General features: G+C 42.6%; 3 protein-coding genes across 3 annotated transcripts; 1 reads left to right on the top strand and 2 right to left on the bottom strand.

Moving 5' to 3' along the window:
- The first annotated feature begins 45968 nt into the window (after window positions 1–45968).
- LOC131285680 (fibrinogen-like protein A) lies at window positions 45969–46925 on the top strand. Its single transcript, XM_058314538.1, has one exon. The coding sequence runs from the start codon at window positions 45969–45971 to the stop codon at window positions 46923–46925; it is 957 nt and encodes a 318-aa protein (XP_058170521.1).
- Window positions 46926–65552: 18627 nt separating this feature from the next.
- On the bottom strand, window positions 65553–107539 carry LOC131285679 (lachesin-like). Its single transcript, XM_058314537.1, has 10 exons — window positions 107473–107539; window positions 88886–89032; window positions 87343–87543; window positions 86868–86989; window positions 85743–85890; window positions 77947–78044; window positions 75420–75541; window positions 70875–71055; window positions 69604–69774; window positions 65553–65738 (listed from the first exon to the last, which is right to left on the bottom strand). Exons 1-10 carry the CDS (start codon window positions 107537–107539, stop codon window positions 65553–65555), a joined length of 1443 nt encoding a protein of 480 aa, XP_058170520.1.
- A 3349-nt stretch (window positions 107540–110888) lies between these two features.
- On the bottom strand, window positions 110889–111941 carry LOC131285678 (fibrinogen-like protein A). The gene has a single exon (XM_058314536.1). It carries the CDS (start codon window positions 111939–111941, stop codon window positions 110889–110891), a length of 1053 nt encoding a protein of 350 aa, XP_058170519.1.
- Between the last annotated feature and the right edge of the window lie 21809 nt (window positions 111942–133750).

Raw genomic sequence — 133750 nt, 5'->3', positions numbered from 1 at the left:
TAGTTGCTATATATTTCTTCACTCTTTGTTTATGTTTGTGCGATAATGTTTGCTTCTCTCCGTGTATTTTTCTCCAACTCCTTATCCTTTTTTATGCAGTTTACAGTGTTTTCTTTTTATCCTACTTTAACGTTGTTTGGTCTTAACTTCACCGTTCACTTAAAACGAAACCCTAATCCATTAGCTGGTGTTTGAACGCGACGGATTGCTGTGGCGCTGGAAGTGTCGGCGTGTTTAAAATTTTCACATCTGAGGAAAAGCGTTCTTCGCTTTCTCCACACTGACTGTTATAAATATTCAACTTTGTGCCATACTACATCCGTGCCTCAGACGCTCGTGTGTCTGCCGTAGGTAGACTGTTGCTTCGATTGCTTGCGGGCGAGAATTTATGATGATTTAGTTGCAACAGTCCGTGCAGTTGATTGTTTGTTCTTGGATGGTTCGGCCAAAGGGTGCCGCTAATGATGCTGCTTGCATCCTCGGGAGGGAATGGGTGTTTTTTCCTTAGTCTTGACGGAATGTTTTCACCTTTCACACCGGTTCACTCTTCCTGCGTCGCATAACGACCATTCCCTACATTCGTTGGCACGTGGCTTGCAACGTTTCGGTACGGCTTAAGTTTTTACGAACCTTTTCTTCAAAGCGAAAAGCTGCTTTTGAGGACTTCTAAGTTCGTAATTGAGGCGATAAATAATGTCGTTTATCCGACCTGAGCGTTGTTTGAAAACTGCTGGTTTAGCTCAGGTTCTTCGCGAGAACTTATTCGATGCAAGTTAATTGTAACATGCGAGAGCGATTTTACATTTAATTTGCTGGTGCTCGGATGCTTTCTGCTATTTGCATTTGGTCAGCCATTCGACACCAAGAATTTGGAGAGGGAACTGCTTCCGCTCAAATGATCTTTTTGCATTCCGGCGCTTTGATACTTGATCTACAAAAATTTCCTCAACGCCTAAAGGGAGCTCTGAAGGAGGACTAAAAAGCACGATTACAGCGCTTACGTGCCTGTCCGGGGTTTTGTCGTCTGCCCTTTCGCGAAACGAGAGAAGCGGACTAGACACGGTTGCCTGCGGCAACAATTTGGCACGAGTTTCCTCCGCATTATCAGCCGGGGAAATGCATTAACCTAGAAAAAAAATGACCCAGCGCCAGGAAATCAGATATTAAACTTAGGCTTACACAGACAGCTACACAATGCTACGTTGTGACGATGTCTGCATCGGGTGTGCTTAATAGTTACTACAATCGAATCTCGGGAAAAGTTGCTCCAAAAGAAAGCAGGGCCGTTCGTGGATAGCGGAAACGCGTTGAGTGAAGCAGAGTGCCGAGCACATTAATGTGCAGAAGAATTATGATACCGCGCAGTCATATCGGAAGACCCCTTCGGTCGTGACCTGGGCAAATTTAGGGGGTCCTATTTTTTTTGTGGTTATCATTTTTCCGCTTCTGTTTTGCGAAATTTTACGACAACTGTCGTTAAAGCTCCGGAGTTGGAGGTCGTGCGATGTAAAGCGCATTGTTACAACGTGGTCCAAAAATATCCGCCCAAAGGACGTGGGTTATAAATTCGTCGCTGTCCAACGTTGGCGCGGCAAGAGATCAAAACGACCGATATGACGGTGACGCATCCGTAAGCCTCCGCTTTAACCATCAGTAGTATTTTTATTAATTTTAAGACTCGCGATTTTTCGCGGCAAGGTTTCACCATCCATCTTCAGGGAAACGATCCGGACTGTCCAACACTCACACAAGCCTGGATGCACTGGAATGTTAGCAAAAGAAGGCATTTTAATCACGAAACATTTCCGCTTAGCTCCAGTGCAAGGAAGAATTTAATAACCAAAAACCGACCGGCAGGATAATCTTTGGCACGTGCGTGTCCAAAAATGCGCCGCACTGTTCTACTGTGAAACTGTGTCCTTCCGCTGGAAGGAAACCGAGAAGGGAAAGAAACGTGGAAAACCAGCACTTAGGTCATTTTTTCGTTGGATGTGATCAGGCTTTGTAGGATGGTTGAGATGTTTTATTTAAATTCTTTTAGTCTGGATCTGGTGAGAGTTTATTAAATATAATACAACCATAAGTAAAAATCAGAAATATGATGCTTACAGAACAGATTCTAGTTTGTCACTAAGCAGAAAATACTTTTTTTACGTAGCAAATTATATGTTTTAAATGCGGTATACCAAGAGGATGATGGTGTCTTACGTCAGTTATCTACAATGTAATTTAAAACCTCCTTCTCTATGCTTCTAGCTTTCTTCCCGAGAGGTTAGTGTGCAACTGTCTAGTGTCACCCCACTCTCTCTGCATGTGATAAATTATGAATCAGTTCATTCCATTCCACCATCCCTTAGCAGTATTTACACTCGGAAGGGGCTTTCAGTTAAGTAATCTTCCTTCCGGTTACACGGAAACACCATTGTGACCGCCGTAATCAACATTCTACCGGCTGCTCCGACGAAATGCTTTTTATTCCGGGCGAATGAAAGTCAATGAATTTCCGCAATTTGCCACCGAATCCGTTTTCGCCCTTGATGGGTTCGTGGGCTTAAAATTGCACACCAACCTTTTCCATCGACAAGAGATTCAATCGGTATGCGTACACCCTAGCGAAGCAGACTGGCCACCCTGTCACTTACACCTCTAATATTAGATGGGAGAAGAGAAAAAAGCGGAAAGAAAACAGTGCAGCAAACAGTAACCCCTATGTCCTGTTCGTACGGAAGTCGGCCGTAGGAAACAATTTGCTAACGCTTGAACAATTCGCAAAATCCACTCCGGGTGCGGTAAATGATGGGCACGTGTCGGACCGGCGGCGGCTCCGGACTGGAAGTCCCTTCGCATCGGAAGTCTTTTCGTAAAACGTTTGAAGAGGTTTTATCGCTGGATTAAAGTGACTCTCCCTTCCTCTGGCCATGCACCTGGTGAGATGCACATAAAGCGGCTTGCCATGCCTTAGGATGGTATGAGCGAAGGTTGCAGCTGCTCGTTTTCTTTTTTTTTCTATCCGTCATCCCCAGTGCGGTTCGAGTATTTACCCAACAGAAGATCGTGTGTAAATTTCATTATTTTCCTCACTAACAAGCACCCGGAGCGTGCGTGCGAATTCTGTCACGCCGGTTAGCAAATTTGCCAAATAGAGAGGAAACGCCGTTGGGTGCGAACGTTAAGAGGGTGTTTAAGGTTTCCTGAGGTAACCGAGTATGGTAGATGTTTCAAGCAGAATGTTTTTCTGTGCGCGTTTAATAGCCTCGGTAAAATAATAATTAGATTGTTGAATACATAGAAGAAAATCCAACCACTTGCAAGGATTATTTTCTTCTGTGGGTGCAAATTTCACATTCCCTGTTTTGAGTTGAAATAACGAATGCGATACTTCAATCAAAATGAAAAAGATCGACTCCCGTTCATCATGCGCGATTTGTAGCATAACGTTAGAGTGGGTACTGCGTTTGAAAATCTTTACAGAGATTCGCGTGTATGTATCCTAAACAAATAAAAAAAACAGTTTAAAAAAAAAATAAGTAATTTTAGAAAAAAAGATGAATCACTACTTTCATCTTTAAGAAGTAGTACTGTTTGTTTACCTACTCTTCTCATTAAACCGCTTTTCCAAATTGATTACTCGGTTAGTATCATGACGTGAAGAATTTGATACAATTTTCAGAATCTGTTAAAAGTGGAACTCATCAATCAATTTTAAACTTCTTTCCCAACATATAAAGTGTTGGTTGTGTCTTGCTGTGTCTTGGCACAGTTCTGAGACAACTACAAACTATTACAACAAGCTTGCATTTCACAATCTTGTGTAGTGTTCCATAATGTTGAGAAAAGTTATGTATTGCCAAACTCAAAGACAGCAAAAAATGGGTTTTTGTGTTTTGTTTGCGCTTTCAGCTCAGCAATCAACAGAGAATCAATCAAAACTGTTCGCATTACGAATGGGCTTCCTTAGATCGTTTGTAGCAATCGTGATTGAAACAGAATTAAGTCCCATTCTTTTGAAGCGCTGTCTATCTTGCCTTCCTGTTTCAAAACTACCCGAAAAGAGGGTTGGGACAATACACCACCACCATCTGACCTAATCGTGGCAGCGCTAAACCTAGCAGCGTGGAGGAATATCTTTCTGTGTTTAGATTTTGTTTACCAACTCGAGTGGAGCCGGTTGTCCAAAAATGCTCGTCCTGCGGTCATTTACCATTTGCCGGTTTCGGTTTTCTCCATGTCCTTTCATCAGTTTCATCCGCAGCTTTAAATCCCGATGGTTCCCCTCTCGCCCCGGATACAGTTGGTTGCCGGTTGGAAAAGCATTCCTTTCATCAAGAGATTTTCGGAACAAACCTTTTGAAATGTTTGCGAGAAAAGGGACGATTCTTTCTGACCTTCGCAACCGGGTTGAGCTTGACGTTTCATGGTGAATTTAGATAAAAGAAAGGGACAGCAAAAGCTAACAATAGTGAGACGTAAAGGGATCTTTTACCAATCCATTCAACTTAAAATGATACAGCATTTGTTCGAGTTTTATCAGATTTTCACAACAGATTGGTTGGGGGTTTTGAGGCTTTCTTATGTAACTCTGGTTTTTTAAACGTTTTGCTTTTCTTAAAACTTTATTTTAAGCTCCTGACAACGATTTTGATTGAACCCTTAGACAAGTTTACGCACTAACAGTTGAACAATTCATGAAAATCAAGTCTACTAACTTCGGTCCTTACTTTTTAAAGAGTTTAAACTTACATAATTGATGCGCAGCTAGGTGCTTTCTACGGGAACTTAAAGCTTTTATCCATGTACTCGGTTTCGATATTTTCCGGTCATCCATTTCCAATAAAAGGAATTGAACTCGAGCTAACGGTGAAAACTAATAAGGACTAACTTTTAATGGTGGCTTCGGTTCGATTTTCTTTTCAAACCCTCCCCCTCGCGTCGACGTTCAATGCGGTGGTAAATTGCCTGACGCCCCAAAGTTGAGTCGAGCGCGAGGAAAAACTTTCATTAAATGATAAGAGGACCAGAAAATCAACCGGTAATGAGGCATTCTTGTCGAATGCACACTCCATGACGATTCGCAGCCAACGCTTCGGCAAGATTTTGGGCAAATCGACAAAGCTCGTAGATAACACATACTATAGGGAGGGTTAAGTCTGTGTGTATTTCTTTGACTCCTTCACTTTTTCCACTCAAGCCAACAGTGATGCTGGGTTTTATTTTCCGTTGTGTGAATGGCCTAATGTAATCATTAAGTGACGGTATTTTGTGTTATCATCGCCTCGCGAGGTCATACGGAAACCGTTAGCCTTGATGACAAAATTTTTTTTTTTATTAGAAGAAAATCGTGAAAGTACACAATTTTTTATTATTCCATATTGAAGTAGATATAGCCCATTAGCATGTCGCCATTGGGAAGCATCTCATTCTTATCGAAATGTGCTAATCGAAGGATCGTTTCCAGTAAAATTTGAAATATCCTAAGATAAGGCAAGCAGAATAAATTATGTGAAAATAGTTTTTCAATGTTAAAAGCCAACGACAATGTTGAAAACCGGAGTGATTTTCTTGAAAAGCATTTAAATTACATTTCAGCGATGTATTTAACCTTTAATGATAAAAAAAAGTGGATGTGACATTGTGCGTGCTTCGAAATTCTGATTGAACGTCTTGCTGCATTCGATTACCTGGTTCACGAGAGATGCTTCTTAATTTTCTCACAATCTTTCGCGAGCTGTCGGAAACCATTTGCTTTTGCACCAGAAAAATATGCTTCGTTCGCAAAAGTCTCATTTTTCCATCCATTACACGCGCTGATCAGATTTAATGCTCATCGACGGCTTTTGTTAACAAGATCGTCATACGGGGTTGTCGATGGCGCATCATACGGAGGTTTTTCCACACCCTGGATGAAAGGAGATGGAGTTCGATAAGCTCTGACAATTCGTTGTCGAAATGAATAAACACCGGCTGCCTTCGAGGAATGAAATTGAAAGGTGTAAAAAGGGGCTTTTTGGTTTACTTTTTAAAACTCATCCCTCGCTGTACCATAGCCCTAATTTACGAAACATAATCAAACGTAATTGAATTTTTACACTCAACCGTGCAATGAAAGCCGTAGGGTTTCAGGGTGCGTACGCGCCTTTTTTCGGTCGTGAACGGGAAAAAAATTTGCACAGTTTTTTACTTCTAAGTTGCTGTATACCGTTTGACGCCTCGATGTCAGCCGGGCCGGAGGAAAACAGGATGTTGGGCATCGGGTCTTGGTCTTGGAAAGTATCGTCCAGAAATGCCGGCTCGGAAGCAAAAAAAAGGAACAAGACGGTGTACGCACCTACAGAAAACTCGAAAGGTGTCGGTGCTTTTTCAAAACGGTTCAGGGGCAGCTGAATCCAATCAAAAAGCCGTGGAAATCCTTCGCAGCGGCCTTGAGCCCGTCCAAGCCGAGCGTTTCAGAGACTGGAGTTCCTCAAAAGTCAGACACGCTCATCATGAAAAGTGCTGGAAAATGAGAAGGAAAAGAGCACACCGGCACACGCTCGGTTCAGTCGAGACGAAACAAAACAAAAGTAGAAACGAAAAAGAAAAACGAAACACCACATAAGAGAACAAAGGTGAACACCAACCGAAAACTTCGTCTTCCAAGGAGTGGGGGTGCCGCAACGTTTGACAGACGAACGGAAATCACCCTCAAGCGGAGTCAAAACGCGAGCTCACGAGAAACGCCTGGTTTGCTAAAAAAAAAACAAAAGAAACAGGTAAAGCTTTCGCGCGAGGGAGTAAAAAGTTGGAATTGATTAAACAAATATTTCGCTTATGAATTATGTCATTGCGAACGCCCGTCCGCGTGGCAAACACGTCAATGGAAGGGGTTTTGGAAAGTCCCGACCGAAATCAACTTCATCAGGTTTGGCTATGAAATTAAATGAGGAGCTTAGGAAAACATTCGTTTCTCATCCCCACAAGAAGAAGAAGTGGTGTGGAGTCGAATTGTGGAGGTTTATTTATCTTCAAGGAAGCTACTTTGTGTACTAAGAATGTGATTGACACAAATGAGATGACGTCTTATATTTTTTTAGCAGATGCCAAAAAGTCTTAGGCTATTGTTACGAAACAGGTTACAAAAAGGAAGTGATCCTTTTGTCCTTTGATTGTTCGTAGTAACTTATTTTGAATTCCTTTTCCCCCTTTAAGAAATTCCTTTCCATTATGCGTTCATATTCGAAGACAGCCTTGCAAATGACATGGAATTTGTATTCCATGCAACAGAAATTCAATTAAGCAGAAATTCAATTTAGCAACAAATTATTGAACTGTATTATAGTTGAATCACAAATGATATAATCATGAAAATTCAGAAAGGACAGTATTCAATTGATTTCGATATGCTTCAATTGGTTTCACAAAGCGTGACGTTAAACACCTATTAAATTGATTACAGTTCGTTCCGAGAACGCAAAACTTTACTGCAATTGGTAGCTGATGTGACGTAGTTAAGCGCTGTGACGTTATTGATTCTGCAGAATCTCAACATGTTGAGTAGATTTACTTTCGCCCCGCTGTTGCGTTCCGTGCAATTTCGGCTAATTTCACACTCCATAAACTGTGGGCAGCTCATCAAAAGCCAGCCAGCATATTCCTGATAGCGAAAAGCAAACCTTATTGATGGATTGACGATTGCGGTGTTGGTGGAGGGCAACAAAACACCGACGTACCAAATGAAGCGTCCGCGACCGACAAGCTGTCTCATGACTTTAAACCCACGAAGCAGAAGGTGCTACAGGATGAAGGTGCAAAGTCAGAAGCAGAACTTCACGTTCACTGTCCGCTTCCCGGTGGAAAATGGAAAAAAAACGAGGGGCAAGATCGAGGAGACATGGTGCCGGAAGCCAACTTCCTTCGCAGCGCTTGGGAAAGAATTCTCAACTGGTAAGAAAGTGCGAAACAAACGCACTCGTCAAGCGACCCGCGAAGGAACAGTCGACAGTCGAGTGTTTCTACAAGCTGCTTTCATCTGTTTGTTGTCAAAACAAGAGAGTTTTGTAAACATTTCGAAAGCTACAAATCAGCATCACCATTATTCATCTTTTGAAGTCTGATCGAATGATTGTTCTGACGTATCTGAGAACTTTGATGAGTTTGGCTCACTTTTTTGCAGTCTACTGATCCCCACTGTATACGAGTACCAGAAGTCTGCTATAAGATTATTATAGAGTAAAAACTTGAAGTTTTGTTTCTTGTTTAATGTTTGATTTTAAAATTGATTAATGGTTAATAGTTATTTCCATTAAAATAACTTTTTCCACACGATTCATGAAATGTTTATAATTTGTTGTGGGCTATAATTTACACATTGTGTTTTTTTTACTTTAGATAAATCAGTTCGGGATCCGCGAAAATCGGCCCATGAGCACCGGGGATCACCACTTCGACGGCGTGGGTTCGAATCCCAACCGAGACCGGACCCTCCCCTGAAAGAGAGGACTGACTTTCCACTTACGCCGTAGTCCAGGTTATTTCTATTGAAATGAATAGAATATATTTAAACTGGTAGATATTTAAACGGAAAAAAATTACTACAAAAGTTCTGACATTAATGGTTATGGAGAATAATATTAATGAATAAGGTAATTCGCAGACGTATCCATTTATAATTTATGCATTAGCAACTGAAGGGGCCCAATTGCCAAATCAAATCAATAAACTTCGTTTATAACCTAACAAATTTTTTTTTTTGCTATTTGTATAATGACATTTTTAAAGTTTTACTTTTGTATTGCAATCAGTTCAATAACAAACAATCAAAAAATTACTGTCGCTTTGAAATTACTTTATTTACGTCGAAAATGTTAAGCTAGTTAAGTTTAGTTTTTTTTCTCGAATAACAGTTTGAATGAATGTAATTTAATACTTGTTCAAATAACCCCTACATTTGCACAATCGTCTTTTTCATTAGCAAGCTCTGCCTTTGCTCTTGCCTCCCCTTTCCTCTTCCACTGTTTTTGAATCTTAAGGAGTTTTTCTTTGCAATAATTTCGAGACATTCTTTTCGAGAAACGATGTTGCACATCATGAAAAACTAATGCCCTTCCAGCCTGAAGACTGCAATTGCACTTATTGCCTCGCGAAAGGCGGGAGTGATTGAGGCATGAAAAGTGAATACAAACCATGATAAAATTTCTTAGCCATTTCGGTTTGAGTCTGGGTGCATTAGCACACTCAACGGAAGCGTTTGACAATCTCGGCGAAATGGAATGTCATCCCAGGTTGATAAAAGGAAACAGGAGAAGGAAGCTTTCTATCCAACCACTGGGAATACTGGGAAACTTGGATTGGCAACTGGATTTGCGGGTAGGATTTCGGCAAAGTCAGTGGTGGGACTGGAGGATATGCGAACGCCATGGAAATCAACGACCCCGTTCGGGGAATATTGTTCGTATTGCACCGGGAGTTGCTCACAGTGCTTCGGAAACGAAGTCAAAAAAAATCTTTAGAAAATCAACAAAAACAACGCACCCTCCGGGGGAGCAGGTGGTTGGATGGGGTTTTGCAAAACTCGAACCTTTTAGGGTATGTTAGTGTTTCACCCTTTGCCATCCGGTTTGAGCGTTTTTTCTCCCCCGTTTTTCATGGATACCGCCGTACCCCAGTGTATTTAGTAGCTGTTGGTGAGGCTCGGTTCACATGACAATTGTCAATCATTTCCCCAAAACCGGAGCACTCATGCGATTGGTTAGCTTGGTGAAATAGAGGGTAAGCAATGTGAGTCAATACAAAGAACCCAATTTTTGGTGTTTGTCAATTTCGCCTTTTTGTTTGTTTGCCTTTTATCTGCTAGATTCGTCTTGATTTAAGCGTTCATGAATATTGATAGAATGCCGGCAGCATCAGCAGTTATTCGCTCTCTCACTCTCCTTGTTTGCCTCTTTTTCTCGTTAGAAAAGTCTACCCAGGACATACCCGGTCCGACGCTTTTGACGAAAGGCGACAACCGGTGACATAAATATGCGATGAAAAAAAGATTATTTGTCGAGTGAAGTATCGCTCTATAATTTACAGCACGCCTGCCTGCCATCGGGATACCCCGACTCCCTCGAGGTCCTCTATACAGTGGATAGCAATCGATTTGGATATGCCGACAATGTGCCGGAGATGGCGTCCCGTGTGGTCATTGTTCGGTTTTTCGATGTTATACGAAACCATCACCGGGATTTTATCGTCATCAATCAAGCAACCGAGACAGTGCGCGGGATATGGTGTCAACTTAGTGGCCCGATCGATAGCTTGAGTGCTACATTTTCCAAGTGATAGAGTGGTGGCAAACGGTGGATCGCAGCGGACGGGGCAGCAAACACTTGAGTCCCAGGAATGGATGATGGATTTCTTTTAGTGGTATTAGGCGGTGCGTTGAACCGCGCTCTTAGACAGCATTGTGTCCGTGACTGATCCATTGCTTCTAACTATGTAATGCATACTGGGGATGGCACTAGCATGATGGTAAGATAAGGCAGACAGGATGCACAGTATTCTTTTTAAATGCAGCCGACAAAAAAACACTCTGAAAACCAAGAAAATAATTATGATAAGCTGTTGAATACAGCTTTAAGGTGGCTTAGCTTTCATTAGATATTAGCTAATTTAAGTTATTACAACTAGTTGTACAAAGAAGACAGAATATTCAGTACTGTAAGTAAAACTTGCATCAATCGAGATTTTTGAGAGATTTCTTTTACACTAACAAATTGTGCAGCACCTGCACATAATAATAAAATAACTTGTTTTTGATGCTGTGGATTAATCTACAATTTTGTTTGTATAAAATATGGTTTGTATCAATAAGTGTGAACTAAATTCTGAAGCTTGGAATTTTGAAAGGCCCTGCTGCAATACAATGAAATTTCAATAACTTTATAAAAGGTTCCTTTGCATAATCTATTAACAGTACTTGACACGGAACATTTGAGGACAAATAACGAATTAATTTCGTCTGAAAAAAGAATCATCGACTCTTAATTTCATCGACACTTAATTTTTGTTACTAGTATCATTCAGATAATTTTATAATGATAAGTGCTATAATGCGTATAAGTCTGACAGTCTCAGATTAAGAATACGGGGGTTTAATAAACTAACATGATTGACATGTTGATTAATTTCGTAAAATTGATCAGTTCTAAACTTCATATCTTGTTATGACAAATAAAGTTTGTATTGTTTAGGGGAAGAGAAGTATCTCTTCCGTGTATATATTACATTGAATTTTAAACATGCACTTCATGCTTATAAAAGCAAAAAGAGCAGCAAAGACGTATGTTAAAATGATGAACTGTATTGTGATTAAGTTGACTGAATTTACTGATAGACTTTGGAAAGAAGAAGAGAAATATGCATGCAACAAATGATAGCAAAAAAATGAAAAACCTTGCTTCGCTGTAGTATGTATACTCTGCTCCATGTATCTGTTTTTAACTTAAACATTTGCATCATAATCCGCTTGCTCCCACAATTCGTATCAGTTTATTCATTCGTCAGCTTGTATTCCGTTTCGCTGTAATGATTGGTAATTGAAACTTTCCGTATTCCTCGACTTCCCATGCTTCGTCCATATACTTTTTTGTTATTATTTTCATCCAAAGCGAACAAAAGTTTAATGTTGCACCACAACCAACAATCACAACCAGTTTGAAGAGCTTCTCTGCTGCACTCTTGTGCAGTAGTTTTCACTTGGCTCTTCGTTTTGCTCCATCGTCTCTCTCGTACATACTGTTGCATTTTTCCGAATGCATCGGATGTATCCGATATCAATTGCATTCTTTTGCCAACTGCAGCAGAATTGGAGTTATACCTGCAGTCCTTGCATGTTTCGTATTTATTCGCTACACTTCACCAAACTCTGAATCCCACCACACCTATTCCACTAGACGCTATCTATCACTCACGTTTCCTCTATCTGATGGGAGGTTGAATTTCACGCTACGGTGCACTGCGATGGATTTTTAATCGTTTTTCAATTCACACCGAATGCGGCAAACGGCTCACACTCCAATTATGGAGCACTGGCGGCACTAATACACTGATTCGATTTACAACACGACAAGTAGTGTAAAATGTGCTCACTAATGTATGATGGAAAAATTTAAGGAACTTGTTTAGTTTAAGGTTGTGCAATTTATTTAGGGTTTATTTATTTTAAAAGTGGCTCATTTTCTCGTTTGACAATAAATACATTTTCAGCGCAAAATAAAATAATGGACAATACACACTTTCTGCCAACTTACAATCAAGAACCTCGATAAATATTGTTCCAACACACTTGAAAAACGTGTTAAAGAGCCAGAGTACCACAGACGACCACGGAAAGCCCGAAACGTACACTTCCAAACTCGCCCAGTGCTCAGACGTAACTAAACACAAAAACCCGACACGGCACGCTAGGAAAAACCATCGGTGAGAAAAATCGGATGAATCGGTAAAAATTACGACGAGCCGCGAGTCGGAACTCAACGATGGCGAAAACTTCATCGCCCAGTAGACGCTTTCCCACCCTTCAATTTCCACCCCTAAAAATTGTGGCGCTCATGGGTGCCTCTTGTTTTGATTTCTTTTCGTCCTTAAACGGTCGCCCAACATAGTTCTCATCACGGATTTATACCTGTGTGTATATGTTCATGCCGACCAGAATTGACCGACTTGCAGGATGGAAGGAGGAGTTGCGCTTCCGGTTTGGAACTCAAACATTCACCCGAATCAACACGTGGTTATCAGAATCGTTCGGTTCGTCTGAAAGTGTTTTCTCACTTTGTCCCCCTCTCTGTATTGATAAGTTTTCCTCTCCCTGTTCCCATTATAAACGTGTATGTATTTATGGTGATATCGAGAGAAATACGGTAGTGAAACTGAAAAAAATTGCTTCATGATTGACATATATTTTGGTTTGAGTTTTAGCTGACCGTTCTTTTCACCGAATTTTAGAAAATTTGTTGTATCCGGGTGGCGAAATAATTCACAAGTGTGGTTGAGAGTTTAAACTGTATGATTGGAAAATCTATACACATATTGATCAATAATTGATAATGTAGTGTTTTTTTATACCAATTATAATAACGAAAAGGTTGATTTAATAGAGTGTGTTTTTCCATATTGAACTCAAAAACCGAATTGGATTAATATCGCCTTACATCTTTGATTGATTGCCTTCATGGTTGCACCTCTATTGCTCTTTCAGTTATGGATATAATCCCTGCAGTATGAATGATTTGTAAAGTTACAGTTTGATTTAATTGACTCGGTTGATTTAATTTGATTCAATCTTTGATATCAGATAATCATTACTTTTACAGCCTAACGTTTCTTACCCATAAGGTTTTTCTATAACATTGGTGCTACTACTTGTAACGTGAAAGTGAAAATATCTTTTCTATACCTGTAATTGTGCTTTAATCAATTTATAACTATGAAAGATTGCTTGAATCACCAATCCTTATACTTAAAATAGTTTTGAGCGTTACTTAGCGTTTTTTTTCGTTTGACGCGTTTTTTCGACCATGCGTTTTTCGACCGTCGCGCCCGCCACAGCTAAAACCAAACATGCGATGGAAACACTCTCTCTCTGAATCGTTTTCAGCAGAACATCAAGAGCAAAATCACTACAGCATAACACAAAACCTCTGTGTCTTGAACGATAAAGTTTTCATTTTCACTTAAGCACAAGTTTTAATGTATTTTAGAAAAAACTTTTGTAAACAAAACGTCCACACGTACGAATGAACAAGTTGGAACTGCATTGACAGCTTGCTTTGATTTCCTTTGTAAAGGTAGGGTAATGTAAGCCAGTTTCATGAAAATGATATTTTTTCAAGACACTGACAGGGCCAAGGTATGTACATCGTTTCAAGGTAACCTAATTTTTAAATCAACATGTTTTGTGTTCATGTTCATGTTATCAAAATAGATAAAAAAAAATGCTTTTATTGCACCTTTAGTGCTTAAAAAAACTGTTTGTTTTATTTTTGTTCATCGATCATATGGTGATTCTTTTATCATCGAAAAATAATAGATACGTCAGCTGTCCCAACCTTGGTTATTTGATGCAAATATCAATTTCATGCAAGGCCCAAGGTATATAAAATTTTTCAAGGTAACTTCATTATAAAAACAAATTTTTTTGAGATCAATGTGTTCTAAAAATGTCAGGATTTTTAGTTTAGCAAACTATAAACTTAAAAAGTGTGGTTTTTATATTTTGATTTGATGAACATGCTTTTAGTTTCGAAAAATAAAGATACTCCGACTATCCTAACGCTGTTTATTTTATGAAAATAACTTTGTCCACGCAAGGTACAAGGATCATTCAAAAATGTAAGGAGACTTTATGATAAAATCAGTAATTTGGTTATCCATTGGTGGGCCCAAGGTGTGTATAGAGTTGTAAGGTATCTTTGTAAAAGCACATTTTTTTCAAAAAGATGTGATGCGTTCCGTAAAAAAAGTGTTAATGCGAACAACAATTAGCAGAAACACGATAGCAATCGGTTTTACTTCCTATTTCATGAAAATGTAATGGGCATGCGAAACTGATCTTGTGCAAACCCAAGTTGAACACAGCATATGAAATAGAGGAGACGGGGGGGGAGAGGCGTGAGAGAGAGAGAGAATGAGGAGTGAGGAGGAGGGGGCGTGAGAGGGGCAGGATAAGAGGTAGAACGGGAACAACCGTGCGCTGGCCGACTTTGGTACCAACGTGGTCAGTTAATTGAAACGAACAAGGCGGGATAAGGGAGATACATCCTTCCGAGCAACACAGAAGGTGGGGGATAACATGCGTCACAGTGTTCCGGGTTTCGAGCTGATACTGCGGGGCTTCGAGCTGGACCAGGAAGAGGTCCAGAAAGATTCGCATCTAATTTTTGATTCCACAATTCGAATTTGTATTTTAACCCGCTTACCACCATTTGACACACCAGACCTTCTACAGAAAGAACTAGAAAAAGTAACGCGGACGACATGAAACCTTCCATGGGGCGGAAGGGGATCCAGGAGTTACCGACGGGCCAGGTACCTGGCCTCCAAAAAACTAGTTGAGTGCTTAATTTAATTATTCGATGATATACTATTCGTTCGTCAGTCACAACAGTCGAATATCTGTTTTAGTTAAGGTTTTGTCAGAAAACTGTTTTCATAAAAGTTTTGATTTTTCATTGTTGCATACTGCAAGAAATGGAATAGTGAGTTCAAAAGAATTCATCCTACGATTTTAAAATTTATGTTTGATCTCATTATGAACTACTACAAATTTCCACAAAAAAAGCAAACATACGCTGCCGTGCCACTCAACACGGACAGCTGCGATCCTCAAGAGAATTTCCATAAGTACCCTTGCGGATTCCCGTAAGCGTCCAAGTCCAAACTAGAGTCTGCATGGTTCTAATTTCCGCACATCAATCTAATTACGCCCAGTCTTCGGTACATGAACAATTTCTCATTAGTTCGCATGCAATGGTCCAAGCTTGGGACTGCTTGGCGCTGGCTGTTTGTTTGAGTTCTTCCATGTCCCTGAACACGTGTGTGCACGAAAACTGGAGCAAAGGAAAAAGAAAACTCATCTGCAAGTTTTCTATCTTGGCGAACCCGCGTTGCGTTGAGAAGCAGCGAGCGGTTGAATCCCGGAACCTTGCCCTCGTGGTGTGACGATTTACACTTACGAACCCTAGCCTAGGTCAGGTCGCATAGGAAACGGAAAACGTACCCGAGGGGTTAGGTGTTAAAACACCGGGATAGCCGTTTGCTGGAGTTACTAATTAATATGATTTACATCGTTCGATAATTGCACGCCGGTCTCGGAGTTCCGGAAGTTTTTCCATCTTCCGTCACCCAATCCCCTAGCAAATATAAGCTTGTCGGTCCAGGGCTAACCGGAAAGTGATTTGTTTATGTGTCAACGTGAGCCTTCACCGAGGTGGGTGCGTGTTGATGGTGTGACACATGACGGCAGAAGTTTTCTAATCAATTATTCAAATGATTATCGATCGAAACAAGTAGGACATGCCGTCGGATGGGCTTTTGCATTAAGTTGTGTAGCTTTAAACGACCCTACATAAGGGCACGTCTATATTTCAATATTAGAGCTTGTACTATATTTTCGCATTTACTTATTGAAGGCTATTACAAGCTGCAAAAGATGGAAGGTGATGAAAAAATGGTCACCGATTTGGGGAGAAAAAACAAGGTATACAATTTGACCGGTTTTTCGGATTGTGTGCCAAGGCTAGGCTGGAATTTAAGCGGATTAAGTTCGGTTCATCCTCATGAATATTGTCTAATCCTATTTCGGATGCTTTCACATTCTATAAACGGTGATGTGTTGGAGATTATGGTTTCTTTTTCTGCTCCATATTTTTCTTATTGGTGTCTTAAAGATCCGTCACCTAAACTCAGCCTAGGATCTGAGGGACATGGTGCGGGGTTGGATAATAAATCCGAGCTACTGGAGCCAGAGAATGTGTGAGTACATGTGTGTGTGTGGCATCTTGAGAACCATTTCCATTTAGCGGACGACTAGTTTTTTGGAGGCCAGGTACCTGGCCCGTCGGTAACTCCTGGATCCCCTTCCGCCCCATGGAAGGTTTCATGTCGTCCGCGTTACTTTTTCTAGTTCTTTCTGTAGAAGGTCTTTTGTGTCAAATGGTGGTAAGCGGGTTAAAATACAAATTCGCATTGTGGAATCAAAAATTAGATGCCAATCTTTCTGGACCTCCTCCTGGTCCAGCTCGAAGCCCCGCAGTATCAGCTCGAAACCCGGAACACTGTGACGCATGCTATCCCCCACCTTCTGTGTTGCTCGGAAGGATGTATCTCCCTTATCCCGCCTTGTTCGTTCCAATTAACTGACCACGTTGCTACCAAAGTCTTCCAGCGCACGGTTGTTCCCATCCCCCCCTTATCCTGCCCCTCTCACGCCCCCTCCCCCACGCCCACTCCTCATTCTCTCTCTCTCACGCCTCCCCCTTCTCTCCCTCTCTCTATCTCACTCGCTTCCCACCCCTTCTCTCTCTCTTTCTTTCTCTGTCTATATCTCTCTCTTTCTTTTTTTCTCTATTTCTCTTTCATTCCTGCTTCCCCAGTCTATCTGACTTCCTCTCCCCCTTGCTCCGTCTTCTCTGTCATGTCTCTATTTCACTTTTTTTTGGCTTTCAAGCCCAAGGTATATATATATAGAAGGTGACATTACGTCGCTGTGGCAGGTGTGCCATATTTGAGTATTGATATGTCATAATCTCAAACCTTGTCCAATACTCACTCAAAACTCACAACAATACCAACAGCAGTGTTAAGCTGGATTTAAACGTTACATATTAATCTGTGCAGATCTTTGACGTCTACAGATTTCCTTTGTTCTCTCGTACCCATCGTCTGTCAAACATCCCTCGAGATATCCCGAATATCTCGGGGATGTTGGAAATAGCTAAGGAAAGGCTGTAGACGTCAAACATCTGTGCAGATTAATATGTAACGTCTACGGCTTGCTTTACGTCAAGTCATGAAATGTCATTTTACTCTGGACGACTTCACTTTCTAATATATACACCTTGTCTCCAGCCCTCCTCAAAGGTGTCAAAACTGTTGCATCAAGATGTCAAAATTATGACAAAAAAATTTAATCACCTTGCAATTCCATTTTTTTATTGAAAACCCATGATGATATTCCATTATCTCTATTTGATATGCTGTGTATACCTTGGGTTTGCACAAGATCAGTTTCACATGCTCATTATATTTACATGAAATAGAAAGTAAAGTGGAGGAAAGTGTTTCTGCTGATTGTTGTTAGCATAAACAATTGTTTTACGGAACGCATCACATTTTTTTGAAAACAAAAAATGTGCTTTTACAAAGATACCTTACAACTCTATACACACCTTGGGCCCACCAATGGATAACCAAATTACTGATTTTATCATAAAGTCTCCTTAAATTTTTGAATGCTTCTAGTACCTTACGTGGACAAAGTTGTTTTCATAAAATAAACAGCGTTAGGATAGTAGGAGTATCTTTATTTTTCGAAACTAAAAGCATCATTGTATGTTCATCAAATCAAAATATGAAAACCACGCTTCTTCAGTTTATAGTTTGCTAAACTAAAAATCCTGACATTTTTAGAACACATTGATCACAAAAACTATTGATTTTATAATAAAGTTACCTTGAAACATTATATATACCTTGGGCCTTGCCTGAAATTGATATTTGCATCAAATAACCAAGGTTGGGACAGCTGACGTATCTATTATTTTTCGATGATAAAAGAATCACCATATGATCGATGAACAAAAATAAAGCAAACAGTTTTTTTAGGCACTAAAGGTGCAATAAAAGCATTTTTTTTTATCTATTTTGATAACAAAACATGTTGGTTTAAAAATTAGGTTACCTTGAAACGATGTACATACCTTGGCCCTGTCAGTGTCTTGAAAAAATATCATTTTCATGAAACTGGCTACTTGCTACTGGCTTACCCTACCTTTAAAAAGGAAATCAAAGCAAGCTGTCAATGCAGTTCCAACTTGTTCATTCGTACTTGTGGAGGTTTTGTTTACAAAAGTTTTTTCTAAAATACATTAAAACTTGTGCTTAAGTGAAAATGAAAACTTTATCGTTCAAGACACAGAGGTTTTGTGTTATGCTGTAGTGATTTTGCTCTTGATGTTCTGCTGAAAACGATTCAGAAAGAGAGAGTGTTTCCATCGCATGTTTGGTTTTAGCTGTGGCGGGCGCGACGGTCGAAAAACGCATGGTCGAAAAAACGCGTCAAACGAAAAAAACGCTAAGTAACGCTCAAAACTATTTTAAGTATAAGGATGAGAGGTAAGGAGTAATCCGGTGTGTTATGCAGTAAGATGATTGTGATAATGTTCGTCATCATAGTAGGGGTTATCATGAAATCGTCGTTTCGTTTTAGCGGTCGCTAAAGGTGCTCATTTGTTCATTTCAGTCGCTAAAAGTTCATTATAATGAACAAATGAGCACCCTTAGCGACGAATGAGCGCCTTTAGCGACCGCTAAAACGAAACGACGATTTCATGATAACCCCTAGTGATTCCTTTCGTTAAGCGTCGGTATTCCAAGAGGGTCCAATCCCACACCATTTCCATTTTCTCAACAGCCCCACTCGCCGAATCAGCTGACAGGGAAATATGCGGAAAATATGAGCCCACCACGACGGCGGTACATGATGCGGATATTGTTGGTCCTGTGGCGTACAGGATTTATGGTGGTTGGTTTCCACACACGCTATGAGGACACTTTGCTCAGCCGTCCGCGGGCTGGCAGTGACAGTGGGTGTGAGTGACATGTAAAAACGTACAAATTAAGATCATTTTCTCCGTGCTGCAGCTAAACGTTAAGCTCTCGGTCGTCGACATACGGCGCAAATGGCATTGCAGGCGGTGTCTTATGTCGTGCGGCCTCGAGAGGATTGTCCTTTTGCAGAGCACATCACGGAGGCGAGAAATCTCGGCGAAGAGCGTATCTTCTTTGGGGTGTGAAAATGTGGCTGCAACAGGGGATGAATTTTTCACGACCACCAGACCTATCCGGCGAGGCAAGACTAACCGGCGAAAGGATGCCGAAGGCGAAAGGATTTAACATTGGTTGGATAAAAAACAATGTCGTGCATGTGTTTGCAAAATTCTTGTAAACAGGGTTTTAGAATTTGAAGAATATTTTATAAACTTTCACAACATTCTTATATCGTTGTTGAAATATAACTTCTTTTCTTTTGTTTTGGATCTTTCGTACAGGGGAAGGTGTAGAAATATAAGTCATCTTATATTTTCTAGCAAAGATTTCAGAAAATAGAAACAAAAAAATAAATGAAACCGAATAATAGAATCTCTTTGTGATGGAAAAATACATAATGTATAAAACAAAAGCGAATTTGAATATACTTTTATACATTTTGGTTACAACAAAAGAAAAGAAAAGTAAAAAACGGATAAAGTGAAAATATTATAATTCCATTTCAATGCATTTTACTAAAGTAGCACAAATAATTAACAAATAAGCTCAAAAAGCAAATAAGAATGGTTCCAATTCGTGCGCTACGTTCAAACGGACTACTGAACTATTCAATGCGTCGGACAGTGTCCAGAAACTGACAGGCGAAACTTGAAGCAAACACAATCAGCACGCTAAGGACAGCAAATCTAAAATTAATGAACTAAGATGCGGAGACTCACCGTCTCCCTACAGTGCTTTCTTAACGGCGCCGTTGACAACGTCCTTGATTTATGCGCGAACTGTTCATTTATCCTATTCCGTTCGTTCATTCTGGATTGTTGAAATGTTCATTGAAACTACTGTTGGAAACATGAGTATACATTTTTTTCTCAATGTTACTTTATTCTTTGGCCTCATCATTGGGGAGCAATAGCGAAACCGTAGCAATGGTACAATTTTCTTGGCCGAAGCGTGTCACTGCATACGTTTGTGCGCTTTTGCAGATTTACCCTTTTCGCTACAGGGTCATCTGCGCACAGGGTATTATATAAATAATCTTCTCATCAGCTGTCACCGTTCTTGTTAGACTACCCTCTCATACCCCATTTACCCAGCCAAGAAGCTCCAATTTATCCTCGACAGCTTCACCTACATCATTTATGAAAGCGTATGAGTAGCCTTTTTCCGCATAGTGTCTAAGACAATGCGGAGCAAGGAAACAAGCATGCATTAGGTGATGTGAACGTTCCGGAAACGAAATGTACATGTTTCTTGCGCACGAGTTGAACCATTTCCGGATGCGAGCTCGTCGTTCCGAAGACAGTGGATGTAAATGTTGGAAAAATGTTCTCCAAGGAGACAATTAGATGCATAAAAAATTGAAGCAAAACTAAAATGCTTCTGATAGACACAGTGCGGCGATGCTGGGAGATGTCAAAGTATAAAATAATTTTGAAAATGAGAACTTTTCTGAAATTCATAATTATGATTTTAAACAAATATTTTCAAATTAAGAATTCACAAACTAAGGTAATTTTTAACAAAATCCAGACCTTTCCTGGTATTTTCCGGTTTTGTCCACTATCTTTCCAGTAACTCTCTCACTCTGCGGTGATGTGGGACTTTTGTCCCGATCTTTGACATTGAACAAAAGACAAGAAGAATATGCAGTTTTGTTTCTTGCACCTTCCGCTGTTTTCTCTAACGTCCCTGGTACCGCTTATGGTGAACGTAACTCGTTTTTCTTGCCATGGTTTCGCTTGAGGCGCGTCGAAAATACACTCAAACTGATGATTTCCAGGCAAAAGGGTTTGCCTAGCTTCTTTCAACGCTGTCTCAGTACCGAGACACACATAAAACCACGCGTGAGCGCGAAAAGCGAAGACATGCAACAACTGCCGCAGTTTGCTTTTGTTTTTCCGTGTGCAGGAACGTTCCGTTCCGTGTTTGCACCAATGGGAGTATGTCGTGTTGCTTTATCATCCTCTTAAAATGAGCCGAAAGCGTTCCAGATTTTTACCAGCTCCAAGAAGATTGAAGAACTCTTCCCATTCAGTGCGACCAGCCAACCGAAAAAGAAAAAAAGTAAAGGAACAAGTCATAAAAAAGAGAAAGAAGAAAAACGAACGAAACGCAAGTAGGAACACCGGAACATCCGGAATACTACCATACCGTGGGGTTATGATCCGTTTTCTGCTTATTGTTCGATATAAAAGAATCCGGTACGGGTGACCAGACAAGCTTCCTCCATTTCACACATTTTCCGGGCAACCGTGGCTTCGCGTTTCCGAATGTGGGCGAAATTGTATGCTCCCGAATATGTTGAAGAGTACGTTTGATTTACACAAACCGTGCTACCAAGCATCGAGAACGGGCGTCACGTTTCCACGCTCAATCCCGACGATTCCTTGCTAGTGCAGCAGCGAAAATTCTGCAGCCGAAAGATTTTATGTTCGGAGTATATTTTCATCCAGTTGACATTCTCTTTACCCTTTTTTCGTTGATTTCGTGACCAAAGCGTTGTATATAGGTATATATTCCAATTTTGGTGATGGAAAACACGAACCTTTAGGTTGCACGTCGGTTAACTATTGGCGGTAGAAAATAAACACATAAAATAAAAGTTCACACATACAAATTTAGCCGCGGAATCCTGCCAAAGTAGCTACTACAAACTACTTTCATGCTGGGATCACACACATCGCACATCAACTCTTTGGGGTCTGGACGATGAACCTCTAGCGGGAGCCGTATAACAAACGCGAACGGCAGAGGATTCCACTAAGAAACTGTTCAAAAATATCAACTCGTCCAACTCGTCCCACGGTCCGACGTTCCGAAGCCTGTGATAAGGAACGGTAAGTGTGGGGAAAATAAAAGACAACCAAGGAGCAGCGGAACAGAGGGAAAAGATGGAAAACCGAATTGCCTGCCAGGCAAATAGCATAACCGTCCAATGTTTATGCTGTTTATGGAAGATCGTGCAGTTGCCTAGTTCGTGCAGCAGCCTAGCGTTCCATGCCAACCGGTCGGAAGTTTGCAAAGCACCGGAAGCCAAACGTGAATGGCGAACGCGTCAGCTTCCGAAAGGTTTGGCTCGCGCCGCCAGCAAGCAGCATCGACTCGGTCTTCAAAGGCAGTGTGTGATTTTCCGACACGCCCGCACTCCGAGTCGTCACACTTTCAGGTGCCGAAGCATTCCCTGTTCCGGGATGAAGTCGCGACCCGTCGAAACTCTGACGAAACTCCGGTGTTTCAATGGCGCCGACAAAGATGCGCGCACATTGTTAAAGTTTAAATCGTTTTCTTTGGAATTCGTCTTATAAACAAGCCGTGTGGGATGTGTCGGCAGCTTTGATCCTCAAGGAAGGAGGAACTCATAGGAGTGTGCCTGAGTATGTCAGAATATTTGGTTAATTTTTGAGGTTCTGTGGGTTGTTGAGTTAAAAAAAGCCAGACTTAAATACAACCCAGCCCGAAGAAAATTCCTTCGAGCAGTTGAACTTTCGGTGGCGGTGAAAAGGAACTCGGTAGAACCTTTGATGATAATTTCCGACCCACTAGGCTTGCAGCATTATGTATCAGCTTCCATAGAAGATTATTTGCACCATCTTACAAAATAGTATCAACAAATTGATTGATTGAAAGAGAATATGTGGATTGGAAAGCATATGGATAGATATTTTAAAGGTCTTTCAGATAATGTTTTATTTGGAATCTTTAGAAATGATTCCCCATAACATTTGAAACAACAATCCAGCTAAAAGAGATTCGAAATTTTGATTGGAAATATAAGAAAAACAGTCCTCCAAATGAAAAATCCACCTTTACATACATCTCTTTGAACAAGCACGCTAACAAAATGCTCAGATAAAGTACAGCCGCTAAAAGGTGCGGTCATCGTGCTAACCATCGTCTTAAAAGGGTCGGTCGTCTTCTTATTGCTTTGGACGAAGCCACTAAACGACGCTCGAGTTAGAACGAAGCTTCGGCGATCGTATAAACTATGAATAGGTTGGTGTTTGGTACCACTACCCTAACGAAACATTTATTAATAGTATTGTTTCGAGGCAAATGTTTCGAGAAATAAAATTTGAGAAAATCTTGAAAATAAGTGCTCAGTATAAAACAAAACGAAGCAACGAGCTGTTGCAAGCATTGTAAACGATGTACGGTGTGTTAGGCTGAAATAAAATCGTTAATCGATGATCATGACTACTGATTTGAAGAACATTTGTGGGTTTTTATTTCAATTTTATACACCGTCCGTTGTAAAACACCGTTTAAAAAATGATAAATTTAATAATCCAAATACAGCTGGAATGTAATCTAACCGTTCAAACATTTACATAATTATTCAAGCTTTTTACAATTATCCTTCTCCATGGCTACTTTTGACGACGACCGTTCGACACCTCAGGAATGAGTTCTCTTTGTTGATCTGAATTCCTGTCCGCGATATAAAAGGAAAAGCAAGGATCTCGATCGAGTAGGTCAGGCAAATAAGGTCGATGAAAGTGAAGTTAGAGTGTAAGGACTACTACCCGAGTCAGTGCCGAAGCCAATAAGCGAAAAAATAAACCCAACAGCAACATATACCGATTAAATTTATCATTTGTCGATTTGTCACAAATTGTCGCACATTTTATCATCTGTTCACTGAGATCGATTCCATTTCCAACCCATCAAATCACTGTCCAACTGCATTGATGCCCTTTTCTTCTTGGAGTACTTTCCTTCGCTGACGATCATTGCACCACCCTTATCCATTATCCCAACAAGGACACACTCCCAGCGAAGGAGTGCAATTATGGTAGGACAGCAGTAGTATCGAAAGCAGCCGTCGCGTCCCCCGAAATCCCGACGGGCTACGAAAGTCGTCCATTAAACCAAGCCAGGCGAGCGATCGTGGTAAATTAATATTTCCACTGCACTGATACTGCCAGAGTGTTTGTGGCCGGTGATGAAGGAGAGGTGAGAAAATACCAAAAGGAGGGCGGAAACCGCGACAGAATAGGGAACATTTTTAGGGTAATCCGAGGTAAATGCCACTAGCGACCATTCGCTCGGTACTGTTCTTCTACTGGCAACCCATTTCGGGCAAAACGATAGCGCTCTTCTGCAGCAGATAGCCCCTCATTTGTCAACAGATAATATACACTTCTCCCAGGGGTGGGATCAAAAGAGAGAGGGCAGGGGAGAAGTCCATCCGGTTTTTCCTCGGTCCGAGGATGATGCTCGGCGCGACGCAGGGACGTAAGCAGGGGGGATCGCAAATAACGAGAACGGTCCGGGCCCTCGATGGTGGCAGCACGCTGGAAAAACTTTACCGGGGCTGACCTCAGTCCACCATTGCCAAATGAAGCAGAACGGGACAAATAAACTTTTTGGGATCATTACCGGAGTGTCTCCCGGGACGGACTCGTTGTCTTCGCCGGGAAACTATCCCAGACGAGGGGCGGACTTGGAATACAGGAGACAACTGTGGAAAATTATCATCATGAACCTTGGTTTGCTGACCGGACCTTGGTACGGCGGTTGGAATTGGTCAGCAGTTAGAGTAAGAGAGCACGGCGTAACAGAAAGCAGCAAAGAGGAGTTTCTACAAAACGATAGCGGGAAAGCATTTTGCTAAATGGCGACATATTTGCCCAATAAATCAGTGAGAATTTAAATTCCAACCCCTTTGTTCGGCTACCGTTTCTCTTCCGAGGATGAACACTGGAGGATTTCGGGCTTATACTGTTGGTTTCATGGAAACCACGGCAACATTTGTTTCCCTCCATTTGTCCATTTTGTTTGCCTCCTGAGCCAACCAATACTGTTGACTCCTTTTCGACTACGGGCTTCTGTTTTTCAATATTGCGGTTTGAAAGATTTATTTAGATCCCTATTACGGTCTTTTTTCCCTGCACCGCAATCGGTGACAGAAGGTCAACCCTCTGGAAATTTAAACCCTCGACCTCATAGAGGGCACTTCCTCCGGGTTCTCATATGGGTTTTCCTCGTCTCGCTTATGCTAACGATAATTTCGACCGACGGTAATTTGGCAACCCCCCGGAAGATCTACTTCCAGAGCAACGATAACGATGTCCTCATTTGGCAATGAAAATTCTCATCAGCTGGAAACATTCTCTCCGGAGAGTTTTCCCAGCTCGTACGAGAGCCGCAATTACCCACGTGCCGAAACATATGTTAATGCTTGCGCGGTTTTGGGGAATGGTTTATTAATTATCGCCCGAATGATGGGAGGGGCAACAGGCAAGGTATGGAGTTTGTTAGGTGGAAGTATTTTCTTCACTTCCCTTGACCATTGCGTTTTGGCAGAAACACGGAAACCGATTGTGAAAAGGTCATTGATGATTGAAAGCATTGGAATTATGGTAGAGTATTTTGGTAAGAACAAAGAACGATACTTTTAGGGAAAGTTTCTCGTCTCGAGAAAACATCACCAAGTCAAACTTTAGGCCGGTTGAAGGAATTTACAGTGGCTGTTTACAGGAAGGCTGTTTTGTTTATACAACTTTATTGTATACTTCTTCGTACAGAAGGGATTTTTGTTTGTGAAGCAGATCTTTACAGGTCTTCATTATAATGTTATACTTAGCTTAAAAACTTACCCTTAAACTAAAAGTTCGTAATGTTCTTATAGAAGAAAACTTAATAGTATCATGGGAATTGTCTGATAGGAAAAGTAAAGTTGATAGATTAAATAGGAATGATAATATTTACAAGCAGATCTTTACAGGTCTTCATTATAATGTTATACTTAGCTTAAAAACTTACCCTTAAACTAAAAGTTCGTAATGTTCTTATAGAAGAAAACTTAATAGTATCATGGAAATTGTCTGATAGGAAAAGTAAAGTTGATAGATTAAATAGGAATGATAATATTTACAATCGACCTGACATTTATATTTTACAAGCATATAACTGCGTACACGCTCGTTAAAGCTTTCGGATTCGGAGAAACATTTTCGCTTGCTCTCGTTGGAGGGTTGCCAATTTATGTTGAAACATTCTTGTTTATGATCGCGCAAACCATCAGTTCTATAAATCACATTTGTGCATGAAAGGTTTTCAAACCCCTCAATAAACCAACACAATCCAAACAAAATGTTACGGTTCCGCTGTGTTCTTCTGCTGTGATTTGTAGTGCGAGCTGCAAAGCAATGGATGTTTATCTTGCATCTTCATGAGGCGTGAAAAATCAATTTCGTTTCTAATTTTTCCGACTGCGGAAACTAAACCACCCTCGTTCGGCGTGGTCACCAAGCAAAGGAAAATAGCCGACTCCGCCTCGGGGTTCCCGGTCTGTGCCTTCCCGTTTAAGCAGCGAGCGAAACGATTTCTGACGACAATTTCTTCAATTTACATAAAAATCAAATAAGCACCAAATGTGACGCCTTTCAGGTCAGCCATATGAAAGGTACGATTGTAGGACGCACGACGGTGTTCGGTGTGTTCTGATTCACCATCTTGAAGGCACGTTTCAGACAGGAAACCAGTTTTCTTCCTGCGAAACGAATTAAAACGTGTATATGAACGAACTTGGTGGAAAAGAAAAATATCGCACACTTTTTTTCCCGAACATAATCCGGGACGTAAAGAAGTTGAACGGCGTATAAACATCGTGTTCAACAAGCTACTTGAAAATTGAATAATCGAAAAATAATATCATCCGCAGCACACGCTCCAAGGAGACCCTAAAAAAACGCTTGAAACCAAATCTAAAAACATTGCACCTTGGGAAACATGAGTTCCACCCCGACAGAAATCCCTCGGGGAGGAGCGATGGGGAAATCGAAAATAAATATTCCCCTAGGCCAACCCGGGAAGGACTCCGAACACTCGGTGATTTGTTGCAATTGAATCCACCCTAGAAGAAAAGAGCGGGAGAGAGAGTGCATGTCAGCCTCGGATCTTTCAGCCATAATGGATGTTGGGCCGAACCGTGAGGGATGCATTTGTTTTCCGACATTTCCAATGGAACCGAGAGTTAACAGAGTTATGATAAATTGTTTACCTTGTTTTGCTAAGCGTTTATGTGACTACAATTATCGAGCAAATCATGATAGATTAGGCAGTATGTTTGATTCGTGTTTCTGTCGTGTTCATACAAATGTAGAAGGAAAATAATGATCATTTTTTTAATATCTCATAGGATTCGCGTGTGCAAAATGTGGGATGCTCCATTATTGTGTGATGTAATGCGTGGAGGAAATATAAGTGATAAATTATGTTATGGCAGGCTTATGATGCATTAGATATATCTTATAACTGCACGAGTTTAATTTACTAACTTCACAAATGTTAGCTAAGATTTTTCGTAACATCAGCAAATCTAAAAAGTACAAAGTGTTTGTAGCTTCAAAATTTGTTTCAACTTTTTCTATGAAAACATAAAAGCAAGAATTAAAAATACAAGTAAAATAATAGCGTCATTCTTTACACTACTAGGGTGCACAAATATTTTTTGATGATATGATGAAATCATAAAGTAAAGTATCCCAGCAATTATGAAATGGCAATCTCTTTATTGAATAGAAGGAAACATCCTAGAGAAACCGAACAAATGCCTGATGGACCCTTCCAACGATGACTAAGCCGTCGGTTTTGGGTTCATCCGGAGCATTCCTGGGAGATTGATGTGCAGGAACAGTACAACAAAAGACGGACGTAATTCCATGAGAAAAAATAAAAATCAAGCGAATGGGATAAAACGAAAAATTCCTGTATGCTTTCATAATCTTCGGCAAGGGCTTGCCAAGAAAATTGTTCAACCGAACAACCCACAATGAAGAAGGGAAATATTGAAAAAGTATATTAATGCATAACTGAGCAGGGTTGGCAAACAAACGTAGTAGACGAATTTTACTTTCCTATTGGTGAAAGAGAAAGTGCTGTTGGAATGCCTTCAGAGGGGAAGTGATGGGACAGTGGAGGCAAAGAAGACGTTTGACAACGATGCACAAAATCAGAAATGTCAGTTCTGGCCACTTTCTAGTCCACCCTCCTTGGGCACGCTTCTCTTGGTTGGAAGTGTTTTCGCTTTCGTTTCGCATTCGCAACGGAAAAAAGTAGACGAAACTCTTTGGAAACAAACTCTCGCTTGCGTTTGGCTGAACGGAAAGCGAGGGTTGGCCGTCCCCTGTCCGTGTGTGTCGGGGATGATTTGTTTTGACGTCGAGGGATAATTCCGGCAACCGGCTGTAGGACGAATAGTTTTTCACCGCTGATATGGCGCGTATCGGGCGTACTCCCTCTGGGAAGTGGTCCCGTTTTGAAATTGAAATTTATGATCAAATGCATGACAGTTTTATGCGTTCTTTGACGGAAATGTACCGGAAAGATGGTTGAGAAATTGTTTCCAGCCTTCGGGAGTTCGGCTCCGGATGGGCCGGTTCCTGTCCTGGACTGTCCCGATTCCGTCGCGTCAACCGATCGGATTCGATTCGGTAATTGATTGCTTGTAGATGGTTTGTAAAATGGTAATGAATTTCCATCGCTGCTCAAATATGTTGAACCAGTACCGCATTGGAGTTACCGAAATTAGCGTGACTAATGGGGATTGATCTGTGCGTCAAATAGGTGAAAGTATAGATAACTTTTTTGCAAGTTGAAAGAAAGTGAATTGCTCGATTGCCAGTCACAGATGAGCTGGGTGTGTTTATCGAATGGAACGGTATATGATAATTTAGCTTTATTGATTTTTTTACCCTGTGGGGAGAGCTGATGAGTCATTTGGATTTTCCTCTCTTGTAATATCCTGTTTGTGTGGCTGCCACTACGTTGTTACGAATATTATGGCATAGAAATCTATAAATGATGTAATTCTTTAGTCCTGTACAATCATCTTTGTTTTCTGTTGGTTTGTGTGGCTAAGAAGCACAGTTTTTTTCTTTTCTTCATTTTATTTCTAATTTTTCGATGTAAACATTTTCAGAAAAGTCATCGGCGATGAATTTGAAACCCATCGGCGATGAATTTGAATACTTAGCGGAGACACATCCGTACAAGGTCCTCAGCGCCCTCTTTAGGGGAAAAGCGGTAAACTTCACATTGCCTTTGTGCGCATGTCCTTGCAAGGAGGGGAAAATGGTTTTATTAACGTTTAAAAACATGATTTTAACGTTACCAGCAGCATAATTTACCCTCATATATGCAAAAATTCAATTAACACACTTTAAAGAACACCTTTGCATATTGGTTGGTTTATTGTTGAGTTAGAAAACATGTTAACAAACATCGAAGCCTTTGTAAACTTGTACTTATGATGAAAAGGAAATATTCAGAGTGATTTTTTTTCAATACTTGTTTCCAATAGACCGTGTTTGAAAACTTACAAAATATTAGCTAGTTCAAATACATTTTTTTCTATCAGCACGAAATTGGATGAACAAAATAATGAATTCCAGAAAAATGATGTAATAAAAGTGGAAAGCGATAAATTTTAATTCTAATTGTTAACATTAAAATACATCGAATCAGTAAAAACTATCCTCGATTCTGATGTTGCTTTGCGGCAAAAAAAACCAGAATGACCATGTTTAAACTAATGTCGTAGTCTGATACACCATCTGCGAACCTTATTACCACTAACCGATCCATTAGAGCAAACCGTTGTTTAGCGTCATTACGGTGCGCTCCGGTGTGCACCGTTACCGTCTCGTTAATGTGCCAAACATGGCGAAAACCGTTGTTTTACTCAGCGCATTGATGCTCCAAGCAGCGGATCCATTGGGAGCCGGAGGCAAACCGGGAAAAAAAGTGCAACCCTCAAGCCCGGCAGCATAAATGAGCATCCCGTTCGCGTCCGCCGTGACCAAAAGGGAAAGGGTGGGAAGTTCGATAAAACTGCAAACAAGCATCCGGCCAAAGGCCAGAGCAGCCCCGGAGACGCCAGACGATTAATCATTTCTGTTACCATTTGTTATAAACACCTGGTGTCACGCGGGCGGAAACGGGATACCGAGCGTAGCCCCGTCCCAGGGCGGTCTGGCGATGGTGGTTGTTAGTGCTAACGACTGCACCCGACCCGGCCGGCGCTATGAAGGCACCAAAGTGCCCCCCAAAACAAAGAAAAAACAACAACCACCACCGTTAAAAACCCTTTTTTCTTGTGGCCAGCAGGCCACTAAAAGCCAACCATGGTCCAAACGCTGGCCATTGGGACGACCCTCGTCTTGACCCCGGTGGACTCCACCTGGGCGCGCTTGTACCGGATGTGTCCGACTGCAGGAACCGCCTGTTGTTGTGCTGCTGCATGTACGATTAATTGGCCAATTTGGCACCACTAAGCACCCAGCAAGCCAGGGTGTCAAATATTTTACTCACCTTGTTGCGGCCAAACGGCCATGGTTCGGAAGCATGCTGCTGTTTTGTAGAGCCCTTTCGATGCTGAAACAAACCGACAGCAAACTGCGTCGAACTTTCCTCTTTGAAACGATTAGCACAACTCCAACCATTCTTTCGTAAGAAATATTTTATCTAAATTATTTTCTACGCTTCCAAAGAACTCCCATTTCGTTGACATTCGTTGACGTTTCGTAAATCAGAAATGCCATCTTCAAAAACACGGCTCCGCTTTCCCAAGGCAACAGCGAGCGAAACAAAGTAACCGTTTCGTTAAGGCGTTCTTCGTTTTGCTTCGATATCCAAAGATCCAGGTCCGCACGGTTCTTTAGCCAATCTATTGTGTTTCGTTGTAGTTTCCTTTTGTGTGAGTGTGTGCCTTTTTATTCTCGTTTTATTTTCGTGCACAACCAAAACCATCGGATGTGCTGCCCAAACTATTCAGCCAACAACATCTCGAAGAAAACTGCACAGTAGAAAGGAAAATCCCACCGGAGATCGGTCGGTTTGTTTTGTGTGGTGGATCTTTTCTTTTCATCCTGCCAGCGATGGGAGAATGCAAATTCGGGTCCCTGCTGGGGGTCCGGCGTCCGACTCGGAGCGGGCAGGATGACGGGCGCTGGCGCTGGCAATCGGAATGACGCATTGTTTGCTCCTCGTTTCTCATTGAGTTGCATCCTCCTTAACGAGTTACGGGACTCCAAACTGGCCTCGGCCGGCCTGGGGAGGGTTGGAAAATTGGAAGGGTGCCGGTAACGGTGTAGCAAATATTTGCAGAACGTTACTACCGAAATGGGGTAAATGTTTCTTCGCAAATGTCTTCGCCCGGGCGCTTCTCGCCACTCGCTTTCCCTCCAGTGGCCCATATTTGTGCACAAGTTTGTTTGTCTGTTTGCATGCTTATTTGATCACCGTTCGCCGGCAAACTATGATGCCATTTTGATTGGACACAGCAACACACAGGCGAGGAAGGAAAAACTTCCAACCGGGCGGCCGTCCGAAGCGGCGGGAGCTTGTAATAGTTCCAGCGGGGGACGTAATGAAGGATGTAAAGGGGGAAGGTTGTGGGCTTGCGATTCGAATCACTGCTGTCGAATGCTGGCAGCGGGCAGAAGGAAAGCACTCCGGGAAGCTCCGGTGGAAGCAACGGTGTTTTATTGAATCAGGAAAAATTCCTGGCTTTGAAATGCTGCCATGCGGGAAAATTTGAGCGATGTAGAGCGAAGGCATCGAGGCGTCGCTGCGAACTGGAGTGGCAAAAGTACGTTCCGCAAAACGGTGCAAAGTGCAAAAACGTAGAAAGAAGAAAATGGGGAAAAAACACACACACACACACATAGCGACAGCAAAAAGGGGCAAACTTGAGGCTGGCTCAAGAAAACTCACACACCGGGTGGGCCGCCACCAAGGAGCGGGAAAATGGCCGGAAAAAAGGCGAACGCGCCAACGGCGAGCTGCGACAGGCTGAAAGTATAACGAATGGAGTGATTTTCATCCGGAATGTGCATTTTTATTTTTTACCCCTCAGCACCGTGCAAGTGCATTTTCTTGGTCTTCCGAATATCCTGGCGCGTTTTTCTACACAAGACCCCTCCCCCCCCCCCCCTGCCCCTCCTTCCTCGCCACGGCCGGTCTCACGGTGAGCACATTACATCGGCATCAGCTGGTCGTGCGCTGGCTGGCTTGCGCGTTTTTTTTGCCGGGTGTTTCACTGTAGTGACAAGTGAACTAACACCACAACCACCGCTTGACTGCTTTTCTCCGGCAACAAGCACCCTTCGCTCGGCGTTGGAAGGTGTTCTACAGCTTCCTTCCTTCCGCGCTCGAGCACCGGAAGGGCGAATTGAAGACATTTTCATGCGGAACTAACGTGCACACCACGACCGGCGTTATTATTTTATTTTTGCTCCCCCAAGTTTTTTGGCACCCACCCCGGGGGGAAAGCGAAGCGGATGGGGGAGTTGGCCCGAAATGGCAGAGGCATTCGGGTGGAAAAAATCAAATTTCTCAAAAATCACCCACAACCACACGGAGGGACACACACACACACACACACACACACGCTCTAGCGACTCGACTCGACCTTAGCCCGGACAAGTTCTACCATGATGACATTTCATTTGCGCCCGAGGTCGAAAGCTCATTTCTAGGAGTTTTCCTTCCTTTATGCTGCTTTCACTGTCGGCAATCTTTCATTGGATCGCGGTGTTTTTTTTTGTTCTGGTACCTAGAATCCCTTTTCGCTGGGCAGAGGTTTGTCTTTTGCAATTTAAAATTTCCCGGGATATTTTATATTAGAATGTCAAGTTGCATAAAAAAACACTATAACTTTTTCATTTCCTCAAAAGAGGAGGAAACAGAATATCAGGATGCCGCATGTTAGCCTAGAAGTCGGTTGTTGGTAAGCATTGTAGGAATTAAGCCGGCATTTTTTACCGGCACCCCCAACATTTTTCCTTTTTTTCTTTCTTTCTTCTTCGGTAACTGGACAATTTCCGACCGTTTTCCAGCTCCTGGAATGCCCAAAACGTGTGGGCGCTGCATCTGATCAACTTAATTAGCAAGCGTATTTTCATTAAAGTATAATTTTCCTGCAACATTCCACAGCAGTTGCAACTGCATAGCACCGAAAGGTGATTTTGTTTTCCTTCTCCATAATCCAGAGGGAATCGGGTTTGGGAAAAGTGTGCGGTGCAACAAGAAAGCCGTGCGGAAAAAAAGCTCCGGTAATAGAAAAAAACAAATCATAAAGAAGTGGCACCAGCTGCTGGTCGTCGCCGGCGCACCGGATGTACGGTGGGTAAAACTAGTGTAATATTTCCATTCAAATGTGGGTGATATTTCATCCGGTCTGAGGTCTGCATCCACGGTTGGCCCACGCTCCATGTGTCTGGGGGAAAATGAGAAAATTTTCCTCAAAGAATCGGTCCCGGGTCGATCGGTGGCGGATTGGGGGGAAGGGAAACAAACCAAGAAGAGCGGAGAGCACAAATAAAAACCCAACCCGGGAAAACCCTTTTCAATTCACTCCGGCGGAAAACTGTCGCTTAGTGTGCGCGTCCAGTTGTAATGTGCACGCTGGAGTCTTCCTATTCTATGCGGACAGTTTTGTAAGAAAGGGTTCTGCGTTTTTTATCTCACCATTTTCCCCTCCCCCTGGAACTGGAGTCAAAGATTAGACAAGTTTTGTCATAAATTTGCGGACGAAAGAAGAATTTCCCCTGCGTGGGAGTTGACAGGACCGCAACCATACAAATGCATCCACATGCAGCTGCAGTGGTGAAGTGTTGATGCCAGCACTAACGGTATTGCTATGTTTGAATCATAAATTCGAAATAAATTTGTTTGTTTTTTTTCCCTCCATAAATGTTTATGCCCAACAAAATTATTTAAAGTTCGTTCTATTTCGCAAAAAAACTAACGAGATAGCAAGTAAATAACTTATATTGTAGAAAACTAAAAAATTATAAAACAAAAGGAAAGCTTATTTCAAATAAGTGAAACGTCAGCACTGAACACGTAGAAAATAATAAACTGGAAAAAGGGGGGTAAAAAGTATTGAAAAGTTGAGTAAAAACAATACTTATGAAAATGAATAAAAAGAGAAGTGAAACGTAATATTTAATGGTTTCCTTCGAAAGTTTTAAGACTTTTAGTCTGTTCTTTGTGATGTTTTCCCTTTCTGACCGCAAATACTTTCTGATGGATTCTTGCTGATTCTTTTTTTGTCTTCTACTATTTTTCCCAACTGCTTTGGAAGGCATTATCGTCGTTGGCAAATCATCTTTATAATTATGTTTGAACGTGCCGCGATTACGTGCCGGCCCAGCGAGATTATTTTAAAATAATTACTGCCCGCGACAGAGCGACAGGAAGGTTGAACTTTTCCTTCCCTCGTCATTTGCTAGAAGAAACATCCGAGGATTCTCCGAGCTTCTCGTCTTGTTTTCTTTCCGTTCTCAGTTTCTTTTCCAACCTTTCCGAGCGCGATATAAATTTACAGCCTTAAGATGGACTAGATTTTTGTGTTTTCCGCTTCCGCCTTGGACTGTTTTTCGTAAGATTTGCGCGTTTCCGACGCTGTCTACGGTTCGTGCCTTCTTTCATTATCCTATTTTGGTCGTGTGCGTTTTTCCATCTATTTTCGTAACCACAGGCTTTCTTTTCGACGTTGAATGCTAAAGGTTTGTGTTTTTACTCTTAATCGATCATGCCAGATTTTCCCTGGTAAGGGAAGATTTCTTTGTTTTCTTCTTATTTTTAAACTTTTGCTCAGAAAGGGCTGACTTTGGTTTGTTTCCCCCTTTCACTCCCACCCGTCCCCATGATCGTTTTCCCTAGCGCAAGGTTAATTCCATACACCTTTTTTTTCCCTTATCCCACCATTCAATTCGCTTTTCAATAGAGTGTAGACGGAAAAGTTTTTCATCTGCCGCCTGGACCTCGTCATATACATACGAAGGGATCTATTTTTCTAAGTGTGCTGGTCGTTCCCTGCTGCCACCCGTTGCTCGAACCGAACCTTTCATTTCTTTTCCAACTTCCGTGCGAGTACTGTTTGAAGGTTTATGCCAAAAACAATTTTCTTCAAATTTATTTGAAAAAGTTTTCCACTGCCACTCCCGATCCCACGGACAGGTCCTTTTCTCCCCCCCTGTCCCTCGCCGTTCGGTGGACCGTCTGCACATCACAACACTTTTTCACACTCCACCAGCGTCGGGTTCCATTTTCCGGTGCGCTTCGATACCGCTCCGCAAAAGGAAGGACTGTCCATAACGGAGTGCCAAATGCAGGTTCACTTCCGCATTTCGACGTGGTGGTGGTGGAGGGGGGCACGGGTTGGACTATTTTTGTTCGGGAAAAAGGAATTCTGGCGATGGTTTTCTATTTGTGTGCTTTGGCTTTTCCTTTTTTTTAGTTTTTTTTGCGCCTCCACCGTCAACTTTCACTCCGTCGTCGGTTCGGCCGCTGCTGGGGAACCGCTTCTTGTGCTTCTTTGCCTATGAATGGCCTTTTATTCCCGGTAAGAATTTCACTCGGCATCATTTTTACCGCCACCAGCAGCCTCATGTACCATGTTCATCCGGGGTGTATTCTCGTACTTAGTTTGCGCTTGGATTTTTCTCTATCAAAGTTATGAAGTTGCTTCGTTTCACTTACCCCGGCGAAAAACGGTCAATGAAAAGCGTTTCGGACGAGTTTGTGCAGTTCTTTCCTGTTGGTTTCTTCACTTTCTTTTTTCCGTCTTTCGCCTGCCCCAACGATGCCCCGTGTCGTTTGTTGTTTTTCTTATCTTTCTTTTTTGTTGGAGCTAGGAGTTTTTTTATAGAGTGTCGGTGTGTGTGTGTGTGCTTCCATAGTGAAGGAATCTCTTTTGACAAGCTGCAACTTCAACCTCGACCGTACCGCACCGATCTACTCCGGCCAAGGACGCACATGTCGTTTTCCGTTTTCCGCGTAATTCGGAGATGTAAAGAAAGGTTGGTTTCTCCCCGCCTTCGGGCCGGGATCACCCGACGCCAGCCGATGCTTTCATGTGCATTTCCGGCCAGCGAGTTGCTGCGAAAACTTCATAGCCATTCCAGGCGCCTTACCGCACCCGGTTTTTCCTGTGGGATCGAAGCCCGCGGGATGTGCTGGCCAAACCAGCGGCTTTCCTAACCTCGAACATACGCACACCGAGCGCGTTGGTATTTTCTTTGTCCAGGCGAGGATCCGCTCCAACTCCAAAAGCCCTTCCCGCGAAAAGCGATATATGGTATGGTTGTCCTTTATAACAAACCTCCGGGCTGGGAAAACTGTTTAAACGACGATGAAAGAGACGGAAAGACAAAGCTTTTCTTTGCAAACGCTGTATGTCTCCGCTTTTGCGTAACCTACTACTGGCAGGAGGCAATTGTGAGGATTAGACGGACGGAAAGGATACCGGAAAAGCCGAAGGTAGGTACGGTCCCGGAAAAACGGGAAGAAAAAACAACTTTTCAACTAACGCAACGATACCACCGAAGTCTAGTGATCGCTTTTACAATATTGAAGTTTTCGCATCCGGTTTCCGGATAAGTTTTCCTCCTTCCTAACACCCTGGCCAGGCGTGCTTCGGTCCATCCCCCCGCACCCTTCCCGTACCCTTTTTTACTGGCAAACGATTTTGCGAGCCATTGTCATGCGTTTCACACAGGCCAGTTTTTCTTCCTTGAACAACTTTTTTTTCAACGTTCGGTACCAATCGGGTTTGAAGGACTCGTAGATTTTTTTTTGTGTTCACTCTTGTTCGAATTTTCTTTCCATCTTATTTTTTTTTCATTTTGGTCCACGGCGCCATCGCTGGTACCGTGGTGATGCCTTTGTTCAAATTTTAATTGATGGAGCCCAGGTGAACGTAGCAGCAAATAAGAAAACCCGAACTCCCGGCACGCCACGGCAGGAAAATAACTTCCAAACCGAGCGACCGGGTTGTGCGGAACATAAGACGCACCGAGTTCAAATAAAAAATAAATTCCCCATCTTTCCGGGTTTGGACGGTTTTGTCTTCTTTCAGTTGCTTTTTTGTGCCTAGCTGCCGTTCCCTGCCTGCCGGAAATGTAAGTTATGCGAATCATAAATTATGCTACCGTGAAATTACTTGCAAAGCAATAGAACACGACGCCGCCCACGTTGGAGCTTCCTGTTATCATTTTTAATTCTTTTTCCTCGGCCGTCCAGTTAGGTTTTGCCGAGAAATAATCACTAGGAAGTGGTTTTGAGCTGCGGCACAGCTTTTGCATTAAAAAGTGTCTTCAGAAACGGGTGTTCGGGTCGAAGAATTATTAATTTGTTGTGATGACTCTCCCGGTGGACTTATTACCGTAGGAAACACCGATGTAGCCACCGACCATGTCAAGCAATTATGCTTTGCATGGCGTAAAAGATGCCTATTTTCTTACTCCGTAGTGATTGATTTAAGCCACAAAGTTTTGATGATAATTATTATCATCATAATGCAAAGATAGCACAATTTTGTGTTATTTTTATAGATTTAGAAAACTCTTGTGCTTAGAAATTACTTCAATGATACCATTTTGTATAATTGTAAAATCTCATTTGGCTAAACGCACAACGCAAAAAGGATGTAAGCATACCATTGCTAATCTTTTAAACGGGAAAACTCAATTTATATCTTTTCTAAACGCCTGTCCATAATACGCCCTTTCAATCCGATTGTATAAAATTGCTTCGTTTTTTATTTCTCTTTATGTGGCGCAGGGATTTTCCTTTGCTTGATGCATATGCACACATCAAAAGAACACCGGTTAGCCACGAACCAAAGTCTCAATGATTAACGGGCGGCAGCTTCAAAGCGAACGCCGTCCTATTGCGATCGAATGTATCGTTAATGGATAAGGAGTTCGATTGGTGGTTGGGTTTGTTTTTGTACGAAAAAAAATGCCCCCACCCGAATCGGGAAAGCTGATGTATGGGAAATGTTTGTAAAATGTTGTTTTCCCGAAACAGATTGATGTGGGAGGGTGTTACGGTTTTTTTATTTTATTTTTACACAAGAGGCTCACATTAACCGCTGAATCGGAACCTGTTTGATGTTTTTATCTATATCTCCCTTTTCGGGTAAGGGATTCGGAAAAGGCAAGCTTCGGGCATTAATTCATCGATCAACGACGAGGCTCGGTGGTTGTGTAATTTTTCATTTTACCTCCAACCAAAAAACGGGGCCGGTGCGTGGGGTGCGATATTAACGGAACATCTCACCCATATCTGCAAGGGCTGGCGGATTTACATCGGACGGTTCTCGTCTTATTTTCGCATCCCTCAGATTTTTTCATACTCACATTAATGAAAATAGCAAAGCGTTAACAATTTGTCGTAAATTTTCTGCTAAAGTTGCGCGAACTCCGTAAGCCTAGCGGTTTTGTAGTGCGAGCTTTATCCTCCCTATCCCGCTACGACGAAGATGGCTCCCATCGCTGCACGGGACATCGTTAGCGTGCGAGGCGGGAAAATTCTGCTTGACTGTCGCCATTTCCATTTCACCGCATCTCGCACACCGAAATTTGTCACCCTTAGGAAATAAATCAAAATTCTACCGAATAAGCGCGCGAGCGCTTGATCCCACCTTTCCCTTGGCGTATTCCCCCCTAAAACCCACCCAACTCGGAGCCCTCTCCGTGGTTCGATCGTGCGGAGTCAAACCGTTTAACTCAAGCTCGCGCACCAGCTCAAGCGGGCGCGTGTGGCCGTGTTGAAAACCGTCCCGGAAAAGCCGGAAAAATATGCACTGCCTTGCGGGTTCGGAATTTCACGCCCGCCGTCTCCCACCATACTGTTCCTTCCTTCGAAGACAGGCCGACGGAAGCCGACGACCGGAACATGTCTGACAGAGAGAATAATGAATGAACAGTCGCCCTCCTCCCGCCAAGCCTTCCCAACCGGCGGGTGGCTTCTAAGGGGCGAGAAAATCTAGGATCCTTCCAGGACAACGATGGCGCCCTTTCCAAACGGGCCTCGATGCTGGCGCCAACGAATGCAGGCAGGCCGGAGGTTTCGACGGTGGTAGAGCGGGTGGAAATAAAGTGCCACATGCTAACACGCGGATGAAAATACATTTTGTGATTAATAATCGTCGACATTTTTCTTCATCTACCACCCCTCCCCAGGGGAGGGATGAAGAAATGTCTCGCTGAAAACATTTTCCAGCCCACATACACACACACACACTCCCTCACACATACAGCCGGCTCATGTTTGGCCTGCGGCATGAATCTCGGAATCTTATCCTTCACTTTTCCTTTTATTCTTCTCCCAGGCAGACAGGCCCATCAAGTTTCATTCAGCTGGTTCCCGGGTCCGAAGCTACGTTTAAGATGTACTTCCACTACCAACATTGAAGAAAGGTTGGGATCTGTTGTGTTTTTTTTCCTTACTTTTTTTCTTTCATACAATCTTTATGTTAGCATCATCTCTATGCCAAGTACTCAAACATTGGATTTTATGTTATAGTGAACATTTTATTATTTAATATGAGATACAGTTAGTAATCCCTGGATTATTAGTTTTTGGGGTTATCATGCTTTTGCATGAAAAATATTACTTACCTAAACTTCCACCTTTGATAAAAATTGACTTAAAGTTGCAATCTTTTATATTATTTTCTTAAGCTCCATTGAATAGGAAAATGAATATTTAATAAGTGGTTATCCATGTACAAGGCAAACAGTTACTTTAACAAAACAAAATCTGTTATTATGTAATGCTAAATTTGGTTTGGAGAAAGCTAATAATTTGTTTTGTAAAATAAAAATGGTCAGGTTTCGGTAGAATTGCACAATTAAATTCTGAAATAGCCACGACTGAATTAAATATTGATGTAAACTAGTAGCAGCAAATGAGAAAAATCAATCGTGTTTGTAGTAGAAAAATCTCATTGTTAGTGAGACAGTTTTCAATTGAAATAAAATCAATTTTATTTGAGTATAGTTTTAATTTTATGTACAAAAAAAAACAAAAAATAAAATTAATTTGAAACAAAAATTGATGTGAACAACTAAGATGAAACATCACTCGATTTTGATGAACTACTTCATTACAATCATTTTCATTGTAAACCCAACAGTGTACAAGATTTGCTACATCGTACAAGACAAGGAAAGAAACCATCGAACCAAAACATCCAGACACGTTGAAATGACTTTTCGTGAGTGCGATATATTAAACCGGTTCTATTTTTTTGTTTTTGCTTCTTTGTTCCTTCGGCATCTTCAATAAATCTTCGCTCGCGCTAATATATCTTCGCCCGGTTCGAGTGGGTGGGCAACATGTCCCTTCTTTTACCCTCCCGCAACTGAATGCCATCACACAAGCTCTCCGATGGGCCTGTTTACCGACCGACCACACGTTGCTTAGCACTTCCCTCCTTCCACCAGGAGGAGCCCGGCTTACGCGAGAAATGCATCCACCCAACCCCGGCGCCATCTTGGATGTCGGATGTCCATCTTGATGATGGAAAGCTGACGGCATTGTGTTCGTGTTAACGCTTACACTGCGAAGTGCATCACGGATCGTTCATGGATTTTCACGCCATCCATTAGTGGAGCTTAGATGAGTCGGGCGTCTAAGTCTTAGGAGTTGTGATATTGACAGCGGCATAAAGCGAAGGTCGAGAAACTTTCCACGAACTTTCCTCCGACGGAAGACAAGTTTATTAGTTTGCATATTTATGCGTAGATGCACCGAAAGCTCGAGAGGTGAAACTGTTGTCTTCGGGGCAGAAATTTGGATGCTCCGACCAGCGGGTGCTAAGCGTGAAGCCCAATTCCGGCCGGAATGCATACAGGTGTGAATATGTTCGGCCTGTGTGTGTATATATGTGAAAAACTGTACGTGGAAGCCCTTGGAGGCGGTAGAGGTAACTTTTGCAATAAACTCCATCATATCCGTTCGAAGTCATCGTAAATTAATTCCCCAGTCGAGTCGAGTGCTCCAGCGCATTCGTTTCGAGTGTAAGCGTGCATATGTGTGTGTTTCGGGCTTGGGAATGCCTCTTCGGCCTTTCGGGTATCGGTACCCGTAATACGCTGTTGGGCAAAAGTTTTGCAATCGAGAATAAATTCCCAAGAAATATTCAGTTCATAAGCACTTCCGCCCGGGTTCCGTTTCCGCCTCGAAAAGTGGGCGCATCGATGCACATAATCACACACACATACACTACGATCGACGAGAGTTTTCACACCGCATGGCTCGAAAAGGTAGGTAGGCGTACACATCCACATATGCTGTTCCCTGACACCCTAACTTTTCTGCCGGATTTCACCTTAAAACCTCACCACCGGTAAACACCGGTAGCATCCGCCCTGATTGTCCACCCATTTTGGGAGGGAGAATGAATGGGGAGTGGGGGTGACGCTTTAGAAACATAAGATGATCCTCTACGTTCTGCTCGGCCCAACCATAGCATCTTCGAGACGCTCGCCGTTGCTCGGAGGAAACAAAACTTCGGATCCTTCGAAGGGACGATATAGTTTTCCCTCGGGTGGGAAGATGGCGGGTCGGAAGTTGGATGGGGATATCGGGCGCAAGCTTTTCGGCAGCGGAGCGAAAATTTATTCGTTGATGTTTTATAGTTTCGAAAATTGTTTTAATGCTGCCGAATAATTAAGTTTAATTATTATCCATAATTTATGCATGACGGAAGCGAGAAGCTTTTGCGGAGCCACCACTTCTGAAGAAGAAGGTGGCCCGGTGGGGGTGGGACATCCCAGTGGGACAGGCGATAAGAGAGCTGGAATTCGCCGGTGTAGAATTAAGAGATTTTCCTAGCAGCTAAGGGGATTACCATGGGGTTCATTGTGGGGGAGGGAAGAGGATGGATTGCGCCGGGTAAGGTTTATAAAAACAGTGTTTCCCTCCTCCTGCCGGAAGCAGACCCGCCCGTCTATCGTGTCCCGCAGGCTGGGTGGTCTTTCTACCATGGACACCTGGTGTGGGTTTTCCGGAGGTGTGCCGGAAACCTGACCATTTCGGGGTAGCCAAGCTAGGGCGGAGTAATCAGAGCAGCATATTCATCAAGGCCGCTGAGAATGCATGTTTTGTCGTGCGTCCGAGGCAAGTTCATCCTTCGGGGCAGAAAAGGGATGGAATTTGGTGTAAAGGATGGACAGAATATAGGCGACATTCCGACCGATAAGTTACTCAAAAGGATTTATGCGCTGCTAAACGTTTAATCTTTGTATCAGGGTAGGATAAACCAGATTAGTTTATCAACAATTGACTGATTTATTGTTCTTGGTCCGAATTATTATTATGATTTTAAGCATGTGTATTGCTTTTACAACTAATTTATGTTCAAATGATGTTGTTTTATTCGAATTTGTTTTTATTTTTATAAGAAGCCGGTGTAAGGCTAAACATTGCGTTTTTATTGTTATCACGTGTAGATAAAGTGTAAGACGTAAGTTAATATACATTGCTTGCTTCTTTGTAAAGTTCAAATTTGAAAGGGTTCTCCACAATAAGGCTACTTTTAACATTTGGTTGAACAGATAAAACGATAACAAAGCAGGTTGTTACTTTTTCGAAGTGTGTCGTTTATCATGTTAAAATATCAAATTATTCTCAATGTCATTAAAAGTTGTAAAAAAGCAGTTAAAGTTCACAACTCTTTTAGTAAAAACATATTTTGAATCGAATGATGTATGGAAAAGGTATAATTTTTTCAACAAATAGTATGTTGTTCCATCAATGGATGATAAAAATAGAGGAAAGGTTATCCATCAATCTCAAGATTGGTCTATTATAGCAGAAAAAATACAAATTTTCTACAGTATTTAATTTTCTTATTTACCTTAAAATTTTACAAATGACACAAATATTTAACGGTTGTACGTATTCTTAAAAGTCACGATGGTAGCGTATTTCTGTTATCCCCATTCTTATCAAAAACGATCAACAGTTGGTTAAAGCCCACGCTTACGCTGAACGATTTAAATGTGAATTGCTTAAAAGTTCCTTCATTTATTCAACAAATTGAAAGGTTTAAACGTGTTTCATCGTTAAAATGACGTTCAACTATTTCAAAGACATATTTCTCGCGAATGCAATCAATCGCTTCTTTAAAACTTAGCCCGTTCCATTCCTACGGGATGGTGGATATTAATCTCCGATTTTATTTACTACGAAAGCTTACCGTAAAAGTTTCCTCACATGATTTATGTCACGGCAATGGCTTTCGACGTGTAAGCATAAAATGCAAATCAGGCGAGCAATAAAAACACCGTCCTTCGGCTCAACCCGTTCCCTTAACGGAAACCTCAAAAGCACAATACCTTGACGCAGCTCCTTCCATCCCCCTCCCCCCGCAAGCCATAACTCATGTTGGCCTTATCACGAGAAGGGCTTGCGAAGACTTCGCCCGGCTCCCCCCATCGAGATTATCGGGACGCTCGTAGCGTGGGAATCAATTCCCCCGGGACCGACTAGAGTGCGATTAGGTAATCATGTACAATTTCGGCGTGTAACTGACACACCCACCCTCGAACACACACACACACACACTCTCGTATACACCGTAACGATGTTGTTCCATTTTGGGAGGCTCACTGTGGCGCTTCCCAAGGGAGCTATCGAGACCCTAGGACGTCGGCGTGGGCTCGAGGCAGGCTTTGAATACACCCGTCAGCTCCGTAAGCAGCCAGTTTGCTTGTTTAACATCCTGCCAAAGTGTCACTCGAAACTGCAGCTCTAGTTTATTGTGTTTGGAAAGGGTCCCGTCCGACAAACTATGGTTGTCGCCGCTGTTGCTGCTTCTGCTGGACGGCCCGACTGCTACGCCACCGCTTCCTTTAGCCCTCCCCCCAGGTTCCGGGTCCACTTTCCCTGCCCGCCCGGTGTATCGATGCCTTACGGAGAATAAATATCACTCCCAGCATAATGCTACACTCATTATTTATGATTATGTCAGGCATGTTTATAACTTTTGCTGCTGCTCATCATCGTCGGGCCTGCCACACGTTCGCTTGCTGGCGCACGTTCCAGCCAGCCAGTTGGCGAACAACCGTCCCAGTAGCGACCGGATTTCGCAGCCGGACGTGGCTGTACATATTTTGGATAAGCTCGGACTCCGGTGCAGGCTCACTGGAAGCCCTCCATCCTACCGATGCTGTTTGCTTAAATTTAAGGCCATTTTAAAGCCACACACTCGGACTGCTTTCGCAGCTGATGCACCCGATTGTCGAGACACGGTGGAAGCAGATGGTCCGACTGTTTCAGTGACTGTGGAGATGGACGTTCTTACACGCTTAAAAACATTAGTTGTGGTACAGACACAACTTGTTGTTTCCGAAGATGTTTTTATCAGTTGGTTTTACATTAGCGCCATCAAAATTTTGCTACACCTTTGATAAGCTTCAACACATTTATAAAATTTGATCTACTTTTAACTTTATTTAAAGATTTTTTTCCAATCGTTCAGAGAATCTGGTCAACATTTTGTTTTTCATTTCATGATCGGGACCCGTTCATGAAATGTATACTGGACCCTGCCGGTCTATTGAGTCGAATAAAATGAAAATGAACAAAGCGATATGAATAACTATAGCTATAGCTGAACGGCACTTGGCCCATTTTACTAGGACAGTTTCGTTTGCTCTAACAAATGATAGCACAACATGGTGGAACAAAAAATTACGTCACTTTACTTATCATTCGCCTTATTGGTTGTCGCTGTGATGCATGCGTCACAATCAAAATGAGAGGAAATTGGACTGATTTATGAAGGAAGTATAATGTTTTAGTTAAAGATTAAAGGTCACCAAATTTTCTGGTAGTATTTGGCAGTATTTGATTCCCGTAAGTGAAATTGATGATAGCTCAGACGTAATATTATTCTATTGATGTTAGTGGAAGGAAGAGTTTGATAGCTTTTTAGTCTAAGAAATCGTTCAACTTTTGCTCAGAAAGTCTGAGTTTATCAGGTTCAGTCAAGTTATTTTTACTTCATGCCGTCGCCAAATCAGCACAGCTGCGCGGATGTCGGAATCGTTATCGTTTCTTGCATCCGCAAATGGTTTCAGGCGACAATCCAGGGGTGAACAACCCACCAAATAACAAACTGTTTAGCATCATAGCAATATCGCTTAGTTTGATGATGAAATAAATCAAATATCTTTGAAAAATATTAGGCAATTGAAAATCACAACTGTGAAAGTGCATCACTGAAGGAAGCGTTAAAAAAATCAGTAAAAATACAATGATGAGTTCCGGATTATTTTATTTGTCTCATAATAATCCAAATATATTGCACCACGCGGATTTTATTAGTTTCACGTTGAATATGTTAACTGAATCCGGAAACAATTTATAAGTCGTAACAACCAACCAACCAGAGGGTTGCCAACCCCTGCATTTATGCATATAAAAGGCTCCATCAAGGAGTTTAAAATAAAGTCGACCGAATTGAACGAGTTCAGTCTTGTGTGTCGAGTCACTGTGACAAATTGGCCTCGAATATGTGTTCCAACATACGAGTAGCGATCCACTGTTATCGTTTTGTGCTATTTTGGACATGCCTTGCAAGCGCTGCGTGTTCTTCTGGTGCAAATTCTACCGAAAACTCGATCGCGGGATACGGATTCGAAGTGATGATGGCCAAACTTGACTACTTGCAATACAAGCTTCACGAAATGGAACTCGCGCAGAAGGAACGCGACGAAGAGTTTGCCGAGAAATTTACAAAACTGGAAGGCTCGATCGAAAACATTCAGTGGGCCATTATCCGCCATGATCAGGATGCTGCACACAACCTGACGGCTCTTCAAGCTCATTCCCGAAAAATCCTGGCCCAACAAACAGCATGCGCCAACCACGAAAAGATGCGCAATGAAATCTCACAGCTGACTCAAAAACTAAACCATTCTATTGGCTCCTACTCCATGCTGTCAACGCCAGCTTCCGTTTTCAATGGATCTGAACCATACAACTCGTGTAAAGAAGCTCCTGCAAATATGTCTGGAGTCTATTTAATACAAGTGAGCGCAAATTCCTTCACATTCGAAGGGTTTTGTGAACAAAATAGTTTCGGCGGTGGATGGCTGGTAATTCAGTACCGCTACGATGGATCCCTGGACTTCTACCGGAACTGGACGGAATATCAACAAGGCTTTGGAAATATCAACAAGGAGTTCTGTATCGGATTGGAGCGATTGCATCAACTCACATCGCAAGGATCTTACGAGCTGTTGGTTGAACTAAAGGGATTCAATGGTAGTTATGCATATGCTCTATATAATGAGTTTCAGATCGGGAGCGAATCGGAGCAATATCCCCTAAAGAAACTAGGAACGTACAGTGGCACTGCCGGTGATGCTTTAACGGGTCGGCATAAGGGAATGAAATTTACTACAAAAGACCGAGATAATGATGAAAGAGACTCAAATTGTGCTGTTTCGTTCGAAGGTGCTTGGTGGTATAAAGATTGCTTCGAATCGAACTTAAATGGAAGATACATGAACAAAGTTGATTCAAAATCAATGAACTGGTCTAAAGGTGCTACTAACTACCAAGGATGGGCATATTCAAGGATGATGATGCGTAAAATGTAATACATCTGTTTCACCTACATTGGCAATTATTATTCAATTTATGGAACTTTGCGCTGATTGTATACGTATTATCGTGAGAACAAATTACTTTCAGTATGTAGTGATTTTATAATTTATTTTCATATTGGAGCAGTCCGAATCAACTAGACAAGTGATTATCATGACCATAGGCTCATCGTAGGGTAATCAAACTAAGTAGCTGCTTGTGGTCCCGAGCTATTGAGTGTGCATTTTGCCCAGTTTTTTTCTTATTTTTAATAAATAAAGTTAGTGAATAAATAATATGAATATGTGAGAATCATGCAACTGAGTTATCTAAATTGTGTTTTGATGAAGAAAAAGTCACCAACCTTCTCATTTTTGGGTTTGTTTTTGGATTCAAATATGAAAAATTGATGCTCCAACTAAGACCAAACAGTTCAGCGACTGATTTTTAGTTATAAACAGGCAAACTTTCAGAATATTGTACTTACTTATATATTATTCCTTTGGATGGTTGTTCACGGTTTCGTATGAGATAAGGCTTTGAAAATAATGTTTTGGCATTTAATATTAAAGAAAACCGTAGTTTAGTATAAATTTGATTCTTTAAATATGTAAACGTGTCTGAAAGAGACGACTCAACCACAACAAGAATTAAGTGGAAAGCAGCTGGCGTTCGGCGTGTGCGTTCCTTCCGCTGATGGTTCGTATGTTCTCGGTTCGGATATAAAGAGCGCTTTTTAGCAATGGCTCCACGAACCATCACCACGACGAGAAAAAAAGGGGGCCAAGCGATGGGGTTTTCCCGATGTGACGGGCGTAAAAGGCTGCCCGCTCTTGTAGATGAGCGATTATGATTGTGTTTTGTGTGCGCCCGGTGGTCCGCTCCTGTCCGGCAATTTCGTAGCCCGTTTTCACCCCTGGAGACCATCGACAACAGGACTTGTTACATGCCGCTCGGGGATTCTAACAGAGAAAGAGAGATAGAGAGAGAGAGAGAGAAAGAGAGAGAGAGAGAGAGAGAGAAAAGGGGAACGAAAGGGAAAAAACACAATACTGCACTCCGGACAATGGGTTCCGGTGGGCACTTCCGGATACAACGGATCGAGCGGATTCAACCAGCTCGGATGATTTTTAAAGGCTTTCGTCCGTTTTTTCCTTTCCCTGTTGGCTGGATCTCTTATGTTCTGCTGCGCTAGATCCTAGCTTATCACATTGCATTCGCTTCTTCTGCGTTACTTCCATTTGGATGTTCCGCTCGTACGACAACGACCACCCCCACCATCACTACCATCACCATCACCATCATCATCATCATCATCATCATCAACATCATGGACATCGCAATCATCATTCCCTTGATTTGAGTAGCGGCCCACTGGCACTGAAGTCATTTGCATTTTTGATTTATGTCACAATGCACTTGCACCGGGGGCTTGCAGCAGCGCACCATCGGTGGCACGGTGCATAATGCACCGGCACTAAAACAACCCGATCCCCTTACCGGCCCTGTTCGCGTTCGCCATCTGCCCTTCAAGCAGCAGTCCGTCTTTTTCTCCAGAGACTTCGTTTAAAGTAGTTCGTTTGCTACTTCGGTCACGGTGGGCGAAAAATATGTTTTTGCTACTGCAAGAAGCGATCGAAAAGTTAAATCCGGACGTGGAAAGCGTCGACCTAGGTGTGTGTGTGTGTGTGAGTCGTTCAGGTGTGTTTCGAGTGCAAACGCGCTGCATTCCACTTCCGGCGACCGGTGAAAGCAATTGCCTTGGGAAACAGGATACAGAGCGGGGGCGAAAAGTTACGTACCCCGATGGCAAGAAACATTTGTCGACAAGTTACTTCGGTAAAGCACGAGCTTTCAGGATGGGTTCGTAACTCTGGGTGTGTTTTTCGGGCATAATTGTTTGATTGTGGCGCTGTGGGGATGTTTCCGCAAAAAGTGAGCCCTTTTGTTCAGAAAAAGCTCTCCCGTGAAACCGATTCAAAACACCAGTCTCGTAAGTAAGTTTGAGTTTTGTCTGGTAATATTAGATGCAGCTATTCATTTGATTTTAACTTTGACTAAGTTCTATTTTCTAAGCAGTAAAACAAGAGAAAGAAGAAAAAAATTGCACTATGTACCAACAAAGTTTTAATGAAAACTTGATGCACATTCACGCTAGATAACGAAGAAAAAATTGAAAAGTGGCATCCAGAGCTGTATGTAATTGTTTTAAATTTTCCGAAAAGTTTGTTTTTGAAACATCACATTACACTACAGTCTTACATACTAGTCAATTGCATACCGTTGGTTTTAGACGCTATGAAAGAGTTGGTGAGAATCATTTGGTGATCAGTCTGAACAAAAAATAAGAACACAATGAAGAGATAAATAATCGATTTATAATTTTATGGTCAAATTATTTTCATTAACAAATAAAGTATCCCACTGGCTTAAAAACTTAATCGTGATCCCCCTTTTTTAGGTAATTTTCATGCACATAACTGATTACAGTTTCTAATGATAAGTATTAAGACTAGACTTTATTTCAACAAATGACCATTTTATCAAGAATTTTATTGTGGCAACAGAATGAAACCAAGGAGCAAAGATATTAAACAAGAGTTCTTATGAAAAACGAAAGCTTTATTCAAAAATCGATACAAATCATAAACGATGGCAAGTTGCTTTTTTTAAGTTTTTCTGTTCAATATTTATGTATTACACGTTGATTAAATATAAATATTGGCTAACATTGCTACCAGAACCGTTTTTCAGAATTTAACAAAGTTCGATAAAAATGTATTTTTCAAATTTTTGAAAAACAATGTTTGTCAGATTCTTAAAACAGTTTATTATTATGGCTTTTCATGAGCAAGATGCTGGATATTGATTTTTCGATCGATTTTTCGATGAATATTCAACAATGTTCAATTTGCTCATCAACTTTACAATAACGAGTGGAATAAGAAAAAAAGTTCCATTCTGAACTATCTCAGTTGAAACAAAAAACATTTTTCAGCTTAAATAAATTGCATTGAGCTATGGATTCTATTAACCAAACCATTAACAAGGCATATCGTAATCCTGCATCCATTAGGCGCAACACGAATTTGATGCTGTGTACAATATTAAAGAAATCTCTCAGCACTTTTGAGTTTCACATGAATTAAACCATGTCAACCCTGTACCACCTGCTGTTCCGAGATTGAATAGAGAAAGTCGATACTCTCTCCGCCAGTTTCGAAACGTTTCGCAGGTGCTTAAGTCACTTGAAATGGAAGAAAAAAGTTCCTCGAACTGGTTTTGTTTAAAAATATCCGCCTTGTGCGAAAGCCGACGATGTTGATGGGAATGTAATGTTTTCGCAACAGTACAAGCGTTACAGCCGTCGGAGCCTTGTTTTCTTGCCAGTTATGTTTAACCAACTTTGGCTTCAAAGATGTTTCCCCCTTTACTTATTGTGGAACCACGTAGGCTCCAGGACGTCGTTTCGAGATGTTGTGGCGTCATAAAAAAGGCGATAGAAAAAGAAACGGAAAACTCCACAAAGTCATCGCACACAATCGAATCCGTAACGCACCGTGACAGATGGTTCGTGATAAATTATTAATCATTCTTATTAAACTTGCGGCCAGCACTGTGCGCCGAGCCGATAAAGTGTTCTTGCGTGTTTTCATCTCCGGCTCGCTCATTGTGTGTGTGTGTGTGTGAGAGTGTGTAATCATGTCCTGTTGATTGCTTTTCTGCGCTCCGCACTGCGAAAGTTGAACCGAGAAGAAAACCGCCGCCGATAAAAGTCACGGAAACCTAATTCGAAAGGAGGAATTATTTTCCACCGGGCCTTCAGGCACTGGAAGAAGTTGTCGCGATGGCGGAAAAGCTACCGGTATCGTCGGTAACTTTATCCTTTTCCGTTTCTGCGAAAACCCGTTTTCGTGAGTTTTTCTTCCCCCTTTCGTTCTAATCCGCAGCTTGGTTGCCCCAAAACACTCGGTAATTTTGGTGCGTTATTTAGTATCTCTTTGCTGGTCTGGTGCTTGAGGAAACGAAAACCGACCTCCAGGACACGCCGGTACATTCGGTGACATTAAAAAGATTTTATAACCTTCCCGGAGTTCAGCGTCAGTCACGGGACAGCGCGTTCCGACTTGACTACGACTTCGCAGTGGAGGGTTTTAGATCGTTTCTTCGCTCGTGCTTTGCTCCTCCCGGCGGTCCAGCTCCTCCAGCAGTCTGCTCCCTCGGTAATAACCGCAGCAAGAGCTCTCTATGGTTCCATCATCCATTTCGTAGTCCGCAGCTGAGCTGCAGCTGGGGATATAAAATAAAAACGTCGATGAGCTGGTTGACTTTAATGTCGTAATAATTTCGTCGCTCGGAACGGATCCGGAACTGAAGCTGGGCCCCATCAGCCAACGAAACCCATCACACGTTTATGGACAACTTCGGTCGCTTTCGGTTAGATGGGACGGATCGAGAGAATCTTCACCCCCAACGGAAGAGTTTTTCACAACCCAACGGTCAGGGCGAGTTTTGTAAATTATCATAAAAAGACGGTTTCTGGTCGGCATCTTAAATTGCCGCGTCGGAGCAGAATCCATCCCGGTTTCTTCTCCTTCTCTTACCCTCTCGTTGGAAACTGGCCCTTAATTGTGCACTAGGGGTTGGTCTGCTCGGGTCGAGAATGCGAGAACGAGTGTAAACATGCAGGAACAACACAAACGCATAGCAAAACAAAAGGAATGGATAACGTTTGTCGGTTTTATTTTACTACGCTTGTTAGACTATGTTTTTGCCCATTATTATGACCACTGTCCGCGGCAGATGTTTAGGTCCGTGCAAGGAGAACAGTAAAGAACAGGGACAACCCAACGCGAAAAGCCGTTCATCGTGCCGTTGTCAAGATCATCAAAGTGTTGTTCGGACATAAATGGGCCCGCATAATGTCCGCGCGTTTGTTTTGCGTGCAGTTAAATTGCAAGCGTAGGACATTTCGTTTGCGCAACTATCTCGCCTCGATGGTCGATGGGTAACATCTGCATGTAAATTTTGTGACCCTATCAAGCCAGATTATTAAAAACCAGTTCGAGGGAAATTATTCGCAAACATGGTTTCATGTAAAAGCTTTTGGCGAATTGTTAACTGGTATTTTTTCGTTGAATTTATTTTCCTATTGGCGTGCTATAATGTGGATATCGAAGACTTACCTGAGGAAATATCAAATGTACTTGGATTGTATCGAAGGGCATCAAGAGAGAAGAAGAAGACTTATTGACGATTTGAAATAAATGGGCTAAATATTTTGAAACATCTTTTTGATAAAAACTTCATGGCAAAGAAACATTTACCACACTCCGTTCGACGGCGATAATCAAAGTGTAACCAGAACAATTGCTATACATAAAAAATATTGGCAAACATAATAAATACGAAAAACCAAAAACGTCAAAAGATAGTGAACAAATATACTAAAAATGAATAGTTTACGAATTTGAAAAATTTTCAAAAATAGTTAAGTTATAGCGTTTTAAAAATAGGGGTCAAAAAGACCCCTAAAAAGCGTCCTAGGGATAGCCAAGTCGGATCACTGAACTGCTCGAACAGAAAAACCTGGAGTTTTTGTTTTGGATGTAGCTGTAGATTTGAAGAAAAGCCTTTTTTGTAAAAATTTTCAGTCGTTTTCGAGATATTAAAATCTTAAACTGCGTTGGGGTCAAAATGACCCAAATTTGATTTCTTTTGCTAAGAAATTAAAATATGGAACTGTCCGTCCTAAGGTGACTCGTAGAAACCGAACAATATTTTGGCCAAGCTTTAACTCTGATAACTGATGCCTTTCGTGAGATTGAATCGAAAGGAAAACCCTTGCTACATGATGGAAAATTTGGCGTTTATTGTTAAGTATGAGAAAAGTTGACTTCTTTCTTCGTTACGCCATGAATATTTTCTCGAGTTTTCCCTTTTCACGTCACATCCACACAGCAGCGATATGTCAAGGGCATGCGGAGCACGAAAATTTCCAGCTCACCTTCACACCACCTGCCTTTTCTCGTTCGGGCCATACGTTGGGAGGTGAAAACTCGCCCCCACGTGGAAGCACAATCTTGAACCACTCAATTTGCGTTTTACAACGAATCACGTCCACGACGGTGGGAAGCTGCAACGGGACCCCTTTTGGCAGAGCAAAACACCCTTTGGATGGCTCTCGTGCGTTGGTGGAGGCGGCACGTAATCGTGTCAGGACGACCACCTTCCTCGGTAAGGAACGTCGTCGGAAATCGCACTCTCAAGATGCCATTTCAGCAATTCGACAAACGTGGGTCGTGCGTGAGCGAGGGCTGGTGTGCGAGGAGACAGGTGGTCACCGGTCCCCCGGAAAACGTGCACCGTGATGCGGTATCCTGTTGCCACAGGTACGGCAAGCGCGAAGGGCCGAGGGACGAGCACAGCGGAGAGCTCATAAAAATGAATAATGGCGTCGTATATCAGAAAACGATTTTATTTGCCATCGGGTTATGCGTCTTCGAAAGTGCTTCGAAAGTGAAGGAGTGTGTGCTTGCGTTTGTGTGCACCATTCCGCCATCCCTTTAATCGTTCGGTTCCTTCCGGTTCCATTCCGTGCGTGCGTGCTCGTTTCACGTTTCACGTCCGCTGCGCCAGTCGCATTCACGTACTGGTGTCTGTATTTGTAGTGACATTTATTGCTCGGTTCCGGCTGTGCGAGCGACGTGATGAGCGCATGAAAAAGCGACGAAGGAAGCGCGTCCGCGGAGAGGAGGTGAACCGGAAACGGATTGCGAGTGGAAGCAACAGTGGATTCCGATGGAAATGATTCGCAATGACGGCCGTTTAACGGGCGCGGTGGCTAAAGGGGGAGGGTGTTTATCTTAGGATTGCAATATATAACCACCATGTTTGGCGTTAGAAACAAATCTATTTGTTTAAACGCGTGTACGGTTCGACTAATGGTGCGCTTTGGTTAACCTTTGGCCATCGATCTTCACAGCATATTTTTGGCCGCAGTATTGAACGCTCTCCATTTCTGAAACGATGATTTACAGGAAATTATTGCAAGTTGCTTGAAATTGTAACAAAATAAAATTGATTTCTTTCTTAAGGCAATCAAAACACAATTTGCTAAGTTGTGTTATGCAGGTTTACTTATATCATCGATTGCTTTGGAAAATACATAATATGATTGTTTGCTTTTTGCGTATAAAACTGTCGACTGAATGTGACACATGAGAGAACGTAATCATTGAAACGTCAAGTAAAAGAAACCCAATATTTGACGGAACTGATCTAGTTCAAACTTAATTTTGTTGCATCATTTTGCACCCCTTTAACATCTCATTTATATTTGTGATGCAAAATCAGTTCCTCTTTTGTTAAGAGGATCACAGGACATTTAACTTAAAGGAAAAAATTGTTGATCCTTATTTTCCTTACAAAATGATAGAGAAACTAGTTTGCTTATTTCACAATGTAAGGATGAGAAAAAATGTAAAGTTTTTGTTGAGTAAAAATTAAAAACATGACTTATCGTAAGTTATCAGAAAGCATCTTTGTGGTAAGTGAAAGTTTTTTTGTTGCTGAATTAATTTAAATGAAGTGCCCTGTATTAACAACTGCACGTTAAAATGGATGAATTCGTATACCCTACCATAAATCGTTGATCATTGAGTCAATATTCAAACTGCGAGCTACCAAACTGGTTATAAGGCTGCAACATCGTGTTGGATTACGCATCGGGATGTCGAACATATCGTATCAATAAATCTAAGTTACTTCGCTTCGATAGAACTTGTGACCAAACCAGAAGCCGCCAGTTGAACGCAATGTTTCCCACGATAACCGACGAAAACAGCTTTCACGCAGCGTGTACTGTTTTCTTCAATCAGCAAAAGTTGGTGGACATTCGCTCGGTTGGTCGGTCGACCGGTGGGGAAGAGTGGGGAGTTGTTTATTTTCCCGCCTCGGAACCGGTCGGATGAACTTTTTCCGGCGCAAAATTTCATTCACTCGGAACGGCACGTCAAGAATCGTTGGGAAAAATCGCATGATTTGAGATTATCCGAGCTTAAGCGAAAAGGAGTTCCAATGTGTAAACAAGCTCCGGTAAGAATCAATTTAACTTAGAGTGTATCTTTGTGTGTTGCTGGTATGGTGGGAAGGTCCTGCTTCGTCCGTGATGACATCCGGGGTGGCCGGATGGTTGGAGGAATGATTTATTCAGCGAAATTGCTCGCTGATATTATTTGTTTTCCACATCGGGTCGTTGTAGCGCGGATGAATAAATGAAACTATTTGAGTTATCGATTTGAAACTCTTCCGGCGAGTCGCTCGACGATTCGAACGGTAATTTTCCATTTTGTCGCGGTTTTCCTGTGTTGACCTTAATCGCCAAATACGAGTCAAAGTTTTCGCCAGTGCTTAGTGACTTCCACTTCCCGTTCATTGGCTTATGACTACCTTATCGACACGCTGGGCATAATTTTGTTTTCTCTTCCGTAAACAAAACGATTCCATAAATAATTTTACCCCTCTCCATGTAACATGATGCAGAGCACTTACGAAACCACCAGCCTTTGCGCGTACCGTGTGGAAAGGCGGAACCCCGGAAGTAGTTGCCATATGATTGAGTGTAAATATTTTATTCGTTGCGCTGCCTGAATAATGCAAGCTCACCGAGCGAAATAAAAGCCCGCCACGCGTGTGTATATGCGAATGTATTTCGATGCAACCACGTGGCCATGGTGGGAAAAGAAAATGGCACACGGTACGATTCGCTCGCAAGCAGCGAATATTTACGCTTAATTCGGGTAAGCGATTCAGAATTGGCGGCCGGATGCTTTTCCGCGCGGCTCGTGATTAATTAATCAGCATGGTTTTATTATTGAGCAGCTTAGACAGGTCCGCGTCAACATCGTGGACTAACCCATCGCCCGGCAGATATATCAATACGTTTTTGTTTAATTTGTCAACAAATGGCTTTTCATGGATGAACAATTTATTAGACGTTGGATTTTTCTACTCCAACCAATGCAACTTGAACTAAAAACTCGACTTCAGCAAAGTGAAAGATCTATTAGTTTTTCAAAATAAATCATCGAATGCATTTTATGCACAGTATATTGGTTACTAAAGCAATTCATAGTTTGGGTAGTTAATATCAGAATATTTATTTTGTAAGTGGAACTGACAAGAAGCTCTAAACTTTTTTACATTTATGAAGTAAAATGCTAAACTTTAAAGTAATACCTGTAACTCAATCGATAATGATTATGATTAGAATTTGAAATGTTCATTGATTGACAAAACAAAAACATAGAACTGGCTGTTCTAATTATATTAAAAAATATAAAAATTATAAAAATATTATTTCTAAGAAATTTCCAAGAAATTATATTTTTACATATTCGATGTTTCTTGAACCATATTAAATTGATACAAAATTCTTTTTTTTTAATTTACTTCTTAAAATTTCACATTTACTTCAGGAGAAAAGCAACAATGCTATATACGAACAGTTCGGCACATTTGTTGTGATGCATTCGATTTGGAAATTTGCTAATGATTTATTTTCGAACTAAAAAAGCAAACATCACCCAAAAACATCTGCTAGCAAAAGTGCTGCGTATCGCACGCATGCATTATGAATTATGGAAGCCCAGTTTTTGGTTGGTGCTAGAAAATCCTGAAATATTATTGATAGAAAAGAAGTGCACAAAAAACTAAACAAAACACAAGCAAAACATACGGGAGAAAAATGGATTTTTCCAATTCGCTAAACCGAAGGACATTTCCATATGGGTAGGCATGATCCATGCCGGGTTCACAACGCAACAAAAAAAAAAAGAAAAGAGAAACTAAAATGAATGGCTCCCAATGAAAAACACACGTTCGTGAAGAGCGGCCGGATATTTTGGGGCGAATGTTTGTTATTCAAAAACAAAATCAAAAAGAGAAAAACCCAACCAACCAGTAGGAGAAAAGAAAACGGCGCATGGAAACATGACACGCGGCCCGTACAGCTCCTTATTCGAGCAGGACGAAGATAAAGGTGCTCGACTTTCTCGCTGTCATCCTACGACTTCATAAAGGGTCATATGATTTATGGACGGTAACATTTTTGAAGTGTGGAAGCGAGAGATGGAGGGAGAAAGGGAGAGTAAAGGGCGGACCTCGCTTTTCTCGGGACCGTCGCGGTGTGCACTTAAAGGCGCCGGAAACATCGGCCGGTCTTTTAGCGGCCCATCATCCACCCATACCCTCATCCCTTGCCCTGTAAAAAACCCCTTGTGACCGGTAGGTCGATAAGGAGGCCCATCCAAAACAGAGCCCCGGTGAAGGATGCTGGGTGGGGATCCGGCAGCAAAGCGTGAGCCTTGTTGTTTTATGGCCTGCCGCTTGTTGTTTCGCTCGTGGGGTTGGAAAAATTGCGTTTCCGCCGGAGCGTGTTAAAAAACACGATCCCGCGTGGGTTTTGCCGTGGGTGACTTTTAACATCGGTTAACCTTGCCCGCGTTCACCGTCGTCGGTTGGCATCGTTGCCTTCACCCTCGGGCGGGTCAAACGAGACCGGCGACATCACTCCGTCCAGCGCCGGAAACCGACGCACCAGTGGCCAGCCCGTGGATCGTGCAGACGGATGGTTTTGAAGATAAACATCGTAAAATTTCATAAAACAATCATTTTCCTGAACAGTCATGTACATGCGAGCATAGGGGAGTTTGGAAGTCCCTGCCTCAAGGGAGGGAAGATGATTTCGACGCAGGGATTCGACAGTTGGTTCGTTTCGATGCCCTCGGGGTGCTTCGGCCCACGCCGGAATGCGTGCATTCCCGTGACATTTAGTGATAAGCCAAAATTTCTTCCCCTCGGAGCATTTCCCAACCGCCGCTCAAGTCACTGCGGCAAAGTTTAAAGCTTCCGTGGAAGTGATTTTCCGAGGAGATATAAAATGCTCCGGAATCGACCGGAAAAGGCATACTGCGGAAAAGGTATGACATGGGAATTCTTGTAATAATTCGACGACGATATCGAAAGAGTGATCCGTTCAGTGTACAAAGCACTGCCACTTGTAGATGTCTTAGTATCGAAATAAGCAAATGGCACAATTTCCGCTTTCCGGCTAACTCGTGATGGACAGGATACGTAAATTCTTTTCCAAGAAACAAACGATTTCAATTGATTCATACTGTGTGTTTGAAAAAGACTGTAGCTGTTTTTTTGGTCATCTTTGTTTGCTTAAGGAGACAATTCGGGAGAAATTTAATGTTGGTTAAAAATAATAAAGACAATCCTTAGAAAACAATTCCTAAAACATATATTGTTGACCTTTTAAAGCTGCTTGATTGTCCCAAGAGTAGCCGACTTTCTTTCTGCCATCAAAAGAGAATTGCACACGTTTTTCTTGAACACGTTTATTTTGGAAGTGGTACAAAATTCAACGTACTTTTCTTTCGCTGCCCGAAATGAAACAGGAGTTTGTCGTCTGCAGCGCATTCCGTTATCAACTCCCGCATGCGTCACGCGACTATCTCGGACTTGACCTTTAGCCGTGTTTCGGGGATCGGCCGTTGCCCCATTCCCGATCAGCTGTGATCATCGCTGTCCGCCCTCACTCACACGCCTAGGCACCGCTACACCGACTCTATGACGGCGATCCTCCAGCGCCCGCTTTACGTCATTCTTTGAACCCTTTCAATCGGACCGCTACAAATGCGCAACAAGGACTATATTGAAATAGATTATATGAGTAAAATTTAGGTGCGAATCGAAATAGAAAACGCAATCGAAATAGAAAACGAAGCAGAGTAAAGCGGTTTCAATGTAATCCCATAACTATATGCAGGCGTTCATTTTGTTTTAAATATCTTGATTTAAATATCACGGAGGATCCGTGACAGCCGAGCGATTAAGACTGTTATAAAATAGTGCCATTAGTGACGAGAGGCTCACTCTACGGTGTGGATTTAACTCATAACCGAAGGATAAAAGAGAAACAAGTACAGTAAGCACTCAATTGGACAGACAGAATCGAATTCGTAAGAAATATTGAGTATGAATTGCTTTGGTTTCACTAGCGTCATCAATACTTTAAGCAGTTAAAGCAATCTGTAATAGGTGCTGCTGCTTTCCAGAGTCGAATAAAGCTAGAAGGGAGCACACCAACAGACGGTCGCTGAATAGGGTCGAAGAAAAGTTCACGTAACCCTGCTCATCATGCACCTCATTGCTTGACACTGAATTAGACTGAGCAAAATTAGCCTTGCTTATGATGTACGAGTAACGTTTTGGTTGTATTTTTGTTAGTAATTAAAAAACTGCAAATCAAATGAATGAATAATTATGCCTCGAACTCTTAGCATTTAAGAATTCGTTTTATGCTGCCTCAAGAGTGAAATTTGCATTGTTAAGTACCATGAAAGTGAAGAAAATCCGTTTGATGCTTTGTTTGCTTTCCCAGTTTTATAAGGCAGGCACTCAGCTGTTATTGTTTTTTTAGATTTATGTGTCTCAAGGAGGAAGGTTCAAAATTAATTTTGAAGTTTGGTCTCGGCCACAGAACATGCAGAATTTGATGAAAGATTCATGTTTATTATTTTGATTCCAAACATACCAACATGAATAGTTGATAGGTTTTGGCAAAGGATTCTTCACACTGCGGTTGAGGCGCCTGACAGTTTTCGATAATAAACTGATATAAGTTTACAAAAAATTTTATTTCATAATCTTGAGGAGTTTTTTTTTCTATCGTTAATGAAAGATTGTCAATTTATGTATGCAAATGTAAGAAATTGTCATAGACATCAACAAGAAATTGTTTTGGATAATTGCGCATTTTTCCAGTTCTGATTTCGTAACTTATTTTAAAACAAATAAAGTTCCGCTGAATGCCAGTTTGCTTCAAGTTACTATGCGTTCCTTTGTTAGAGAGAAAAGTTTCAAAGAATAATCAATAAACTTAAAGTAATTAGATTTTAATTAGAGTCTCAAAACGTTATTATCATGACTAATTAAAAGCAAAACTTTGTTAAATGTTGCTATCGTGACAATAGATATCAAATATAGTTGTATTTGGAAAACCGAACGAGGATTGATTGGGCGATGCTTCTGATTTACTTCATAATGTTTATCGTTAGAAAATCTTAAATGTCAAATAGAAAAAATTAACAATTATTGATGTTCAATAAAATAACTAAACTCACACAGAATCATCCGATTGATGCAATTGCAAACCCTTTTATTTATTCATATGCTTGAAAAAAAAGATAAAAGGTATGTCTTCACAACATGCGACGAGTGCGAGCAATAATTGTTAATGCTTTCGTGCCAAACCAACGGGGATCAAAAAACGCAGACGATAATGCGGTCGATGAAGAATGAGCCGTACAATTTTACAGAGGATTGAAGCTTCCAGTTCACCAGCCGCATAAAAACGACATACACGAACATGTCCCTTCCTCAAAAAATGCCAGCCTGGGTCTGGGGAAAATGGAGGGTCATTACAATTTGTTTCAATGTTTTCGATCGAACGGGCCGATTAAAAAAGCCACCGAGCTGAGCCGTAGCGCAGTAAAAAGTTCATTCTTTAATTATTGCAGTTACATCAATTGAAATTATTCCTGATTAACCGAAAAACGCAATCATCCTTCGGGCGAGAGGGCGCGCGCGAACCCGTCGAGCCGTAGAAAATGGGTTTTCCCAGGCGAATGGTTAAATTGTTGAAGCCAATTCCTTCCCCGTTCCGCTTGTGCGTGTGTGCGCATGTGTGTGTGTGTATGTGCAGTGTGTCACAAAAAGGACAATCAATTATTAATTTTTATTGGCATAATTTATCTAATTATTGAACAGCGAGCCACAGTCAATATCGAGGTCGCGGAAAACATCGCGGGGGAGGTTTTTCGATGCATCGACGAAACCAGACCGAACTCCGTTCTTCCCTTGGTGGAGCGATTTTGCTTCTTCTTTATTCCAATGCAGTTTATGTTGCAAATTTTAATGCCTTCCCTTTTGGACCCCTACCCTCAGCCCCCTGCTGCTCCTGTGACGGAGGGCAACCCCACGGGTAGCTGTTTTTATTTACAGTTATTAGCGGACATAAAATTCATTTTATCACCGGTAATCCCCTCCACGCTTTTCCTCCGAGCTCGCCTCGAGTGGATTTTATTATGTGAATAAAACCGAACACAATCATTACCGGCTGGTGGCTGGTGGTGGAAGGGGCGGTAGTGGTGGTTGGAGCCCATGGACATCAGGTTTCGCGGCAGGTCTGCAGGTTTTGATGGGACATCATCATGACCAAACCGGCATCCATTTTTGGTCAGCTTTGGCCAACCGGGCCGGAAGGGTGTTAGGCCATCCAACTGCTTGCCGGGAGGTTATAAAATGTCTAGCTACACATAGGGACATGTCCATCCCTTCGCTTGCCCTACCCTATAGACTCGCGGTCTGAAATTAGCTCTTTGCTCTCCGCTGGCTATATGTTTTTCTCCGTTCATCTAGTGCTTGGTTTTGGTCGGTAAAAAAAATCAATGCATCTCTCCCGCCACCTCCGGGAGGGATGCGTGGGTGGGTGTGCTTTAATTACAGCGGGACGTAATTTGCAAAACCATAAATTACAGGGCTGCAGGATAATCTGCATTTTTTCTTCCGCGTAACGCCCTGTCGGTAATCAACCTTTCGTGGAAACCGTTTCGCCTTCCATCCAACGCTCAGCTCTATATTGGGATATTAGGAAAACCACCAATGAACACACACCTCCCCGGCGGAAAATTACCCTCATCGTGGGCCTACACCACCGAGAGGATTTAATAGATACATCCCATTTTATGGGCACCCGACGGGGACCCGGCAGCACACCCGGAATGAATGTCATTAGGCAAAGTTTGCTCCTCAAACGCCCCGCTCGTAACCGGAACTTTTCGTCAATATCGGACGATCCAATGCTTTGAATAGGAGTGCCAGGAAGAAAAACTGTACACTCAAAAGGAAAATGGCAAACCACGTCGATGGTCAACGCTAATGTCATGTTCGGGCGAGATGGATTCCCGGACATGTCGGTTCGTTTTTTTCTTGCTTGCTTCTCTTTCAGGATGCTGCCTCTTGAAAAGCTTCACTTTTACGATGCTGCTATCGAAAGCGTTAACGGTTGAATTATTAAAAGGTGGGAACGTGACGAGAATTTCGTTTTATTGCAGTTGGTGGGTAATGTAATAGAAACTTTTGGAGGTGGTTAAGTGCACGCCAAAATTGAACATTGTTAAAAAAGTCACACAAAAAAAGCACTAATGAGAGAAAAAAACTTCTTATTCTAAATGGAAACCTGGAAACTTATTTCCCTTGACTCTTTCACTAACTCACCGACAGTGAAAACATTGTACAAGTAGGAAAAACATTGCGATATTAACTCTTTTGTTAACGTATATTTTGTACTTTTTTCCAAAATGTTGAAAAAGGAAACAATTTTTCAAGGATATGAATTTGTTTGTTTGAAAAATTAATTTTTTGTTTGAAAATTCGTTTTGTCTAGTATGAGTAATGAAAATTATTGTTTTCTTCAGAAATTCTAACGAATGTTTATAATAAGGTATGTTTCCTATCTCAAATATCATTACTTACCCAGTTAAGTGACGGTTTCAAGGTGCTTGCTTCAATTTTCTTTCCACCTTCCAACTTACCAACACGTTGGCTTGCAATTTTCTTTTATTTCTATTGGCTGTTACATTTTACACAATGTTTACGATTACGTCACTAGAAGGGGGGATTCATTCGCATGGTATGTTTCACCTTATCTTTAAATTCTAGTTTTTTTTTTTTCATGTGTCTCCCAACGTCTATCGATGCCGGGGCTCCGTTGATCCCGGCATGCCGAGACCTTTAAGCATTCGACACACATTCTCCATTTAGTCATTACGAATTGTTAGTACAATGATTAGCTTCCGTTTGAAATGCTGTAACTATTTACAAACTTGCATCCCGCAGTTCCTCAGCGAAACGCAAATGTGGCTCGCGAAACAGCTTCCTAAGTTTAGTACAAATGTGTCGGTTGCTTTCGGTTGGTGGGCGAGGATTCGTACTTTGGGGGAGTGGGAGGATTGGTAGGGTGCAGGAAGAAGTGCTTGATGCCTAATGTGCATGCCTAAAATTATGCTACCATTTCTTGCCACCTATTTACAGTGTTAAATAAATTAAAATCAGCTTCACCAATGTTTACTTATGGTAAGGGCTTTTTTTTAATTTCACTTTTTCCTCATCTTTTTAAGAAATATTTCCATATAGTCCTACTTTTCTTTTTCTCTCCTCTCAGTTATGTGGGACAATATTGCTTTAGAATGATACTAATGAACTATACATAAAATTTCTGCTTTTAGTTTTGGACTGTTTCATTTACAATGAGAATAAAACATGTGAATAAAATATGGACTTCATAAATCGGGGTTTTCTCTAAAAAACAAGCAATAAGCTAAAGAAAGTATTTATTTAACTGTAGGAAGTATAAAGTTTCTAAACACTTACTATAAAGCAAATGTGAGATGAACTAATTTTAACAAAAAGTCGCCATCAAATCTTTCGTTTGGCAATTTTTTGAAGCATTTCAAAGATCAAAACAGTACAAAAAGGATTCGTCACAACATTATTCTGCAATAAAGCTTTATGGACAATCGGTTAGAAGATTCTTTTTTGCTTGTTGCAACGAATGGCTGGTTGACTTACTTTCGATTTGGTGATAAAACCCGTGGAAAGTAAGTCCCTTTTCATCCCGAACCCGGCTAATGCACCTTCCGTTAAGATGTCTTCAAAACGTGCCAAATGCTTCCGGTTGCCACTTCCCTACCCTTTGCAGTTAGTTTCATCAACCACACAGCAACCGCCGGGTGGCAAAAGAGTTCTCAATTTATTTATAGATAAGGCACTTTAGTGTATGTTTTTCTTTTCTCGTTTTCAATCAAAGATTGATCATTTTCGAGAAGCAAACTTTTGCCTCCCAGCCGCTTTGAGTGTTGATCAGCAAAGACAACAATCGATTCGATAGCATATCGGCACTGTCGTTGTGTGTGTGTATGTGTGTGTATGGATTTTACGTGGCACACCGCAACCACAAAAGGAGGCAGAATGCTTCCTGCCCGCATTAACACTCTTCCAACGAAGGGCGTCCTAATGCTAACCACATCCGAACCGGTTCCGAAAAGTGGTCAAAGAAGGAAACGTGAAAGAGGAGGGGAAAGGATCAAGGATCACTGGTCGCCATTTTTAAAAGCCTGCTCAGATTGGACGACGACAAAACAAAAAATGTTCCCGAAAGCCGCCTTTCTTGGGAGTTTTGCGAGTCAGAAGGGAGGTAGGAAAATCCATCATCCGGTCTGACGGAAAAGTTTTCCATTCTCGTGCCGCATCGGAAAGGTATCGACGAGCGTGGCAAATCGGCAAAAGCCACGGCTTTCGCCGGAAAGTTTTGTCTTCGGTTTGTTGCCGGGCGCTAAGTTTTCCCACCCCGGGGGCAAAGGGTTGCCCTGAGAAAAAGCTTCCGGTGGGCCGCTTATGCGCATCCCATCTTTGCCGGTCGGGGATTTGTTTGGAATGGATGAATTAAAAATTTACCTACACTCCAGGGACAGTCGGCAAAGCCATTACATCCTGGCGAAACAACATGCTCTTCAAACCCACACAAACACAAAACACACACATACAAGGTTAAGACTTGCTAAGACAGCTTCCACGGGGTGAAAACTTTCGATCCATCACCAGGACGAGATTTTCCGGTTTTTTGGTACGAATCCAATGCACGACCACTAATGGCTACTTCCGGCAGCCTAGAGCAATATCTCATCTAGCAACGAGGACGAACGGTGTGGGCTAATTGTGTCGGCCACACGCCGATGCGAGTTGCTAGCCGGATAGACGATTTTATCCGTTTGTTTAATTTTGATTATATATGTACAGCTAGGCGAACACTTACATTCTGCTCACGTCTACGGTTGGCCTACGGATTTGGGTGTCTCGGTCACGATTAGTCCTCTGCCTTCCTCTTTCATTTTTGCGCGCATGCATTCGGGGAATGGCGTTTTTTTTTCTTCCTTCATCTCACCCGCACCCGGCGAAGACATCCTTTGAATCTTATTTCGACTAAAAAGGTTTTTGCTTTCCTACGAATACATTGAATGCTCGCTCGGCGAGTTATTTTTTTCCTCAAACATTCACTTTTTCCTCTCTCATTATCTCATCTCGCTTCCTTGCCTTGCACACAAATGGTGTCCTTACCACCGTCTCTTCTATCACGCACCCTATCTTCTATTACTCACATAAAACATGATTCTTACCGTTGTATACAGTTACCTACCGCTAGTGATGTATGTGTATATGGATTAGTGTATGCAGCTGTAGTTTTCGTACTAATATTCCAGGGACGACTGAGTGGACACAACGTGCGTGAGTTGGTGCCGGCTGCATTCTTTTCGCTTCCTATTATTATTCTATATCACTTTGTATGTTCTGAGATGAAAGGGAAACAACATAAATAAAGCTTGGAAAACAAATAAAATCACTAGACAAGTCAAGATATGCTCTTTAATCAGGGAACAAAAAGAATATAGAAAAAAAAACATTAAAAAACATGAAAAATAAAGTAGGAGTGATTAATGTAAACAATCCCTATTTTAGCGAACGGTTGTTGACCAACGGAGAATTAATAGAACTGTCAGAGAAGCCGCGAGCATCCGTAGGCTGGTCTCGAGGGAAAACATTTTCCAGTGGCCACTGTTGGAGATGGAACTCATCACAAACTCTAGCTCGTTCGGTGTGAGTTCAAAGTTGCGCGTGTAGAACTGGTGAATGTCGCTGATCTGGGGAAGACGAAGATAAATATTACCATACGAGTTGATAATAGTGTTTTATAAGGACGAATGAAAGGTTGTGATATATCAAACTGTATAGATATGACACATGATTAACGTGAAAACTTTTAATTAAAACAAACTATTCTTCTGTTTCAAACTCTGGTTCCCGTGTAAAGGTTCAACTGTTGATAATATCTTCAAGGTGAAGAAAAATATGGGATGAACATTTGGTGTCAAGGTACTAGTATTCAATGGATATGAAAAATAAATACACTATTTGGTAAATTGAATAACATCAAAATGCAGCGATCAAACTCTTATTCTCATTATAAGGATGTGTTCATTTACAATAAAAACAAATTGAAATGCCTTACATTGTTGGCTTTCTTTTAACTGAAAAAAATATTCAACATATTGTAATTTTTTCTGAAATGTTCAATTAATGTTTCCACTATCGGATAAACTGATGAGGTGGATATTGCATTTTGCTTATGACTACGGTATCTTCTAACTATTGGTTTAGTTTTGATGAACATTTATTCTAAATTTTTTCCAATACTTTTATAACAAAAAGTTTTGTTTAGCTATAAAAATGTAGAAACAGTCATAATCATTCGTAGACCAGCAAAATAATTTTAAAAGAAAAATGAGATTTTCTCCAAAATATGGCCAGCTATGTGTATTCTTTTTAATAGAAAAGTGTCAGTAGAATATCTCTTAACTGGTGTGAGTTCATTATTTGATCTAACAGGTGAAACATGTTCGGTTGGAAAATCACATAATAATGAGGTGCGCATAATGCCGTCCCAGAATCGAGCTCACAAGCTAGGAGTTAAAGTGATTCGATTAGCCCGGAAGTCGGCCGCCATTTGGCCGGTTCTCGAGAACCCGAGAGACAAATGTTCCTCTGCGGACGGCGGATTTGGCACCCTCCGGTGCGAAGCCACGGGGGCGAAATCGAATTAATCAATCCAATATACATATCGCCTATGATAGATATTTCACGCCTTTCTGCGAAGCCATTACGCTTCTTCCCACGACCGTCGCCGCCACGACGTCGCTCTCCTACTCCTTCGATCTAGTCGGAAACACCCTACGGAAGTGGGCCTCGGAGCGGCTTGGATTAATGCCAGCGCAAGTCCCGAGCCCTCAGGCACGGTGATGAACAGAAATAATTAATTCAAGAGGATACTATTTCCATCCTTTCGGCCCAAGCCTGGGAGCCCTAACTTCCCCCCTTCCTGAATACTCCCCGGGGCAAGCATCGTTATCATCGGCACGTCTCAGCTTCCTGCCGCCGCTTGCCCCTGACTCCCGAGCCTGACGTGACGGCTCGGAAAAGGGCTCGGGACCGATTCGTTCGCCAAAAAGGAGGTCGCCGGTCGCGCCTAATGATAATCGGTTTAATAGTTGTTTAGCAGCGAACAATACGATTTAATCTATTGTGATGATGGTACAAGTTGAAATTAATGATCACCCGAAATAGAGCCTATTGTCGACCGGCCTCGGGGCCATCGTTTTGGACGCCAGTTTTCCCGCTCCGGCTGGACGGTTGTGATGGTTGGGCTGCCCGATGAAGGTTTTCGATCCGTGGACTTAACCGAACGCCGTCCGATCGATTGACAAAAGCGGTAAAACCAATTATGACAAATCCTCTTAGCAAAGGATTGCTACACCCGGGGATGTTTGCGTGTTTTATTCTGAATCGAACCGCTTAATCAACTATTCCTCTACTGTTAACAACAAAAAATAAACTTAATGATGTTCCTTCGTTACAATTAATTTTCACAGCTTTTATTTCGCTGTGGAAATTTGATATTCTAATAATTGTAAAAATAATCAACCATCAAACAAAGTTTCATCTGACGAAACGTTCTCCTTTGGCCTGCATGAAGGTTCTCCATGTCGCATTAATCCATTACGGGTAGCTCCAAACAAAAATAAAACAGCGGACTGTTGGCAAGATGCTTTCATTTGCTCATTCCTCCGCACGTAAGCGCTTGAAGAAAAGCTAAGATTTTAAATATTCCTGTACACAACCGGCACCGTTGCTACTTTGCATTCCGATCGCATAACAAAACCTCCGGACAGCCTTCGCGACCCCGGAAAGCGCGGTACGGCATTTGCATTCTCAAGAAGCTGGCGAAAATTAATGTAGGCTCGTCCGACCGCCAATCGAAGTTTTCGAGGAGCACCCTCGGAATATTTGTTTTCCTTCCAGGCAAGCAAAGGCTCACGATCGTCCGTCCGGCACGAAAGCACTCTTCTGGAGGCGCTTAACTTTCAGGCGGTCAAACTTTGGTATCGCTTACGCGGTCCTGCTAAAAGTCGCTACAATCGGAGTCCATGTTTATTATGATAATAAGGATTACAGACATCAGCGTGGGATGCAAACTGACCCGATGGAAGTGAATGGAGGCTTGTTGATGTTTTTACTGTCGGTTGGATTTTTTTTTTTAAGTGAAGGCGATACGCGAAACACGGTCTTCTTTTTTGTGTCGCTTGTTTGTTCTAGGGTTGTGTTGATATTCGATTAAATCGTGTTTGCAAAAATAAAACAAGAAGTGAAACTTTACCTAGAATATATTAAAATCATATTGTCACTTGTACTGAAGGACACTTTCTTGCCAACATTGTCGAGGATGCTTTAAATCATATAAGAAAGCAATCAACAAATTGCTACCAGCTTAAACAGCTCTTGCGTTGGCGGGAAATTCAGTTTTCCAATGCAACAGGCCTGCCAGCAAGGCGAAACGAACGTGCGCTCGAAGCTGCCCGAAAATCCGTCCAAGCGTAAGAAAATGAAAATCATGCTTATAAATCATTGTCCGTCCGGTACGTCTAGGAGGGCACACGTGTTGAAGAACGTCCTAGGACGGTTTTGTCTGTCAGTGCGGAGTCCTGTTAATATTCCATCTGATTAACAAATGATGAGGCAAAATCGTAAACCATTCTCCCCGCCACCAGTTGGACGAGATGCCCAAGTCCGATCTGTCCACATTGCCGAGATTGAACGGAACGCGCTGACTGTGTCTTTTTGCTATCTCATAATGAATTCTCACTAATGGATGATGAATAAAATATCTTCCGATTGGAATCGGACTTTGCGAACTCAAAAAAATTCTTACATAACTTTTGGCCATGTTAGAAACCTTTCGAAAGCTGCTTGAATGGGGTTGAGAAGAATCAAATGAAATATTGGGAGCAATGATTTGAATGAAGTTCCATTACCTCGACATTTGTAAAAGCCGTATTGAGAAATTGTTTCTAAAATCTATAAAAGAAAGATAAATTGGACTAAGTAATAAAAAAACAACAGTTCTGCTCTACAACAAAAACCAACAAGGTCTTATGAAATCTCATCTTGTGTTAAACAAGCAATGCAAGTCATCGTGTCCTTGGCAAAGGGAAAATTATTCTAGACGCCACACGGAAACATCCATCTAGCAGTAAATCTGTCCTGTCTGCTTTCGTGACAAATTTCGTCCCATTTGTGCTTTCTTCAGCTGCGGCTCAATTTTATCCATTTTCACCACCGAACCTGATGAGGGAAATTCGAAGCAGCACAGCGGCGCACTTTCGCATGGAAAACGTGTAATGAAACAATTCATCAAATCCATCCGGAAGGATGGAGTTGTTGGCGTAAAAGTCGGGTAGGAGAGAGCATCCTGTAATTCGCACGCAGACCGCAATGAAGATTTTAAAGACGTCACAAACATCGCCACATCGTTTGTGCTGCTGTGTAATTCCCTACCCTCTATTAGGGATTCACTGTTCACTGTGCAGCTCGAGATGGATGAAACGGAAACGGGCAACGAAATGCACAGCAAACACGTTTTATCAACGACAAAAGTGGTCGACCCGCACTTACCTCGTTCCAGCCGTGCACGTTTCGCGCCTGGATCATCACCTCGTAGACGGAGTTCGGCGAAAGCCCCTTTATCACATGCGACATAATAAAATGTGTAGGATCGGATCTGGTTAATGTTGGCACTAAAATCGTGTCCTCCCAGCTGCCCGGATGTTGATATGTTTCGTTCATCTGCAAATTCGATGGTTTCGGGTTTCAGGTTTTGCAATGCAGTCGTTTGTTGGCGGTGTATGTATGTGTTTGATGTGCACGTGCATTGTTGCCACACAAAGGCGAGCACATCATTGTCGCATCATCATCACCATCACCAACATCGTGATGGCAGCGGTACAGTGCATCATCATTATCATCGTCAACAGTGAGAAAGTAACAAAAAACATCACGTACGACACCCCACCAGGGAGTTTCGTCGTTTGTTTGTGGGAAAAGCGGGCGTTTGTGAGGGTCGGAAAGGAGACGAAGGACGTGGCCGAGATTTGCGTGATGATCCATCCCGACAGCGCACGGCGACACGCGGTGACATTGGTGTTGACCGATGATAAATATTCGCGACCCGGGAGGTCGTGTACGATTTTCCGGCGGTGTACGCATTTCCGGACCGGGTACCGGAATGGAGTGAAAATGGAAATGGTGCGCATGGAAAGAGAAAAGAGTGTAAAACAAGGGTATAAAATGTAAGATGTGATAAAGGTAAATTATGTTTCGGTTATTATTTTTCATGCGGCCCTTGTCAGAACAGAGGTTAACATTACTTTGACATGAGTGATGACCGAAAGTAGGGTAAGCTAATTGAACATTAATAACTTCGGCAAGTTATTGCAGCGAGGCAAATGGAAATACAAAACATTATTTTGTTGATATGCGTGTGAATGGATGATAGAAAACAATGGATTGTTTTTAGCATAAAAACACACTTAAATGATAGGAGTAATTAATTAAGTTACCTTTAGCAAATAATGCCATTGCCAAAACAATATGTAAATAAAAAACTCATATAAAGTAAGGCTTGCTCTATCTGGAACGTTGTATCTGATAATCAACGGAGTTTTAGAAATAAATAAATTAAATTCTAAAGTTTAATCATCTATACTTCATTTAACATTGATTGGTGCTGCCACAGCACAATATAAACGATCCAAAGCTCTTTGTATTAAGAAGAGATGTTATCAATTTAGCAGACTTAAGAGTTGCTAACTAGTTTTGAACTATTAACGAAACAAAGAAGGAACAGAAAATCTACTTAGAAACTAAGAAATAATAATTGCACTCACCATCAGCTTTCGGTAGAGCAGCTTGATTTCATCCAGCGGTGGAATCGACTCTATCGTGTAGGTGAGGTTGTAGCGATCCAGATAGTTACTGTAGGCGGCCGACTGGAATGCCGCCGGCCCGGGACGGCCCGATACTTCGATGTACTTCTTCGTGCGGCCCAAGGCGTTGTCAGCCACACAGCTGTGGAAAAACGGCGGGAAAGCGTTCCACGGACAGAGAGAGAACGAGAGAGAAACAAAGAACACGAGTAATGAGAACGAGAGGCGATCATCAAGAAACGGCGGGCGAAACTTTTCCCGTAGCTCGTGGGAAAGCATCTCGATGGCGTGCGGGAGAAAGTGGTGGACGTTCACACCAGCAAGCCCCGAAGACGTCATTAACACAAGCCCACGAGTTGTTGCGGTAAGCCGCGAGACGGTGGGAAGGCTTGCGGTGGTTGCTTTAATTCCTGCAGATAAGCTGCAGTTTTTCGCCTTCGCGCCCACTGTGCGGGCTTGGCCTAGAACGGCACAGAGTCGGAAGTAGATTTCCTGCAATTTTCACGACCGTAAATCATAAAATTAGGAAGAGATTTATTATGTACTGGTCGCTGTAGCTGTCGCTTCAAGAATGTAAAAGCGAACTCAGTCGAATGAGCTGCCAGCTTAAGATTTACGAGCCGTGTTAAATTTTAAACGGAGCTGTCTGGTTTTTGCGGGCCGGAAACTAGGATAGCGTCGAAGGAAACATATTCACCGTTTAATTGAATTCTAGCTTCGAAGACAGATTCTACTCACTGACAGTTCTGATATCGTTTAAGAGCTAGAATGTGCTTTTGAACGTTGGTCTGCTTTAAGGCACTGCGAACTGCGACACACTTATGCCGTGTTGCCCGACACCTACACTAACCTTTGGTTGTTTTGTTTTTGCTTTACCCACAATTAAACCCGTCCTAGTTTTCACTCAATTTGTCAAATACCATCCCGAATGAATTTCTCACGAACCAATTTGCAGCCCTAATTAATCCTATTATTAGAGCCCGGTTTCAGCTTTCTTTTCCCTGGCCGGGCTTTTCCACAGAGTAAAGTGCGATGCCCGAATGCCAATTATTGTGCGGGCGGCTCGTATGCGAATCGATTCCCGAGGCTCCATCACAAACCGAAGAGCTCAACCGTTCTCGACTCGAGCCGTTCGTTATTTGCAGCTTAAAAATACGAGCCGGCGATGCGATAGGAAATTAGTTCCAATATCCAAAGACGACGCAACGCTCTGGGGTCATCTTGCACCTCACGCTTGCTAATGGAGGCGAGCCGGACACGGGCACGGTAAGCAAAGCCATCCCGTCGCACCGTGCGCGTGGTTGGAGTGGTTCGTTCCAAAAGAATAAATTGCTTTTCTCATTTCCTAAAATACCGGCCCGCTTTTCCCGGGAAAGGACGTTGGATGAACAGTTTTGGAACACCGCGGAAATTGGGTATTCATTTTTGAACAACTCTGTCCACCCGGGAAAGTGGCTTGTGCGCTGCTGCAATCCCCGGGTGAAACAATTGAGTATGAACTGGGTGTTCCGTTTGTCGACATATATTATGTGCCCCCCACTGGAGGATGTTTCATTCACGAAGATGATAAACTTAATCCGGCCTGGTTAAGCTGTGTCGTAAGGCTTAAGGATTGAAACTTCTCCAAGTCCATCATAATTTGATGATTTATTTGAAAATATTTTCAAATGAGTTGAACACCATAAAGCTTAAAATAAAATACACTTCATCGCAACGTACGAAGGTGAAAACAAAAAGTTATTCGTCATCAACCGTTGGCCCTTATCATAATTATTCAATAATGTATACTACAATATTCAATTTCTTAACATGTAAAAAGTTATTTTATTGTAATGGGACGTCAATGGTTAAAACAAAGTTGTGGTTGGCTTTCAATACTTAAAATAAGTCTTTTTAAACCTTAAGTTGAAAATAAGCAATGATTATCTTTTTTAGCAGAAGTGTCAAATTTCATTTCATTGCAGTGAAATATTGCATCAGTTTTAGATATTAAAGTTGAGTACAAAAGACCTGGTTTAAGGTGAATACAACAAACTGGCCAAATAACGTTTGCATTAAAAAACATTAAAATTTTCATCGGCGATAAAAAAAAGTTAACGGAGCTAATTTTATAAAGTAAATTTTATTGTAAAGAGACATCTTTTAATTACATTTTAAAAAATATTCTGACGGCCAGTGTGCCGGTCTTACGGTCCTTGGCCGAAACTTTAGCCATAGACGACAAAGCCAATCGTGTATGATGTTTTTCAGTTGTTGTGTGGCATTTGTCAAAAAATGCTAATCCGTTTCGACTTTAAAATGTTCGAATAAGACCTATATTTACGTGTTGTGAATGTTTTTTTCCAATTGGTTGTAGTTAAGAAGCATAAGAAGGGTTAGCAGTGTGGAGTGTATCAATTATATTTGACCCGTTCAACTCCTCCGATGCTCTTTGAGCATAATTTACTGTAGCTAGGTATGTCCAACCCATTGTATCATACTCTTTACGATGTTTTCTGATAAAGTTCCTTTATTCCGGATGACACTGCACATTATACACTTTCCCATACTTTGTGCAAATCCTTCTTGCTGGTTTTCAGCCACGATATGGCGTTCTATGGGAGTTAAGAGACCCCAAAACATTTTGAATATACTGTAACAAACTTCAAAACCAACATAAAGAACCAGGGTTTTTTTCCCATTTGACACCGTCTGGCTTTAAATAATCTTTGGTCATGTTTTAACATTCAATCAAACGTAGAAAGTTTAATATTTTGGCCACGGCCAGTTGTCAAACTTGTTCTGACTTTAAAAGAATTTCCACCCCTAATTTGCTTTTCACAGAAAGTTGCTAGCGTTGTCCGTTTTTGCATGAAAAGTCGTTGAAATTTGTCTATTTTTTAAATGTAAACGTTAGTTTCAGCACATTCGGATTAGAAACTCTTGTTTGTAGGTATAAATTAAAATAACAATCGATAGTTTAGTAGTAATCAAGTATCCGATGGGACCAGACTTCAACTTGGTGCACTAGTTCATTCAAATATTCTTCAACAAAACCCCCAACTCATTTTTGACTTATTAGTTTAGGACGGTACATCTACTCCACACTGAACCTGGAAAAGAAAGTTTGTTAATAAACTCTAATCCACCGCACCATGTAAAGCCAATTTGGAATATTTAAGAAGCTTTCACGTGTCACGATTATTGGAACAACCCTCCAAACTACTGAAACAACTTTGCTTCTGCTCATCTCTCGCCTCAAATGGTCCATGCTGACCATCTGCTCGGATAAACTTTGCAGCAACCAACTCTTTGCCAGAAGCGTGCCGCACGACGCTTGGAGTTGCGTCCTTATGAGGTGGTACATCTTTATTGCCGCTCGAAGAAACACAGAACTACAACACGGGATCCAATAATGAAAGATCAGCACTATTGCTTCACCGACCCGGTCGGTAACCGGCCTCCAATCGTAACATCCTTGGCCACGGATGATGGACAGTTGGAAAGTGGTTTCTGTGAACTAAATCCCACCTCTCGTACTTCTCTCTCCCCTTCCAGTTTATACGGAGAGGGAGGAAGCGAACTTTGCGAAATGATTTCAGGCCAAGAACAGCGAAGCCACAGTCCGGCCCCTCCGTTGTGGAGGATGATTAAAATGATTTAGATCTGAATTTTTAAACGCTCTTTATGACTCCACCGGGAAGCTTTTCAAGGCGCCCAAGGGGAAGGCCGAATGTGGCGGCGGAGCGGCGCACACAAGGGGAATCCTTTTTTGATGGATCATCTGGCAGGCGAGAACCGAAAAGTCATTTATGGACGTGGTTTTCGGTCGGTTCCCCTCCGCCCCCAAGCCTCGCTCGGCGAACCGACGGGCATAAAAGCTTAAAAGTTTGATTATTTGCCGAGCGAACGGCGAAAGGTTCTGTGCGGTTAGTGCCGGTTTCGGGTCCCGGGGCATCCTTTACAAAATGAGTTCTTACTCGGCGTCCGCTTCCTTGCGGTGACGAAGGTATGGCCTGGGAAGGCAGGCAGAACGGGTAAAACTTTCTCCGGAATCACTTTGCCAGAAGAGTCCCTCAATCACCGGGAAAGGGAGTGTGGGAAAGAGAGCGACCGAAAGTTGATGTTTGATGTCCCATCGGCCAGCCCGCCCGCCCGCCCGCTTCCCGTGGCAACAGATGAAAGATGAAGTCATTTGGTTAATTGTTAACGAGCGATTGCAGCGCAGGCTTTTCACGGTCGGGTTCGTGCGCCATTCGGGCGATTTGTTTTGCGATAATTTTGCCGAGAGTGGAATGCGAAAAGTTTTGCTTATTTTGGTTTTAGTTCGGGCAAGGTACCTAATTGCCGCATTAGATCCCACATTTTGACCCCTGAAAGGGCACCTCCTATCGTAACTGGTGCCGATTAGAAAAAGTGCTTAAAGTTGAACGATTTCAATTTCATACTTTGCTAAAGAAATGTTGAGTCCAGTTCGACCCGCTTCAATGGTGCCTCATAAAATCGAACCAAACTGAAAGGACTCACCTGTAGTTGCCAAAGTCGGACTGCTGGAAGTTCCTGATGTTTAGCGTGTATTTATCTCCCCTGGAGTACATCGACCGCCGATCGGTTGGATCCAGCAGAAATGAGTTTTGGTACCAGAGCATCTGGAAAACGGGAAAGGAATTAATTTGCATACCCGTGGAGTCTGGCTCCTGTAATTAGTGTCAATCAACAGATTTTCATTCATTATAACGATACGATAATCGATGAGGATGGATCGGGAGGTCCCTCCCGGGGAAGGAGTTATCGGTTCGTATTAATTTTTCATCAACCAGCAGTCGCCGTTATCATCATCTTGAATAGTTTTTCATCGTGTGGTGTCAGGTTCTCCGCTTGCCGTTCTCCCCTTAGTGCTTGAAACAAAAACCCCTGAACATTGTCATCAAGCTCCCAAGTAATGACCATGAATAGTGTATGCAAAGTGGCCGAAAGAAAAAGCAGAAGAAGCAACGGGGCAAAAAATGAACTTCTACCCCGCTGAAGTTTTAATTAATCTATGAAAGTTTCAGACTAATACGGTGCGCAGCCGAGAATGTCTGCTGATATTTCCGTACCGGGGAGACTTCCGGATTTTCAACTTCCGTTATCGTGCGTTAGGATAAGTTTCATTCTTTTTCGTCCTGTCGAGCTCGGCGCGCATTTCACGAGATCACCGTGTTGGGACAGTATTATTTCAAGCGCTTTCCACCGCTTCAAAAGGTGGGTACGGAAGGGGATACTTTTTGTCTAAAAATTCTTTCGTCGTAGCACAAGTTGCATGCAGTAGCAGCAGCAGCATCATCCAGCAGTGAAAAAGTTTCATTCCGACCTGTCACCACTGCCGCTTGGCTAGTTTTGTGGCTCGCAATGGCAGGAAAGTAGAAAAAGAAGAAAATGAGAGGACAGGAAACACGAGGTTTCCTTTTTTATTTCAGAACCCACTTGCACAAATTTCGCAAAGGATTAAAAGACAATTAAAAACGAAGCTCTTCATGCCGATGATCCATTTTCTTGTGCTGCCACTCGCGCACAGGGAGTTCACTTCACTTGCTTGAAGAAAGTCGGACGTCGCGCGTGCTACATACAGCCTTCAGCTTCATTTTGTATAAAACTTCCCGCTCGGTAGTCGGTTTTTTTTTAACTCCTTTCTCCTTGTCAATGCCGATGACATTTGCAAGAGAAAAGAAAGAACCCCCACAACCCCCCTTTCCCCCGCGATCGATGGAGTGCTTAGGCGGCTGACAAAACGACGATTGTACCGTACGAAGGTGCAAGAAAAAGGAATCTAATATCGAATTAAGTGAATGAAATCAACGTGCGAAAGGATTGGAGTTTTAATTTATAAATGCTAATTTACTGAGCAGCTTCTTGCATGCAAATTGGAGAAATTAGAAGGGAATTCCAATTGCGGATGGGAAAACTACAATCGGTAGTGATGTCCTAGTATTGAAGTGAATTGGCCAATTTAAAAAGGTGTTCTTTTTTCTGGTCGTTTTGTCTTTGCCTTTGGCTTTGTCTTTAAACGAATTTTAAAGCTTGTTTCATACTAAGTAAAAGTGATCTAACTAAGTACTTGTTTTAATCAATTAAATATTTCCTTCCTCATCAATGTTCGTACAATTTGACTTTCTTCTGGTTGAATGGCGAAGAGTTTCAAACTGGAAATCATATTTCACGAACTTTAGAAAGATCAGCATAAAATCAACATCAAAATACAGGCAACGAACGTAGAAGTTTCGTTCGCATCTCATTTGAGTGACATTTATTCCGCGCGCCGATGCTGCAGGCAGAAAGCAGCACGTATTTGGAAAACTTATTTACCCGTAACTGCTGCAAGAGTTACAGTGTAAATAAATCGTTAGCAATTTTATTCGCCAGCCAAAAAAAAACGGACAAGAAACCGTTGTGCAAAAGTGCAGCACCGAGACCGGAATGTTTATCCCAAAGTGGATGACAAAGTTTGACAGGAAAGTTGTCACATTGCTGTAAAATCCTAAATGCATCCTGGACAATGTGCTGGTGGGGGGGAGGGGAGGGGGGAGTTTGGAAGGGGTGAAACAAGTACAAACATCGGCTGTATCGCTATGGAGTGCCTTGGGAGGAAAACAAGATGGTTGTACAACCAAGCGGTGTAGAACACTCAACTCTCGGTAACGTGATCCCTCAACCTCTCTTGAGAAAACTATGAACGAACCGTCTCGGATGCCGGGTTTCGCTGCAATCGTTTTGACTTTCGTCGCCAAGCTCATCGCCTCATCGTCGTCGGCGTCGTCACCATCATCATCGTCGACCACCGTGCAACATATCTCATCGGGAAACGATGCACACTTAATCATATACCTTCCCGCGTGCGCAAGAGCCCATCTTCCCGGGCAACGACAAAGTTTTCTCGACTCTTTGTAAGCTGTCAGAAATCGTAACAATTAGTAGAATTTTTCCTAGTTTACTTTTCACTTTTCCCCGAGCGCGTCGTGAGAGGCAGAAGAGTCGGGATGTTGGTTGTTCGGCAGAAGTTTTAATGAATCCTTACCTCGGAGTTAACGTCCCCGTGCACGATGCACACCAGATCGATGTCAAAGCCCTCGCTGGCGTGAACCCACGTCTTCTCGACCGTAATGTCCGGGGGTGCTGCATGGAAGGAAGGGAACAAGAAACGGAGATGATTACGATTAGCTGACTCGGTAGGGGTGTGATCTGTAATAACACATTGGATGGAATATTTAAACGTTTAAGAATGTTCATTAGCACTGACAGATTGATTTTGCGATGATTGTTTGCTTTTGATTGCCATGCGTTCGGTAATAGATGTCAATGTTCTTTAATAGTAAAAAGTTTTGATAATTGCTCCCTTCAAACACACCTGGGCACTGTCATATGGAAATTATATATTCTCCGACATTTCCCAAATTCATTCACGATGCATATGCAAACACGGCGAGCTGGATGAATACAGATTTATCCTCTAAGATTAATGCGACGAAAAATAAAACCACATAATCATGTGAAATCCATGCAAATGTTCTGCTAAGTGTTTATGCAATTTTCGTGACGCTTCACCCGTGCTAAACATCCGCCGTTCAGAAGCGTGTACCGCTTTTTCTTTCGTAACGATCGGGCTCGTTACGGAATAAAAAGGATTCCCTCACCCAAAACACGTCCAGGCACGTACCAAGATTGCGGAATGGAATCGTCGCCGTGGCACCTAGAAAAGGAAACGGAACGTTTCCGGCAGTGCACATTCCCGAGCGCAATTGCACATGCATGCTTCTCGTGTGCAACAAATTGGGAAATACGCCATTGGCACGAAAATCTGAATAAAGGTAAACATTTCGTTGGAGAATGCCCGACTCGCAGCGGTCGAATCGATTGAACGCCAAATGCGACGCCGGGTCGCAAATATTATTGCCAATGTGCGAATGGCGATGCTGGCACGACACGAACACCAACACCGGCATCTGTCCACCATCCATCCCAATGGTGCATATCTTGCGTCTTCCATCGCGATGTCGCTGTAGAGTTCACGCATAAGTGCCGCCTTTTGGTTGTTTTTTACGTTCTTTTTCTAGTGCTTTACGACGGGATGCGCGTTCGAATAATATTCTGAATTTTCAATCGTTTGCTATGCTTCTTGAGTGAAATTATTTGCCCTATTGAGTGAAACTGCGCAGATGCCTTTTCAAACTGTGAATAAAAGTGTGATGCAGGGAAAGGAAAAGATGCAAATCCATGGTTTGAAATGTTCAAGAACGGATGTTTAAACGTTATTGAAAGTATATCCGAAACGAACCACATTTTTTGGTTTCTTGAAATGATAAACCCTGGCACAACAGTGGATAACATGAATGAATAAATAAATTCATACCCATGATCGATTAGATTTAATATGCTATTTTAAATTTGCAAAAAAAACATTGTTTTTTAATATAAACTTAATACAGGTACTCCTAAAAGTAAAGGTACAGTGTTAATTACTATGTTTGACCTCAAATTTATTTGTCAATCCTCGTCGTAGCTAGAAATTACACAAGTAATATGTAGAAGAACAAAAACCTATCATATGAGCAACAAATTATATGTTTATTGGCTTTTTGAGCTTAGTTTTGTACCATTGACTAATTAAACACCATTTAAAGAAGTTAGAACTCGTCACAAAGTTGTTACCTCATGAATTGTAAACCACTATTGATGATAAAGCAGAGTGCACTATAGCAATTTTTAATATTTTTGATTGATTCGCTTATACTGTTAAGGATTTATTAAGGCCATTTTACAGCTTGAAACCATTACTTTTGCTAAATTCCGATACCATTCACTATGGTAATTCAAATTTTTGCTTGGGTTTTTTGTAGGTATCATGTATCCGAAACAAGTTTTCGGAAATGTTCGTCTACAGTAAGAGTTAGTTAAAATATTTGGCGTCAAACGTATTCAATATGTGAATACATTTTCGGTAGAAACTGCTATGTTTTATTAAATCTTAACTAAAAGTCGAAATGTCAAAAGTACTCGTTTTACGTCACTCATTATGGAACATTATTTTCACTAAGATTATTTTGACACATTTTATAACTACTCTGGTATCGAGTTCGTGTATGAAAGGAAACACTGGGGATATTGTTATTGAATAAGTTATTCTTTGAGCTTTAATGAGTTACAAAAAGCTTCGTCTGAACTGATAACATAGCCGCATATAAAGGAGCGCAGTTTTATCGAGCCACCGCATTGTATTGTGTTAATATGGTTTGATTGACGCGTTGATTGACACCCGGAGCGTTTTTCCTTGGGAGTTAAACTAGATCCTAACAAATTATGCTTTGGGAAGTTAATTAACATTAACGAAGCGTGCATGAAGTTAAACCCTCTGCCCTTCTACAAAGCGTCACGACAACTGCATGCAATCTTTAATTCATGTGCCAGTCGCAAACACAGACAAATGGACTCCGACTCCGAGTGGATTTCGCCGGCTCGCAGTGAACGGTGCAAAAAACATCGCGAAAACTATGTTGCCACCGCCAGCAGCAAACCCGCTGGCGATCGGTCAGATCGGTTCGGTCGGTGTCATAATTAACCGAACCGGCGGTAATGAAAATAACGATCTCTTGGAAGTGCGGCGCGCATGGCGTGACCTTGACCCACATGAAAAACACATCACTCCAGTCAAGTGTAATAATTGGTACCCTGCGGTGGTCGGTGAAACGTTCGACAATGGACACGGTTGCGGTTAAGAACGGGAGACGAGGAAATAAACACTCCGAAATGATTTTTAATTCCGCTACGCCGGCGCAAGGAGCGGAGCGTTGAGAGCGGGAAGCGCGAAGACAAGAAACGCTCGTCAAGACATCAGCCGTCACAAGATAAATCTTGCAGCAGCATGACGAGTTTTATTGTTTTCATTGCGTAAGACAAGACACGCAGTCTCACCCCGCCCGCCCTGTGAAACCCCTTCTAACAGGGTGGCATATTCTTTTCATAGTTTTTTTTGTTTCGCGAAAGCGAAACCTGTTCGTTCCGGCCTCCAGGCGGGGAACCCTTTAGCGGCCCCCGGGCACGGGGAAGAACACTCCTCCACTGTGGTGGAGGCTCGTGCTCGAGATGCAGCGTCGATGAAGCATCGCAGTAACCGTGCAACGGTGAACCGAAGTGGACGGTTTTGGCATCTCCTCCGGCAAACCTGCAAGCCCTTAACTCCGAGCATAACACCAGAACCCCTGTGTCCCTCTATCGTCATCCTCGGATAGGTGACAACGCGTGATCTTATCGCCCAAGACCGCAGATACGCCATACGAATGGGCAATTAACGTGAGCAAGGCCTTTATGCGCGACAAACATATCGAACGTGTTGTTTATCTTCCTCCCCGATAGAGGGACCGTCTTTCGAACGTGTCTGTGACCCCGGAGACGCCAGTCGTTGTTTATGCCACCGAGAAACGCGTGCCGGCCGTGCTTGTGTACGTCACATCAATTAAGTGCGCTCGAATCGCAGTTCCAATTGAAATAAATCGGATACCAACACGGCGCTCGGTTTTGCTCCCTGCGTCTGGCTGATGAAATGTGATTCGGGGTTGACGACTCGACGGTAGATGGTTTTTGCCTGCAAGCTTACAAGTGTGCCCCAGTGAAAATCCTGTTCATCTCGAGAAGCAGCTTAGAGTCGAGCGGTAAACCGCGGTGCGATGGATGCGAAGAGAAATGGTCGCGGTGTGGGTAGTGGAAGCGTGGAAAAGAATCCGCCACCGGAAGGTGTCGAGTTGCTTCCGATAAAAGCTGACGGAAGGTAATGTGAATATCAAGTGCATGTGTAGTTGTTTTGTGGTAACCGTCTAGGACAATTAACAAGCTGCTTGAAGGATATCCTGTCGCGAATTACTTCAAACACAAATAGATAAAGGCTATAGTATATGTCTTCACTGGTTGTTCAAATTAATGGTTCTAGTGCCCGAGCAGAAACTACGTTTCATTAAGTGGTTACTAAACACCAGAAGAAAGTTTAACATAAAAATGCAAAGGTGCAAGCAAACCTTATTTTTAGGAACAAATTGATATAAATTTATATTCAGTAATTAAAAAGGATACTTTCGTGAACAAAGTTATGTAGATTGCATTTAGATAACACATATTACAAGAAATAAATTTAAATGTAATGAAATCAACAAATCTTTCAACAAATCTTATAAATTGAAATCTTATTCCTTTGGAACAAAATAATATCAAACATTCTTTTACATCTGTCACAAGCTTTAGCGCTATGATTTATTAAATGTTCTCAATACATTACTAATAAAACGTTAGGGCAAAAGTTATTAGTCGGAATGTCATGAAAAATTCAGAAAATGTTTTACTCAAGTGTTAAAAGATGACCTGTTCTTCGAAACAGTGTTGCTTTAAGTGACAGATTCCTAAATGGAATAACGTTTGCATTTATCATTTTAACCAAGAAGTAATTTCGAAAAATTGGTACAGAGTATTGAGTTCAATGTACTTAGTATTGTCAAACAAATAAAAATTGGCTTTTTCTTCCTCAATGCTCTTAATGAAATGAGTTGGATGAGTTTTGTTTTCAAAACTTATTTATGCATCTTCATTGAATCAAATAAGACAGAAAGGGGTTTCCAACTTTACACTGCAATAGTAAATACTCCATGAACTTTTTAATACTGGTATTAAGTTCTATAATACGTATAATCTTGCTCAAGTGTTCAGTTACTGTTTCTAAAGCAATTGTTTGATAGTAGGATCGAAAACCTTCACAGGAAACCTTGTTTATCTCATAATCACCAAATGTTATAGCCTAAACCGTTTCAAGGTTTCCCAGCGTCAATTTGCGTTCGACGTGTTCGAAGCGAGTATTAAAACTGTTAACCGTGAATGAATTGCGAAAGCTCACCGACTGACAGTTAAGCGTTTGCCTGGTTTTACGATAAGATCGACTCCATTACTCGTTTCAGCGCAATCTCACCGTGTCTGTACAATCCCTACCAGCACCGGAATGTGCCAAATCCGACCTCGTAAGTGACGCTTTCGCGCGCCGTCGAAAAGAAACCCCACAGCCAGAGCACAATGATGCCTAAATGATCTTTATCTGTCTCACGCGCACCTCCACCCCACAGCACCCTCGGTACGTTCGTGCACGTCATGAAGTCGGCCCTCGGCATTGGCATTCTGTCGGTGCCGTACGCGTTCAAAAATGGCGGCCTGGCGTTCGGCGTTTTCGGCGCGTTTTTCTTCGCGATGCTCTGCTCGCACAGCGCGCACATTCTGGTACGTTCGAGGGGTTCGGCGGTGGCGAGGTGAATCCGGTGGTCGTAAAACATGGTTCAGTCTCCCGGTTTCAGGTTCACACGTCCTACATGATCTGCAAGAAGGAGCGCATCCCGATGCTGGGCTTCGCGGAAACGGTGGAAAAAGCGTGCTCCTACGGGTCGTCGGGCGTGCGCGTCCTCGGTACGATCCTGAGGTGAGTGGTTCTTCCGTTCGCTGGAACGCATGTTTGTTTGCTTGTTTGTTTGCCCGACGTCCCGCAAATGAATCTCCGTAGGAACGTCATCGATTGGTATCTGATGCTGACGACGGTGGTCGTCTTCATCGTGTTCGTCGGCACGACGCTGCGGGAGGTGGTGAACTTTCGCGCCGGGGTGGACTGGAGCGAGCGGACGTACATCCTACTGGTCGGCGTGCCGATCCTGTTCATCACGCAAATTCGCGAGATCAAGTATCTGGTTCCGTTCTCGGCCATCGCCGGCTTTCTGATCATGGCGAACATCGTCATCTCGCTGGTGTTCATTTTCCAGGAGCCACTTTCGTTGGAAAATCGCCGCATGCTGCCCACTGCGTCAACCGTCGCACCGTACATGGGGTGAGTTGCTAATTGCAGCTCCAATCACCAATCATGTTTTAGCCAGACACCTTGTTTTTTAAAACATCGGTATATTTTTGATAGCAATGAATCTTTCCTCTGTTCGATAAAATGGAGCAGCCGCTTTACGTAGTTCTCGAAAGATGGAAATCTATTGTTTGTATACATCGATTACATTTCATATTTAGTTACTATTTGTGTACATTTATCTTTGAAACTACTAATGAATTAATTCGCACAATAGACTATGTTATTGATAAGACACAGCTTTAAAAACAACAGTTTATTGTATTAAAGTAAGATGATTGCAATTCACAAACTTCTAAATTCAAGACATTGTTCTCTACACAAAGAAAAGAGAATTTGAAAATATGGAATTTATTGCTTCAATTTGACCATTGCATAAAGTTGACTTTATTGCAAAATGGAAAAGGAACTTGTTCAATGAATAAGTTCTCATTGATCATTTGAGTTTAAATGATTGATTGATTGATGGGATAAAGAAGTATTTCATGTAAATGTTTCCATAAAAATATTACTTTTTGGATATATCTGTGTTTCTAAAACCCAAAGAATGAAAATCTGTGACCACTCAAGCTTATTTTATCATACTTCACGCATGTTATATTTATCATCCATCAATTATGGTCAATCCACATGCATTGTGTTAGTTTTTTATTCTACAGGGGTAGTTAATCTAGATTAGAACTAATGTTCAATTTTTGATTGACATTTCAGAACGTTTTTCCAAAGTAAATTGAAAAAGAGCATGTTGAAAAGGTATTGTGTTGTCATCCTACCGTGTTAGGTTCGTTGAAAAACATCACGAATGCCTGCATCGAAGCTCTTGGAATGGTAGCTTCTGGTAAAGACAGTTTGTACTTCTGCCAATGACTTATCTGCTTTCGAGCAACATCAATAAAATTCGTTACGCCCAGACGAAGCTTTTAGCTTTAAGATGTTTCCCGGCTTTGTTCCCTTGACTCCTAATACGTCAAAAGTCGGAAAAACCAAACGCTAGATTAGGCTGCCCTTTTTCCCGCCGGCCTCCTGATGTGTTGTCTGCTTTTGATGGTCGAAATTGCAGCATCGTCTACTTCGCCCTGGACGCGACGTGCCTGATATTCCCGCTGGAAAACCAGATGCGCCACCCGCAGCACTACCTCGGCTGTCCGGGTATCGTCAACCTGAACTACGTCTGTCTGGCCGTGCTGTACAGCTTCTTCGGCGCCGTGGGCTACATCCGGTACGGGGACGCTGTCGAAAGCTCCATCATACTTAACTTCCCCACGGAAAACGTGTAAGCCGCCCGGGAAGCAGAACGCTGTACTTGATCGCTTGCTCCTGTTTTTTTTTTCTCATCTCGTTAAATGCTTCTCCGTTGCTCTTTCAGGCTCGTCTCGGTGATACAAGTGCTGTCCGCCGTGGCGGTGCTGTTTTCCATCGGACTGATTTTCTACGTGCCAACCGAGATCGCCTGGAAGAAGCTGCACACGAAGGTTCCGAAGCAGTGGAGCGGATTGGCGCAGAGTGGCCTCCGGCTGTCGGTGCTGGCACTTAATATGGCCGCAGCGTGCGGCATCCCACACTTGGGGACGTTTATGGGGCTCCTTGGGGCCGTGCTGAACCCCATCCTCGCCCTCTGGATACCGATCGTGGTGGATACGGCCTATCGCTGGCCGCTGGACGACTTCGGGCGACTGCGCTGGCGACTGGTGAAAAATGGAGCACTTTGCTGCTTCGGACTGTTCCTGCTCGTCACCGGCACCATTTCCAGCGTGGAAAACATTGTCGCCTTGTACAAGTGATGTTTTTTTTTGTAAATAAACTTACCGAGGTGAATACAAATGGACTCATTTATCGAAAGCATATCCCGAAAGTGTTAACTAACCTTTAACCATTGGAGTATTTGGGTCTAGCCATATGCAATTCATGCAATCGGTGAGGGAATGTGATTTTAAAACAATACTTACACAACACTGTCACTTCGATGTCGACATGCACCGTCTCTCGCACACCGTTGTCCGCCGTACATTGGTATACGCCAGCATGATGCCGGTCAACACGCTCCAGAACCAGCGTAGGACTCTCCGACAGATGAGACGACGCTGCGAGGGCATCCTGTTTCGAGGAAAGCGTGAAAAACCAATTGAAACAAAGGAATGAGAGGGCACGTAAGCTGTCAAAACACGAACGAAAACTCTAGGTGGCCCCCTGGGGTCATGCTGTAGTGGGCGAATGTTGGCACCCCACACACGCACGTGCGGAATACTTGCAAAGCTTCGCTGTCGTCGATGAAAAATTGAATGTCACGGTTGACAGGCGCTTCAAAATCGATAAATCTAAATCATGGTTTAGGCGATGATTTATAGCAGGCGTTCCTCGTGCCTATTTTTAACTTATTTTAAACGAAAATATTTCCTGTCTAATGGATACATAAGCCTATTCGGAGGAAAATTGAGGAACAACAAGAAAATTGTCTCACCCTGTAGTATATTTTAATAAATTAAGCCAAGAAGAATTCACCCAGTCGTTAACCTCAAAGCCGTTGAAACAAAGTCCAACGAGAATTGAATTGATTAAGGAACGGATTTATCACAACCTCCTATTTGTTAGCAGACGTTTTCATCTTGCTTATTTCGTTGAAAGATTCTATTGCTGCTGATTTAATCATTGATGGACGTTTAAGATAACTTTCTATAAACTACCCGTATTGAGACTACCAACAGTGAGCAGATTGTCTCACAAATTGCCCAGTGCATTAGCAGTAACAAATGGGCTTACAATTACATTCCTAACATAGGCGAGTAGGTGCAGCTACGCGCCGGTTTATTGTGTCTGTGTGAAAAGCGACCTGTCTCTTATCAGCGTTGGCATAAATCAGCCCACACCATTCAGCTCGCTTCTCGTTAATGAAGCGAACGAGACAATATTTATTCATGAATGATATCAATGATCACCATCGTCGTAAATATGGCACGCCCAGGGTTGACCGACAGAATCCGGAGCGTTTCGATTTGCCGGGCTGTTCGAGGTTTGCGCTCGGATGATGGTAGAAAAACAGAGCGCCCGACAGAAGTCAGGCACGGCGCACTTACCTTCTTGTGCCAGTAGATTGCCGGAACCGGGTTGCCGGATGCCTTGCACTCGAGCGTCACGGTGCTGCCCTTCCGTGCCGTGATTTGCCGGTTCTGGGGCACCACTCGTATCGTCGGAGGCACTGGAAATATTATTACACGATTAGCACACGCACGGGAAAACACACCAGCGATCGCTCTTGGCCAGCTACCCGGCCGATGAGTGATTGGAACGTCCGCAAAGCCAATCACTGCCACGGCAGTTCGATTCGATGCTATTGGTTCGCTTCTAACTGGCGCGGCAGCGTCTGCTTGGATAGTCCTAACCAGAGCGAAAGGTCAGCCGAACGCAAACAACGGCTACTGTGTGACCTACCCGTGCCTACTTCGATAGGATATAAAATCACACACCATCCAATCCAAGCAAACACACTGTCGGCCATTAATCGATTTCGGTTCGCAGGCAGTACGCAGGCGGAAGTAGTGGTGGACTTACCCAGAATTTCGAGCGTGTGGACCTGATCCCGGCTCTCGTTATCGCCGATCTGGCAAATATAATCACCGGCGTCCTGAATTTTCACGTTCGCTATCTGCAGGTTGTAGCCCTCGACCAGCTTGAATCTCGGATCACGTGTCACCATTAAATTAGCCGCCGTAAGCACCGAGGTCCCCCGTCGCCACAGCAACACATACGAACCTGAGGAGTGGGAGAAGAGCAGATGGAAGCGGAGGATGATAACATCCGGAAAGGAAACGCACATTAAATCGCCGCATTTGTCGATCCGGCCCCGTCGCCCTGTGGGGTGTCGCCTCGAACAACCAGCAGCAAAACGGCCGACTTCCTTGTGGTTTGTGGACTCTCTTTGGACTTGTGGGGAAACCGGGAAAAGGGAAACGCTTCCTGGTGCGGTGAACGGTGAAGAACACCAGCGCAGTGGGGCGCATAATAACAATAATGACAACGAGCTTCCGAACGCTATCGAAAATTAAAGCATCAAACGAGCATTAACATGCAAGTCCGAAGTCTGCCGTAGTTCGTAGTGCTTGGTTCCTAAATGGTTCTGAAGGGAGCAATTGCCGGGAGATTATTAAAAACACAAAGTACGGCGCACATATTAACAACATGCAAATATGGTTTCACGGTTTTCCACGGTGAAAGCGGGTTTTACCCAACCAACTTGGACCACCATCATCGATCGATCGCTCATCGGAGAACGAACAACACGTAAACTGATAGCACTAGCGTCAGAAAACAGGGACTTGCATCAACCCTTCGAGGCGACGGTATCAAAGATGGTATTTTGAAACATGTTTTACTTGAAACCGTTTATAGGATTTTGGTATAAATGGATGAATTACATAAAAAAGAAAACATAAAAGATTTAGGGACCAGCATATAGTATAAACAAATAAAATAAAACCAGACCCACATAATTCTAAAATTGAAAAAAAACAAAATAAATTGTTGATTCAACCGTCAGTATTTTTGATATGAACATTCTAACGTTAAAAAATACATGCTAAGCTATATTATGGTTTAAAAAAGTAATTTATCAACTTAAAATAATATTGAAGATGCATTGTTATATCATTTGAAAATATTAAACACTAAATAAATCAAAGCACAATGGCCATTCAACGGTTCAAATAACAATAAAGCTTCCTGGCACGCCTGTAGATATTTGTGGCTGACAAACTGGCCCCGGAACAACACAACCGGAGAATGGAGCACCAGCTTCGCCAAAGCATCTCCACAGCTTCGCTCTCGGGAGCCTCCAGTCCACACAGACAATCGGTGCCAGAAGGCAAGCAAAGCTCAACCAAAACGGTGCGTCCGGTGACCGAAAGCGAAACCCGATAAACACATAGCTCTGCGGTCTCGGGTGCATGCGAGAGCGAGGCTCCGGCGCGGGATCTTATTTACGTTGGCACAGCATACTGGCTCCCGGGTGGCTTACAGCAAAGGCGCTGCAGACACCATTCTCGATACACACATACACACATACAGACATAAACACACGGGACAGGACAGTACTTACCCAGGTCCTTTACTTTGCACGGCAGCTCGATCGAGTCGCCGATGATGGCCTTGTAGAGATGGCCTCGAGTCATAAATTTCGGTGCGACGGTTGGTGCGTCAGTATCAATTGTGGAAATAAATGGCTCCGGGAAGCAGTGGCTTAATCCTATTATCGGCCGACAGGACAACGGGACCGTCCGGACCGGCCGATGCAAAACCGGGCGCAGGTTTTTCCGGGCGGTAATCGAATTCGAATGCAGAACATGGAACGCAGAGGGAAAGAAAGAAATGGATACAGAAACGAATTAATGACCTGATAACAATTGAAGTGGTGAATGATTTACAGAACTGTGTAAGATATTTCCTCGCTATCCACTTTTCTTTATCAAATTGTTTATTACATTTAATCACTTCTATTTATCTTTTCTTGGTTAACCTTCTTCAGTTTACGATTTGTTCCGTCGTTGTTCGACTTGTTTTCCCCACAAACATGCTTCGCTCGCCCTTTAATGGACACCTTTTTAAATTGCACTCTACACGCCGACCTTTTGCTTGTACTTCCTAGTTGAAAAACAAGATCCACTCCCTCTGGGGCGCGCGTCAGAAAGGTGTTATGTGGGGCTGATGTGTTCGTGCCATCGTGACTCGGGCCGGTTTAGTTCACGGCATGCATGTTGCGTTTAGTACTACGGGACGGTGCGTGTCAGCGGTGACTGTGGAGAGGGAGCGCGGTCCAACTTATGAAAACTGAACTGGCAAGTGGTTGTATTTCTTTCGTTTTTTCAACACCATCGCATGCAGGGAATGGTTTTTCATTTTTCGTTCACAAAGCAAAAAAGGGGTCACCGAGCGTGCGGAAAACGGCTGCATCACGGGGAGGAAATAACCACCCGACCCTTAAAAGTCACTTGCAAGAGGTTCATAACGATAGTTTATAGAAAAGTATACGCCCCAGCTGCAATCGCTGCTGGTTGTGTCGTTAATGTGCGGTGGCCATTTTCCTGGAACGGAAGCAAATATTCTCCATAACCTGCCCCGAAACCCGGCCACGGGTTCGGAAAACCTAGGAAAATCTAAACGAGGAACTGGAAAAGCGTGTAGCAAATCCGGTTCGGGTTGAGTAACAACCCGTTTCGCCGTATCTTGACTCGACATAAACACTCCAGAACGCCCCGGAGGGTGCTAATAAGCGTTCCAAAATGCACCCTTGTTGGTAAAAACCACCCCGAGCGTGTATATGGAATTTGTGGCACCAACCCTCGCTCACCTTCTCACCCACCACTCCAGGTACCAGGTGAAGATGGAAAAATAATTGATTAGTTGCGTGATTCGATTCAATTTGTGCATGAATTAATCACCATTTTCACGATATAATCGTTGATTATTTTTCCATCGTCGAAATCAGTTCGCCGAGGAAAACTTTGTCGATCGGCTTGAATTAGAAATACATCATCCAATCGCAACAAAGCAAGTTTACGTAATCCACACGACGACGCTGGATATTGGCCGCCCTCAAAACAGGGTATCCATTATACGTTTCCGTTTCCGCTTCGGGTGAAAATCATCCATTTCGTCCCCATTTGATGGCGGTTCGAATCGTTTTAATAAATGACGAAATTTACGACCGAAACCGGCCGATTTTCCGTCGTCGCACCCACCGATGTCGCCTGATAAGAAAGGAAAATATAATCATCCCCCCATGCAGCTCCCACCCACCCCCACGTGTTCTGTGTTCGAAAAATTTGGGGGAAGCCCAACAAAACCGGATACAAGAGTTATTATGGGGCAACCGCCGAAGAATGAATGAATAAAGCTCGACCAATGGAGCCGCGCATTATTCTCGTTTTGGGCCGTTTTGGGGCTGGAATTATTTATCGTACGGCATCCGTGTACGCGATAAATATCGGAAAAATTGGGGGCTTTCTTGGGCACGGTGCCAGACAGCACCAAATTTCGGTCATTAGCCTAGCAGCGAAACTCATTAACCATGGACAGTTGGCGCATTATAACGTCTACAGAAAAAAAATACGGTAGTTGCTTTAATATAAAATGTTATCTATCAGTTGTGTTAAAGATTATCCTCAAAAATATTGTTTTTGAATTTGATTCGATTGCATGGAAATGAACTGGCGTATTTATCATTGATATTTTAATTTCTACTGCAGTTAAAAAAAAACAACCCAATTGCATGAAGATGTTTTAAAATCGCAAAAAAAAAGATAAAAATCCCCAGCACATAATATTTTAAAGCAGAGTAATTAACGCCGCGATACGAACGCTAAGCCAGACATCCGGTTTAGAGCATCGACGGTGGGAGCAAACTGGTATGTATTATTTATCCAGAACGGCTCCGGAGTGATAACTTCCTCCATTATTCACCCGCAAAAGTTTTTCCAACTAATGCATATCGTTGCATTTCCCCAGACAAGGCCCGGTATGCACTAAGAATGCACCTCAGCACTGGCGCGCCAGCGACGGCGAGGCGGTGGCGGCGGCGGTGGCGGCGGCGGCGGCGTGGTGTGATTATAGTTCAGTTTGAATTTATTTCCTTTTCAATTATGGTGCTATCTTTATTTCATTGCCACCAGAGCGCCGCACGCGAGCTGCCGGAGCCAAAGTGAAAAGCCAAGGATGTCGGTGGAGGCGCCTGGTCGCTCGTATCGTTCCGCAATGAAAGATGTGAAGGCTGCAAGAAGCAGAAAAAGCTTTGGCGCTGCGCACCACCGAGCAAACCAGCGAGCATTTCCCGTCTATTCCCATCGCGTTGCTGGCCTTTTTATTTATTAAATTCGTTTCAAAACAAACTGCGCCGCAGTTAGAAAGCAGACGGAGGGAGGAACGTTTTCTCAAGGACTCCAGCGAAGGAACAGGAGCGATGCGACCCGCGCCAGAACGAATGGCGTGCAAAACTACGGAGCACAACAAAGCAAATTATTATTTATGTCACGCTATCACTGCACATAACTGCGGCTTTTTATTGGTGTCCGGTGGTGCGCTTCCTCCGGGGTAAAGCTTCAATTATGAAAATCATATTTATCCCGAGGACGATTGTGGAGGACACTCGCTGGTGTTGTTCGTACGTGTGCCATACAAATTCTTCATACACACAAACAATATACATCTCAACACGATACAGACACCAGCGAAATGTGTTTGGTTCTATCACTTTCAGGTAAACCTAACCCCTATTTCGGAGAAACTAAACCAAATGGAACGAACGCTTCGACACTTTCCTGGGTGCATCGAGCTTCTGGTGAAATTTCTAAGCCTTCCGTGCCCGGATTAGTCGTGTGTAGCTGTAAGACCATCTCCCAGCAGAACGTGGCAGCAACGTGAAACATCTCCGCACAGCATCACTCACTTTAATCTTCGCAAAACCCAACACCAACAGCGACGTCAGGTTCCTTAGCACCGAGAACGGCAATGTTCCCGAGCTTACCGGGGTTTTCCCAATTTGGCTGAGTAGCTGCACAACCACGCCGTCGGTTTATTGATGCGTATTGTTCCGTGTGCCACGCATCGGTGAATACCAATGTGCGCGCGAAATTCGGTTTCCGGTCGCTCCGCATACAATCCACCTCGATGCTCCCGGGCGTAAAGTCGGTCGGATCGAATTGTGTCTGGCGTTTTGCCCCGGCACAACTTCGGGGGAAAAAACTTTTTCCCGCCCACTCGGAACTGGCGCTGGAACCGGCGGCCTGCGGGTTGCCAAGTCACACCGGAAGCAACCGTCCCTGGCAACTGGTGCTGGTCGACCGAAACAAGTGCGTAAATATTAGTCCAATAAATTGCTCACGGCTGGCGGAATTAGCTCGGGTTGGCAGGGCGCGAAAATGACTCCTTGGGGAGCCTTTCGGTGCTCGGCTTAGGCCAGGGATCGGCGGGAAGGTTGCTACGGTGGATTAGAATTAATGATTAAATTTATTGCCTGCCGCCGCGCCGGTGCTCGGTGGCGGAAGCAAAGTGGCACAATTATGGCGGCACATTCTCAGACGTTTCCTTCCGGGCGGTGCCGTTCGGTGCGGGCTCCAGGAAACGAGGGAATCGGTTCGCCGAGGCTATTATTCTTCGCCAAAAAACGGGAAGTGGTCTCTACGCACCGCGGCAAGTTTCGCAATAAATATAAAAACACCAACTGAAGCTCGTGCACCCCAATTATCGCCCATTTAAGCGATGCGAGGAGGTTTGGCCAACAACATGAATAACCCGTAATCGAATGTCACCACGAAACGAACTAAAATTAGACTGGTTTCATCAAACCAAACAATCGCAACAGGTTTCACGGACGGCAACTAAAGCCGTTAGCTAAATAAATATTAAAATAGAGCATTGTTTGCATGTCAGGGGTATTTTCAACCAGTTTATGTAACCCAAATGAAAGCAACAAGTGTTCAACAGACATTTGCGTCGAATGGCTCGTTCCAGTCCTGGTGTTGACATACGTTTCGAAACAAAGTCAGCACCTGCTTGTATGAAAACAGACCATGCAGACATTGGCATCAACAGTTGTTTAGCGAACGAACATGATCGAGTGTGTTTTTTATGATACTGCTTGTTTAACACATTTCATGTTTAGCACTGGTCACATCTAAAATTCCTTTAAGTTTTTTTATAAAAACTCAATGAAAATATCAAGTGATTCGTTTAGGTTTACAAAAATATATTTCTTTATGTTATTATTATTAAACAAATAAAACTATAGAGTTTGGCAACATTTCAAAGAAACAAAGAGCACTAATATGTATAGCTAGTAATTAAACTGAGGATTAGAAATTAGTTTTGTATATTTAAGCGGGGAACGGAACAACTTTTATAACTTGGTTACTTAAGTTACGGAGGAGTTTTATACTTAATCCCTTCGTTTACATCTACAGTTAAGATACAAGTTTTGTCAAATTTCATCAATTTATGGAAAAGAATAATCCTATTAAATATTTCAGCTTTTATTTTTGTGTAGAGTTTTGAGTACACTAACTTTAAAACTATTCACTCATTAAGTTTAAACACCGCAGATATTGTTGAAGAATTGTTTGTTTACAACTAATTTTACATTTAGAATTTAATTTTACTAACACGAATAAAACAACCATGAAAAATCTCCTCAGCGTTTAATAAAACACAGTAAATCATAAAAACACAAGATTTTTATTTGTGTTGCACAAACCTAGGTAATGTACGGTAATGTACGGTTGTCAGTAATGTACGGTAGTTTTTACGTAGAACAATAATTAATCGTAGCCATTTAGAGGTTTTCATTAGTATTAATCTTAATTTAGCCTCAAACACGATACTAGTGAAAATAACCATCGTACCAGCGGCATATGTTAAGGAGTATTCATCAAAAGTTGTGGGTGTGGGTGTATACAACTCGGGAAAATCGATGAAATATCAATCATTTTAAATATACCGAAATTGACCGGTGCTTTGTGGAAGTGTTTTAAATATAGCTTTGTCGGAAAGGTTTAAAGTATTATTTTAGAACAAACGTAAAAATATAACTCCCTAGTAAAGAGTAAAAAACACAACCTTTTTTCTACGCTCCTTCTTTACCAAGCATCGTAGGTGCATCAAGCTATTTTCTTTATATTCATTAGAAATATGAACATCCAGAAATAAATTCAATAAAAAATTAAAGTAATCCAGCGATGCGTATTGAGTATGATTTTGAATTCATTTTCATTAGTTGGTTTTAGCTTTTCCTCTGTACTTTTCAATGGCTTCCTAAACGCTTAAAATTGAAACTATGTACCCATGAAATTAGAACACACGAAACCTAGAACCAGCATCCATTGGACTTTAATTAAAACCCTAAACCGGGTCATTGATGAAAATTAATTTTCCCCCGATAATGTTTCATCATCGTATCACGCAATCAATCAAAACTCCTACCGTGATCGATTTCTATTAAATTAATGTCCGGAATAACGGAAGCCCCTCCATCACTGTGGACGCAAGTGCCGAGAAAATTGCCATCACATACACGGTTAAAGCAAAACCGCATGTTTCATGGCGAACGCTCACCTCACGCGGCTTCAAAACGAGTCCGCACCGGGTCTAACCTTCCGTTGATGGCTGGCTGGTAAACATGTGAAAAGCCACGTAATGTTATGAGTATTCTCGGGCGTCCCGGTGACGCGTCACGTGTAGCAAGGCTCGTACCGCTCTGGAAAGCATGAATTTTAATTAAATTCAAACCTAATAAAAACGGCATACAGGCGCGCGGTGCAATAAAAGCCCTCCTGCGGGTCCTTCTACCGAGTCCGAGTGTGGCTTCACTTGTCGGCCAAACCAGGTACGCCACACACCGTGAAGAAAAAGCCCGACCGAAGTGCACCTCAGCAAGGAAACCCTCGAATGGTGGAGCCGAGAAAGGAAGTCGTCCATTAATATGCACTTCCCCGTGGCAGAGAGTGAGGGCCTTTCGCTCCAACGCCTCCCAGTGCTAATGATACTGATGACGTTCTTAACACTACACAAGTCATGAAAGTATGTCGAGCATGCCGGTGACTATCGCTACCTGGTTCGTGTGACCCGGCTCTTGAGCGGTGAAAAGCTAGAAAGGCCGAGTCAAAAGCGAAAACCTGAAGTGAATTAATGTAAACGAGCTTACATGACCGAAAGTACAAAAGTATGTGAAAGTCACACGATTCAAGTGGAAAAGGAGTGTCGGCGAGTACGGCAAGTTGTTTAACATAACAGAGATCAAAACGTTAACACCTTCGCTTAGAGTTTCAGTGTTTCCCTTGACGCTTTTAAAACACACCCTACCGATTTCCGTACTATTTTGAGATTTTAATTTGACATCACTTATACATTTATTTTTATTCGTTGAAGGTTTTTCAGTTAATTCAGCTAAATAGTATATGAAAACAAAATACATATGTCACGAAGGAAAAACGGTGGTCAATAAAACAGGTTTTCAGATGACCGGAAAAAAGATGTCTTAACAGCATGTTAGTGAAACAAAAAAACAAATCTGTTGATGTATAAAAAATACGACAAAGACAAAAACCTTGACCACTTCCGACACCGGCTGAAGTGAATATGATTATGCTCTTCGCTCCCCGTTTGTTTTGAACAGTTTATGTTCATGCTTTCCCATGCCGCCGTGGGGAAGGAAAAGGTACGAAAAATATACCTGTTTTTACTTGGATTCAATGTTTTTTGTCGTCCCCTTTTTGTAACATGGACATGTCTTAGTTTTTTTTTCTGTTTTTCCCTTTTCAATTCTACGGTTTTTGTATTTGGTTTTGATCGTAAAAGATGCAGACAAACTAAATAAAACCTAATCCTGTTAAACATGTTTGCCAAAAATTCAAAGTACCTGCCGCCGGATGATGGAATTGTTGATTGAACTTTTTTACATCTTTTGAACGAGGCACATCGCACTGTTTGCAAAAAGCTTTCCTACGGTTTGCCGAACATTCGTCATATGTAGCAGAAGCACGACCCAACGCACCGATATTCCAAAGTTTACACTTCCATCGTAAGTGCCACCGTACTAAAAGACGTCTCGGGATTTGGGGCAAGTTTTTCCATAAACCGAAATACAGCTTTTATGTTCAACTGCCACTCAATCAATTTTCATACGGTTGATTGAAATGAACACTCACAGTTTTTCATTCGATTATCAGTCGAGTACGGGGAGGATCAGGAAAAGGAGTGTCCCCGAGTAAGATGCATTAAAATGATTAAATGAAACAACCTTACCTTACCGTATTTTGCAACCATCGAAAGGCAGACATAAACGACGTGTAAGTTTTCCTTTGCGAGGCTCGAATCGATGGTCCTTTGGCAAAATGAATTGAAATGTTCAGCCACTAAGAAGAGGTATTTCCACATGGGCGCACTCTGTTTCCCATTTCCCCGAGCTGTGGCACTTCCAGACTATTCTGCTATTGGGTTTATCGTCATCAAAAAATTATAACCTAATAACAGAACGTAATATCTTGCGTGAAATGTGTTCACTGTTTCACAGCGTCATTTTCGCATCAAAGAGGAGTCTTCTGCTGCTCATCCGTTCCTCGTCGAAAAATACAATTTTCATTTCCCACACCGCACCTGAAACGTCGAGACAATCTTCCGCTCAGTGGTCGTTACATTTCAATTTACGTAAAAACATACACACGGAGGCGCCCAACAAACTCTCAAAAAAAAAAAACAACGACAAGACCAGCGGAAAAGCGCACGACAATCCTAGCCGCTCAGTGAATGCCATTGCACGATTTTTTTTTCCTGCCTTAGGCTGAAAATTAAAAGAAAAAAGGAAAGGCAATAGAATTACGTACGCCCGACTGGCCGGGAAAACTCGACGCGAAGATGCCCGCCCGCGTACCGCACACGAAACCGGATTGAAGAAAACACGAATTTCTCCCCCAATTTTCCTTCCGGTAGTTGATGGGAAAATATGGATTTTCGAGGTACTTAGCGCGGCTTTCCACGCAACCTGTGTACCGCTGCCCGCTGCCAGTTCGCATTGTTCATTTTCCAGGACAATCACTCCCGGTCGTTGCGTCGGAAAAGCGTTTACTTTTTGCCTGGTGCTGCGGGAGGAAAATCTAATTTTACCAATTTTTTTGTTTTGTTCTTCCTACATCCCATTCTTTCCCCGGTGCCGTTGCCAGCGTTGCCCGCGCCGAAGTTTCTGGTTATGATTGTTTCTTTCGGAGCGGGACACGTGATTTAATTCAATTCAAATGAACTTCATTTCACCCTCTTGGTGCTACCATGTTTTCGTACAGAGTTCACTGTTGTAATGAAAACCTTTTGGAATTTAAAATTCCAACGTGATGGCACGTTTTGTAATCGAAAATATTCATCACAGTTGACGTTGAAAAATCTTCAAATGTCAACAGTTTTCGATGAGAAACTTTTCCGATAACTTAGATGTTTCATTACAAATAAAATAGTACGAAAACGTAGAACAAAGCACAAAGCTCCGAGAAATATTAAAACATAAACTTTATGTAAGTACTGTATTACTTTCAAAGGATGTTGCAGGCATAAAATGCAGCCGTAAAAAGCACCCAGCCCAACCTTCATATTACTCATTTTATGCCTACATAACCCATACATTAAACATCTTCCAGGTCATCGAGTCATCGAGGTCGGCATTTGCCTCCCCAACGAAGTCCGCAGAAAACCCGTTATCTTATCGTTTTTATTACACTTTGCTGAGCTTTCCACACCGGTTGACGGGGAAAAGGGACCAACAACAAGTGCAATCAACAGTGCAGAATCTGGGCAGGAGGAAGTATATTTTGCTTGAATGTTTTCGCCTTCTTTGAGTGTGTAGGTGTGTGTTTGTGTGTGTTTGTGTTTTTCCTTCGTTCGCGGTACGTCTATTTCCCGAAGACCCTCGACGGTCTTCGTTCTCCTTCATTTCCCGTGATCATAATTCATAATTTTTGTTGCGAAGTCATGCTTTTCCCACGGCTTTTGCCACCGACACCACCGGGACGGTTTTTCCCGGGGAAAAGTTCGGCCACGGTTTGACCTTACGCGCGCGTTTGCGAAAGCGGGCGGAAAAAAGGCGAACCGGCAGCGCTCCGGGGTGAAGTCAAGTGTTTAATTCGCTCAACAAAGTACTTCGTTGATTTCGCGATTATGTTCCTACACGCTATATCGCTCCTGGAGGCGGGCCCAGTTTCCCGTCCCGAGCGGTTCTTTGATGGTTCCCGGTTCGTGTCCATTTCACCACAACGTGCCCATAATTGAATACTCAATCGGGGGCGGCAGATGGCTGGGCCGGTGGCAGGCGTTGAAGACGTTTGCGACCGGTTTTCGAAGCCGACAGCGAGCAGTCGGCATTTTCTTGGTCGCGAGCGATCGATCGAACGGGCTCCTGTGCCTTGAGCCACTTGTGGATTTTGAACACCCACGTCGCGCGAGTTTTCCGCTCCACCCGGTCGGAGCCGGGGGAGGTTTGTTGCACGCGGGCCATGGTTCAGTAAGCAGGAATTCATTTGCCCATTGTCACCGTTTTGATTGAGTTTGCTGCGCTTGTCTTTGCTCGCCCATGTGAAGGGTGGCTCCGGCTTTGATCCTTCGGCGTCATTTATCATCTCCGTGGGTCGATATCGTTTGGGGTCGATTTTTGTGGTCCTCGATGATGAAAGGACGAGATGCCATTTGAATATCCCCCCTTCCCCAACCTTTCACCGCTCGACGGCCGTGACGTTGATTGAACCATCGTGTCTGTCGCTGGTGGGCTCCGTCTTCTCCGAACCCAACCCGGACCTTAGACCGGCTGGGCCATGGCATGACGGACATGACGCTGAACAACTTAATTATCGCGCTCGAACCGCCCGGCCCAGAGGTGGTGAGAGCACTGTCGGCACATTTCAATTCAATTTCCATTTACAGCGATGGGCTTCCCACTAGTCGTGATTGGAAAATGATTACCAATCAACCCTCGCACGGTGGTTATTTGAAAAATGGATATAATTGCGAATTAAGTAGCACCATCCGATCGGCATGGCCAGGGTGCGCTGGAACAGACCAGGGACAAAAACGTTCACAAAACGCAAACCACGCTTGATGGTAACGAGAAATGAAATAAAGTTCCTACGGAACCAGGGTTTCATGAAAATAGGATTGAATAGTCCAACATTAAACTATTTCTTGTGTTAAATTATCAAGTTTTATAAACCAAAAAGCTTGTATTTCTAAAAGTAAAGTATTTCTAAGTGAACAAAAATAGCACAGAAAATTAAATCGAGGATTTACCCTTTAATCATAAAAGAGGCGTATCCTGAACATTTCTATTCATTTGAAAATTAAAGAAATAGGAAACAATTAATTTAATTATACTTCTTCTCTCAAATAAATAGCATGAATACTAGTGATAAGAAAAAAACTCTTCCAAGAAATTTAAATAAGACTAAACAATCATCCCGACAGTTCAAAACTTTGCTTCCTACTAGAAGAAACAAAAGTAATTTTAAAAAATATATATACTACTCTTATGCTGACTCAGAGAGTATGTTGCAGTGCCATTGTAGGTTCCAAGTTTTTTCAGAGAATTTTGTTTCAATTCTGTCTCGTTCTGAAACTCATCATATTCAGCATATCTATGACTACCATTGAAAGCCTTTAGTTCAACCAACAGCTCGTACGATCCTAGCGATGTGAGTTGTTGTAATCGCTCCAAGCCGATCCAGAACTCCTTGTTGATGTTGCCAAAGCCTTGTTTATATTCCGTCCAGTTCTGGTAAAAGACAAGGGATCCTTCAAAGCGCAAGTGAATTACCAGCCATCCACCGCCTAACGTTTTATGCTCGCAAAACATTAGAGATGTTTGGTCGGAAATTCAGCTGCCTTGGATTAAATAGACTCCGGACAGATTATCAGGAGCTGGTTTACACAATTTGTATGATTCCTGACGGCAGTGGGAAGTCAATGACAAAAGGCTGGAATTGTAGCTCACTTGGATCCAATAAACATTGGTTTACAGACATGACTTTGCCGTTCCATTGAAACCGGAAACTGTTGTTGGCAGCATGGAGTAGGAGCTAAAAGATTGGTTAAGTTGTTGAGTAAGCTGTGAGAACTAATTGCGCATCTTTTTGTGGTTGGCGCAAGATGTTTGTTACGCAAGGATCTTCCGGGAATTAGACTGAAGAGCCATTAGGAAGTATCCAGCATCCCGATCATGGCGGATAATAACCTAATGAATATCTTCGATTGAACTTTTAAGTTTGGTAAATTTTCTTCATCACGTTGCTTCTACTTATATGGCTTTGCGCTCTTCTCTTTTATTCAACTTTGTATTCCAACAGAATTTAGAAAAAAACACTTACTGTGAGCTGGATACTCATAGTGATTTTTAAATATACTGTACCACAATCAATATAATTAAATAATAATCTATTCAGAAAAACTGGTACGATGACCAAATTACATTTGACCGTACTTGAAGTACTGATGGCGCCAGTTTTGACCCAGGTCATTCTTTGAGCGAGTGGTTGATTTTAAATGTAACAATAAAAAAAATAGCAAATATAAAATTAATCAATAAATTACTAGGGTAAGCGCTGTGGGCTATTACGTTGTTTTTAATGTATCCCATGTCCTCTATTAACCTTTAAAAATAATGCACTGTGGCCAGATATTGCCCAAACACTGTAGCTATTTCTGATTATGTTTTGTCATAAAAGTGTCTATTTTGTTAATTTTAAAGTTCTTATTGATTAGCAAAAATCTGCGACATATTGAGGTTTTCCAATGGAACATGTGAGCTTCACATGCGCAGCGTCAATAGTACATGACTAAAATATTTCATTCAGACCACATGTTTATTCACACGTATTTTTTCAGCTGATTTGACTTCTAGCGCCTTAAGGATGCAATCATGATTTGTAACATTGTTACGCAATCGACACAAAGCCAAAGCAACCAATAAGCCATTTTCACTTTTCCGTTCCTCTGTTCATCCCGTTCAATCTAGGAAGTCAAGATGGAAATTAATTTGCACATTCGGTCCCGGTAATGCATCATCAACCACAAACACGGGAAAAGTTCTTCGTAGTACGGAATAAAGGCTTCACATTTCACATTTCAAGCTTCACTCCCAGTGAATTGATTCTAAAACTTCTCGAACAGGGACTGCTATAACCAGATGCACTTGCAGGTTTCTATGCTTTTCCGACTAATTATATTTTCCTGCCATCAAACCCCACCCCGTCATCCTCTTTCGTGCCTCCTCCGGCTTAAAGGCATCTGTGCCGAGGAAGAAAAAGTTTTCCCTCGGTTCGAAATTCAATTTACTATTTTCTAAACACTCAGAGAAACCCGTCGGCTAGTCGAGGATACGGTGACGTGGTACGCAAGCGGACGGAGGGAAAAAACCTTCTCCTGTCAGCAAAACATTCCAATTACGATACATCAACTTTCTGGCACCCGTTACCCTATTCCGCGCCAGCGACTCACTCTCGCACCCTCCCGTTCCCTGGTCGACATCTATCACATGTCGTGTTTTTCCTACAACGAACACCTCGCCACTCGCTTCCGCCTGCCCGTTTCCGGAAGGGGAAAAGATTCCGGCTGAAGCAGCACTAACAGCTCCGGTCACGAGCACGCAGTAAACAACGAACTTATCCACCGCAGGCTTTTGCCACCGAAAGTCATTCCTTCGCATTTCCCGGACGTAGGAAATTGGCTTTCCGCCGGAAAAAAGGGGCACCTCCCCCAAAGGGCGTCTTGCGCGGTGGGGGGAAAATAAAAACCTCTTGCCAATAAATCCCAAAACCTGACCACCCATTCGGACTTCGATTCTCGACACCCCCTCCATGGCGATCTTCCCGTCGGAAAGGTGGCCCTCCGGATGCCGGTATTCTCCGGTTCCCCGGGACATTGCTTCTCCACCAGAAACACTTGGTGTGACCGTGACCGGGACTTGCTGGTCCTAATGGTCGCGCGGGCGCGTCTCGGAAGCGGACCAGCGCCAGCTGACGTTCGATGTTTTGTCACCCGGTCGTCGACGTTGGCCGTGTGTCGCACTATTTTCGGCCGAGCTTAACGTGTACAACAAATGGCCGCCCATTAGTGCTTCCCAACAAATATCGCTGCCAGCCCAATTTCCTTCCCATCGCCCGTCGTTCAGCCCTTGATTTGTAAGGGAGGGTTTTTACGATCGTCGCATGTTTCTATCTTACATGCGCTTCACCGATTGGTCTGCCTTTCTGGTCGCCTCAGATCCCCGCATAACACGCGTTCCCTCCGCCCTTTCGATGTCAAGAGGCGAGGCAAACAATCAGCCGTCGAAGAGAAACTACCATTTTCCTTATCGGTATCGAGGTTTCCTTATACATTTTTTTTTGCATGACTCCTCGCGTACATTCCATCCCTCCCCTAGATTTTCTCCTTAGTAAGGCATTTCCCAGAACGGCACCGAAAAAAAGTACGCTGCCTACTCACCACCTTCCTTGTATTTTTCCCTCCGTTTCTTGTTTTGCTACATTTTTGTTTGTTTCTCGTGCCCGTAAATTTCCGCCGCTGTTTTCATTTAGCCTTTCGCTTTCCTTTTCGTCGGAAAAAGGCACCATTTCCCCCTTAGCCGGGGGGCCGGGACCGTTCGAAACAAAGAACACGAGGAGGGAAAAAAACAACCGGTTGCGAAGGGAAATCACCCTTTCTACCACCCTCTCGTTTGCCGGTCGGCCGAAGCATTCGGCCGGATCCGTTTGAAGGACATCATCACAAATAATGAAAAAGCTTTTATCATGATAATGAAATGGCGTATTTATACATTGTTTTATATTCATTTTGTGCCCGTTTTGTCGGAAAAAAATCCTCCCCCTCTCTCCGTTTCGTCGTTCGGTTTCCGCGAACCGAGCACGTTCGGGACATTAATATAACTATCACTGGCACACTACCACACCTTCGTTGATTGACGATAGTTGATAGGCGCGAGGGAAGATTTATATGTTTACGCTGCACCAAGGGGTAAACGCAGGAAACTGTTCCAGCGAGTGCTGATTAAATCAAGGAACATGGAAAACACATATCTATAAAGGCGATTGCATGTCAAATACTAAAAGCACTAGACAACGGACGCAAAGCTAAGTGGTTTTAAAAGCTTGGCAAAGCAAGTGTTGAGTAAGATATTTTTTATAAATTTCAATGATTGGTCTTACTTTAAAAAAAAATGATGAATTGACAGCTTATAACACTAACTTATGAAATCCTTCCCTAAATAAATTTAAAGATAGCATAAAATAAAAAATCAAAAACTTAAAAGGACACTCTACCCAACTTTAAACAGAGATATTTAAATTAAAGCCAATTGTGAAAAGTGCGACGAAGAAAAATTTCTCTAACTTCCGGAAGGCCGATCGGTTAGTGAGCTTTCCCGAGAAAATTATTCCGAGAAATCCGACGATAAAGAAAACGAAACTAAAAATCCGTCCATCCAGGCTCAACCAATTCAGCGCTGAAAACCGTTCCGGAATGTATTTTATGTTCATTTTGTTCGTGATAAATTTGACTCCATTTAAATTGAAATTGATAAATTGTCCTTTGGCGTAGTTAAGTTTTTTCTTCCCACTCTGCGGCGTAGATTTCTTTTCCCCAAGTGAAGAACCCTCTCAACGAAGACTGCACTGAAATACTGCCCAGGCGAAGGTCATGTCGTCAGCTTTATTGAACTCGCAAAGACATTTTTCCGAGCAACTGCTCGCTCCCGGGCGTCCCGGTGTCGAATGGGAGCTGTATTTTTCAAATTTCCTCCCCTTCAGCAGCTAATGTTGCGTAGGGCTGCAGCTCATCAAGAACCGGTTGAAGCAAGCGTGACACGACGATGCTGACGATGGCGATGGCGATGATGGTGATGATGATGATGATGACGATGAGAACGATAAGGACGATAAAGTGGGTAGTTCTCCGGGAGAAAAAGGAGGCAAAAAGTGTCCTCGATACACGCTCGCCATCCACAGGCCCGATTCGACCTCCCCCGCCCCGTAACGCCGTGCACGCAAAACTATCAACTTCACAATCTGACGTTTATTTATGTTATGCGGGGAAAGTGATTTCCTCGGTCTCGCTCGAGCGTCAAGTGCCATTTCCAGCACCATTTGTTGGTGTTTTTTTTTTCGTTTTGCTCCCTGTTTTTGACGCAGCAACGTGCCACTTCCTGATAGTTTCCAGTGTCGGACCGCCCGAAGTCCCGCAAAGATTGATGGCAGAGTAAGAGACTTGTTTTGAAGCAAATGAATAACATCTTTAAGTGAGCTACTTTGGTTGCATCATCATGGTTGACTCTTTTTTCCATACTTTTAAAAAGGTTGTGCAACGAATGACTATTTTCTTCATCTTAATTGTTGTGTTGAATAAAACTACCGTGAAGCCACGGTCCAACGAGCACAACCGTACAGAACTAGCGAAATAATGAGACATTTCCTATACAAATGTGTTCCACCTTTCGCAGCGCAAAAGGAAAATCAATTTGCGAGACACAAATCAATCCCTTCAATTAGCGACAGCAGATAAGGCTAATTGAAAAAACCTTTTTCTGTTCCCTAACTTTCCTAACAGCTGCTTAGGACACGAGAAACGAGACGGCACACTCACACACAAAGATGGAGACACTACGGCGAAAAGAAATGGCCCTTTCCGTACCGTTGGCATTCTTACACCCAGCACGCCCATCGCTTTTATTACCGGTGCCACCCCGAAAGCAGTCTCATTTTTCACCTGCCCATAAATATCAGTCTCTTTCGTAAAAGAAACCATAGTGGACGTAGGGAGGAATGGCGGTGAAAAAGGAAGAAAGAAAATAGGTGCCGCTCGTTAGACATAGTATCAGAAGCAGGGCAGGGGCATGGGGCATGAGGCAAAAGGAAAACCCTCAGCGAGAAAAACAAGGACCTTCCCACGCGACCGGTAGAGGGACATAAATGCCAACACGTTTTCTTCAGGTTCTCGCCCTGCGAAGGGCTTCGTACGGCAGCCAAGTTCCAGCGTTCCCTTTCAACGAAGCCCCTTTCTTTTCTTTTGTGAATGAGGAAGGTGGAAGAGGGTGCATTTTCCGTCGACAAGAGTACCAACGAAGGGCCGCCACCGAGTTTCCGGAAGAAAGCCTTTAGCACAAACATATAGTTAATAAATTTTTACGATTATTATTTGTGTAACGAACGGTGTGGGAGGAAAAGGTTAAGGACTGCGCGGCCCTTCCTCCCATACCTCATTTCCTTCCCGTGACCCGGTTCGCTCGGGTTCGTCTCGGTGAACCATCATATCTTTATTTTCCCTGCCGTTGACAGGTTTCCGATGGGAAAAGATAGCTCGCCCGGCGAAGGTGAGTGAGACTGCGCTGCTTCAAAGCATCAAATATGATCGTTATCGGGCATGATCGACTGGAGGCCCATCGCAGCGCTCGCAATTGTTATCAAAAGGTCAATAAAAAGCTCGTACGGTTATGTACCTTTGATGGCATATTAACCCTTGGGACCTTATCGTAAAGGTAAACCCCTCGTACGGCGAAGTCAGTGCCTTAAAAGAGGTCTGGAGTGAAAATAAAAACAAGTCAACAATTCTTCCCAGTATAGCTCGTTGTGATGTCTTTAATTGTTCCTAAAAATTTTATCTACATATTTTTCATTCTATTTTTAGTTTTAAAATTTGAGCCACCGTTCTTTTGTATGTTTGATAGATTTTAAAACATGTCTATGCTTGCTTTTCAATTTTAAAGAAACAAATTTTAAGTCCATTTTTACATGCTGAGAACACTTAATCCTCTCTCGGATTACATAAACGGAAATTTTCTTTTGCATTTGCAAAACCCATCTCATCCGCACGACTTTTTATCCCATTTTCCAAAATGTTCATTACACAACTGCTCCCGGCCATCTCAAGTACGTCATCGCTTACCATACCCCTGGGACCGGGTCTGGGTTTTTCCCGACCAGGGCCAATCCGGGCAAACGTCGGAATGGCAAATCGATTTCCTTCGACGAGAAGCAACAAAGCGGCCGAACACCAAAATACACAGGCAAAATATGTCGCTGCTCGGGAAAAACACTGGAAACATCTTACTTCTCCCGCTTCTGCCATCCCCATGCTGCGTCCGAAACGATCAATTGGGCCTCCGGGAGCCTCTCGGGTGATTTCACAATTTTATTCTATCCAAATCGGACACAACTACGCTCCCCTGCTCCCCACACTTACGACTGTGAACATATTCGATTTAATTTTATGTCCCACGCCACGGGAGGGCGTTTTGCGAGATCCGATCACTATCGGCGCTTTGCGGAACGTTCTGGGAAAAAAGCTCTGGGAAATAACAGCGGCCCACCCGAGGTGGCGAATAGTTTCTCGCTCCGTTTCGCCCACCGGCAGTCTGGAACGGACCGAATATTGCCGGCTGTGGGGTTTGGTTTTGCCCTTTTCTTCGTTTCACACTTTTGCCGAAGGGCCATCTGAACGGATTTTCCCCCCTTTTTCCCAAGCTCCTGATATCCTGATGTCTTTTGAGCGTCGGCAAGTGTGCGAGACCAAAGCCCACCCAAAGTCCAAAGTCTCGGCTCGTTGCGACAGTTTCTCAAATCCATTCTATCGCTTCCGATCGATCCACTTGCGGCAATTGGTTCGATAATGGGCCGATCGCTGGCCACCTGGGCGTTAAAGGGGTAAATTTATGGGGGCAAATTGGTAGCCCTGACGCGTCGTTTATGCTTCCTTGTGGGGTTAGAAATTGACCCGTTCATGCAGATAAAATCGTTGCGATAATAAATATGAGAACGGAAAATGTGTTGCGTTCGGGCGAAATGGAATGTTCTCCATAATCAAACCTACGTTCGGGCGGAAGTTTTGATTCCTTAAAATGGAAATAAACGACAATTCTTCTTTCGCTCATTCGGGCAACACCGGAACAATTAATCGTGGGCGATACTTCATCCAGCGAGATTGTTGATATTTTATGAAATACGAACGAATCATTAATTACTTGTCATCTACAATTGTTTGCAGCCTTTTCATCCCGTCTGTTTTGCGAACAAAGGCTGCGGAAAGAAAATGTTGCGTGCCTTTTCCCTTTTTTCTTTTTGCTTGGGTTGGACCTTCCCTCAACGAGATCGATTACCAATAACGAAATTGCCCGACAGGACTTACCGCAGCTCATGAGCAGAATCGGCACTAGCGATGCCCAGCAGGGGACGGCTCTCATATTTTTCCTCATTCTGACAGCTTTTCACTGGTGGAACGGATCGTTCGCCTTTCGCTTCCACGTTGCTGGCCGGGTTTTTTTGGTTGTGTGACTAGAAAGAGAAAAAGAGAAGGAAAACAATGAACAATGGAAGAAAGGTGAAAGTGTGCGACGTATTATTTGTACTGGAAACACTGGCGGCAGGAAAAACAGTCGGTATGGACTGGTGATACCCCACTGGGAAGCGTCTTCAAAAAGGAAGCGACCTAGAAGGTACGGACGCCGGGGCATGTGTTAAGCAGCTGCAGGCAACACCGGGTTGCGACCAACCTGAAGCACCTTTGCTAAGCCGTCGCCCCAAGTAATCATGTAAGGAAATCGTAATTAATTAATGGGCCAAATAATGCCCCCGGTGGTATTAAGGCGGCGGTGTTTGTTTTCTTTTTCCCCCGAAACACCGGCCCGGTTGCAAGGCTTCCCTCTGCCCGTTCCACACTCCCTTCAGGAATGTTCCTGAGCCCCGAATGGGGGAACGTGAAAGGATTTGGCAACAATTTTGAAGATTTTCATTTATTTCGCCCCCGGCAGGGTTTCGTTTTCGGCACCGCACGCCTTTCGCAGCCGCTGCGCCGCTTGACAAACGATATCGAAGGCTATATCGGGCACCTTTTTTCGCCGATGGGCGCAGGGAAAGCGAAGCAACACGACAAGGGCGGCCTGAAGAGAAAAAAAAAACAAGGAATGCTTCCGAGAAACCGTCGGAAAACGGGCGCCGAAAGAATGCTTCCGGGTGGCGAAACCGTTGAAATTCATTCCACTTTATTTCGTCTGCGTGCGGTAGGGATCATTAATTAGGTGAAACTTTGGGCCGGGGCTTTCGTGGGGGTGCAAACTTTTGTTTCGACTAATTTTTCATATTGGAAAAGTTTTTCTCACCGTACCGTGGACTCGTGCTTCACACTTTCATTTCGGTAGCTTTCTTGCGTAGGTTGTAGGAGAAAAAAGCCCTTTAAACTTATTGGTAAATTTAACCCTACCGTAATTTATGGAACATTTACTTAAATCACAGCTGACTTTTTCGAGTTTCTTCAACGACCCATAACATGAGTAAGCGTGAGAATTACTTTTAAAGCCGGTTTAAAACGTTTGCTACATTATTCTAGTCATTTACTGAGTTCGTAATGAATGTTTAAAAGAGGAATGATATGTCACACGCATTTGATACTTAATAACGTTTTGAATCATTACCATCACTGAGAGTAATGTTGCTACAAAAGAAAGTAGATAATGTCAACTAAAACTACCTCATTAGAACAAAACTTTAAGTCTTATCCAAAGCAATATCTTGAACCGTCTCCTTTGCTGATAATCATAAACTTCAAATCGACCGGTGAAAAGTCAAATCATTCTAGAAAGAGATTAAAAGTGACAGCACGGTTAACACAACTTTTCGAGCCTGCTATTGAATCACCTTTGAGTATCATTGAGACTTTGATCCAATTGGTGATGAGGCACAACATCAGTACCTTCTTTTCTCTGAGTTCGTTCCGACGTCCCGAAATAGCTCTAACGTCAAAATTAAACCAAACCACCCATCAACAAACCACACCTTCGCGACGGCCTGCCGAAAGACGGCACCAGCAATAAGATTATGTGATTCAATTCACTAATGAAATTACAATCCCAAATAAATTCTACACGCTTCCCCTTCAGCGTAGGTAACCGACCGCCTGCTGATCCAGAACTATTTTAGTTCTTGGTTAGTCTCGCCAAAAGGTGCGCACGGGGTTTGTAGGCCTTCAAAGAGAGAAAGTTTCCGTAATTCGTTTTCGAAAAGGTACAACAGCTGCTGGGCACAAGGGCGAATGAGCTTAACCTGACGTCTAGAGGTTCGTTGGTGTTAGGGAGGATAAGATTTGTACAACCGAGCGGGTCTTGCCTTTTAACCTCGGCTTGTAAAATATTTCCCGGCACGCGCCCCATCGGAGGAAAAAGGGAGAACAGACACTCGGTAGAAATTATTCATGGTTTGAGGCCACTGGATGGGATGAAAAGGATGCTGCTGCTGCTGCGATGTAAAGATATTCACAAGTCTTTGTCGACGATGAACTTCATCATCTTCAGCCTGCACCTTCTGGTGATGGTCGGTAAGATGCTGCCTCGGCCTAGCAAACAATTTGCGAAACCCATGCAGAGGTTCCCGGGTTCCTGGGAATGCTGGTTGGACTCCAGTCAACCGGGTTGATGTTCTTTCAGCCCACGAAAGGTTAATCATTGGCTCGGACCTAACCAAAATCCTTCGAGCCTCCGTTGGCTTTCGGATGTTTCGGCGTGCAGCAGGCAAACTTGCCCGAGTGAAAGATTGTTAATTAACTTCGCCAAACGTTCATTTCTGGTGAGCCGTAAAGATAATTTCTGAGTGTATGAATAAATTAAGCTTATTCAATTTTCATTTTGCTCACTCATTTTCCTAGCTCGAATCCAGACGAGCCTCATCTACCTCATCATGGTCGTCATTTTTGAACAGATTGGATTTTCAAGTGATGTAAATAGAAATAAGAAGAAAATAAGAAATTGAATTATTTTTGTTCGTCAAGTGACAGAAGAAATCGTGCGATAGTTTTTCATTTGCAAATTTTATATTTATTTGCATTTGTTTTATTCAATTAAAATAGTATTAATCATATTGCGATGCTCCCGTTTGCTTTCTTCGACTCTGTAGACCAACGCACCCAACACACATTTTACGAATGACTTCAGATAATGACTCAACAAAAATCTGAATCTCTAAATTCGAATGTTCTCAAATTCCGAAAACATAAGAAACGAACTGGGAAATATTAGAACACTGCCTGAATTAATATTTTAAATGCGTTGAAGCCTTTTATAGCTGAAGCAACAAGATGTACCAGCTGATGTAAATCCAGTTCTATCTATTGAGTGAGCAATTGATTGAAAACGTTACAATAAACGTTTTTTCCGTTGATTTGTAGCAAAAAAATTACTGATTCAATGACTTCATGCTGTTGGTGAATTCTATTGTATTCAACCCATTACATTACATACCCATTCAAATTTCTCTCTATGGGCATTGTAAAACACAACCTTTAATATTAACTCTACACAAGAGTTTAATGATAATTTTTCATTCATTCATTGCGTTTTGTAAGTATCTAAAACTTGATTCGTCCAATAATTGTTCCGCATACGGATCCTGATGGACTATTTTATAGAAATAAATTGAATAAACTATTAAAAGCAACCTATTGCATTGCCGATTTGCTTGAAGTAGCGTATTCACATGGAGTTGTGAAAGGACAGTGATCTTAATTGTATAAACTGCTTGATAATTGTCCAGGAATCAAATATAGTGGATTTCCTTCTAAATTTTACGAATCATCATTCTTGAATATGCCCATCCTTGGGTATTAGTAAAGCCTTCCGACCAAAACATTGAATAAGAATTGTCTTGGTTCATGTACTTCCCGTTCAAATTGGAATCAGTGCAACTTTCATACCACCACGCACCTCCGCGTTCAACAGCACAATTAGTGCTACTTGCATCATTATCTCGGTCTTTTGTACTAAATTTCATTCCCTTCTGCCGAATCATAGCATCTTCAGCAGTGCCACTGTAAGTTCCAAGTTTCTTTAGGGGATATTGCTCCGATTCGCTCCAGATCTGAAACTCATCGTATTGAGCATATCTATAACTGCCATTGAAAGCCTTTAGTTCAACCAACAGCTCGTAGCGTCCCTGCGATGTGAGTTGATATAAACGCTCCAACCCGATCCAAAACTCCTTGTTGATATTTCCAAAGCCTTGTTGATATTCCGTCCAGTTCCGGTAGAAGTCAAGAGATCCATCGTAGCGGTACTGAATTACCAGCCATCCACCGCCGAAACTATTTTGTTCACAAAACCCTTCGAATGTGAAGGAATTTCCACTCAATTGGATCCAATAGACTCCGGAAACATTTGCAGGAGCTTCTTTACACGATTTGAACGATTCTCGCAAACGAGAGGGCACTGATGAAAAGATGGAATTGTCGCTCACTTGAATCCAATAGAGTCCAGATTCATTTGCAGGAGATTCGTTGCATGATTTTATCGTTCCATTGAAACTGGACGCCAGCGAAGACAGCATGGAGTAGGAACCAATAGAATGGTTTAGTTTTTGAGTCAACTGTGAGATTTCGTTACGCATCTTTTCGTGGTTGGCGCACGCCGTTTGTTGGGCAAGAATCTTCCGGGAATGAGCCTGAAGAGCCGTCAGGTTGTGTCCAGCATCCTGATCGTGGCGGATGATGGCCCACTGAATGTTTTCGATCGTGCCTTCAAGTTTGGTGAATTTCTCGGCAAACTCTTCGTCGCGTTCCTTCTGCCCGAGTTCCATTTCGTGAAGCTTGTATTGCAAGTAGTCAAGTTTGGCCATCATCACTTCGAATCCATATCCCGCGATCGAGTTTTCGGTGGAATTTGCACCAGGAGCACACGCGGCACTTGCGAAAAGTGTCCAAAATAGCACAAAACGATAACAGTGGATTCGTACATTGGAACACATGTTTGAGGCCAATTTGTCACAGTGACTCGACACGCAAGACTGAACTCGTTTAATTTGGTCGACTTGATTTTGGGCTGTTTGATGGAGCCTTTTATATGGATAAATGCAGGGGTTGGCAACCCTCTTTTTTGAGATAATGGATGTTTTAACTATGGTTTATTTATTTTAGATTTAGACAACCGGTTCAGCAATAAATTTGTGGATATCGGGTTGACGTATTCCATGAGAAGAAAAATTAGTTTGCAACTTTTGAAAAAAAGTGTAGTATTATTTTAGCGCCTTTGTGCATGTTAATATTTTAAATGTACCCTACACTTTTTAATAGGTCTGATTGAAATTTTGATTTTATTTCTTAAAGTCATTTTATACATTCTACCATCATTCTGGTTTATATGTTGGGCTTTTTATAGTATTGTCTTTTTGTGAGTTGTTCACCCCTGGATGGTCGACCGAAACCGTTTGTGGACGCGAGAAACGATAACGATATCGACATCCGCGCTTGTTTTGCGACACCATGAAGTAAAAATAACTCGACTGAACTTGATAAAGTTGCTCTTGGTGATGATGCAAAAGAAGAAAGAATTGTTAGCTAACTAACAATCATGTTAAAACCTTTTACATTCAAACTATCATCAGTGGTTTGAACAGGAATCAAACATTAGTGGAGTCACGAACCTGTTGGTTGAGAAGATAGATGCCATGTAGGTGACGATAAATCTTTAAACAAAACAATACTTACGCCCTATAAGCAAGTTTGATTTCACTTCAACCTGATTGGGACGCATGCATACAGCATGAAATAAGCAGGCGCACGATAAGTAGAATGATGTAACTTTTCAAACAAGATGAATCTGGTTGTGTTATCGTTTGTCGATGCGAACGAAGCCTTCGCGCCAGAACGAACCAAGTGCAGATCAGTAGGCACATGTTTTGCAGGCGGGGTTTGAGTGATATCGCTTTGCACTCTTCTCTTGTATTTAACTTAGTTCACGAGCAGAACCCAGCAAACATTTCCTGATAGAATTCAAATGATGGATAAAAACATACCCGAAATAGTGTTTTAAATAATTTTTTTCATAAATAAAAAAACACAAAAACCTATTTTGCACGCTGTTCTTAACACTGTGCATAAGGAGATATTTCAAAACCTTTGAGTGCTGCCTGAATTTATAAATAAAAGTACCAGAGTGTACTTTTTGAAATCGAAATAAATCTTGCTTGAGCTTAAGCGTCTAGAGCGCATTCTGATGGATACAAGTCAGCTGTATTTATGGCTCGAACCGAAATCCAAGATGCAAATTATTCCATGCCAACTTGTGTGCAATTACTTTCCACTCAGTCTGGAAGTCTTGTTTTTTTCCTTCGCCACGCCGCGCGGATGCTTGCACCCATTTGTACACTCGGTGCACCTCGGAGGACTTTATTTTACAACAACCATTTACGCTGGCCATACATACAGTTCTCGAATGTGACATCGGCTCGGAGGACTCTCGCTGTTGGTTGGAGAAATGAAGATTTCCGCCACTCGCCCCGGTGCATGGTGTAACGAAGTGCGATGTGATGCCTGCCGGCGATGGCATGGATGCAAAAGCCGACAGCCCACCAAATGTGGCTTCAGCATGCTGTGCCCAGCGAAGGCACTAACAGCTTCCTACCAACGGTTCCATCGCCGTTGTTGACGCCGTCGTCACCGCGTTTGCCATTTGGTAGAAAATTAAACACTCGTACCACTCGTTCACCTCACGCCACTCGACCCAGCCAGCCGGTCCGCGCTGTCATAGTGTTTGCAGCGGAGTCTTTGAGGCCGACGGGGAGAAATTTGTGCACGCCCAAAACCACCACCAACCTCGGTCCGGGGGGAAAAACCTACACCGGTTTTAAGGAAAGCGATGCAGCTAGTGCGCTGGAAATTATGGCTTCCGGATAAAGGATTATAACCGATTATAACTTTCCACCAGCGTGAGAGTATTTTTAATTTCATTTTGTCTCCCGGCTGGCGCTGGCAGGCGGCAGCAATGTCCCATACCGCAGCGGTTCTAAGCAGTACCCTGATGGAATGGAGGAAGGTTTTTCCGTTCGCGCCGGGTAAAAGAACGAACGTAGGATCGGTGCGTCTAATCTACATTTAATTTGTCAGCCAGCTGGCTGTAGCCAACTTCTGCGGGAAATGGTGAACTGTGTGCGCAAAACCCCACCGTGGAGTTTGTGTGGGGCGCAACTTTCTGTTTTATAACTGGCATAGAATGCTTGTTCACGTGTTCTATTAGGAAGCAAACTCCGAGTATTCCCTTAAATCAGATGTAGAATATGACAAACTTACTCTATTTTAATAAAAGTTTTGTTGATAAAAAAACTGATAGTTGAACCTGAACTGATGATTCAAAACAAAAAATAGACGTGCCATAAAATATGTGTTTTGAAATGCAAGCTACGATAAGATCAAAAACAAATATCGAGCATGATGTCAATTTGATCCATTACAAAAAAAACATTAGCATTATCAGCAAGAAGTCACGTAACTCTTTACGTTGTAAAAAATATTAGAATTACAAGAAAAACTACGAAATCTGCTTTGGGCATGTGTCTAGCACGATTCAGTTTTATCTCTCTTTTATTCTCATCCAAGGGTTTACAAATGGCGTTCTCGAACGGAAAGCGCACTTACCGTCCCCTCGTGTGTGGCGTTTTATCATTTTCAACGACATAAGTGCACCACGATAAGTAGTTACGCCAAGCGGCCGGACTCCTGCTCGTCGATCGCCATGAGAATGCATAAAAATGCATTTTATTGCACTGAGCTAGGACCGTAATTACCAGAGGCTTCATCGGAGGCACTCGGAGCAGGAAAAATATCAGAAAAGCTTTTAACGAGTGTTTTTCCTTGTGCGCTGTTTTTCCTCCACTCATCGCGCACTCGACAGGACCACGAAGAGAGGTGATATTGAATAGATAGATCAAAATGGAATCATTTTATTTAATGGGTAAAGTCGTGACGCGCATTCCAAACCGAACAGTTGTAAAAAGAACAATAAATAAAGTGTGTGGTAAACATATAGATTTTATAAATGATGAACTTCAATTGGCATAAAAGGGCTTACAAGATGTGTAAGCGAATCATAGCATCAGATGATTTTGAATGTATGTTAACAAACTTCATGTACTTCACAACGGTAAAAAAGAATGAAAATCGTTAAATGCAGAAAATAATAACACACATTACTTTCATTCGATGCGATGAAAAATATTCACTTGCACCGTATAGGTTTATTGTTAAACGACCGAACTGTTGCATGTCCAAGGCTCAAGGCGAACCATTGAATAAATTGCTATGGACATTTATACAACTGCATACTCATCGTACCACACGCCAGCTACCAAGCCCACCAAACGCATAAAATAAAACGCCATGCTACGGTAGACCAGCGTGAAAGGGAGTAAAAAATAGAACAACACAAGAAGCACGTAAATCTAGTGCGAAACCCGGAAGGCGGCTGTCATTTTGCGAATAAATCATGCAATCATGTCAATGTCTCCGGTGCCGCCGACGCTAGTATCGTCGCTTGTTTCGAATGCGCAGCATGTTTTTCTTTAGAGCCGGTTTCGTTCCCATTGTACCGCTTCGCTTTCTGCTAAAGAAAAGTTGGCAAAACACTGTCAAGCGACAGGAAAATTGGGCCAACGTCGGCAAGATAAACTGGTGCAAATCTGCCCGGAGCGACAAGCCGTTCCTCTTCTTGGTTGTTTGTTAGTGGTGGTGTGAATTGCTCATTGGGGATTGCATTTATGTGATTCGCAATTAGTAGTTACGCATTAGTTAAATTATTTTGAAATGTTGTTATGAACTAAACCAAAATACCCTTTCTATAACAACTTGATATCATAAAAGAGTGCTCGCATCATACATCATTAAGTGAAAAAGAAAATACTCCAACGCGAAGTGGATTCGTGGAAAAAATTCTCTGTGCCTTATATTTAGATTTTAAATCATGATATCAACAAAGTCAAGCACCAAGAGCGGCAAGTTTATTCACCCGGATGGGTTTCCCGGCTCACCGAACAGGGCGTGCCGGCGGGAAAACTCCACTTCTGTCAGACAAATCTTCAAAATCTGTTCGGCCTAACCCAGCCCTTGTTAGCGAAAATCCTCTCCGTAACCATCGAGCAGCCCAAACGAAACATGAGATGCCACTCAACTGTGACATTTATTTGATGTTTCCAGCGCTTTTGAAGCAATAAGATTCAACCGGGAAAGCCGTCGCGGTACGGAAAACAAAAAGAAGCAACCCACCTCTGGAAAAGTTCCGGAAAAAAGCGTTGCCCAAACATTTCTTTCCATGTGTGTGCGAGCACCCTTTTTTCCGGATCATTCTTATTCATTCGAACACCACCTTCGTCCACCGGATGGGGCGGTTCGGGGGAGTTTTCGGCGAAAAACTGGCAAAATGTACGTGCATCCGGGAACGTATAATGTTAATAATCCCGGCCAAAAGTTGGTTGCCCGTAACTCATACAGCCACACACACACACACATACACAAGTACACGTAAAGGACTTACACATGGCTCGTCTGGCTCTTGCTTGATTAACAAGAGAGTTTCATCCCGGGTTTATTCAGCTGGCAAGAATCGGGCAGTGGGGATTGTAAACACGGGGATGGCTTTAGCGAAACAAGTGAAAAACACTCTCAAAAAGGGCGGAGTTGGGTTTCAATTTGGCTCACCTTGAAAGTGAACTCAATTTCTCCAACGAGAATTCGAAAATAGAAACCATGCGGAAAAGAACAATTCCCGGGAAATTTAAATTGAAGCAAAACATGTTCAATTTCATGATAAAAAATAAAGACTAAACGTATTTTGAATTCAAGTCAAGTATGCGTGTAGTAAAAGTAAAAGTTGAGTTTGAATAATGTTGCCCCGTGTTATTATTGTTATGGAGCACATACTTCTGTATATTTCTCTTATTGTTTACCATTTATTAACTTTCATTCCTCTTTTTTACGAAATTATGTAAAAAAGAGGTGTTTAATGAGCAACGATGTTTGACATTATAACTTTTAATTTTCTGTTATATGACACACACATTTTCACGACGTACGATCGGACAAGGATATGAATTAATAAACATAGTGTTCCTAGCAAGACATTAAAACACGGAAAACCTATTGTCGTACTGCTAAAGGTAGATTATTACTTAGCACACTTTTCAGCAGCAGCGTTTGCTTGCCAAAAAAGGAAAATTGACGTGGTTAGGAATGGAAGTGATCACGAGCATGGATGCAATAACGCATAGACGCAGCCATACCTGGGGGTGGTGTCATATCTTACTCACACCATTCGACGAACACAAAACACTACACAACACCGACGGGTGAAATGAGATTGTCAAGCGGAAGCAGCACTATCGGCCCGGAAACCATGCTGGCTCCAACCGAGCCATATTTCAGCACCCTTACCACGCCCCGAGCATCATCAAAGCGGCCCCGTTCCGTTTGCTATCGATGTTTTTGTCAGTCCAACACGTGTAATTACATTCATTTGGGGAACGAAGCTTCCAGCGGGTTGGCAGGGAAAAGGCCTCGTCCCGAATGTCACCGAGACCGAGAGTGCCGTTGTACGAGCAGCTCCCTGGCACGACCCGGACGTACGTACGTACTCCGACTTAGAAAGTTCCCGGTATCAAGATCAAAGTGTCCCTCAGCGTGCCAGAAAGATTCACCGCCAGCATCACGCATCGACGAGGGCGCACACACTCGTGTGCGTCACCTCAGGGCCCTCGCCCTGCCGACAAAGGATCTTGGGGGAAACCTCCGCCATTCCAAAACACCGACCCACGAGCACGGCCGAAGTCATGCGGTTTTCCGCTGGAGGAAATGAAATTGAGCCAACTTTTACCCTCCCCCCCGACTCTTTTACGTTTTTTTTCCTTTTTTTAGAGAATGTGGGGTTGTATTTTTGCTCCGTTCCATTTTCGGTTGTGTATTTGAATGCCGGTGCGTTCAGGCCTAAACGAACTCTTCAGACAAGACCTGCATGATAAAACTTTGCGCTCGACTTTTACAGAATCCGACACTCGAAGGGCGCTACACACTTCTAATGGGACCGTAACCAACAAAAAACCTACCCCTCACACATCCCGACACACACACACACACACACACACATATAGACATTAAGCCTGCGCAATCAGGTCACCGGAAAGTGAGTTTGCAACGCGTGAGCTTCCGCCACAAAATTCACACCTGAAAACTTGGTTCCTAAGGCAAATTTAAAAGTGTGCACTCGATCCGGTTTATTTTGTTTCTTAGTTTCCTTTTTCCGCGCCGAAGCGAGTGAGCTTAACTTTTATTTTTCTATTACGGAACTTTTCGATGCCCGGAAAAAACAAAACTTCACTCCATCGCTCGACGGCCTATCGATAAGAAACTAGGTAAAAGCTTTTTAAGCACTGTCGTGAAAGTTGCGTTGCTTGTGGTTTTCATGTTTTCTGAGTGTGGGTGAAGGATCATACTAGGGATGAATTTTTGCCACCCGAAATCGATCCTGTCTTAAGCAACACATGGAAATCAATTTCCCCACAAACAGTTAGATGCACAAAAAAGACTCTGAAACTAGTTTTCGTAAAGACGTAGATAGATAAGGATAATGTTGTGTCAGGGGAGTTGGAAAAGAATCGACCAACAAAACGTGTCTAAAACAACTACCGAAGAAACAAGAGTAGAGATAGATAGTGGAAGTAGAAAGCAAAGCGCTGCTTTAAATAATTCATCCTCTAAAATAAATCAAACATTTTCCATTCTAACCCACCCCCCGGGGTTGTGCCAATTCCATTTGACGGATTCCTCACAGTCACACGCACACACACACAAACATAAGTTCCAAAGTGCAGTCATGTTTTCCCGAACGACACGGTAAACGTACCGACGCATTATTCCGACGCCCCAATAGAATGTGTTCAACTCACGCCAGAGAGTCACACGCTTAAAAGCATCGCACCGCAACGACGCACGGTAACCGTTTAGCTAAAAGCAAATTCCACTCCACGCCGGAGCCCACGTACGATGGCCAGAAGGTCTCGGTACGCGCGTCACCTGCCGGCACATATGTGCGTTAATAGAGGTGAAAATATCAACCTCGCCTCGACCTCTGTGCAACAACCCCCTTTCCCGGCCAGGTGTCACCGGAAAACGTCCTCGGAAAATGGGGCGCCAATGGATAGAGGCGGTGCCGGCGAAAGGATGGAAATATTTTCTCCATTTCAATTTTGATAACAACGACGCTTGCAGTAGCGGCAGCAGCATGCGCCGGAATGTGCACGTCTCTCGATGAGGAGAAACATTATGCGTACGGCATTTGCGGCATTCCCGGTACATCGGGTCGGTTTGAAGGAAAACTTCCACGGGTAAAACTCCACCCGGCACAGATTGGTGATTGCGAGCAGAACAGGCACGTGACCGGTACATGTATGCAGACGGAAAACTTCACATTATTTTAGCTTAAATGCATGTACAGATTTTTCTCGTACATTGAAGGGGATTTAAAGCAATTAGAATCGCTTTACAAATTGCGTCTCATACTGTAATGTTCATTTCTAATGCACAACAAACGTTCTCCATACTGATTCATTTCCCATTTTTTTCTCATTAGTGTTTCAATCTTCTCACAAACATTCTTTAAAGAACGAACAAATAATCAGAGTACGCTTTAAACGAAATGGAATGCTGCCCGATATTCCGATTGTCTTATCCGAAAATCAGTAGGGCAAGTTGCGTGAAAAAGATCTGTCCACAAACTTCGAAACTCGCCCTGTGATATCGAATGCAAACTCTTTAAGCCTTTGGTCTTCCATCTTCATGCGCTTTAAAGAACCAAAGAAATAGAAATTTAAATAAAAACCAAAGAAATAAAAATAGAAATTTAAGAGAAGATTTCAGAGCATTGTGAATATTGTATGTAGAAATGACATGTTGTGAACAAAAAAGGTACGTGTAAAGTAATTGAAACCATTTTGTATTTTGAGGAATGTGAAACATTTGGCAGAACTTCATTTTTGGATGGAATACTGGCCATAATCTAAGTGAAACGTTTACCATGCATACCATGTACATGGAACAACCGTTAGTTTATGTCGCCCTTTCAGCTGTTGCATACCGAAAATATCGAAAAATTTTTATCCTTTAAACAAATACGATGAAAAACACCTCTCAAGAAATAACTATCCAACATAAATGGTGAAGGACATAAATCGAAATAGTTCTCGGTAATAGCTTTCCGTTGCATACCGGCATGAGCATTATTCGGCATAGCGTTGATAGCATAGCACAACACCCCTGGAACCGCCTAGAACTACCTGGTCGTATCAAATCTCAACAACAAAATAAAGTGTTTGTAACGTAAGATTTTTCAGACAACTACGATTCGAGCGCATTCAATAAACACGGTTTTTATTTATGCACCCCACGTGTCAGATTTATCATCTTTATTTTCAATTTTTTTTTCAATTTACTTACAAAACAATTGCATAATATGGTTTACTCTGTAATGTTAACAAGACAGCGTCAGGACGTAACCGAACCCCCAAAACACTGCGCACCGTTTTCATCGTATGCACACGAAGTTTATCTGCCGGAGGCTTCGTCAAGTGGGAAGGAGTTTGAGTCAAACTTTCATTTTTCACCCGTACCGCCCCCGCCCGCCCTAAAGACCAAACAACGACCATTCTTGTTATGACATCGAGGGCCGTTGTTTATTTCATCGCTTTCAGCATCCCTTTCTAAAACACTTCACCACAATATCATTCATCACGTCGTCCTTCAGTCGGTGGTACCCGGGGCCATCCTTGTTGATCCTGGCTGTGGAAAATGGAGTGTTGGTCGAACGAACGGACGAGAGAAAAAAAATAACACAACTCAACACCAGAGCAAGAAGAAAAACAACAAACACTTGCTTTCCGGGACGGATAACTTTCACTTGTTCGAAGATAAATTGCACTTTTATTGCCGTAGCCGGTAACACCGTCCGTGGAGCGTTGATCGGGCAAAAGGTTGCCGCGGATGGGATGGAAAACCAAAAAAAATAGGGAAAACGAAAACCCCCGTAACCCGTGGGTCAAAATCAGGGAAAAGTCACCAGAAGTGGATCCGGACGTACCTGGGTTTTACGGGAGAAAAGCACACGGCGTTGGGTCGGGAACACAAAAAAAAATCAAGTACACGAAACAGATTTTTCTCTGTCACTTTGGGCACTTCGTCTTTGCGAAAGTGGCCAAGGTAGGTTTGAAAAATCTACGACCGAGGCAGGGACAGCTTGTCGATGCACCGCTGCCAAAAAGGGGAGGTATTTCGGAAACTTTTCAAATACAATTTAACGAATCACCAGATTTTCGACGAAATGAACCCCCAGAAGTGAACAAGCGTAAAGTTGGGTCATAAAATTAATAAGTGGAAACGTTGTGATTTAGCCCGGAGTTAATAAAATATAATTTTTCTTCAAGAAACCTATTACAAATTCCTTCTCTGAGCTGAATATTGAAATATCACATGGATTGATTAGGTTTCCGCACTGTTAAAGTTTGAAGAGCAGACCGATGTTCCCATTTTAGTTATCGACATCAAATCCAGCCTAGTCTAATGATGATGAATATTTGATTATTACGTGATGGCGTGAAGTTCAACCAACCATCAATGGCTAATGTGTGAGCATTATCTAACAGGACGGCACGGCTTTGGCAAACCACAAGATTGATTAATAAATCAATAGGCAAGTGTGAAGGCAAGGTTACACTTTGATGTGGTTTCCAGCCGCCATCAACTAAGCGCACGTGACAGAATCTGGTCAATAATTGGCACCGTGCTGTAAGTAGCCGTGAGTAATCGGCTCGACTTAAAGCTACGACCAATTAATCACATACCATAATTGAACATTGTCCTAAAGAGTTTTACAGTTTGATTAACGATAGAAAACAAGAAAATTTAAAATACTCGTATAATACAAATGTTTGTTTACCTCCTTCAAACAAACTGGTACTTGTTGCATCTTATCATCACGATCGATTTCTTGATAATTGTTCTTAAAAATGGTTGTGAAACGTAACAAACATGCGTCATTTACATTTTGATGCAACGAAACCCTCATATGGGATAAATTTCGATGTAAAATATAAATAAAACGAATAATTTTACAAAATAAGAAAACTAAAACTGCAAAAGATATTCAAAAAATAATCAAACAAAAAGATCAAGTACATCTTTGTTTGAGAAATCTTGGAGTGTTCGATTAACTATCTGTTTTAATAACGCAATCTCTTTACATTGCAAAGTTCCACCTCAAACAAACCAATTGAGAATTTTTCCTTCCAGCATGTCTTCCATGCCTTTAGAATGATTTTTGATATTAGCTCAAAACCACTAATCAACCGACTGAATCTAATTATTATCCTCTTACAATTTAAATGACCATTACTTCAAGTGTAACGCCACTCCACGTGCCGCTTACTAACCGCAGACAATCGACAGTCGAAAACTCCCTCCACTCCTTTCTGGGTGCATCCCGAAAAAACCACGAAAACCACAAGCGCCTTTGAAATCGGAGCCATCAGAGGCAGCAACTCCTGCGCGTTACCCAACACTTGAACGCGCTGCTACCGAACACCAGCCCGCTTATGGTCAGCAGTACTCGGTGCTTAACACTTTTCCGGACAATTATTCCCCGGAGCGCTGTGCACTGGTTTTCCACTTTTTCCACGCCTTGGAAAATGAAGCTCTCCGTCAAAATGAGCATGGGCACGAGATTGCCGAGCGTCCCTCTTCCTCTCTCTCTCTCCACTGGTAGCGTAAAACAAACACGTTACGACGAGGGACGGTGCAGTGGAAGCTCCTTCCCACCCACCCCGGGCCCTTTCGCACGGGCCGGAAGTGGAGCGAACAGATGAAGTGCTTTCGCAACCTTTTCCGCCCATTATGCAGCCTTGGGAAATTTGTAATCTAGCATACAATTAACGTTGGCTCATCTTTTGTTCGTTTGCTGGCCATGGGATTTTCTTGCGGGGCCTGGCGGGACTTTTCCGACCAACCATCGTATACGGGCATGTGCAAGCGTATCTTTTCATCGCTAGCATAAACACGGGAGTGGTTTGGAATGTAAACACTTTTCCTGGTCTGCAGCAAAACCCAAATAGCCCCTGGCTACAAGATGGTGGCCATTGTTCGACCTCTCTCGAGTTGTAACAATTAAACGTTTGCATGACTGAAGAATGTTGATTGTCCTTTTTTATTATTACTCTTTTACTATTTGTTGACTGTCACCTTGGAAAAACATTTCAAATTTGTTTTATTTATCACTTTTCAGCTTTTCATTTCACTCATCTTTTTTATCAACACACACAAAACTAATTTTTTAAAGCGATTTAAAGCTAATCAATATTCCAAAAAAATGTAATTTTGCTCTCCAGCCTTGCTTTTAACAAGCTCAACATCCTTGACGTTCGGAAATTCCCAAATTCAGCTAATGCCCAAAACCAGCTCGACCACACGGTACGACGCCGATTCGGTTTGCAAACATCTAATCCGCGCCGCTCTCGGTGTGCGTGCGATTTTTAGTGCGTTACGGTCGATGTAATTCTAACTGCGGAGCCCCGAATCCCAAGCGCCGAGCTGCTGCCAATACCATCATCATGGCCATCGATTAATCCCTTCCCCGGCCAACGGCGACACCAGCTCCACAATCGAAAACGGTGCGGAACGGCTCGTAACGGCAAAATAAAATACCACACGTAACGAACGGAATCTCCCTGATCGGCTTAAATCGAATCGAACTGGGGCGAGAAGCGGAACGGCGCACAAATCGGCGCACCCAACCCATCAACATGCCGGCTCGGAAAAGCTTTACCCAAACCGACCGCCGCGTGGGCGACGACGAGAATGGGCGGTGACGAAAGGGGCCGACGCTGTGTTCGGTGGCGGGCCCAAAGGGATCAGCACGGACCAGTGGTGCTTCTGCTTAAGGACACATTCTAGAATTATGTATACAGGGAATAGAATGGTAAGCTTACGTCGCATGACGCCGAATGACAAGCGTCTGAGGCCCATGGGAGCAATTCCTGATACTAGGCTATTGTTTTCCTTTTTTTACCACCACAAACATTGCCATCAAATGCGTACAATAGCCGTCTGGTCTAGCTGACGGTGTTAGGACCGGTGATAAATGGATGGAAAGGATAGATACGTCCAACAGATGATACAGAGCTATATGGAAAATGAAAATTAAAAGCAACAGAAACTGCAAAACTATTTAAAGTTAACGTACATATTTTACCACTTCAAGCACATTATGGTATTATTATATTTAAAGAGTACTTTAAGAAAGTTCTAAGTCTAAAATCCGATTTAACCGATGGCAACATACAGTTCTGAACGTTTTCTGATCTTCAAACAAACAAAGTAAGCATTTGCGAGCCGTGTATGAAAAAAAAGGATCAAGAAATTCCTTGTCCACAGCAAGAAAGATGGTAGAAAGTTAACAATCGTTTAATGCTGCTATCATTCACTTTTGACCAAGGAAAACATGTTCAAAAACTGGTTGAATTATCATAAAAAGGAAAGCTACAAAATTCCACAACATTGCTCACACTGAGGCAAGCAGCCTAGGTTAAAGTTTTCCCACATCAAAAACGTCGAAACAAAAGGCCTCGTGCGGTTTTTAGCTTGGATCGATTTTCCTCCCTCGTTGTAGCCCCTTCTTTGCGGAAATGATTGGACGAAACCCTCATGCGGGGAGATGAAGCGATTAGAAAGCACCCTCGTACCGTCTGCTATTGACAAGGCGATTGAAAATTCTAATTCCCAGCTAGCTGTCAGTGTTGCCGAGTGACAATCAGCTAATAAACTTCTCACGCGACCGACTCCGGGCGATTGATTTGGGGGAAGGGGGTTGGATTTCATGACGTCCTCGAAGCCGTCCCCATCGGAATTTTTGACGGATCAATTTTCTTTGAGAAACTCACGGCACGTGGAAATGTTTGTCTCTTTGGCCTGAAATGACAGCCGATTGTTTTTTGTTGGAACGGAACGTTTTCTTTCTTTTTAAGACCAAAAGCAACCTCACAATGTCGACAAAATTGCATGCGCCTAAGCTGGCAAAGAAAATCGGAGAAAATCAAATTAAAGGCAAAAAATCGCACACTGATTTTCGAATGCAAGCGAACACATCCTATCGCAGCGCCAATCTCAAGTCGGCAAAGTGGCCGGGAAAAGTCGGAAAGGAAAACATCGTTGCGAAGTGTATCGGAACGATGCTGGGTTGCACAAAAAATACACACCTCTGACCAGTTGAGAGAACCGGTTTCGAGTTCGCATGTTTTCTCGTCTTCGTTAGGTTTTATTTTTGCTTCCCTTTAGCCATTTCATTTGAATTAGGACTTTCTTATTCGACGAGTTGTCGAGCGGTCGAGGTTTTCCCCCCCGCAAGCCGAGCTTTGACACTGAAAGGAAGTGAAAATTCGATTGATTCAAAGTGAGATGTGGAAAAACGTGAACAGTTGCTCAAATCAATTAACCCGGCATTTTTCTACTGAGTAAACGCAATGCGACATCGATGTGTTTTGGGTTTCGTTGTATCCTCCTGTTCAGGATAGTCGCTTTCAGTGGCTGATTTTATTTCTTTCCGGCTATTTTTTGTTTTGTTTGTCAGTGCTCATGAACGAGTTGTGCAGTTCGCATCCGATCTGCCGGTTTCGGTTTTCAACGGGTTGGTTCGAATGCAAACCCAACGCACGATAACGGGAATGGCAATGGCACTGTGCGAAATGCGACAATCATCAAAAGGGGTGAAATTTAAAAGTCCAAAGAGCTTGGACTGCTGCTCAACATCTGTATTTTTCCTTTCCAACAGCAGAAGTATGTCGGAAACATCTTGGTACAAACATTACTCAAACAATTGTTATAATGAGAGAAAATTAAAATTGTTCAGTATGTATAATTCAAAATTCAACATTGCCACAACGTTTTCATTTCATAGTAATGTAATTTTGGAAAAAAGTCGATTGTATGTGTTTGTAATTTTCCTTTTTTATTTTTTTGTTTTATTGTTTACTTTCATTAGTTCTGCTTTCCGTTAAACCACCAAAAGAACCATGAAATAAATAAGGAAGTGTAACGCTTAATCAAAAACACAAGCTTTAATTGTATGGGAAATCAAAGATACAAGCTTTATTTAATTAAAATTAACCAGTCATGCATATAGTTTTGCATACATCCTACAACAGCAGAAATTACATCCTAAACAAAACTAACCAAAATTATGCCAACCCTCATGCTTTAAGATCTGAAGTTACCCCAAGTTCTCTCTACATTAAATTCGATGATTCAGTTGTCGGCTAAATGAAAATTCATTACCAATTGCCGTACCGAACATCCTTGCAGACATCGTGCTGGCATATGCTCAACGAAGAAGTTGCTCTGCCGTTGCATCATAGAAGAAGGATTAAATTTCCATTAACACTGCACTCATCGCCATCTGTGCCGTCTGTAATTGGATTATGATGATATTAGACGGTCGATGCGATGCTGCGAATCGCACAGCTCACAGCCGAAAATTGCTCTTTGATGGAGCCGAGGCTGCTTGTTGCGGCGAAGTATTTGCGTATCGAACAAGTCGGTCGATGTGTGCTTTGTGTTTGTTCCACCACCATTTGGTCATGATGTTTTGCATGGTTCTTTCTGCGAACTAATGATCCTATTCCTTTGAATACTATCGTTTGAACTTTCGTCATCAAATCTTAATCGTTACCATGGGCAACAGGATGCGTGGTTTATATTTCAAACATTTGTTACACACATTTTCAGCATGTTTTTCATCAACATCCTCCTTTATAAGAGCAATCATTTTCCAAGAAAACCATTATCAAGCGCGAAACACATGCCCACCATTCCAGAGTATTAGATATAACTTTAATTAGTAGACTGGCTCCATCGAGTATGAAATACACGCAAAACCAGGCCCTAAAAGGTAGAAAAGAAACATCAACAGCTGTGATTTCACTCTCGAATTTATCCAAATTTATGTCAGCTATATACCGATCATGCTAAAGTTGAGAGAAATCCCGAACACCACATTACATCACATACCATCCGACTCCCACGCCGCCGACTTCATCAAATTCTGTTTCATCACATCTCAACCCAAACGGGGCGTCGGGGAAAAACATCAAGGTGCCATTTGCTATGAATAATTGAACGCCTGGATAGACATAATCAAATCATATGGAAATTTATTTCCAATTAGCGAAAAGGCTCCGCCCGAAACGCCGGTCGTTCGTTGGCAGGGATTTACCCCCGGTGCGATCAAAGGATTTCATTGTGCGATGGAAATGGTGGAAAAATGTACACGAAGAAACCAATTTTGTGAGCGTGGCGATGCTCGAAATACTTGTACAATAATGGTGCTGTATAGACAACAAATTCCTAAAACGCGTACTTGCATCGGTGAGGTTATTGATCGAAATCATATCGGAATTCCGGGCGCAAAAAGAGATCAATGGAAATTCTCGCATCTCGGAATGGAAATCGAAAGGCAAACCGAACACATGAAACGAAGATCTTGTCGAGCGGCTCCCAATTACGGGACTGGGGCGACGTCGAACATCTTGCCGTGCGCATACCGTCAGAAGGATGCACACCATTTTCCAGTCCACTTGTCAAATGTACGGACCGATTAGTGTACCGAGCACGGAACCGTCGTAAAAGTGGCAGATCGTGAGGCATAATTAAAACCGCTCTACGTGGATAACGAACCAGACCGAACCCATTGTTCCGCCGGCCGCGTCTGAAGCTACCAAAGCTCAGATCAAACGAAAGACCCGTATCCAAAACCTGGTCCCGATAAGGTCCAAACGGTACGGACAGCATCAAGATGCCTCGGATGGTGGTGCCGGGCAGACTTTCAGCCAGCCAATCAGTCATCAAAGCGCAAGCTTGGGCTACGGTTTCGAAACCGTGCTCGGGTCGTGCAAAGAGACACACTGCTTTCGGGGGTAGCATGAATCTTATTAATTATTGCTAAGTAGCACTTCAATCCTAGCAGCGAGCAGAAGGTTGATGAAATGTCGCATATGACAAGAAGAGCACGAATCAAACCAGTGTTTCTAAGGAGCACGCCCGAGCAAACGTGACGCCAGCTTTGGACGACATGTATTCGTCGGTGCACGTCTTGATGCGCTGAAATGGAGGAAATGTGCATGCTTTTTCGTGCATTTGGAAGGATGCTGGTTGCTCTTTGACGGCCTTGCTGTAATCCTTGCATTATTCACGAAATAGAGGTACTATCTTCGTCTGCATTTAGCTGTATTTGATGTAAAATAAATGCCACTCTCGAATATCGCTGCCAAACGTGTTGCATAACAAGTAATCTTCAACATATTTTATTGAACAAGATCTATAACGATATTTTTGGAATTATTCCAACACTTGCGCTAGCTGAACAATTTTAATAATATATTTTTCTTCTTTTCGAAGCGACATCAAGTCGAACAATTATTAGAAAACTTGTTTAATGTCGAATTTGATCCTCACACCGATAAATGGTTCACCGTCGTGCTAAGTCATAGCCTTTCTTCTTTTTTACTCTTGTTTACGGCTCAGATTTCACCCCATCTCAAGTGTTTCCATTTCGAACGATTTCCGATAGGAATGCATTGGATTTCTTTTCGTCTCTATCCATGCCGATGGTCATTTTCCAGCTGCTAGTTTCGCAATAGGTTGGTGATAACAACGTTATTGACATCCATTCGAGCCAAAGCACGGAATGGCCTTCGGGAGGAAAGATTCATCTCCATTCTTGTTGACCCTAGCCCCGGTTCCGGGAATGGCGGTGGAAAGCGAAGCAAACCCGTCCACAATCGAAACGGCCAATGAATGGAGTGCGATTGGTTTTGGGTGACGGAATCGCATCCAACATCCGAATTTGAGGATGCTTGGAGGAAAGATTGTCGTCCATTGAGCAGTATCCTTTCTCGAATGTTCATGGTTGCTCATCGGCTATCATGCAGAGCTTTTCCTTAAATTTTCCTCCACAGGTTTTGAAAGGATTTTTGCGCTTATTTTCCCGACTGCGACGAGAATAACATTGACAATGTTTCTAAGTTAAGTGGCTCTTAACCTTTTTTTTTCTTTTTTGTATCCGGTTTTATCAACATCATTGATTCTGTGTTGATGAGTGTTCTTTTAATAGGGGTACTTTTTCGTTTCAGTTTTTACAAACGAATCATTTAAAAATAACTATTGTTATCCATTGCATGCTCTTTCAATCATGGTAATTCGCTTTTTGAAAGAGGGTTTTTTCAGAAACATTTGTGTTCGATATCAGTAATTGAGCGCCAAATTTTACGGTGCTCATCTTTTGCCTTCATGTATAAACATTGGTGGTGATATCACCATACACTCCCAAAAGCATTATGACCCCGTTTAATCTGTCGTACGCGAACTTTCGGGTGATTGCAAATGTAGTCCGCCAGTGGGACGGCTTAATATCCAATTACGATCGTTAATTTTCCGTACGGCATGAACCCACCCACAGGACCTGTGCGGCCAAAACGGTAATGGTAATATGTCACTAACAGTTGTCATGAAAATTTATCCGCATAATTAGCTACTCAATGCAAGCCTTCCCACCGGCGCCCGTCAGCGGCTTGGGCTACCCCGGCATGCATCCAATTCCTTCCAAACGGTGCGAACGTTGCGCTGATTAACTTGTGCACCATGGACCAGCATTCGGCGTTTCGGCTGAAACCGCATGTACGGCTTTCATTAGTTAACGCCAAAAGCACAGCGCACGGAAGCTATTTCGCGGATATTTTAAGCTAACAAACAATAAGCCTTTCATTACGCACGGGAGCCAAGGGATATTTAGAGAGACCTGTAATAAGCTTGAAATTATGCTCCATGAATCAAGTAACAGCAATCGAGCTGCCCAATAAAATGGATACAACGTTCGATTTTGCCTCATTCCGTATGATTTCTCGTGCTCGGCAAACAACATACTTACATAGTAGGCTTATTAATTTGTACCATTGATTCAACTGAAACCCATACACACAACAAAAATCGATTTTATCAGAAATTAAACAATCTTTTATTGGTGGAAACCACACCGAGCAGCAAATAAAAATCACAGCTCAGCGCAGACCGTTTTCGACCGCCCTACAAATATTCACATTGCGAGCAGAAACCGATGCTCGTGGATTTGGCAACATCAAAGACGTGTTCATTATTTCGACAAGGCCCGGCCTTTGCCATCCCTTTGCTAATCTATTTCAATCAATATTGCTTCCGTGACCGAAAAATTCATATTCCACAACGGAGATCAACCCAAAAGTGATCCTCTTTTTCGGATGCTTTTCACTCGGTCGTTTCATTTTTTTTTTATTATTGTATAATAAACGGGCCGATTTGGTATGCGAATAATTTCTCCTCAGTCCCCCGGTGCCGATCCCGGCCAAGGTGCCGGCTATGGTTATTCCAAACAACCCGACCCGCTCTACTCCGCTTTATCTGTTCCGATCGAAATGTTCGGTGCAAATATTCAAAGCCTAGCAGCGTACCAGAGTGTCCTCCGTCGGCGTCGCACGTACGCGGAATGTGGCGTGAAAAATCGCTGAATCAACGTAAAAAACGCTCCACTCCAGCGCGCGCGCCACGGTGACGAATTTTTCTTCTTCGCACAAACTTTACGGCTCAATAGCGCGGGGCGCAAACATCCGCCTTTTATCATGTAAATTTGATTGGATTTACTTGCGATACCCGGGCACTCGGGAAGTGGAAAAGCAGCCTCCTAAGCCCTCTGCCTGCGGTGCCCGAACAGCAATTGTTGCAGAGCAGGGAGGGAGGTAACAACAACAAAGGAAAAAAAACGGAGTGACAAGTCAAGCTGTGAGAAAAATGTGCCGGCCTTCGATCGGGCACGCGGCCGCGACGGTAGAGAATGTAGGCGGTAAGGCAAGATGTAAGCCCCACTGTCATCATCATGGCGAGTGGCACAGTGTGGGTGAAGCGCAACTCAATTCAATGGAATTGATTTTTGATGTGATGAAATTTGGATCTGCTTTTACATGCACACATTATAAATCACAATACGCCTTTTCTCGCGCCGTAGCGGCGAAGGTGGAAGCCATTTGCATCCACTTTAGCATTTTTGCACTCCATTGTGAAGGTTGCCTTTTACTCGATTGTAGAAAATTTGTACACCAAAATAAAAAAAGTTAAACGAATGCCTACAGTGTAACCGGCTACTTAATACATTTTAAAACAGTCTTTTAGTTAATTTTGTAATTTAATATTTCCAAAATAGTAACTATTAACAAGGAGTTAACAATAGGAGCAATTTGAATTCCCATGTGTTTAAGTCAAAATTTTGTTTGCTTGTGTTTTATTTTGTAATCCTAGGAAAACGTATCCAAAGCTTTACGTATATAAAAGAAAGAAGAAAGTTAATTTTTATTAATCTTTTTTATTAATTTTTACCTAAACTTAGCTTCCAAGCAGTTAATTATGGGTAAGCTATCTATCAACTAACTAAATTATAAAGTGTCCTTAGTGAGGTCTGTGGCCAATTTCATAAAAATAAAATTGAATTTAAACGACATTTTTAGACAAAAGAAGCAGTATAAGCTCATTTTATTCTGTCAAAGCAATAAGCTATTTAGCATATAATTATGGATCTTTTAGTCATCAACATCGATTCATTTGAAAAATGGACTTCATGTAAACCTGCATCAACGACTTAGCATTTAATAATTATTAAAACGGACCCACACTCAAGTAGAGTGCACGAAGGTCTCTCGCTCATGCACTTCCACCAGCAATTTGATGTCCCCCACTTTTAAACATAACCGAAAACCTAACTACGAAGCGTTTGTCGAGCATGATTGAAGGGTATAAATCATCACACTTTAAAAAGTCACTTCCTCGGTGGCGCGTCAACACGACACGAAAAGTACAGTTCGTGTGCCATTTTGCGCTACCCGGGCGACGGTGCGGTCGTCAACCGTCGTTTTAAATCAATTACAATCCCTTTATCTTTATCGGAAAATTGATTTAAAGTACATGTAACCGGCTGGGGCGCCCAGCGTTGCCCCGGCGAGGGCTAAAAGCATACATTTGCTACGAGCGGGCGTACGAGTTTTCCTGCACGAAACTCCATCGGCCCCTCCATTGACCGGGGCTGTTCGTGCAGGAACGGTTTTTCAATTCGTATTTCTCTTTCCCTTTTTTCATAAATCGTCCGGGTTGCGTTAGGCCCAAGTGCTTCACGTCCCGTTAACCGTGTCATGCAGCACCATTATATCGCAGGATAATCGACATGTCGTGTGAAAGGTACTTCTGTGTCGATGTTCGGTCGTTCAAGGAGGACTCGGGAAACAACAACTTCCCCCTGGCGATGATGGGATAACAATTGGGTGACCTACCTTGCCGCCAAAGAACCGCCGGCGATTGGTGCACGAAGGCAGAAGTTTTTCTTACCCCCACACGTTCGATCACGACACGAAAAGGACATGTAAGCCTGTAAAGTCCTTAAAGCACGGTAGGCCAAAACAAAAAAAAACCTTCTCTCGATTGAAAAGAAAATGTATTTATGTGATCCACCGAGTTTTCCAACGGACGGAACGGTTATAATGTCGCCGTTACATTTTCATGTGCGTTCCCCCCCCCCCCCCCCCCCCCTCGCAATAATGGGAGACCATTTTTTCAACAACGAAAAAGGGGTTCAAAGAATCGAAATTCAATACCATTAAGGGGACATGCTTTTGGGAGCACGGACAAAAAAATAACAAAACAACGAACCAGAGGAAAACACATGCTTCGCCTTACAACGGGGCCACCCTTGCCACCCTGGAACAAAAAAAGTCAACAACTTACGGGACGAAGGAGTTTTTTCTCATGAGGGCAGGGGATAACAAACAAAAGCGAAAAGAGTTTTGGCATACACGGAAAATACCTTGTTAACAGAATTATGGATTTATGTTAAGGTATTACATATGGGTCCGATTCAGTCACGCTTGTCTCGTCAGGGTACGATGTTTAGTGTGTTTGGTCCAAAGAAAACAGCATCACGTGCGTGTTTTCACGTCAGCAAGCTAAACTCTGTACTTGCCAAACATGGAAAACTAGTGAGGTAAAAAAAGATACTTTGCTGAATTTTTAACTAATATGTTTCATTGAATTTTAGCTGGTATGTTTTTGAAGTAAAGTAATTAATTTACATCATGTATAGTTTGCTTCTTACAGAGAATATGTGAATTTCCTTCGATTGTTGTTTGCATGAAACTTACGTATGAATTAAGAAAAATAAACTAATTTCTATAATTTTATGCGAAAACCAAGAATAATATTGGCTACTCACATTCGAAAACATCAAGAGTAGCATTTATTTATCGTTTAAATAGAACACGTCGTGGTCAAAACAACGCTAAGCAACGCTGTTTGATGCATTGTTATAAGTCCACCGATCTCAGCTGATGTGCACGTTGATTCCGGCCACGGACCATGCAGCGACACAGTTGAGAAACACTTAAATAAAATAATATTATAAGGAAGCATCGATCAAGACAAGCAACTGAAAAAAAAACTGCTCAGAACTTTTATGAAAACATGCAACAACCGTTGACTGGTAAGGATGTCCCGTTTGAAGTGTGTT

The sequence above is a fragment of the Anopheles ziemanni genome, chromosome 3 (genome assembly GCF_943734765.1).
Source record: "Anopheles ziemanni chromosome 3, idAnoZiCoDA_A2_x.2, whole genome shotgun sequence".
Lineage (NCBI taxonomy): Eukaryota > Metazoa > Arthropoda > Insecta > Diptera > Culicidae > Anopheles > Anopheles ziemanni.
Note: the sequence above shows the minus strand (reverse complement) of the source record. Positions and strands in the feature narration are given on the sequence as shown.

Bases quoted from the DNA above. Each gene is read 5' to 3' on its own strand.
- LOC131285680 (XM_058314538.1), top strand. From the start codon at position 45,969: ATGGCCAAACTTGACTACTTGCAATACAAGCTTCACGAAATGGAACTC.
- LOC131285679 (XM_058314537.1), bottom strand. From the start codon at position 107,539: ATGAGGAAAAATATGAGAGCCGTCCCCTGCTGGGCATCGCTAGTGCCG. The intron at 87,544-88,885 runs GTAAGTACTGTC...CCCACTCCTCAG, and splicing joins GTGCAAAGTAAAGGACCTGG to GTTCGTATGTGTTGCTGTGG. The intron at 85,891-86,867 runs GTAAGTGCGCCG...TCCTCGAAACAG, and splicing joins CAATCTACTGGCACAAGAAG to GATGCCCTCGCAGCGTCGTC.
- LOC131285678 (XM_058314536.1), bottom strand. From the start codon at position 111,941: ATGGCCAAACTTGACTACTTGCAATACAAGCTTCACGAAATGGAACTC.